This window comes from Cervus elaphus, chromosome 9 (assembly GCF_910594005.1).
Source record: "Cervus elaphus chromosome 9, mCerEla1.1, whole genome shotgun sequence".
Lineage (NCBI taxonomy): Eukaryota > Metazoa > Chordata > Mammalia > Artiodactyla > Cervidae > Cervus > Cervus elaphus.
The window spans coordinates 8318788-8436186 of NC_057823.1; the positions used below are offsets into that span (position 1 = coordinate 8318788).

The following is a 117399-nucleotide window of genomic DNA, read 5'->3' on the forward strand; positions in this document are numbered from 1 at the left end:
TGAAGTCTAGACTTCATCATCTGGCCTGTCGCCCCAGCCCCCTGCGCTCCTCCACGCCCAGGTCTGGGAACATGGCCTTGTTGTCATCAGCCGCAAGCTTTTGCCCACGCTGGTCCCCCCCAACCTGAGCACCCTTTGTGGCCTCTGACTGGTGTATTCTTATAGCTCCTTCAGCTGGAGCTTAGATGTCCCCTCCTGGCCCCCCCGGCTGCACCCCAATCACGTCTCCAACCATTCAGCCATGTATTGAGAGTGAAGTTCTTGGTTCTGAATCCTGGGGCATTGCTGGGAAGGTTAGGGGGCCTCAGAGGGGTAGATGTTTCTCAAACCTTGACACTGGGGCTGGTATATCCCTTTGTCCTCAAGAAGACAGCACTCCGTTTACTATGTGCCAGGAGGGATGGTACAGGCTGGGGGTAAAATACTGTTTGTATTTGTATGAACATACACACAAAGAAGGTAATTTCAAAGAGTGAAGAATGTTCGGAAGAAAGTTGAGTGAAGGTAATTTTGCTCAGGGGTTGAGGAGGCCTCCTGGGGGTGGTGATATTTAAGCTGAGATCTGAAGGGCAGGAAAGTACCTTGTAAATATGAAGAATGAGAAATTCAGACAGAAAGGATGGCTCGTGCAAAGGCCCTGGAATGGGAAAGGGCGTGGCTGTTGGCAAAACAGTGAGGAGGCCAGTGCGGCTGGAACAGGGTGAGGGAAGGAAGAGATAGGCGGGAGGGATGGGATGAAGTCAGATCAGGTGGGGCCTTGCAGGCCACAGAGAGGAGGTGGAATTTATTCTGAGAGTAATAGGGAGCCATGGAGGGTGTGTGAACCAGAGAGGAACAGGATCTGATTTATGAATTTGAGACATCCCCTGCGGCTATACTGGGGAAGTGGGGACAGTGTCCAGGTAGGAGTCAGCAGGGCGGAAACCAGGGCCAGGCTGCAGGGAGGAGCAAATTGCTTGGATTTGTATGTTTTGGAGGCTGAGGGGACAAGGGCTGCTGACAAACTGAACATGGTGGGGGGTGGAGGGAGAGGTCTCAGACGCTGCCCAGGTCTGGGGCCCAGCGTGGAGTGGATGGTGAGGCCACTGCCCGAGACAGACGGCCTGGGAGAGATGACATCAGGGTACCAGCAGCCATGCCTTGGTCATGCGGTCAAGGTGTCTGGTTGGCACCACATGCCTGGGCCAGGCTGGTCGGGCTCCAGGTAGAACGGTGGGCCTGGTGGGCCAAGAGTGGCCTTTGACATCAGGCCTGGAGTGGCTCCACCTGGGAGAGGCAGGCAGGGATGCAGTCCCAGCCCTAAACCCCCAGGCTTTGTGCAAGCAGACAGTGCTCAAGATTTCTCCATGCAGAGCCTTTTGTTCCAGCTGGAAACCGGGACCGAGTCGAGAAATCCAGACATGGAGTTGGAGGCAGCCCCAAGACCGTGCGGTCTCGGGAGGCCCAGCGTCCAGGCCTCCAGCAGGTCAGGCCTCCGTGTGGCATCACGGGCCATGGCCCGGCCGGCTGTGGGGGGCAAGACCATTTCAGCTTGGTGTCCCTGGCTGCAACTGCAAAGGTTAAAAAAATAATCACCAGCACTGAGGCCTCACCCCTCCTGGTGTCAACCTAAGCGCCTGGTGGAAAAACAGGTCGCGGGCCCCCCGCCAACCCACAGAACTGAGACCCGCCCAAGGGCCTGTTTAGGAGTGGTGATAGGGGTCAGGAGGGCAAATGCTAGGTCCCAGCATTTCTCTGGCTATGAAAGGTGACTCAGTTTCCCATCGGAAAAGGAGGCATTGCTCTGCACTTGCAAGGTCTCCTGAAGCACCAGCTGTGTGTCCTGCCCAGGACCACAGATTGGGGACCATCCCCTCAGACAAGCCAAGGCCAGCTCTGTCCGGAGGCCCTCCCAGACCCACGGGGCGGGGTTGGAGATTCGCTAGACACGGGCTGTCACGTGCCTGGGCCTCAGTTTTCTGTCTCTACAACGAGGAGAACAACAGCCCCCACCTCAGGGAGTCAGCATTATCCTCGTGACAACTTCCTCAGGTCAGACCATTCACGACCCAGCTTGGCATCCCGCGGACAAAGACCCCCACGGTCCTAAACCTTCCTGAACAGGGGCACAAAGTCAGCGGCTTAAAATCAGGTGGGGTGAGAACCAGGTTGAATTGACTTCCAGTCTTCTGACCCCAGTTGCTAGGAGGAAGGGGTTCAAGTGTGGCTTAAGAAGTGGGGACAAGGGCTTCCCTGGTGGCTCAGCGGTAAAGAATCCACCCCCTAATGCAGGAGACACAGGTTCAATCCCTGGTCCCGAAAGATCCCACATGTCACAGAGCAACTAAGCCGGTATACCACAACTCCAGAGCCCGGGAGCCTCAGCAAGAGAAGCTGCCGCTCCGAGGAGTCCGTGCGCTGCAACTAGAGGGTAGCCCCCCCTGTACCCCAGCTGGAGGAAGGCAGGCCATCGCAGCAACAAAGACCCAGCACTGCCAAAAATAAATTAAATAAATAAAATCATTTTAAAAAAAAAAGAAGTGGAGACAAGAGGCAGGGGCAGGGGAGGGATGGGGAGTTACTTAACGGGGTTTCAGGTTTTCAAGCTGAAAGTGTTCTGGAAATGGATGGCAGGGATGGTTGCCCAACCACGTGGACACATTTCATGCCCGTGAACTATACACTGATTATAATGGAAAGTTTTATGTTATGTGTTTTTTTTAAATTGTTATTTTTGGCCGTGCTAGGTCTTCGTGGTCGTGCGTGGGCTCTCTCTAGTTGTGGCGAGCTGGGATTACTCTCCAGTCGTGGCGTGTGGGCTTCTTGTTGCAGTGGCCTCTCTTGCTGGGCTCTGGGGCACAGACGTCAGTAACTGGAGCACATGGGCTCAGTAGTTGCGGCACGTGGGCCCTAGAGCGCGTGGGCTTCTATAGTTGTGGCAAGAAGGCTCCGTAGTTGCAGCCTGGGGGTGTAGCTGCCCCATGGCACGTGGAATCTCTCCAGACCAGGGATCAAACCCGTCTCCCCTGCATTGGCAGGCAGATTCCTAACCACTGGACCACCAGGGAAGTCCATGTTATATGTTTTTACTACAATAAAACATAATTTTTAAAAAAGAGGGGTGGGATGGGGTGGGTGGGAGGGAGGCTGAAGACAAAGAGGCCATATATAGTTATGACTGATTCAAGTTGTAGTATGGCAGAAACCAACACAACATTGTAAGGCAATTATCCTCTGGTTGAAAAAAAAAAGGTGACGACTAAATCAGATCTGCTTCTCCTTTACTGTGTGGCCCTGAGCAAATGTCTTGCCCTCTCTGGGCTTCCGTTTGTTCCCTGCCTCCTTCTTTTTTCTGCTCTGGATCATGGTCGCAGCCCCAGTCTTCATGATTCCTTGTGATTCTGTATTGCCCCCCTTTCAACCCCTCAGGGCTCGAAGTGGGGCTGGGGGAGTGAGGCAGACAAACCTCAGGTGAGCAGCCTTGGCATGAATGATGGGAGAAGTCAGTGAGCTTGGGGTCCTCCGCCACCCGCCAGCCATTAGGAAATAATAGACTGGTGGCGGCAGCTGTTCCAGGCAAAGCCTGTTTCCTTGTGATGTTCAGGGTTGCCTGGTACCCAGGGGAGGTCAAGAGGCCAGCAGAGGAAGGAAGGGCCTGGAGCTGCCCCCAGTGGCAGGGCTCCAGGGAAGCCTGGATCAGAGCTGGGACTGCCACCCTCCCCACAAGCAAGAGGTAACAAGAGGCGCTTTGAACACAGCGTTTGGAAATGGAGGCAGAGGATGGAGGCTTGGCACAGTACCAGGGTCACCTCCCTTACAGAAGGCATCCAACAGCCTGTAATCCCAGAATGGCCACTGAGGCAGGAGGCAGGTAGGGGGTCCAGTCTCCACTGCTCGCCCCTGGTGGCGTCCAGGAGGGGCTGACCCCTTTCCCCCACCTCGAGAGGGTGACTTCAGTCTCTGGCCTGTCCGATCAAAGCCCTGCATCTACAGACAGGAACCTGAACTGGGCCAACAAGCTTCAGTCCTAAGATCTCTGCTGGGCCTCATGGGAGAAATGTGCTCTGTTTCTGCTGGATCGTGGGGATGGAGACATTTAAGCCTGACCCATCTTTGCCACTCCAAGAAGCAGGAAGAAGGCTGATGAGGGAGACGCAAATCAGAACCACAAGGAGACATCACCTCACACCCACTAGGATGACTGTAATCAAAAAAATCTAAAAACCAGGTGTTGGCAAGAATGTGGAGAAACTGAAACCCTTGTGCTTTGCTGGTGGGAGTGTCAAGTATTGCAGCCGCTGTGGAAAACAATGTGGTGGCTCCCCAGAAAGTGAAATATAGTTCATCGGACAACCATAAGATCCAGCAGTTTCACTCACAGGTATACACCCAAGAGAATTGAAAACAGGTGTTCAAACAAAAACTTGCACACACACGTTCACAGGGTTCTTTATTCACAATAGCTAAAAGGTGGAAATCACCCAAATGTCCATCAACTGGTGAATGGATAAACACAATGTGGTCTGTGCATCCAATGGAATGCTATTCTGGCATAATAAGGAATGAAACTCTGATACATGCTACAATGGGGATGAACCCTGAAGACAGGCGGAGTGAGAGAAGCCAGACACAAAGGACGCATGTTGTGTGATTCAGTTTATATGAAATGTCTAGAACAGGCAAGTCCATAGAGAAAGCAAGCAGAGTAGTGGCTGCCGGGGGGCTGGGGGCAGGGGGAGCGGGAGTGACTGGTATTGGGGACGGGTGTTCCTTTGGGGAGAAGATGAAAATGTTCTGGAACTACATAGAGCTGATGATTGCCTGAAATCACAAGAGTACTAAAATCTACTGAATTGTATGCTTTAAAATTTGTTGAAATGATAACTTTCATGTCATGTGTATTTTATCACAATTCTTTGAGGAGGAAGACAGCTGACATATACAGATCTTGAAGGCATCATTTGGGGCTCTGGATCCAGCCATACCTGAAGGTAGCCCTGATGCTAAGGTAAGGCAGCAAGGGATGAGCTTTCTCCCCCTGTAACTTGGTGTTTCGGAAAAATCAGCTGCTTTTGTTCATACCCATGTCCCCATCATGATGAGAGCTGCCCTCCCTGCAGGTGCCGGGGGCCTCAGGAGGGCTGGAATCCCCTCCCTGGCCCTCTGCTTCCCCGTCTGTAAGATGTAAGAAAGGGAAAGTTCTTTCATGACAGCAATACCAGGTCCCAGTGAGCACTCACCACGATCATGTTTCGTCCCCATGGCAGCCCCATGAACAAGAGGATCTGGGTTCGGCAAAGGGAAGGAATTGCTGAGGCCCAGGCTCCCACCTCCCATGGTCGATCACATTTAGAAACAGGATGGGGCTGGGGAAGCCCGAGAGCAAGCCCGTTCGGGTGGTGGCAAGCTCACTCTTAGCATCCAACAGGCTTGGGTTTGGGTCTCAGCCCTCACCCTCGTGATCCGGGCCAGCAGTCTTCACTTCTGGGCCTCAGTCTCCCCTCTCCAAAACAGATTGGTTACTCCGAGCATCAGGTGTCAGGTCTGCTGGGTGAACAGTCCCTGGAGAGTTCATTAATACGCGGATATGTCTGGTGCAATCCGAGCCGGGCTGTGACTCCTGGCGTGGGCAGAGGCAGTGCTGGGGGGCTGCTTCCCGTTGCCGCCATCCGGAGGCGATGCAGCCAGGGTACAGCCTCCCCTCCGAGTCATGTTTCTGTTGGCTTTTAAGAGGATGTGGATGTAGAAGGAACCCGTTGATTCTTTTTCCACTTGCTGCGGAGCACTCGGCGTCCCGGCGCGCCTGGCCGGAGGCTGGCACTGTTTCTCGGCACCTGGACAGCCTCACTTGGCCCTGGCAACAGGGGACTCGCTGAGTGTTTGGCGGCTGGCTGGCTCCAGGCCTTGATGACGGCGTGGTCCTTCTCTCTGGTGGCTGCCCCAGGGATGGAGAGAGAGTGCCTCCGAGCTCCCGTGGCCTCTGAGAGACTCGCTGGCCAGCCAACAGGTGAAGGTGGAGCTGAGACGGTGTTTCTGATGGGCTCAGTTCTGAGACTCCATCTTATGGCACCTCCCATGTGGGATTTCTGGGTGCTGTGTCTCAGGCCCCCTAGGATTCTGTGGCTTCCGCCATCCCTCGGTTCTGAGCTCCTGTTGACTAGTGGCCACATCCCCTGAGTCTGTGGGCTTCTAGCACTGTGGTCCCGTGGCCCTAGGATCCCACAGTGCCACGGCTGTAGCATGTTGCGGTTCCACGGTTCCATTAACTCCCAGTGCTGTGACGCAGCGCTGTGACCTTGGTTCTGTGACCCCCTGTTCTGTGCTTCCTGTTCTGTGGTCCTGGGATGCCTGGATTCACGGGAACTTCCTGTCTTTAGAAAAGAGTAAGTCATCCAACTCAGCAGGAAACAGGAAAACTCATGGAGTGGGTGTTCAGGAGACCCCTCTCCCAGCACCCTGAGGGCCAGCAGCAACAGCGGCATCACCCTTTTTCCAGAGGGCTCCATGCACTTCTCAAAGGTTACCCCAAGAGTTGCTGTGGTTTGGCCATTCCCGGGAGGGTTTGGGGCTTCCCAGGTGGTTCAGTGGGAAAAGAATCCACCTGCGACCAGGAGATGCAAGAGACACGGTTCAATCCCTTGGTCAGGAAGAGCCCCTGGAGGAGGGCATGGCAACCCACTCCAGTATTCTTGCCTGGAGAATCCCAAGGACAGAGAAGCCTGGCGGGCTCCAGTCCACGGGGTCGCAAACAGTTGGATAGAACTGAACATGCGCGCACACACGCGCAGGAGGGTTTGACTGAACTCTCAGTCCCCCTCTGTGGGGCGGGAATAGGGACACACAGGCCAACCAGCCTGGTCTGGCCGGAGGGAGTACCCTCTAAGTTAGGGTAAGGAAGGGTCAGTCAGGTGACGAGCGGAAGGAAGAGTGCTCCAGGTGGAGGGCACAGCGAAAGTCCTGCGATATGGAGAGACCCGAGAGTAGAAAGTTCAGAGGGAGAGAGTCAGCGTGGCTAGAGGGGGCCATGCCCGTTTACTTTTGTCTCATGTAGAAAGTGAGGGAGACAGAGAACGGACAGGGGCACCTGCTATGTGTTTCACCTTCTCTCTCAAATTGACTTCTCACAGCGGCCTCTGAATGGCGCTGCCACAAAGCTCAAGAGGCTCCAAGGAGGGGTATCTGTCCATCCATCCATCCATCCATCCATCTATCCTCCCATTAGTCTATGAAACATCCATCCACCTAGCCACCTACCCATCTATCCCTCTGTCCACCCATCTGCCTGCCTATACATCCACCTATGTAGCCACCCCATCCATTCATCCATCCATCATCTATCCATCTATTCACCAGTCATCCACCTGCTTATCCATCCACACGTCCATCCATTCATCTATCCATCTCATCTGACTGTCTATCCATCCACCAATCCCCTGATCCAGCCAGTCAGGTTATCATCTATCCAACCACCCATTTATCTATCCATCCATCTGCCCATCCATCATCTATCCATCTATCCACCCAGCCATCCACCTGCTTATCCATCCACATGTCCATCCATTCATCCATTCATCTCATCTGTCCATCCATCTATCCTTTATCCATCCATCCACCATCCCTCCATCATTGATTCATTCTAATATGTTCACAGTGCAGGAGACACACTGGGACTCAGTGGAGGCTCAGCGGAGGATGCAGTCACATAGCCATCTCATCCGTGTCCCTGTAACACGGTAAGTGCTGTGATGGGGGGCACTTGAGGCCCTTTGGAGGCCAGAGGAGCGACTAACCCAGGTGGGACAAGGAAGAGTGCGTGCTCTTAAAGGGGAAACTGCACTCGGGAGCAGTCATTGCCCAAGGCCGGGCCTGGAGGGCAGAAAGAGATGGGGCTGGAGAGGTCCATGGAGCCCAAACATGGCTCAGGGCTCCCATCACCACATCACTGTGGTCCAGCCTTCTCTCCTCTGTCATCCCCTTGACCCTCTGCTCCAGCCACAGCTGCCTTCTCCCTGAATCTCCTATGCATCAGGCACATCCCGCCCGCCCCACCGCCCGCCCCGCCGGAGGCCTTCATCCTTGCTATGCTCTCGGCCCTGGATACTCCTCACCATCTGGAACCCGCTCACCTGTTCAGGTCTCAACACTAACATTCCCTGGCAGAGCGGTCTCCCTGACTCCGGGGCTCCTGCCGCAGCTGGTATGCATTTGTCCACCTCCAAGGTCACCTACCGCCGGGTGGAGAGGCTCAGACCACCATCGTCCCATCTGCTTGGGCAGTGGATGAAGTTCTTTAATTTCATCCCATTGTTTGTGAAGCATTTTGGGGCACCTATCGTAGGCAGTCCTCCCCCTGTGGGGCTGGGGCTCCTCCCTGCCTGGTAGCCTCCCTCCCACATGGGCCCGTGCACCTCTGGGCCTCTGCCTGCCAGGTGGCCAGTGGGTAAACACACCCCACCCTCAGCCTCCTGCCGTCACTGGCTTGAACAAGGGCCTCCTGTTAACGACCTGAGGTGGTAGCTGGAAGCGGACGAGGGGGAATCGGGGGCAGGGCTCTGTTTCCCGTGCTCTCTGCTGCCCACCCACCCACTCTCCTGCAGCAAGGCTGTGTGCCTTCCCTCTCGGAGCTTCCAGCACCCAAATCGAGGAAGCACGCTGAGACTGCCATGCTGAGCCTCAGTTTGCCCATCTGTAGAGGGGGCACGTTAGCAACCACCAATATCAAGAAGTGCCACGTGGGCATTCACCCTCGGCGATGGCCCATATTCTGGAGTGTGTTTCTCTATGAATAAATCCACTTCTTACCTATCCAAAAAAAAGTGCCGAGTGTAGTTTTCACGAATTAACGTATTCGGGTTTTATGATGAGCCTCAGAGGTTGGGGCTCTCATCGTCCTCGTTTCACTTGGGTTTTTAGTGCTGCTGATAAACTGCAAACAACTTTAGGCATTTTCATGTTTCACTTCATTAGACAGAGAGAAACACAGACAGACTGAGGGAGAGAAGAAAACTTCTATAGTGAGCCCGTAGGCAGTCTCTCTTCTTGCAACACAGACACTGGTTTGTTTTGCTGTTACCTACAAAACTCTCATTAAATGTGAGAGGAAAGGAGGAAAAAGTAGGGCGGTCATTTGTCCGGCCACAGCTATCCCTGGAAAATTCTGAAGATAATAGTGGTGTAAAACCATTCTCAGAAGTCAATGCCCATTGAATGCCACATCATTAAATTCCAGTTGGTTCCTAGTGAAGTCCTTTCTCCCCTGAGGCAACTCTGCAGTCCATTCTCTAAACTGGAGAAGCAAAAATCTACATTATTATTAAAAGTAAATCTACCTTTGAAGGTACCCTCCCCTACCCCATAAAAAAGAAAGAAAGAAAAGAGGCACAGAGATGTTAAGCAACTTGTCTGAAGCTGCACAGCAGAGGTGGGATATGAAACTCAGGGTCCTGGTGCCAGAGGCCAAGACTTCCTGGCAGTCTCCTGCTACCTCCCATGATGGTCAGTTCCTGCCCCGTGGCACCGTGAGGAGAGGGGACAAAAAGGGAAAACCCACAAAAGTGATGTGGCAAGGTTTCGAGCATTTGGCACTTGCTCAATAAAATTGTAGCCATTATATTTATTGTTATTTTCTTCTTTATCATACCTTTTGGAGAGCCTGAGGCAAATGACGACACAGTCAGAGCAAATGAAGGATGGGGAAAGAGTCAGGGCTTGCCAGAATTCACAGAGCAAGTCGAGGGGGTCTGCCAGACTCCAGTGCCCGGATGGCACCCTTTCTGCCCCACTGCCCCTCTCCCCACTGCTTGGTCCTTCTGGAGAGCGGGGTCCAGCCAGGCCGTCCAAGGCAGGCTGGGTCAGGCTCCTCAGCCGCGGATCCAGCAGTGGCTAAGTGGCCTCCCTCGCTGCTCTAATGAATTCCCCAGACCCTGAGCCTGTGGCTGGGCCCGCCCAGGGCAGGGCGGCTGCTTTCCCGACATACTTTCCCTCTGGATTCACGGGAGAGGCGGCTGGGCAAGCGGGGGGCGCCCACATGTCTCCTGGCCCAGTAGAACTCTGCCAGGGAGGGCTCCGAGGCCTCATCACACAGGCACCAGCCCCTCTGCCCTAGCCTGGCCAGGTTCCTGGAACTGCTGGGTCTAGCGTGGTGGGAAGGGGGGCTGGCTGGGGCGCCAGCCAAGGGCTCAGGCCAGGAGGTCCCAGGCAGCAGTCTTCACAGCTAATGAGGGGCCTGGGTTAGCGTTTCTCCTCTGCAATCTGTGGCCAACGGCAGAGAGGGGTGGTGTGAAGGCCTCAGGGGTCCTGCCTTCTCCAGGTCTAATCCTGGCTGTGTGACCTTGAGCTGTCTCATTCCCTCTCTGAGGAAAATGTGAGTAAAAACGGCCTGAGGTATAACCCACATCGTGTATAAGTTCCATATTGTATAATGAGGCTAACACTGGAGGTAGACGCTGAGCTCATTCAGTCCTCTCAGCAGTGATCACTCCCACTTTCTAGGTGAGGCAATTGAGACACAGAGAGGTCAAGCAACTTGCCTTAGGTCACACAGCGAGGCTATGCCCAGCTGACATTTGAACCCAGGCCATGTGGCTTCTGAGTCTGTCATAAAGCACAGCGGTAGCAGGGGTTACTATTATTAATAGTAACGATGGTACATGAATTACAAGAACTAAGAACCATGTGACACTCATCGGGGCAGGGCTCTCTGCAGGCCCAGGGGGGCCCCGGGAAAGGGGAACAGAACAAAACACAGACATCCCCAGTCCCCCGGGTGAGGTCATCCTGTCTCTGCCAGAAATATTCTGGCATCCTAGGGGAATGTCGCACAGCCCCTAAGCCCTGCCCAAGAAGAGCAGGGAGGGCTTCCTAAAGAAGGGGGCATCAGAGCCAGATCTTGGAGGAAGGAGGAAGGTATCTGGGATGGTGGGGAACAGCAGGTACAAGGGCCAGAAGTTCACCCAGAGTGAGTGAGTGTGTAACGAGAGGCTGCCAAGGTGTGCAAGGGCAGAGGGGGCTGCTGCCTAGAAGTGGGATTTCAGAGCCAATGGGATCCAGAAAGCAGGAACATGAAACCAGAGTGCCTGGCTCCAGGCCTCTGTTGTCTGATCCGCAGACTGGGACATCCTCAGGACTGCCGCCTTCGCCATTCCCTCTGCCTAGAATGTTCTTCTTCACAACTCCTCGTGGCCCAGCCATGAACAAGGCCATGTGTGTCCACACTTCTAGCCCCATGCCAAGCCTGTGGCAGGGGCTTGGCTTCCATGTGCCCTTGTCCTAGCCGCATGAGGCACACGCAAGCCCAGAGGCCCTCCTGGAGCCGTGGTTTTCCCAAGAATCCCAGCACCAGCCAGGAGTGGCCCCCAGGTGAGCCGAATGCCAAGGGAAACAGGAGGTGAGCTCATGGCCCTGCCACAGGCATCAGGGCACAGGCTTCACTAGAAGTGCCCAGGTTGGGATTGGCTCCTTCTGTTCAGCCTCCCCTCCAGACCCACCACTCCTCAGTCACCCTCTGTGGTTCCCCATTGCCCTCAGGAGACAGCCCAAGCCCTGTACCACCTGGTACCAGTTCTCCTGAGCCCCAAGATTTCTCTACCCTGAGATCAATCTGTCCAGCAGACCAGACACACTTTTGTCTCAGGGCCTTTGCACATCCTGTTCCTCTAGCTAGAATGCCTTTCAGCCATCTCTTTATCTGGCTGTGGTCTCTTCACCTTCCTGGTCATGGCTCTGTGTTCCCTCCTCTTCTAAGAAACCTCCCCAGACTCCCCCCTGATGCCCCAAGCTGAGTCAGGCACCTTCTTGGAGCTCCCACTGCTGCCGGTCCCTTGGGACGATTATGTAGGTGGCCTCACCACTAGGGAGGAGCCCGGCCTGTCTTGTCCACTGTGTGTCCCCAGCCTCCTGCACAGGACACGGCACACAGCAGATGGTCCATGCATTTGTGGAACGAATGAATGTGGCTGAAATAGCCCCAACTTCAAGCTTCACATGTTTCTCTCTGCCAGAATTGTCCTCACCTTTTTTAATCCCCTGATCTGAGTCCTCCTTTCCTTTAGATGTCTTGCCACCTCCTCCAGGAAGCCCTCAGTGACTTCTCTGCAACCTCCCACTAGAACAGATCTGGCAATGACCTTACCTTGGCTTCATCTCTGCCGCTCACAATAGCTTTCAGTTAGTTGCTTCGCCTCTCTGGACCTCAGTTTCCCTGCTTATAGAATAGAGGCTGCAAACACTGGAGAGTAGCAGTAGAGAGGGTTAATACCAGAAAACAGAGGTGTTTTGTAGCTTAAGAGCATGGCTGGGCTGGGAGGATTTTCCTGATTAGCAATAATTTCTATTTTTACTACAGGCTGTTCCCACAACGCTGGGCTGGAGCTGCGATGGTATGGGCAAAGTCTCGACAAACAGAAGCACAGGGCTCCCCTTCAGACCTCCTCCAGCCGGAGTCCCTTAATTTGCTAGCCCTCCTGTGGGGAGGGACACACACAGGCCCGTGCACAGACCGGGTGGACTGAGTGGGCTCTGGCCTCTGGGCGACCAGGGTGTCACCGCTGCTTACTCATCAGCCAGAGAACTGCAGAGAGGAAAGACCAGAAAGGGGTTGCGGGAGGAGGTAACTCCTAACCTTAAGCCACTCTTGACTCAATTTCCCCAAGTGTGAGCTGAGGGGAGCCGCTATGGGGCTCGCTTCGTTTCCAGCTATGCTGGAGGCTTGGCACGCAGCCGTCTCTCAAACAAGTGAATGAGAAGGCTGGAGGGCGGTCCTGACTGATTCCCCGCCCCACCAACCTCAGCCCAAGCCCCCGGTGACTCAGTTTCCTCGCCGATCCGGGTTCAGCAGCGCTGGGCGGGGCCTTGAACGCGGAGGCCAGCGCCGTCTGTTTACCTTGTGGCTGGACGCTGGGCAGGGCCGCGGTGGGCCGTCCCCCGGGCCGGCCGCGCCGCCGGGATAAATAGGCCGCTCGGGCCTCGTGGGCGGCAGAGAGCGAGCCGCAGTCCAGCTCCCCGCCGCCGACATGGTTCTCGCCGCCGCCCGCGTTCTCTTGCTCACGCTGGCTGCCCTCGGCGCATCAGGCCAGGGGCAGACGCCACTGGGTAAGCCTCTCTGCCCCCATGCCGTGCCTCTGACCCCCAGGACAGGACTCGCGGGAGGCCCGGGGTCGCGGCTCCTTGAGGCTCGGGGAAAGTTCCCCGGGGCGTGCCGGGTGGAGACAGCAGGCAGTGGGGCAGAAGCTCAAGAAATGGGGTGCGCGTCAGGGGTCCCTGCGGCGGCGGGGTGAGGAGTGGTGATGGGGGTCGCCGGTCCCCGACGCCCCACCAGCGCCCCCTGTCAGCGCAGGTGGGGACCTGGGCCCGCAGATGCTGCGCGAACTCCAGGAGACCAACGCGGCCCTGCAGGACGTACGGGACCTCCTGCGGCAGCAGGTGCCGGCCGGGGTTGGGGGGCTGGGGCGCAGGGGAGAAGACAGAAACTTGGAAGAGGGGAAGTGGGTCTCGGAGGCAGGGGAGGGTGGGGGAGTGGGAGGGGACTGGAGAAGTTGGTCCTAATGGAGGTGAAGAGGGGCCGGAGTTATGGAAAGGAAGGGGGTGGGGGGTCCCAGGGAGGCGGCGCTCTACGGGAGAGGGTACGGATCCGTGAGGGGAGAAGGAAATCCCAGGGAAGGAGGAAAAGGGGCTGGGAGAGTAGGGATCTGGGGGTAGGGAGTCTTGTGGGGAGAGGGTCCGCGATGGTGGTGCCATGGGGTGGGAGTCTGAGAGAGGGAGAGGGGAGACCGGCGGGGGAGAAGAAGGATGGAGCCCCGCTGACCACACCCCATGTCCCTTGCACCAAAGGTCAAGGAGATTACGTTCCTGAAAAACACGGTGATGGAGTGTGACGCGTGCGGTGAGCGCAGCCGGGGCGGCGGAGACGGGGTGGCCGGGGAGCGAGAAGAGATGGGGAGACAGAACAGATCCAGAGGTCAGAGGACAGACCGGGAGCAAAAGAGACAGAGAAGAAGACGGAGGCTGACAGAGGTGGAGAGATGGGATGAGAGATGGAGAGAGAGGAACAGAAAGGAGAGACAGAGACTGTGGGAGGGGGAGACCCCCCAAAGAGCCAGAAACCTTGCGAGAGATGCTGGGAGGTGGAGTCGCGCAAGGAGAAGAGGAAAAAAAAAAACAAAACGGTCGGCCGCAGAGATCCAGAGACTGCAGAGACCTGGAGAGTGGAGCACTCAGTACCGGGTGGGGTCGCGGAACAGGCAGGATCTTGCCTAGATGGGAGGCTCTGTCTCGATAGGCTCCACCCCTGGGCGTGGCTTTAACCACTCTCGCCCCACTCCCTGCAGGCATGCAACCCGCGCGCACCCCCAGACTGACCGTACGGCCGCTAAGCCAGTGTTCGCCCGGCTTCTGCTTCCCCGGAGTGGCTTGTACCGAGACAGCCAGCGGCGCGCGCTGCGGACCCTGCCCTGAAGGTTTCACGGGCAACGGCTCGCACTGCGCCGACGTCAACGAGGTGCGTCTGCCACCACCGCCCCGACGAACCCCCAACGCTTGCCCCACAACTCCCCACCGCCCCGCCCCGACGACCTCCTCGTCCGCTGGGGGTCCTCCGGCAGAGGACCCCCTCACCTCTGAGGGCGCACGTCCAGACGAGCTCCCCACCGCCGGCGGACAGTCGCCCCTACCACGCCCCTCTCCAGCTGGGACGCCCACCCTGACGACCTCCTCCTTAGCCAGTGACGTCCGCCCCGACGACTCCCCTACCGCCGGGAGTGGTCCCCCTCAACGACCCCACTCACCACCGCCCAGGGTCGCCGACCCCAGCGACCCTTCCACCACCGGGGCGCCCCCGCCCCGGCAACCTCCTCACCGACGCGCACGCACTCCCCGACGACCGCTTCCCCCCTCCGCTGGGGACGCCCGCCCTCAAAATTTCTTCCCCCGTCCATGAGCATCCAGCCCACCGGGTCCCAGAGACAGCCCCGCTCCAGGCAGGCCCCTCTCCTCGCCTGGTCTTGCCCTTTCCCACGTCAAGGCAAAGCCGTGTGTGACCTTTGGGACAATAGCCTCTGCCCCACATGGCACCCCCTCCCTCCTATAGCTAGCTGATGGCCCTTGAACTTTACAAGTCCTAAGGCGCCTCTTTCGGCGAGGCCCAGCTCCTTGTCCTCTGATTCTCCCCGGCCCTTCCTCCTCCAGTGCACCGCCCATCCTTGCTTCCCTCGCGTCCGCTGCGTCAATACCAGTCCGGGCTTCCGCTGCGAGGCTTGCCCACCGGGGTTCAGTGGCCCCGCCCACGAGGGCGTGGGGCTGGCCTTTGCCAAGGCCAACAAACAGGTGAGGGTCGTCGGGGGTTGGAGAGCCAGGAGGAGCATTTCGGGGTGGGGGGCATTTTGTTAAGTAAACTCCAGCCTCGAAGCCTGCTTGGCTCCAGGGGCAACGGATGGGGACAGGAGTCTGGGGAAGAGGAAGTGAAGGGCTTCCCATCAGGGATGGTCGGGACTGGAGGCAAAATGTAGGGAAGAGGTAGGATTCAGAGGGATTCGCGAATTGGGTGGGAGATCTGGGATACCTGCCTGGGAACGTTGACCAGTGCGCTCCCTCCCACCCAGGTTTGTACGGACATTAACGAGTGTGAGACCGGGCAGCACAACTGCGTCCCCAACTCCGTATGCGTCAATACCGTGGTAAGGCCTGGGAGAAGGAGGGACTGAGAGATGGAGGGTGGGGCGGAAGTGTCAGGCGGCGGGGGCTGACCTCCTGTGGCCCGGGCTCAGGGCTCCTTCCAGTGCGGCCCGTGCCAGCCCGGCTTCGTGGGCGACCAGGCATCAGGCTGCCGTCGGCGGCCACAGCGCTTCTGCCCTGACGGCACGCCCAGCCCGTGCCACGAGAAGGCCGACTGCGTCCTGGAGCGTGATGGGTCGCGATCTTGCGTGGTGAGTGCGAGCGGGCCAGGAGTGGAACGGGATGAGGGTGCGGGTGTAGTAGGGCCACGCCAGGGCACCCACTTACTACCCCACCCGCAGTGCGCCGTCGGCTGGGCTGGCAATGGGCTCCTCTGCGGCCGCGACACGGACCTGGACGGCTTTCCGGACGAGAAGCTACGCTGCTCTGAGCGCCAGTGCAGAAAGGTGGGGGCGGCCTGGAAGGCGTGGCCTGGTAGGGGTGGGCGGGGCTACTGACCACGCCCCTAACGCCAGCCGCGCCCACCCCTAGGACAACTGCGTGACGGTGCCCAACTCAGGCCAGGAGGATGTGGACCGCGACGGCATCGGAGACGCCTGCGACCCGGACGCCGACGGGGACGGCGTCCTCAATGAGAAGGTGGGGCAAAAGTGGGGGCCTGGGCGAGACCGGGTGGGGGCGTGTCTCTGGGTGACGGGTGTGGCCTCAGAGGCTGATCTCGGGGGTCCCAAAGGACTGCGGGGGGTATGCAGAGAAGGCGGGGCCTCGAAGCTGGACAGTCTGGGGAGTGACTTTTGACTCCCTAGGACTGCCTATCCCCTAACCGGCCTTCACCTCTAGGACAACTGCCCGCTCGTGCGGAACCCAGACCAGCGAAATACGGATGGCGACAAGTGGGGTGATGCGTGCGACAATTGTCGGTCCCAGAAGAACGACGACCAGAAGGACACAGATAAGGACGGCCGAGGCGACGCCTGCGACGACGACATAGACGGCGACCGTAAGTTCTGGGCAGGGGAGGAGAGGAGAGGGAAGGGCGGGCACCAAGGGGTGGGGTTTGGCTGGAGGCTGGGCTCGGCCTCTTCTGGAAGCCGGAGCAGGTGAGCTCGCCTAGGGCGCCAGGGACCCTGCTCCGCGGGCAGAAATGCAAGCTGAGGGGGGGCGAGGGGAAGAGGGAAGACCTTTCGGAGGGTGGAAAGGGGGCCCCTGTGTTAGATGCTGCAGGGGAAAAGAGGACAGAGCCGTGAGCACCGGGACAGGGCCCCATGGAGGAGGTACCATTTTTACATCCGGGCAGAGACTCAAGGTGGTGCGCACACTGAGCCAGTCCCTTCACCGCTCCATTCGTTTAGTCTCCAGGAGGCTGGGGACTGGGCACGAATACTTGGTTTAACTTTGTAGTTATTGGGAGCCAAAGGTGGAGCGGGGATTCTGTCCCAGGCTAACCCCAGGTCTGCACCTGCTCTGCTGAAGTCAGCCTGGCCCCGTCCCCATCTGGGGATCCGGTTCTGTTCCCCGGCTTCTCTCAGGGATCCGCAATCCGGTGGACAACTGCCCCAGGGTGCCCAACTCAGATCAGAAGGACACCGATGGGGACGGTGTGGGAGATGCCTGTGACAACTGTCCTCAGAAGAGCAACGCAGACCAGGTGAGTGTAGGCCAGACTCCAGCTGGGTCAGGCCCCCAGGGTGAGTCCCAGGCTGGTTAACAAGACTCCAGCCCAGTCTGAACAATTTGGGGGGTGTTGCTTGGGCTCAGGAAGATCTTGGCTCTGGAACTGGGGGTGGGGGAGAGGCTTCTGAATTCTTCTGCCCTGATTATGAACGTCTGTATCCCCCCCCTCCTCTGGCCCCCAGAGTGATGTGGACCACGACTTCGTGGGCGATGCTTGTGACAGCGACCAAGACCAGTAAGCAGGCCATCTGGGGCTGAGGTGGGGACCCAGGGTGGGCAGCGCCTGACCCGGCTTTCTGGGGTCTCATTGTCCCTGCTCCACCCACTCTAGGGATGGGGATGGGCACCAGGACTCGAGGGACAACTGCCCCACAGTGCCCAACAGTGCCCAGCAGGACTCAGACCAGGATGGCCAGGGTGACGCCTGCGACGACGATGACGACAATGATGGGGTCCCCGACAGTAGGGACAACTGCCGTCTGGTGCCCAACCCGGGCCAGGAAGACGTGGACCGTAAGGCCAGATGCAGGGCCTGCGGTGGGGATGGCGCCAGGGTTGGGGTGGGCATGGTGGGGCAGTGGCACTTGGGAGCCGAGCTCGAGGCGTGGCGTGGGCAGGGCCAGTAGCTTGTACGGGCATGGCCAGGCCTGGGGCGGGGCCTGGAGCTCATTCTATCATTGTGGGGGGGCCTCCCACCTCCTCTCAGGGGACGGCGTGGGCGACGCGTGCCAGGGCGACTTTGATGCGGACAAGGTGGTAGACAAGATCGATGTGTGTCCGGAGAACGCTGAGGTCACCCTCACCGACTTCCGGGCCTTCCAGACAGTCGTGCTGGACCCTGAGGGCGACGCGCAGATAGACCCTAACTGGGTGGTGCTCAACCAGGTGGGGGCGAGGACTAGGCGGGAAGTGGGGGGAGCCCAGGACCACCACAGCGAGTCCTAAACTGGGGGCGGGGAGCCGAGTCCTCCTGGCCTGACACCCTTCTTCCTTTGAACCTCACCAGGGTATGGAGATCGTGCAGACGATGAACAGCGACCCCGGCCTGGCTGTGGGTGAGACGCGGGGAGGGGCCAAGCCTTGCAGGGCTGCTTGGGGGGCGGGGCCGGAGGGGGGCGGGGCCGGAGGAGCGGCGGGACAGGGGCGGGCCTGGACTCAGGAAAGGCGGAGCCAGGTTAGGTGGTCTGGACTCTGGGCTTGGGCGTTCTGTACTCCGAAGGGGCAGATACGTTCGGGGACGCATTCGGATCCCGGTAGGACAGGGGTTAGCATGCCTTCCTCTCCCCAGGTTACACGGCCTTCAATGGCGTGGATTTCGAAGGCACGTTCCACGTGAACACTGCCACGGATGACGACTACGCTGGTTTCATCTTTGGCTACCAGGACAGCTCCAGCTTCTATGTGGTCATGTGGAAACAGATGGAGCAGACGTACTGGCAGGCAAACCCCTTCCGCGCAGTGGCAGAACCCGGCATCCAGCTCAAGGTGCTGGCCCCTTCCCGAATTCTTGGTTTCAGCGCCTTCTCTGAGGCCCCAACCCTTCCACAGATCCACAAGCCTTACAGTCCCTGGCATTATCCTAAGGCCCTCAAAGTCTTTCTACCGAAATCCTCCCAGGTCCTCCCACAGGCCCTCAAACATTCCCCAGGATCCCCTAGTCTTGCCGTGGGCACCCAAACCCTCTCACAGAGCCCTAAACTTTCTCTCAGGTTCCAAATCCTCCTGCAGGCTCCCTAGAATAGAATAGATGTGCTCAGTCGTGTCCGACTCTTTGCAACCCCATGGACTGTAGCCTGCCAGGTTCCTCTGTCCATAGGATTCTCCAGGCAAGAATACTGGAGTGGGGTGCCATGCCCTCCTCCAGGGGATCTTCCAGACCCAGAGATGGAACCCGCATCTCTTGCATCTCCTCTATTGCAGGCGTGTTCTTTACCACTAGTGCCACCTGGACCCCAGTATTTCACTGAAACCCTAAAATTCCCTAAGTCCTCTATACTCTATAGTTTATCCTACCGATCACTGCTGCCCCCTATAACCTACCTGCAAACCTCCATGTGGCCCTCAAGGCTTCCTTGGGAGTCTCCCATCCAGGCATACCAGGGACACCCACCGCTCCTCTATGACTCAAAGCTCCGTGCCTGTCTGGGGGCCTTGGTGGCCTGTATGGTCCCTGACCCCACTCCCCTCTTCCTGGATGTGATAGGCTGTGAAGTCCTCCACAGGCCCTGGGGAGCAGCTTCGGAACGCACTGTGGCACACGGGGGACACAGCATCACAGGTGCGGCTGCTGTGGAAGGATCCCCGGAACGTGGGCTGGAAGGACAAGACATCCTACCGCTGGTTCCTGCAGCACCGGCCCCAAGTGGGCTACATCAGGTGGGGACCCGCCCTCCGCCAAGGGGCCCCGAGTCCCTGCTCGTACCTGGCTCTTGTGGGAGGGGGTTGCTTCTGGGGGCCTTGGTCACCTTACCTGTAAAATGGGAATAATATAGGCAGAAATAACTGTTTGGCCCAGTGGCTATGATACCGCTCCGAGGACGTGGGGAGGGTTCAGGTCTTGCAGAGAGCTGCTCAGTGGGCGGGCCCAGAGGGGAAGCGGGACAGGGGCAGGCCTGGACTCAGGAAGGGCGGGGCCAGGTTGGGTGGCCTGGACCCAGGCAGGGCTGGGGGGTTCTGAACGCTGCACACACATAGCAGAAGGTGGGGTTTCACCCACTCCCCGTTTCTCAGTTCCCAGTCTGCGCTGCCAGGAAGTCCAGGTGCTAGGATTAGCATCTACTGTATGCTCGCCCTGCACATCCATCCTCACACAGGGGAACTGAGGCTCAGATCAGGAGCCCCCTCTGCCCTGAGTGTGGCCCAGGCAGGGAGACACAGTCCCCTCTCCTAGACAAGAGAAGCTAGTTCACTGGGCAGGGTGCTGACGCTCTGAGAGGGGAGGGCCTGGCCTAGGGCCCCGCGTCATGGTCCCCTCCTCCCCCGCAGAGTGCGATTCTACGAGGGCCCAGAGCTGGTGGCGGACAGCAACGTGGTCCTGGATACGACCATGAGGGGTGGTCGTTTGGGGGTCTTCTGCTTCTCCCAGGAGAATATCATCTGGGCCAACTTGCGCTACCGCTGCAACGGTAAGAGGACCCCCATCAGGGAAGGTGGGGAGTCTGCACCCCCCACCCTCACCCGCCTCTCACCTGCTCACCCTCTCTCCACAGACACCATCCCCGAGGACTACGAGGCCCAGAGGCTGCTGCAGGCCTAGGGATGGGGTTGGGGACCCGCCACTGGATGACAGCCACCCTCGCGGCTGCCCTCCCCATGGGAGGTCATCGGCACCAGGCCCCAGGAGGCAGTCAGCCTGGGGGGGAAGGAGAGGGGCTCAGGGACGACAAAATAAAGTGTGTCTGTGTGGCGGAGGGGCTGGCTGTGGTCTCTGCTTCAGGGAGATGGTAGGGTCGAGTCTCTGAGGGGAGGCTGGCCCAGAGACCCCAAACTCAGGCAGTGGGGGTGGGGACTGCCACTGACTCCCCGCTGACCGGCTGGGGCCCTAGCAGCCTGACTGGGGGTGTCAGGCCCTGATTTGCAGGCCCCAGGCCCACTGCTTCGTCCCCTCCGTGCCCCTGGAGCATCTGGGCTGGGATCCTGCGGTGTTTGTGTGTGTGAGGGGCTCAGGCCTGGGTGTCCGTGTTCACGTGTGTGTGGTCTCTGGGCGGCTCCCACCTGGCGCACCTGCAAAACCGACATCTCATCCTTGAGGCGGGAGAAGAGGGGAGGAAAAAAAGGGAGGAGGCAGAGACGAAAACAGTGAATTTTTATTACGTTTCATTACAAAGGATGCAAAGGTACAAAGACGATAGCGTCCACGCCAGAAAGGATGGGCAGGGGCTGGCCGAGTGCGCCCTGAGCGCCCGCCCCCGCCCGCTGTGGGCACCCACGCGTGCAGCCCACGGGACATCTACAGCACAATGTACATGCTGGGGGGGGGCAGAGCCAGCCTGGGGAGAGGGACACAGGTGGGACAGGGCTGGGACTGGAGGGTTTGCATATATCAGTGGCACTGCCCAGCTCCTGGAAGGGGAAGGGCAGTTTCCTGCGGAGGGCGTGGCAGGGTCAGCGGACCTCAGCTGCCAAAGCCCTCCCTCCCGAAGTCCGGTGGCAAGTGCCACAGCTATGTCCCCTTGTCCCCAGCTGGCAGGAGGTCAGAAATGACAGGCTGGGCATCGACTGCCCCCAGATCCCACAACCCTATGAGAGGAGGGCAACCCCTGTGTCTGGCTCCTGGGGACAGGGTGCTGGGCGCTGGTCAGTTGGGTAGAAGGTGGGGGGAGCTGCCTGGAATCAGCTCCTAACATCTAGCCCCTGCCTCCTACCCTGCCTGGGACGAGCCTGGGACCCAGAGACCATGGGCCTGAGCTCCTAAGGACAAGAAGGAACTGACGCCTGGGTTGCAAGAGTCTTGCCCACCCCCTGGCGCCTTCAGAGGTACCCCAGTGCCCAGGCCTGGGGGTGCAGATCACCCTGCCTCTGCTGGGGGAGAATTCCTGTCTGTGCCAGGCGCCTGTGGCACAACAATGGTTATGAGAGGTGCGTGAGCCCTACCAGTCAGCACCCCCAAAAGCTGAAGGAAACCAAAAAGCTGGCTCAGGCCAAACTGACGAAGGAACATCGCAGGGACCCCTGTCATACACTGAGAGACCCCCTGGGGGGGCCCAGGGTCCACTGAGAGCAGAACAGGGCAGAAACAGACCAGGCTGCCCACTCACCCCAGGCAGGCCTCCCAGGGTAAGGGAGGCACCCAGACCCCCCCCCAGCTCTTCAGGTGGTGTGGCGGGGGTGCAGGCTCCGGCGGCCACAGCCCCCTCACCTGGAGCATCACGCCCAAGAGCACCAGGTACCGTTGACCTGGCACCTCTGTGCCCTAACCCCACGCCAAGGGTACCCCGAGGCCTCTGCCCACAGCTCCCTCAGAACCCAGGGAGTGGGGGAGTGCTCCCGTTTTGTCATGACTGGGGTGGGGGCAGGGGAGGTGGAGGGTCTCCCAACCCCACCAGGCCTCACCACGCCCAGCCTGCACCCTGGGGTGGGGACGCCTTCTTTGGACATGCAGAAAAGTCAGAATCCGGAGTCGGGGTAGGAGGTTGGCAGCATGTCTGGTTATGAACTAGCTCAGGGTCAGCCCAGGTGTGGCAATCTGGGGCGAAGTGTAGCATCCCAGAACTCAGCCCCCAGAGGTCTCCGGGTCCACAGAAGCCCCTCAGGAGCACTGATCTCAGGGACTCTTCAGGCCCCAGCTGCTGGACAGAGGGTGCCATCCCCGCTGCCTGAGCCCTGCCCAGCCCCGCCACGGGCCTCACACCTACCCCCATCTCCCGTGACCAGGCCGCAGCCAGTCAGCACCCGGCACACAGCCCCTACACCGGACAGCTACCCTGGCAGGACGGACAGATGACACGGGACCTCTCATCCTCCATGCAAGGGTCTCACCAGCATCTGATGGACAGACAAATGGGCAACCATCCTCACCCACCCCCATGTGACACATGGGCTTCATGATGGGCCCACTTGGCCAGCCATCCTCTTCGGAGGTCGGCCGCCTGAAGCAATCAGGCCCAACACACCTAGGATGTCAAAACTCTCCTGGCTCAGCCCTCAAAATCCACAAGTAGGTTACAGCACAGAAAAGCCAGCCAAGCACCCAGAGCTGGGCTCCCAGGCCCTGTGCACGCCCACCAGGCAGGCAGGTTGCCCTACGACCAGTGGGGAAGCTGGAGGTTAGCACAGAGGCGGCATTAGGGAAAGAGCCATGAACACACCCCCCTGCCCCTGCCTTCCGGCCCTGCAGGCCTGCTCCCAGGGAGCTCTGTGGACCGCAGTGGGGGTGGGGGCTGGACCCAATGCAGTCAGGGTCCCTTCTGCTGTGCGTCTGTCCCCAGCAAGGAGCCTGGCCAGCTTCTGGGTACTACTGGCTGTGGGTCCCCAAATTTTGCTGAAGGATATACCTGCCCCCTGAGTTTTCCACTGAGGGTCTCAGGGCCCTCTACCCCAAGGGGCTGGCCCCCACCCTTCTTGCTCAGGAGAGTGCTGGCGGGAGCAAGGTGAGCTGGGAAAGTGGAGAGGGTGCTGCGATCTACCCCAGCAGTGCTGCCGTCCCCCCTCTGGTAATGGCACGCATCCTCACGGGCACCTGTGACAGGGGTGTGGCCCAGAGACCCACCTTCTCCTCCCCCAAGTCCATCCTGGGCACTGCAGGGGGTGAAGCTGAAGGGCAGGGGTTGGGGGGCAGGGATATAAGCTCTCCTCTCTGGGGAACACAGAAAGAGGCTCATCCCAGGTCCCATCCTCATGGTGGGGACACACTCCCCACCCTGGGGGCTCAGAGGACAGGGGGCAAACCGAGGCATGGCGCGCGCTCCCAAGGAACAGATGAGGGGAGCTCAGCCGCAGCGAGTGAGGACGCGGTGGCGGGTCTATGTACACGACGCAGGGGCCCCGGCTCACCCCTCACGGCGCAGCTCGCCTGAAATCACAGTATTTTCACATCACAAGTCAAAGGGCTGATTCCCCTAAGCTGTCCTGTTTCTAAAAGTCTTGGCAATTCAAGAATACTTAGTAGAGAAGTGATATTTAAGAAAAAACCCAAATCCCCTGTTGTAGACCCCCCTCCCCACAAAGGCCTGCCTGGCGCTAGGAGGGGGCAGTGGATGCCTTTGAGGATGCCTGGCCGCTGGTTTCTGGCTGGGTCCCCTCCCCAGGAAAGCTCTGCACCCACGCCCCTCATGGGCCGAGGCTGCCGTGTTAATACAAAGTCACCTGTGCTCCTGGCCAAGGGATGCTAGAAACGGGCCACGGGGCTGGACACCCCTCCTTCCCTGCCCACCTGCACCAAGAACCCAGTGCTGGGCCAATGGGAAGTGCGGGCTGACGGGGTTCCCTCACGGGGTCCCCAGTGCCTTGTTTGAAAGTTGCATCCAGGAAGGTTGTTTGTAATTTTATTAAGGCCATTTTTTTTTAAAAGTTCTACATACAAGTCTAATGGTAATCAAACCCTTCTATGTACATGTAGTTCTTCTTAAAAAAACAAAACAAAACAAAACCAGTCCCCATTCTTTGCCCCCAGCCCCCGCCACGCAAAGAAGACAGGCCCCTGACCCCGATGGACTGACACTGTGTCCCCCAGCCAGACAACAGCCGTGGGGGCCAAGTGACAGGACAGGGGGCTTCCCGTGGGCGTGGCCACTTGGCTAGGTGCTAACAGCCCAGCTGGGGGACGAGAGAGGGATGGCCACGAGGCGGGCGCTCCGGAGACCCTGATGGAGGTGGAAACGCAGCGGGTGGGAGCGGCCAGCCCGGCTGGCAGGCAGAGGAACAAGTAAGAACTCAAGATGCAGTGTCGGAGGGAACGAAACAGAGGTTCCGGCTCCAGAGCAAAACAATGCGAAACCAGCCCTGCTGCCCGCTCGCAGGGCCTGGAGGGCAGACGGACGGCCTCTGGGGCACCAGTGAGCCCAACAGATGGTCACCTGGGCCTCCTGAGGCACTTGAGAAGCACCTGGAAACCATCCTCTGAAACGCACACCACTCTTTGCCTCCAAAGCCAGCCCTGCCGGGAGGGGCCACCAAAGAGATGGCGGGAGAGAATGAATGTTGGCTGGTTCTCGGGGCGGGCTTGCCGGGGACAGGCTCGTCTCTGGGGCGCCTCAGAGCAGAGGGGCCGCAGCTGCCGCCAGCCACGAGGTCTGGGGTGGACCCACCCTGAGGACTGGCTGGCACCTTCAGGAGACCCTTGATGCAAGCCGGGGCTCCTCCTCGGAAGTCGGTTACGGGACCGGAGGGGAGGCACTTCCGGCCACTGACGCCAGCTTTCACCCGAGTGTCCGCCCAGGCCAGCCTAACCTCCCGTCCTGGTTTGGGATAACGGAGCAAAACTAAAAAGACAGGAGATGCAGCTCAGACCTGGGCAGGCAGCAGGCTGCTTCCAGTTAGCTCACAAGTATATAAGGTTGGATTTCTAGAGTAAAAAAAAAACATGCTCTCAGGCAAGCGTTGGCTTGAAGGAGTCAGTTACTCATCCACAACCAAAATGTAAATACAAACTGAAAGAAACAAACGAAAAGAAACACAACAAAAAATGCCCTGGCCACCCCCTCCCCACCCCATTCTTTAAATAATAGTTAACAGTGACCACAGTACAAAGAAAGAAAGATGAAACAAGTTGCAAACCCCCCCCTAGAAATATCTGCCTCCACGTGCGTCCCCGACAGGCTGGGGTGGGGGTGTCACAGCACAGGTGGCCGCAGAGGGGCCTGGCCGGAGGGTGGGGGGTGGGCGGGAGAGGCAGGGACCCTGGAGGAGACTTAGCTGCTTCCCATGCTGTTCACACGTTCGCATCCCACCTCCGTGCGATGGATGCTAGCCTTCTGTGTGTGCACAGAAATATAAAAGACAGCAGTCCAAATAGTGTTTATTTCGCTTCACGTCCGCCCCCCTCTCTCTGGCACTTTCTCCCTTTGGCAGGGTGGGGCTGGCTCGCTACCTAACCAAGGGCTGGGGGCACGGGCAGGTAGGGGGACCAGGGACAAAGGAAGGCAGTGAGAGCTGGACAACAGTCGCAAGATGCACCTCAGCCCACCACCGTCGCGGAGCGTGGTGCCCACCGAGGCTGGCAGCCCTGCCCAGCACGCTTCCCGCAGCTTACAGGGGATGAGAGAGCAGGGAGGGTCCGCGGGGGCGACGACGCGCGGCCTCACGCGGGAGGTGGACGACCGGGGGGGCGGGCGGGGGGCGCTTGGCGGCATTGCAAGCTCAGAATCACAAGCTCGGCCGTTTGCAAGGGACGGAGCGCCGCTGTCCCCAGGCTCGGGGCGATGCCGTCGGGACCACTGGCCGGCGGGGTGACAGAGCCGGGGGCTGGGCGGCCATGTGCCGCGCGACCCGCTCACAGACGGTCCATCCGGAAGGTGTCCTCGGTGGCCGGGTCGGCCAGGACCATATCTGGGTCATTGAGCATGTGCAGTCCATCCAGGGTCAGGGGGTCAATCTTGAGTTCGTCCAGGGGGAACTGGTTGTCAGAGTCGAAGCTGACATCACCGACCCCGGCCAGCGTGCTGGTCAGTTCTTTAGAGAGGCTGGGAGGGGACTCTCCTGTCACTGGGGTGGGGGGTACACACAAAAGGCTCAGCTTCGCCCCGGCCCCCAGCACCCCCACAGCCCTGTCGATGCTCAGGCCGCACCAGGAAGCCCACCTGAGCGGTCTGCGCCGCAAAGGACACTTGCAGTGTCTGGGGACAGTTTTAGTTGTCACTGTTGGAGGGAATGCTACTGGTGTCGGGGTGGAGGCCAGGGATGCTGTGATGCTGCTCTGCACCCCACAGTACACAGGATGGAGCCCACCCACGTGTCGGGGTGCCAAGGCCAGGAAGCCCTGGGACAAGGTTTGCAACACAAACTTCAGCGTCACCTGAAGGGAACAGGGGGCCTCCCCGACTCTGCCGGGCAGTCTGCCTGCGTGCATTAGGGGACTTGGCTGTGGGCGGCAAGGAAGCCCAAGTTTCCCTGCAGAGACCCAGGTTCAAACCTGGGCTCTTGTAAGATCAGGGACCTCCATTTCCCACTCTGGGAAATGGACATGTAAGTTCTGGTCTTTCTGGGCTACTGCACAATCACAGAGGCCTGATCTTTTTCACACAACCTCCAAGGCCAAGGCTTCTGCACTCAAGAGTATCTCCTGCAGACCCTGGGGGCAGGCAGGTGGCCCTGGGGTCTAGTCCAGGCTGTGGGGGGCTCTGGAGAGAGAACCCTCCCATCCTAGAGATGCCAGTGGGACTGCAGAAAGGGTCTCATCCTCAACCCCATGACAGCCCTGGCTTATGAGGAAACTGCTTCTTCTTTGATAATACCTAGAACCTTTAGGGGCATGACAAGGGGTGGGGAGAGAAGACTGGAAGGTCTGAGCATGGCTAGGTGAAAATGTGTGTGTGTGTGCATGTGTGCGTGTGAATGTTCAGCTAATGGGGTTCACCTGCCCAGGCAAGGGGGGGACGGGCGAGATGAGTGACTGGTTCTATCCTGTTCACACTCTGAGCCCAGGACACTGGACACCTAGTCCGGGGTTCAGTATGTGTACCCCCAGCCTGTACCCTGTAAGCCCAGCAGTGAGTCAAGCTGGGGGTTCTGGCCTCCGTGGGTCTGCACCAAGGCAGGGATTCCACCTCCCCCGAGGCTCCCGCGGGGACACTGATGCCGAGACCCGCACCGAGCACGCCCTGACGGCGGCCTCACCTGTGAGGATGATGTTGGGGATGCTGCTGTGGCTGGGGTAGCCGAGCTGCTGCGTGTCCTGCAGGTTCCCGTGGCTGCCCGTCAGGCCCATCATGGCCGCCTGGGAGTAGTTGAGCGTCGAACCTGGGCTGTAGAGGCTGCTGGAGCTGATGGCGTTCTCCATCATGTTGAACTGCTCCAGCTGGAGAGGAAGCATGTGGGTGTGAGCCGGCTCCCCCCACGCTGGCCGCCCTGGGACCCTGCCCATGGGTTGCTGGCCGGCCTGCCTGCGACCGCCAGCACCTCCCGCCCTCTGGGACGCCCGGCACTCCCAAGCTTGGGGCTGCCAAGCATGAGTCCCTCTGCCTCGGGGTCGCCCCGTCTCTGCACCTGCCTGGGCTGGCCAGCGCACGGCCCCATCCGAGTGTGTGGAGATGGATGGGTGGATGGTTGGTGACGTGAGTGAACAGCTCTGGGTGGCAGTCCACCCTTCCCAGGCCCATGCCCCCTCCTCCCCGGGGTCCAGGCAAAGCCAGTGCAACCTCCCGGCAAACCCACGTGCACGGCCCACACCAGGGCCCTGCGGTGACAGCCACTGCCCGTCCCTGCCAGCGTCCACCGCCTGCCCTTCCTCCCCCGCTGTGGGCAGGGTGCAGACGCAGGGCCGAGCCGGGCAGTGGGAGGGCCTGGCGAGCGTCTGCGGCGTGCGCCCGCTCACCTGGTGGGACAGAGCATTGGCCTGCCTGGCTGCCATCTGCTGCTCATAGAATGAATCCCCAAACACGCCGCCCAGGGTGGAGGAGTGCTGCAGACAGAAGAGAGGCCCGCTGTCATCAGGGCTCCCGACCAGGCAGGGGCGAGGCCGGCGTGGGGGGTGGGGGTGCGCCTGGACCCACCCCCAGGACCTCACCGCTGGCCTGGGCTGGGAGCCAGGGGAGGCCTCTGCAACTTCCTGGAAGATGCTCGGAATGTGAGACACTGACCCCGTCCATCTCAGGGCTCCTGGGAAAGCCCATGCCCCCTGCGATGGAGGGGTGCACTCCTAACCTCAGGACGATTGCTCCTTTCCACCACCTGATCCTGGGGGGCCTTTGCACCCCAACTTCCCTCAAAGTGCCAGCCATCTCCTCTCCGTGAGCCCCAGTATAGGTGAGCCCATTTTCGTCAGATGGAAGACAAGGGGCCACAGGGGCCAGGAACCCCATGTGACAGCTCAGAGGAAAGTGTGTGATTGGGGCAGGGCGGGGGGTCTCTGGATGTCCAGGATGCGATGTGCACCTTGTCAGGCATGGGAGACAGGGGACATGAGGCAGGCCACACACACGGGCAGGAAGGCTTCACAGAGGAGGACGAGACAGATACACAGAAGGCCCTGCCCCACCAGCCGCCAGGGCTGAGAGGGCAGAAAGCCCCACTCCGGTTTGCCCAGCGCCAGGTGGGGCAGGGGCAGGCTGCTGGGAAAGGAGCAGGGGGCCAGGGATGCTCAGAGGCAGCTGAGATGCCAAAAAAAGGGGCAGGGAGCTCCTGCCCACTCCTGTGATGCTGCCAGCGAGATGGCAGGACGGGGTCTGGGGGGTGCAGAAGGGAGCAGAGACGGAGCTGGGTGTGTGGCCAGCTCACAGCACAGGCAACGACCCGGGGAAGCAAGGCCCCAGCCCAGTGTGCGTCCAGGTCAGAGTCTTCACAGACCACAGACCCTGGACCTCCTCCCTTGGAGCACCCTTTTCTAGAAAGATCCGTGTTCTCCGACAACTGCCAAAGCTGAGCTCTCAGGCCTCCACCACAAAGAAGAGTTGGTCACAAGACCACCGGCCACTCTGAGTGTTTAGTGGACTGACCACAGAAAAGGGACAGTCGGCCACTTGGAAGGTGGAACAGCTCCTGGGGATGGACACGCCATTAAAACACCAAGGAAGAGTTTAAAGCATTAAAGCAGTAAGGAGGGAGAAAAGCTAGTATGGCAAAAAGGCCACATGTGCCCTAAAAATCGCCAGCTTCAGGTTTGGAAAAGGGGGCGGTGAGGCTGAAGGAGGCAGATGACAACCTGGGCAGAGGCCAGGAGCACGTCTCTCCGGGGCATCTGACCCTGTGCCCATGGCCTTGGCCCCAGCGCCCACACAGGGGACCCCAGCTTCTCTTGTAAAGCTGCCATGAGCATTTGCCAGAAAGGTCTGCTCAGATGGAAGCAGGGAGGGAACAGAAAGGGCCCAATCCCAGCTGCCTCAGGTCCCGGAGAGGCAGCTAGACAGATAAGACATCCACCCAAGGGCAGGTGTGGCAAGCTGGCTGCCTCGTGCCTCCAGGGGAGATGTTGGCTGGGCCAGGAGGGCGGGGGGCGACCCAGGCCCAGGGGGCTGATGAACGCGTTCTCTGAGATCCAGCTTCAGTGGGAAACCCCGTCTGCCTTCTGCCATGGTTTGCCCCCAAGCAGAGCCCCTGACTGGGGCTGAAGGGCCTCCCAGGGCCATCTTCACATCTGAGTGAGCAGCTTCTTCCCCTGCCGGTGCATAATGGATGGACAAACGGACACACAGACACGGGCATGATGAGACAGCAACACGCTCTGTGCTCAGGATGGACCGCGCTGGTCCAGGCGGACCTCTCCTGAGAGAGATCCGCCTCCCTGTGACCTTCCTGTGCCGCCTCACGTATGAGAAGGGCCGTTACTCAGAGACCAGCCCAGGCAGGCTGCCCGCCTGGAGCAGCGTCTCGCATCCCCACAGCCCTCCAGCATCACGCAGAGCCCACAGGACGGACGGGGAGCGCGGACACCAGGCTGACCCTCGGCGCGCCCTGAGCTCACCGCGCCTTTCCTGTCATCTGCAGGGCCCAGGGGGAGTCCCAGCCCCTGGCTGCCGTGGGAGGTGGAGCGCGAGGCCGTCTGTGTCAGTGAGTCTCGGGAACAGGCTCAGGTCCCCCTGAGGGGAAGGTCACTGTCCTGACACGCAGGGCCTGGCTCAGGGTGCGCTGAGAGCCTGCCAGACGGGGGAGCGGGACACGTCCCCCACGGCCCTGCCTGAAGGAGCACTCCTGCTCCACCCAGGAAGGAAAGCCCTGGCTGAGGATGGGACGTCAGGGTCTGGGGCGCTGCAGTGACTCCTGAAGTCTCTCGACTTGGTGACATCTTGGGGCTGGGATGGCAGGGTCCTGGGGAGGCTTCACTGCTATGGCGAGAAGTTTGGGGCCCAGATGTCAGCTTTTCGGGAACCCCTTCTCTGATGGAAGGTTCTGGACAGAATGCAGCCAAAGGGGGAGCAGCACCAAGGGGGATTCTGAGGAACCTGCAAAGGGTGTGTGTGCATGTGTGAGACTGGGGGCCTGTGTGTGTGTGTGTGTGTGTCAGGGAACCTCTGTGTGTGTGTGTGTGTGTGTGTGTGTGCGCGATTGGGGACCTGTGTGTGTGTGCATGTGTCACAGACCAGGAACCTGTGTGTGTGTGAGCGATCGGGCACCTGTGTGTGTGTGTGCATGTGTGAGACTGGGGGCCTGTGTGTGTATGTCAGGGAACCTCTGTGTGTGTGTGCATGCGTCACAGACCAGGAAACTGTGCTGTGTGTGTATGCGTGTGTGATTGGGGATCTGTGTGTGTGTGTGTGTGTGTGAGTGATCGGGGACCTCTGTGTGTGTGTGTGTGTGTGTGTGTGTGTGTGTGTGAGCGATCGGGCACCTGTGTGTGTGTGTGCATGTGTGAGACTGGGGGCCTGTGTGTGTATGTCAGGGAACCTCTGTGTGTGTGTGCATGTGTCACAGACCAGGAAACTGTGCTGTGCGTGTGTGTGTATGTGTGATTGGGGACCTGTGTGTGTGTGTGTGCGTCAGGGAACGTGTGTGTGTGAGCGATCGGGGACCTGTGTGTGTGTGTGCATGTGTAAGACTGGGGACCTGTATGTGTGTGTGTCAGGGAACCTCTGTGTGTGTGTGTGTGTGAGCGATCGGGCACCTGTGTGTGTGTGTGCATGTGTGAGACTGGGGGCCTATGTGTGTATGTCAGGGAACCTCTGTGTGTGTGTGCATGTGTCACAGACCAGGAAACTGTGCTGTGCGTGTGTGTGTATGTGTGATTGGGGACCTGTGTGTGTGTGTGCGTCAGGGAACGTGTGTGTGTGAGCGATCGGGGACCTGTGTGTGTGTGTGCATGTGTGAGACTGGGGACCTGTGTGTCTGTGTGTCAGGGAACCTCTGTGTGTGTGTGTGTGTGTGTGTGTGAGCGATCGGGCACCTGTGTGTGTGTGTGCATGTGTGAGACTGGGGGCCTGTGTGTGTATGTCAGGGAACCTCTGTGTGTGTGTGCATGTGTCACAGACCAGGAAACTGTGCTGTGCGTGTGTGTGTATGTGTGATTGGGGACCTGTGTGTGTGTGTGTGCGTCAGGGAATGTGTGTGTGTGAGCGATCGGGGACCTGTGTGTGTGTGTGCATGTGTGAGACTGGGGACCTGTGTGTGTGTGTGTGTGTGTGTGTGTGTGAGCGATCGGGCACCTGTGTGTGTGTGTGCATGTGTGAGACTGGGGGCCTGTGTGTGTGTGTGCATGTGTGAGACTGGGGGCCTGTGTGTGTATGTCAGGGAACCTCTGTGTGTGTGTGCATGCGTCACAGACCAGGAAACTGTGCTGTGCGTGTGTGTGTATGTGTGATTGGGGACCTGTGTGTGTGTGTGTGCATCAGGGAACGTGTGTGTGTGAGCGATCGGGGACCTGTGTGTGTGTGTGCATGTGTGAGACTGGGGACCTGTGTGTGTGTGTGTCAGGGAACCTCTGTGTGTGTGTGTGTGTGTGTGTGTGAGCGATCGGGCACCTGTGTGTGTGTGTGCATGTGTGAGACTGGGGGCCTGTGTGTGTATGTCAGGGAACCTCTGTGTGTGTGTGCATGCGTCACAGACCAGGAAACTGTGCTGTGCGTGTGTGTGTATGTGTGATTGGGGACCTGTGTGTGTGTGTGTGCGTCAGGGAACGTGTGTGTGTGAGCGATCGGGGACCTGTGTGTGTGTGTGCATGTGTGAGACTGGGGACCTGTGTGTGTGTGTGTCAGGGAACCTCTGTGTGTGTGTGTGTGTGTGTGTGAGCGATCGGGCACCTGTGTGTGTGTGTGCATGTGTGAGACTGGGGGCCTGTGTGTGTATGTCAGGGAACCTCTGTGTGTGTGTGTGCATGCGTCACAGACCAGGAAACTGTGCTGTGCGTGTGTGTGTATGTGTGATTGGGGACCTGTGTGTGTGTGTGTGTGCGTCAGGGAACGTGTGTGTGTGAGCGATCAGGGACCTGTGTGTGTGTGTGCATGTGTGAGACTGGGGACCTGTGTGTGTGTGTGTCAGGGAACCTCTGTGTGTGTGTGTGTGTGTGTGTGAGCGATCGGGCACCTGTGTGTGTGTGTGCATGTGTGAGACTGGGGGCCTGTGTGTGTATGTCAGGGAACCTCTGTGTGTGTGTGCATGCGTCACAGACCAGGAAACTGTGCTGTGCGTGTGTGTGTATGTGTGATTGGGGACCTGTGTGTGTGTGTGTGCATCAGGGAACGTGTGTGTGTGAGCGACCGGGGACCTGTGTGTGTGTGTGCATGTGTGAGACTGGGGACCTGTGTGTGTGTGTGTCAGGGAACCTGTGTGTGTGTGTGTGTGTGTGTGTGTGAGCGATTGGGCACCTGTGTGTGTGTGTGCATGTGTGAGACTGGGGGTCTGTGCTGTGCGTGTGTCAGGGAACCTCTGTGTGTGTGTGCATGTGTGAGACTGGGGGCCTGTGCTGTGCGTGTGTCAGGGAATGTGTGTGTGTGTGCATGTGTGAGACTGGGGACCTGTGTGTGTGTGTGTGTGTGAGCGATCGGGCACCTGTGTGTGTGTGTGTATGTGTCACAGACCAGGAACCTGTGTGTGTGTGTGTATGTGTGTGTGATTGGGGACCTGTGTGTGTGTACATGTGTGTCAGGGAATGTCTGTGTGTATATATGTGTGTGTCAGGGATTGGGAACCTGTGCTGTGTGTATGTGTGTGTGCGTGTCAGGGAACCTCTGTGTGTATGCATGTGTGTGTCAGGGGCCAGGGTCCTCTGCGCTGCCTCGTATGAAGGGAAACCTGAATCTGACCGACACTAGCCCTGCCTGCTGTCAAGGGTGAGCCTCGGGCTCCTCATCCATGCGAAGAGGGCAAGGACCTCGGACGGGCTGCCAGGCCACTCTAAGAAGCTTCCCAGGCTGGAGGCCTGGAGGGGAGAGACACACCTTCACAAGGGGTGGAGGGGGCTGAGCAGAGCCCCCGCACAGGCTGGCTGTCACTCAGCTGTTCCCCAAAGTGCGGGAGCACCCCTCCACCTCCAGAAGCCTGGAAGCACGAGGTCTCGGGGGCAGACATGGGCAGGGATGGAGCACAGGCTGCTGGAAGCCCGCTCCGAGCTGCCCGCTGGGGTGAAGCTGGCACCGACATCACTGGTGTGAATGGGGAGCCTGCCACCCTGAGCTGGGGCTCAGCGCGGGCTGCAGAGGTGCTGTGGGAACGTGCCGGCTCCGGGGGGAGGGCGCCTTCTCCTTGGCCACCGCGTAGGGTGGCTGCGCGCGCTCGTCCCCGCCCCGATGGAGTGAACGAGATGGGGTGGAGTGAGACAGGAGGCAGACGCTGGACCCGCGCGCAGGGGCCACGCCGGGGGGCGCCAGCCAGGCTGGAGTGGGGCGGGGGAGGGGGGCGGCGTCCCTTACTTGCGGGGAGCTCCCGGGGGAGAAGCCTTGATTGGAGACGGGCGAGGTGGGAGACTGGTTGGCGGGGGAGCCGGCGCTAGTGCGGTACTGCTGCAGAGCCGGGGCCTGCGACGACAGACAGGTCAGGACGCTCGCAGGGCCCTGGGCCTGGCCCAGCCGCCTGGCGAGGCCCCCACCCCTCAGGTAAGCAGAACACCTGGGCATCTGCAGGAGGGCACCTGAACCCTGGGCCGTACAGGGGCCCAGCCTCCAAACCCAACTCTGGGAGGGCTAGGAGCATGTGGTTATAGAGTCCAGAACCCAGCCTTGCAGAGTTGCCCTGGGGGACTACGGAAGGGCCGGCCTCTGCTCAGCGGGTTGAGAGCACTCACACGAAAGCACACCAGTACCCACACGCACGCACAGCCGCGCACACACCCACACACACGCTCGGGCAGGGAAGGCCCTGGGCGAGTCAGAGGCCTTGAGTGATGGCAGGGTCAGGTGCAGAGTGGGGGTCCTGGTGCCCAGCGGTCACCATCACCCATGTTGCTTGGGACTGGCCCTCTGGGTGATGCTGTCCACAGACTTCCAAAGGGCAGTCACCTCTTCACTTGAATGACAAAGGGTCTTGGCGTCTCACCAGACCCCTGGGGGCCAAGACCCACTGGGCCAGGATCTGAATCTAGTCCCTGCTCTGGTCCCGCCCAGGGAAGCCCTGCTGTGTGTCTCTCGGCAAGCTGCCTGACCTCTCTGAGCCTGCCGTTTGACGAGACCCAGCTGGCCGGCTCAGGGCCCCCTAAGTGCTACGTCTCCTTCATTTCCTCAGCGGCCCCGGAAGTTTGGAATGGGGGCTGGGCCCAGATGGGGCAGGGGGCTCACAGAGCAGGGTTTGAGTGTCAGAGACACAGCATGGTCGCTTGGCAGTGACCAGCTCAGGTTGTCTCAGGGTTGGGAAGATGAAGTTGACCGGAGGGACATTCTCCTCCCGTGAGTGGCTGTGCAGAAGCTCACAGAGGAGGCCCCTGGAGCCCGAGCCCGGAGAGCACCAGCTCCCACAGGGGTGGTGGGTGGATTACCCACCACGGGGCCCCGAGCCGAGCGCGTGGCTGGGATACCCCGTGCCTCCAGGTCCCTCCAGCTCCACCGCGAGGTGCTGCCACTGCTGGGTGCCCCAGGCAGCTCACCGTCAGGGCTGCCCCCATAACTGCTCTGTTTCTGCCAAAGGCAAGGTTTGGATGCAGTCCTGTCCCGGGGACCCCTGAGGTCTGCCCTCTGAGGGATCAGCGCAGCTTGGAGGTGTGAGTCTCCCCCTCTTGGGGGACCTGCCGGCCCTGTCCAGCCCAGGAGGGCTCGTTTTTTACAGAACACATGGTGTTCTGATGACATGTACCCTGGGGCTGGTGGCCATGGGCCAAGTGAGCAGGGAGGTCTGGCTGGGCCCTCAGCATGCCTCCGTTTCTCTGAATGAGGCCAAAGGTAGCTGTGACCACTCCCTTCCCACCAGGGCAACCTGGATGAAAGTCTGAACAGACAGGAAGGTTTGGAGGTGCAGGGGTCAACCCCCCAAAACTAGCATTTGTTATCCTGAGCCTGTCCCAGGCAAGGGGGTCCCATGGGCTGAGCTGCAGGCCCTGAGCCCAGGGCACTGTGTTGTAAGAACCAGAGAACTGGTTTCACCCCTTCTATTCCTCCCAGGTCATCTCCATCACTCTGGCTCCTGGAAGTCCATTCCCCAGCCCCTGAGAGCTCTGGGTGCTCCCTGCCTCCGAGGAAGCCTTGGGTGGGAAGGGCTGAGGGGGGCATTCAGGCCCACGGGAGAGGGACACAGGGTGGCCCATGCTGCGTGAAGTTTGGGGCACCTGACCCTGCTCATGAATCAGTCTCCCCATCTCTGTGAGGAGGACAAACTTGGCTTGAGGATTTCAGGCAGAATTCCCCACTGAGCCCCTGGCCCCAGACAGTGTTTGCCTCTGCTCCGACCCCTGGCCAAGCTGCCCTCAAAGTAGAGCCTCGAGGTGGCTGCAGATAAAGCCAGGAGCCCTGATGCTCCCCCCAGCCCCCAGGTTCCTCCTGCACAAGCCCCACCCACCCCACCCCCCACCCAAGCCGGGCCCCTTCCCGCCTTACCGAGGCAATGTCGATCCCCATCGGTGGCTGGCCCGCGTTCTCTGGGGGGGACTGGGGGAGAGAGGACGGTACCGTGACCGCGAGCGGGGGCAGCTGGGGCCCCCGTGTCAGGCTGGCGCTCGGCATCAGGGAGCCGCCCTGGGGGAGGCCGACAGGCACCTGTGGGGGTTGCGGGGGCGGCTGCTGCTGGGAGGCTGGCGGCGGGGGCGGCGGGGGCTGAGGCTGGGGCGGCGGCGGCTGCTGAGAGCCCGCCTGGGTGAAGAAGGCGTAGGGCAGCTGCTGCTCCAGAGACAGGGCGTCCATGGCCACGGCCTGCAGGGGGAGGAGGGCGTCAGGCAGAAGGCACGTTCAGAGGTGGGGACCCCCACGGCCCGTGGCAGCGAAGTGATAGACAAACCAAAGGGTGTCCCGACCCTGGACTGGGGCAGCAAAGGCTGAGCGGGCAGGCGTCCCCCAAGGCCCATGGAGGACGGGGCTGCAGCTCGGTGGGCCTGCCCCCAGCGAGTTTTTCTCCTCCCATGCCAATAGGGGGCACCACTTTCCACATCTGCAGACTTAGAATCCTCTCCTCTTCGGCCCTTTGAGCTGGAGCTTCCCTGCTATAGGCAGGCATGGGGCATACACTCTGAGAGCTCAGTGGGGAGCTGTGGAGTCCTAGCCCCTGTGGAGTCCTGTAAGGGGAAGGAACCCCCTCTTACCACCTGCAGCCAAGGGGAAGCTGGAGATGGTATGGGTTAGGGAGGCACTGGCATGGTCACTGGGCAATGACCAGCTCTGGGCTCTCTTAGAGTTGGAAAGAGGAAAATAACCAGAGGGAAGTTTTCAATACTCATCCATCGACCCGGACAGTTCCTCAGGCAGGCAAGGGTTCCTACCTTCCGAGGGAGACTGGAAGTGTCCGGGAACTACAGAATATAAACACTAAGAAGAAAGCCTGGCACTAGCTGGTAGGCAGTTTGTGAACAGAGAGGCGTTTTCAAAAGAAGGCAGGCCTCAGGTATGGGGCGTGGCGGGGAAGGGAGATGAGGCCAGGGTCCCCCAGATGGAGAGACCGAAGACGGTGCCATCAGGAACCATCCATGGCTCCGGCTCCTAATCTGAAGAACTGGAGAAGAGGCAGAGACCTGGTGGGGGAACAGGGCCCAGGCCAGGCATCGGAAGATGTATTAGCAGAACCATTGTTAAATTTCATTGTAGGTAGATAAGACCATCAAGGTTATGTTAAAAAAAAAAAACAAAAACCAAACCACTATCTACTAGGGACTGAAAAACAGTCAACATGGACAAATTCCTCAGAACGCACAAACTACCAAAACGGATCCAAGAATCTGGAAAAGGAAGTCTAAGGAGTTGGTATCTAGGGAGAAGTCAGATCAGGTACCATAAACTTTCTATCGCAGATCCGTTGAGGCTGCGGCACCTACACTGAGTTCTACCGAACACTGCAAGAAGTAATAGCGATGCTTCTCAAACTCTTCAAAAAAACAGAAGAGGAGAGAATACTTCCTAATGTATTCCAGGAGCCTGGACTAAGTAAAAAAGATAAGATCCCAACTGCAGAAATCAAAAACAAAAGGGGGAATGAACTTTACAGAAATTAAAAGGATTATGAAAAAGAGGGTTTCCCTGATAGCTCAGTTGGTAAAGAATCCAACTGCAGTGCAGGAGACTCCGGTTCGATTCCTGCAACGGGAAGATCAGCTGGAAAATGAATAGGCTATCCACTCCAGTATTCTGGCCTGGAGAATTCCGTGGACTGCATAGTCCCATGGGGTCAGAGAGTCAGACACGACTGAGTGACTTTCACACACACTGCCTACAAACAGGCTTCCCAAGTGGTGCTAGTAAGTAAAGAATCCGCCTGCCATTGCAGGAGACCCAAGAGATGAGGGTGCAATCCCTGGGTCAGGAAGATCCCCTAGAGAAGGGAAATGGCAACCCACTCCAGTATTCTTCTCTGGAGAATCCCACAGACAGATAAGCCTGGTGGGCTGCAGTCCATGGGGTCACAAGGAGTCAGACACGACTGAGTGACTTAACACAGACACTGCCTATGAACAGCTGTTTGCTGGCATGGGGGACAATCTTGATGAAATGGACCAATTCCTAGACACGATCTACTAAAGAAGCAGATGAAGGAAAGCTGGTAACGTATTTTACCAGGTTTTCTTTTCTTTTTTTTTTAACCCTCCTTCGTTTTCTTTTTTTAAACAGAAAAAGACTCTCTAAATGCTGTATTTTGACAGTCGGGAAATGCCAATGAGATCCTAAAGAAGAGACTGGCATAGTTAAGACTGGCCAGTCACACGGGCACAATCTATCAGCTGAGATGGACACAGGGGACTCCAGGCCACTTGATTTCTGCATTCCCCATGTCTTTGAAAATTTGACCACAAAAAAAAAGAAAAAAAGTTAGGAAGATGTTTAGCGTTCTGCCCCCTGGAAAGAGCATAAGGCCTCCCAGAGAGGCAGTCGGGCCCACCTCCCCTGCCCCACTGGGCCCTCGCACCTGAGTGATGGGCGACAACGGGGACAGGGTGGGCGACACCTGCTGGGCCTGCTGCCTCCTTGCCTCTGTGCTCAGCGACAGTGGGCTGACGCCGGCCGGCCGGTGCTGCGGTGAGGAGCCAGGGGTGCTCATCCCTGAAAGGGAGGGAGGGTGGGTGTGATGCCAGCCACCAGCATCGGGGCAGGAGGCACTCACACACGAAGGGTCACTGCTGAGGACAGTCCATTCATTCAGATAGGTACCAGTAGGCACATCCTGATCGCCAAACCCAGGACGCCCCCTCTGAGGCCCCAATACCCTGACCTGAGGGTCCCCCAGCACTGCAGGGGCTCCCACCTCCGGTGCCGGCCAACATGTTCCCCCGTGAGCCTGCCAACCACCCAGGAGGGGCGTGTCCCATAGGCCCAGCCAATCAGCACTTCCCCACCTCTGGGCTACCACATGATTGGCTCCCAGATGGACACATGACCAGGCTGGCCAATGAGATCCTACCCAGGGGCTTTTGATGGAATTCCAGGAAGGGAGGTTCAGAGTTGCGTGAGGGGTAACCACAAGGGAGCTGAGGGGCAGAAACAGCACCTGAGCCTCAGAGGCAGCCATGCTGGCACTTCCTGGCTTCAGGAGACAGAGTCTTTTCTTTCTGCCTAAAATAGCTTGCCTTTGTTAGGTCCAAAACCAAGTCGGTCGTGTCTGACGCTGCAGTTTCTTCCCGAACCTCATCGTTCTCCTCACCCTCATCCCTCCCCAGGACTGCTCCTTTGGCTAGATCTCCTCTTGGCCCCTCAGGACACATCCACAACCTTCTCCCCCGCCTCCCATGTACCTGCCACACTGCAGCACCAACCCCACTAGAGTGACCGAGCTAGAAACTCAGTTACTTTATCCTCTTCCCGCTGGAGCTCCTGCTGGAGCGCTCCAGGTCGCCCCTGCCTTCCCTCCCCCTGGTCCCCGCCCCCCGTAAGCTGATCCCTGGATGTGTGTCGTGAAGGAGCCAAGCGAGGTCAGGTTCAGTGCGGTAGCAGCGGGCCTGCTGGCCAATCTCCAGGTACAGTGCCAGGAAGCACAGGCCCCAAAGCTGGGAGCAGGAGGGGTATCCTGGGGGCTGGCCAGATGCCCCCAGACTCAGTTTCCTTGTCTCTTCCAGTTCACTGTGAGGCCCCAGTGAGGCACTGAGCAGGCTTGGAAGAGTCTGGCTTGCAGTCAAGGCCAGGTGAAGTTGCCTGACTCACCAGGGGAGCTGGGCCCAGCCCGTGGAGGGCACCAGATCAACTTTATTCCAGCGGATGAGGTGGCAGGTTCAACGGTGGACGAGAGTATAGCCCACACACACTCCGGAAGGGAGATGACAGGCAGCCTTCCCTCCACCCCGAGGCAGCTGTTCGCTGGGGCTGTCACCCGTGCAGGGCGAGCCCAGTCACGCCTGCACTTCCCCCTCGGATGCCCTGGCGGCTCCACTCAGCTGGACACTGAGGTGGGGGGCGGTGGGGGGGAGGGCTGACACTGCAGCAAAGCCCCCGGGGGCCAGTTTCCACACAGACCCTGGGCCCAGAATCAGGCTGCTGCAAACACAGCAAAGTCAAGGGAGCCGTTGACAGAGGCCTAGGCGGATGGCATCTGGAAGATGCCCACTGAGGGCACCCTGGGAGTCAGGACCCCGTGCCGCTCCCTTGTCTTCTCTGACCATCCAACGCTTCACTTGTCCAGCAGGCCAAGGGATGCTTGCCGCCCACATCAGGAGTGGATGTCGGGAACTGATAAGCAGGAGAGGCAGATGCCAGGAGTGAGTGGGCTGGAGGGGCGACAGGGCCAGGAGAGGTCTGCCGCCAACTGGAGAGCTCAAGTCCCTCTGAGCTGCAGGACCCTGGCCCACCACACTGGGCCTGATTCTTCCAGTGAGGCCTGAAATCCAGGCTTTTACATGCATGTTTGAATGTCCATTCAAAGCATCACGCACACAGTCGGAGGACAGCCAAAACACGCTGGGCGGTTAGGCTGCCCGCCTCTAACGTCTGTGCTGAACACAAGGGAGGTTTTTAATCCTCGGCCTGGCTGCAGAGTGAGCTCCGGGCCTCACGGGCAGGCAGGCACCACCCCCGAGACACCGGCTGGGCCGAGGGAAGCCTTGTTCCTGAATTCCTTCGGACAACCTGGATCACCTTTGGGAAAAGAAGTGGGGCCAGCCGGCAGGGAGGCCAAGTGCGGGCAGGGAGAGCTGCCAGGGGAGGGCAGGCCAGGTGGCGGCGGCACGCAAGCCCTCTGTGTGGGGCTGGCTGGCCCCAGAGGTGTGCTGCGAGGGAGGACCCCAGCCTGCCCACCTCCCACGCCCGGGAAATGACTTTAGCAAACGTGGAAGGAGAGAGGGGGGCCTCGGGACGGGCAGGCAGGGGGAGGGGGCGGGCTCCATGTGTACCAGGGGCCGGCGGCTCTGCTTGATGTAAAATGCGGCCGGAAAAACGAGGCCCTGGCCAGGCAAGCTGCCGTGGAGTGGCAGGTTCGCAAACAACCGAACACATGTCAGACATTACTGGGCTGATGCGCCGAGCCAGGCAGGCTGGGGTCTGGGCCCCCGCTCGGGGTCTGCGCTTGGTCCTGCATCTATGGTTTTCACATGTGTTGTTTTCCTGTGCTTGTTTAGACTCAGCTCGGGCTGGAAGTGCACGGCTCCCAGGCGGGGGCTGGGGCTGCGGGTGGGGGCGGGGCTGCCAAGGACCCTCCGGCAGAGGGGGTGGTGCTCTGGAGGCTCTGCAAGGCATGAGGAGAAAAAACGGGGGCCAGGAAACAGTGACTAGGCGGGGGGGGGGGGGGGCCCTCCCTAGCAGCCCCGGAGGCGACCTTCCAATTTCTTGTCTTGCACAGGAGTGTGGAGGCTGTCCACCCACTGGTCTCTTGGAGGGCCCAGGAGCTTGGGGTGCCCTGAATGTGCTTGTTTTGTGTTCTGGGCCTTCCCTGGAAGAGGGGGACAGGGGCATGGCCAGGGCAAGTGTCTCCTGCCTGATGGCTGAGCCAGCTTTTCGCGAGAACACCTAGGGAGCGTGCACTGCCCTCAACAACCCTCACCTGCCCCAGCCCTGTCCGCATCAGAGCCAGTCATGACTGCGGGCTCCGTGCTCTCCTTCACTGCCAACCCCACCCGGCTCCAAGGCTGGCCCACTTCACCCTGAAACCTCTCTGCACAGCTGCCCACGGGGCACAGGGGCTGCTGCCCATTCTTTACAGTCGGCTTCCCCAGAGGAATTGCAGCCAACTGGAATGTGAGTGTGTGATTCTCAGAAAAGCCCGCGTGCCACCACCCCGCAGGGGGAGCGCAGGGTGGAGGTGCACTGGGTCTGTGGACCAGGTGAGCAGGGGGCCCAGGCTATGGCTCTGGGGCTGAAGGAGGGCATGATGAGGTGGTGCCTATCAACCCCTGAGTCCCAACGCACGTGGAGACACATGTGAGTCCCCCTGGCCCCTCTTGCCTGTCCCACCACCAGGCTGCTGGGGGACTGCCCCTTCCCCCTGGACGCAAGCCCACACCCCCCACAGTCAGCGTGGGTACAGGGGTCACAGCGAGGACGTGTGAGACTGAGGCCCAGCCCAGGGGATGCTGAGAGCAGAACAGTGACTTGACTTCAGCGAGTGCAGAAAAGCCACTCGGTGTGAGAAGGGGCAGGTCATGGGCAGGGGCTCAGAAAGCCTGCAGAAGGGAGGACAGGAGTCTGAGCAGGGAACGGGGTGAGGAGCCCGGAGGGGGAGGTCTGTGGGGGAGGGGCAGCACATGCCAGGGTGCCCTGTGGAACCTCACTGGCTGGAGAGGAGTTGGGGTGGGGAGCAGGACCAGGGGCTCCCAGGGCCTGAAGCTTCCTCTAGGAGGAGACTGAGGATCTGCACAAGGGCCTGACCAAAGGAGGGTCGTGAGCTGACAGCCATTCTGGGTGGGGGGATGGGTGGGGGGACCCAGTATGTGGGGCCATGGCAGGGAGAGAGTCTGGGGTCAGGAGGACACCTCCAGGGCCCCTGCCTAAGTCACAGGGGGATGGTGCCGCTGGAAGTCCTCAGGAGCAACAGGGCCAGGGTGGTACTGGGGGTTCCTGGGACACTGGGACCGTGACATGTCCCCAGGGATGGATGGCTGTGCAGTATGGGGAGGCAGCCGGGCTGGAGTGTCCTCAGCTGTCAGTCACAGTGGGGCACGGGGACGGGGGAGGGAGGTGAGAAGGGGGAGGGAAGTGGGCGGGGCGGGATGAAGAACAGATCAGGCCTGTCCCTCGACGAGAGGGGTGCATGGGGAAAGCCTGGCCCACCCCAACTCCCTGAAGCCTCCAACCCCTCCTAAGAACCGTGGTCCAAGCCCTGGGGGCATGTGCCTTCCCAGACTCTGGCCTCTGCCCAGATGCCCTTCCCCTTGGGTTGGCCTGGCAACCCCAAATCCCCGTGGAGGACTCTGCCCTCCACCCTGGTGCCCTGGGGATATGCCCTTGCTCAGCCCTCATTCACACACACACACACACACACGCACATGTGCATCATCCTCACGAGGGCAGAGCCCTGTTGGGGAAGCGGCGCCCTTGCTCAGCCCTCATTCACACACACGCACATCATCCTCACGCAGGCAGAGCCCTGGCGGGCAGCGGCGCCCTTGCTCAGCCCTCATTCACACACACACACACACATCATCCTCACGTGGGCAGAGCCCTTTCGGGGAAGGGGTACCCTTGCTCAGCCCTCATTCACACTCACACACAGACACACACACACACGCACATCATCCTCGCGCGGGCAGAGCCCTGGCGGGCAGCGGCGCCCTTGCTCAGCCTTCACTCACGCTCACACACACTCACACACACACACGCATGCACGCACGCACACACACGGGCAGTGGCGCCCACCCGGCCCGGCTTACCCTGGCGGGCAGTGGCGCCCTTGCTCAGCCCTCACTCACACTCACATACACTCACACACACACACACATGCACACGGGCAGCAGTGCCCTTGCTCAGCCCTCACTCACACTCACACTCGCACACGCACACACTCACACACGGCAGCGGCGCCCCCCCCACCCGGCCCGGCTTACCCTGGCCGGCGGCACCGATGCCCAGGTGCGTCAGGTTGGCCGCCAGGTTGCCGGTGCTGCTGGAGCTGCTCAGCGCAGGGAAGGTGGGCTCCTCGGGGTCCAGGGGGGTCGGGAGGGGGGAGGGGAAGTGGATGTTGGTCAGGTCAGGCAGGGAGCCCCCCGTGTTGTGGGTGGCGGGGATCAGGGCTGTAGTGTTTTCCTGGTCGGCGGATGGAAAGATGCTGGGGGGGGAAAGGCCAGACAAAGGGGGAGGTGAGCTCTCAGGACGGCAGCTGGCCTGTTCTCCCCCAGAAGCTGTGGTGGGGGCAGGAGAAGGCTGGTTGCAAAAAAAAAAAAACCAGCAGGTGCAAAATGACACCCCAGAGTGAGGCGCTGCTCTGCTGGAGAAAGCTCCCAGCACCTCCAGTGCAAACAGGAAGCGGCTGGCGGCTCGGGCTTGGGGGAGGGGCTTCCCACTGGCCAGGAATGGGGTGTGGGGCTGGGGAAGGGGCTCTGTCATCTCAGGCAGGCAGGGGCAGGCGTGTCCCCCAGCGTGGGGCTTGCTGAGTGGCCGCCAGTGGCACAGAGCCCTTCTTATCAGGGTGCGTGGCCTCATGAGCGGATGGGAAGACCTGGGGTTGTCCAAGCAGCCCTTGGTTGCCTTGGGCACACAGGGTGGGCCCTGCTGAGACTTACTTGATTCCAGGAACCTCGCAGGACTTGGGCCTGGGCCCCGTCTGAAAGAGAAGACAGCAGAGTCTGAGCCGGCCTCCTCACATGCACTGCACCCCCTCACAGTATGGCTGACCTCCCTACAAGGGCTAAGAAGTACCCAACAAGAACTGAGTTTATTGGGACTTCCCTAGTGGTCCAGTGGTTAACAATCCAGTGGCAATGCAGGGGACACAGGTTCGATCCCTGGTCTGGAAACTAAGATCCCATAAGCCATGGGGCAACTAAGTCCACGAGCCCTGGAGCCTATGCCATGCAACAAGAGAAGCTATTGCAGCGAGAAGCCTGCATGCAGCAACCAAGACCCAGCACAGCCAAAATTCAACAAATTAAAAAAAAAATACAGTCTAGGTGCAGATAAAGGAAATGTGGCCCCAAAGGATAGGAGGAGGGGCTGCCCCAGACACACCCAGGGGCAAAACCAGGAACTGTGTGGAGATGGTTTTCCTACAGCTCCCTCCCGGCTTCACTCTACCTGGTAAGATGGGCATGGACCAGGGGTGGTGTGGTCCCGTCAGAGCAGGCACTGGGGAAGTAGAGGAAGCCTGCCCACTCTTCACATCCAAATCCCCTGGGGCTGTACCATGGCTGTTGGCAGCCAGCTGGGGGACAGGACCACTGAAAACCCACCCAGGTGCCTGGAGGCTAACACCCTACGTCACTCCTGAATCAAAGCAGGCGGGGCCCTGGTGGCAGAGGCTCCCACTGCTCAGAGTCCCTCTGTCCACGACAAGGAAGAACCTCACATGGAGAAGCCTCAGGAGGCTCAAGCCGGATGCCACAGATAACACAGAAGATGTTGGCCACGCCCCCTGCTGGCCTGCCTTCGGATGGCGAGCGGGCCTGAGCTGTGATTCCCAAGGGATCCCTGGGGCTGCTGTGCTCCCTGCCCCACGCTGCCCGGGGACAGACACCGTGGCTGCCCTGCAGACCAGCCCCAGGGAAACTCTGCTTCCTCTTCCTCTTCTGTGAACCCAGGACACTGTCGCCATTCAAGAACCACAGGCTCCAGGCAGGGTCCCTAGACTCTCGTCCAAGGACAAAGAAGGAACTCTCTTCCGCGGGCAGCGGACATGACTGGGCAGAACCTCACATGCCAGCAGAGGGCTCGGCTGAGTCATGCTCCCTACTCGTCTCTGCCTCCCGGGCCCTCGGGCAGACACTCCTGGTATTCTCTCAGGATTATCAGACAAGAACGTGGGCACACTGGCAGAAGGCTAGGCCTGCCTTCCACGTACACAGCCAGTGAGCTGGGGGGTGGGGAGGAGGGAAGGCCCAACTGGCAGTGATTGGGGCACCCAAGGGGTGGCATGTGACCACCAGGCATTTAGCCCCTGCAGGGAATGCTGGAGGAACGGGTTTCTACTTGGCCATAGGCTCCTTAATTCCGTGAGTAAACACTCGCTTCATTACCAGATTATTTTTTGCAAAGCGCTTTGACAATGACTTTTTCTAAAGAGTCTTTTCAAACGCATTCCACGGATGTTATGGGATCCTAATGGATTTCTAAACAGTACGAAGAATTCACCCATTATCCCCCGTCCCACCCCCAACGAATCCACAGGAATTCCTTTACTGACATCCTCACAGATGTATCCTTTGGTTTCAAGCGGCAGTTAAAAGGAGTCTCGCCCAGATGCTGGGCTCTGCCACCCTCTTCTCACTCCCACTGATGCTGGGGCTCCTTTCCTCCCCAGTCGTGATACTTGCCATCTTCTCTGGCTTTACAGCAGCAGCACATTTTGGGCAGGTGGTAGGGACCCCGTTCTCCTACTGATGCACCTCTCTGCAACTAGACATTTCAGTTACTTTTTCCTCTGGGTTAAGAGTTTTAAAGGTTTTTACCGAGTATGAAAATGACATGTACTCCTTGGGCAAAACTGGAACATGCGGACCGGGTCAAGAGTGCTGGCCAAACCTGCACGTGCATCTCCCCCAGGGCCTGGTCCAGCACACCCAGGGATCTGCATCTCTCTGTGTCCTGTGCCTTTCTAAACAGCTTTATCCTGCTCTTTCTATGTACCAGTTTTCTCACAAGTCTCTCACGCCTTTAAAATGCCTTCAGAGATCCCAACTCACACACACACAGCTTTCCACATGAGGGACTGAGGACAATTTCCTTATAAATCCCCTACTGTCAAACATTCAGGTTGTTTTCAGTTGATTCCAAAAGCTCTGAACACTTAATGAGCATAGTGCTGTCCGCTTCATCATCTCCCTCCGAGTTCCTGAAGGGAATGAGCGATCTGAGTTGCTGCCCCTTTCCCTGCAACTTGACCATCAATAGGTGTCAATTCTTTTTTTTTTTTACATTCAAAATTGCTTTAGTGTTAAATGCATTTTTGTTCTATTCAAATTCTTTGAAATCTATTCATGGCACAAATGATCTTATCACCAGATCTTTTTGTAGGCTGGAACTGAGAAATTTGTTTCTGGATCTAGAAATAATACAGAAATCTCAAGCCAACTGGGAATTCCAAGCAGACTCTGTACTGCAATAAAAGCTCCAATTATTGTGCAAATAAATGGAAGTTTATGTTTAAAGAGGAAGATAAATGATGAAAATTACCCAACACTGTGGGTTAGTAGAATGACCACAGGCTAAGAATTAGGTAGTGTAGGTTCTAAACCCGAAGTATCTTCACAACCTTGCACACATCACTTAACCTCCCTGGCTTCAATCTCTTTTTTAATTGAGATATAATTGGCATATAATATTAGCTTTAGGTGTACAATGTGATGATTCTATATTTGTATATACTGCAGTGATCACCATAAGTCTAGTTAATAGTTAATGTTCATCAGTACATGTAAAAACATGGAATGCTTCATGAATCTGCCTGTCACCCCTGCATAGGAGCCATGTTAATCTTCTTTGCATTATTCCAAAAAAAACATGCTGTCAAAGTGAACATGGATTTTAATTTTTTACGTGGTTTTTCCCAGTGTTAACAGGCCTGCCGTTAGTATTCAAGGCCTAACTGGTTAAAGCTAAATGAGGTTTGGGGAATTCCCTGGCAGTCCAGTGCTTAGGACTTTGGGCTCTCACTGCCAAGGGCCTGGGTTCAATCCTTGGTTGGGAAACTAAGATCCTACATGCTAGGAAGCAAAAAAAAACAAAACAAATTAAAAAAAAAAAGAATGAGGTTCACATTTCAGGAAAGGAGATGTTCTCCCAACATGCTATTTCACCATCTTCACTTGGGTTGTGCTTCTAAAAAGATTTTAAAAGATCAAGAAGGGAAACCACTTTCAAAAGCGCTTAGGCTCTTACCTTCTTGGTGTCCCATCCTTGCTTGGAAAGATTCTTGTCCGTCTCTGACGCGGTCTCCTCCATACCCGGGACTGTTAACAGTAAGACTGGGGTGGGGTTGGAGGAGAAGCAGAAAAGGGATCTTTGCAGCCTTGCAGTGGTACTAGGTGGTCCCTGACACAGAGCCACAGCCGTGATATGACTGTAACTGCCCCAGCAGTAACTTCTGGGGATTGTACTAAAAAACAAAAGAGCTTCATTTTTTAAAAGAAAAGTAAAAAAAAAAACAACAAAAAACAAAGGACCTGTGATTTAAAGAGAAACGAAAATGAAAGCTCTGGAGCTCAGGGCGTGTGTGGCTGCTGGCTCTCACAGGGCCGCCTCAGAGGCCTCGAGCTGCAGAAGACCGCCAAGCATCTCTCCCAGGAGTGGCTGTCTTGCCCCATGAGCGTCACCTGCAGCCCTGTGGACACCTGTCTCCTTTTCTGGGCTGTTAGCACCCAGAGGCTGGGTCCCTCCTGGGGTCTTGGCACCAAGCCATGGAGCTCAACAGAGGCTGAGGTCCATCCACCCATGGCAGCTATGGCCCCATGAATGACCTGCAGTGCTAACCAGTCCCAGGGAGGAAAGGAGGGGAGAAAGGAACGAGATGGCATCTCTCGAGGCCCTGGAGCCAGCTGTACCTGAAGCACCTTTCCTTAAACCTTTCAGGTAAGGAGAGAGTAAACACTTTATGAGATCCAATTTCTTTATGCCTGTTGAAGGCTGTTTTTCACCTGGAATAGCAAAATTAGGAACATAGCCAGATGGGTGAATTTCTCCTTCTCAAAACCTAGACGAGGGGATGGGAGGACAACCAGGCTAATCCTAGACTTTGTTACTGCCTGGGCCCCTCCTAGAGGAACGGGAGAGGTGATGTGTTTCCCGCCCCTGACCCCAAGGCCAATAGGACTCAGAGTTGCCAGGGGTCACAAAGAATCCCTGGGAGGGCAAAGTCCACTTGTCCATGCCAAAAGCCCAAGCTTCTGCGGGGGACCTCCCTCAGGGTGGACAGTGCTCTCTAAGCTCCCTCCAGCACCAGGAGCAGGAGGGAAGTGACAGATGCACTCTCATCCACCCAGGAGTTTGGAATCCTCACTTTATTATGGAGACATTCCCTTCCTCGATCTCGCTGCTGGTGCCCAGTGAGCTGGAAAGATCACACGGGGAGGGTGCCTGCCAGCCAAGCAGTTCTGGTTGCCCATCCTCCTTCCTTCAGCAGAATCTCCCCGGTATGTTCACATACTCCCACAGTGAAATGCTACCAGAAAAGTGGGAAGCACCTGGACATCAGCGTACATGATTCATTCTCTGGTTTCAGGGTCCTGGAGCAGGTCAGGCCCACGTGGGTTTCGAGGGCTGGCCTCACAGCATCACACTGCCCTCGCTGGGTGTCGCTGCCCCAGTTTGTTTTTTTTTTTTTTCTTTTCTTTTTTTTTTTTTTACAGCTAGTAAGAGGCAGAGCTCGGGTTACTTGAGTTAAAAGCTGCTCTGTCAATGCTAGCACTGGGGAAAAGTAACAGAAAATGCTTAAATATATCAATAACGGACATGGAAGTGTTAATTGCTCAGTCTTTTCCCCACTCTTTGGGACCCCTGGAGACTAGTCCGCCAGGTTCCTCTGTGCATGGAATTCTCCAGGCAAAAATACTGGCGTAGGCAGCCATTCCCTTCTCCAGGGGATCGTCCCAGTCCAGGGATCCAACCCGGGTCTCCTGCATTGCAGGCAAATTCTTTACCATCAGAGCTATCACTGCAAAAACTCTATGAGGTTTTCAACTTTTCCTAGACGTGGAAGGGTTTAAGAGCATCCGCTATTACCTCAATCTCAATCACAAACCTGAGAAATTACCAGCATAATGAATTTCCATTGCCTCTCCATTCTGTGCTATTGCTAGAGGGAATTCACTCAGAATAGAATTCTTTTCCAAAAGCAAGATGCAACAACTCTCTGGTTCAAGGACAAGCTACACTTCAATCACAACCTTCCCCAAGACTGATACCTAGGTGGCAACTAGAGTCTCGGCGGCAGGACTCAAAAGGTCATCCCCATTGCCTCGCACGCTCAGATTCTGACCCCAATCTCCACCTTCCAGGCCCTTTGCCCCTGTGCGTTCTCAACAGAATGCTCAGTTCAGGGCGGGGGCTCCATCCTGGGGGAGCTGCCCCAGTTTTTAAGATGCCGTGTACCTTCCTGGAAGGTCCCAAGGACACTGCCTCCACACCTGGCTCCAAGGAGGGACCGGGGCCTGGGTACAGATCTGCCCCAGCTACAGAGGTGTGTGCATGACCCAGCTATAAAGGAGGCTCTGGACAAGAGTTAGGGGACAACTGGCCTCTCTTCCACTCACTGTTTCAGGATGGACCTTAGGGACCAAGTGGGTTCTGAGCATCAGAGCCGGGAAATGATCCAGTGTGAAGCCAGGGATTGAATGGTCCCTGAAGATGAACATCTAGCCCCAACTGCTGGTCATGAGCTGATAAAAGCCCCTTCTGCTTGGGTTTGCTGCTCCCAACATTTGAAAGCATCTGCAAGGCCCCTTAGACTGTGAGGTCTTACCCTGAGTCCATCAACAGAAGCCAATGTGAGTTCACAGGGACTGTTTTCTCTGCCCAGAAAACCCCTACACATCCCTCAAAATCCAGCTCAAGCAGTGCCATCTCTGAAAGTTTCTCTGAACTCCTCATGTTATACAGCACTTGCTGAGTCTTCCTTCTCAGGTCTGTGGCCCCTGAGGGCACAGTGGCCACCTACTGGACTTGCCTGACCCTAGGAAAGGTGCCCGTGGGCTCTGCCGATACCTCTTTTCTGGTGCGCATCCTGGGACCCACCCGTAAAGGGCTCTGGCTGGGTGGGCGTCATTGTGCTCTGGTGCAGGGCGGAGTCAGAATTGGTCCTGGGAAGAGGAGAGAAACAGTGAGCCTCAGCCCCAAAGGGGACAAAGGGATATCTTGACTCCACTACATCTGGGACCCACATGACAGAAGAGGGTGACAGTTATGGGACATTTTTGTGAGCTGCGACCTGAGTAAAACCCTAAAGAACCACAACAGTGACCATGGTTTTCGCCTGCAAAGCCCCTGCCCATCCCTGCCCCTTGGATGGGCGTCTCAGCTTCAGGCAAAGGGTGGTGCCTTCCAGCTGAAGCCCTGAAGACAGCGGGCCGGCCAGTCCCACTGCGGCCTCATGGAGGCCCCCACCAGTGACAAATAAGCCAAGGAAGGTCTTGCTCCAACCAACCCAATGCTGCCCAGCACCCAGGAGAGGCTCCAGTCTCTGCCCCAATGACACAATATGCCCCGAGCTGCAGATGCCTGGAGGGAGGCCGCCTAAGAAACCAGAGGCAGCCTTGGGAAGCTGGGCAGACCCACCAAGGGCAGGACCAGCTGCACAGCCAGCGTGGGGAGGAGAGTAAGAGCCACGTGCGCCTGGACAGGAACGTCCCGGATGCTGAGAGTGATGTGGAGGAAACCTAGTTCAGGGACAAGATTAGATGACAAAGGGCCGGGCTGTCTCTGAGCCTGGGGCTGGATGAGCAATGAGGGGCTGGGAGATCCTGGCCCCCCTCCACCAGCTGTGTGTCCCTGAGCAAGTGTTCCCACCCCTCTGTGCTCTTATGCCTAAAAATGGGGAGAATAACAGCCCCAACTCTATAGTTCTATGGATCTTACATGAGTTGACACATTATTGACTGGAGATGTTATCAATGCCACAGGCATTCGTTTCTGCAAAAATCCCCTGGTCAATAATGTGTTAATGTGTGTGATGGTTGAAATAGGACCTGGGCTATGAATACGTGCTTGGTGGGCATTAAACTGTGTTACTCAATTATATATATTTTGTGGGTTTTTTTAACAGCTTGCTTACTTTTGATCTCTGTTTACTGAAATCACCTACACATATTTTTCTGTGTATGTGTGCTAAAATAAAGTTTGCCTTTTTAACCACTTTTAAGTGTACACGCCTGTGTCATTAAAGTATATTCACGTGTGTGGACAAGCGTATGTGCTAAGTAGCTTCAGTCCTGTCTGACTCTGTGCGACCCCATGGACTGTATCCGCCAGGCTCCCCTGTCCGTGGGGATTCTCCAAGCAAGAACAGTGGAGCGGGTTGCCATGCCCTCCTCCGGGGGATCTTCCTGATCCAGGGATCCAACCTGCGTCTTGTGCGTCCCCAGCACCGGCAGGCAGGTTATCACTAGCGCCACCTGGGAAGCAGCAAGTACATTAACACTGGCGTGAAGCTATCAGCTGTGTTACTGCAGCTATTTGTTTAGCTATATTGTTGCTGCTATTTTATATCTTCCTAGATGATGACATTTGGAGAAGGCAATGGCACTCCAGTCCAGTACCCTTGCCTGGAAAATCCCATGGATGGAGGAGCCTGATAGGCTGCAGTCCATGGGGTCGCCGAAGAGTCGGACACGACTGAGTGACTTCACTTTCACTTTCCACTTTCGGGCATTGGAGAAGGAAATGGCAACCCACTCCATTGTTCTTGCCTGGAGAATCCCAGGGACGGGGGAGCCTGGTGGGCTGCCGTCTATGGGGTCACACACAGTCGGACACGACTGAGGCGACTTAGCAGCAGCCACAGCAGATGATGACATTATGGTTTTTTTTTAATCTTCTACATGTATTTCTACATCTCCCTAATTTTCTAGTAATATATAATACTTTCCCAGTCACGTTTTCTATGGCTTTTTGGGAATGTGGGAAACAATCATAATAGCACATTAAATGAAATAAAGCAAGTGACGACACAGAATATTCCATACAATCCCAACTTTGGTTAAAAAGAAAAGAAAAAAAACAGTCATAAATCAGAGAAAGGAAAAAAAAAAAAAAATCCCTGGAAGACCCCAAAACTGTGACCTCATTGTTACAGGGATAGAGCTGATTTCTAGAAACTTCTGGATGCTTCTAAGTTTTGCCATTTTTAAGGGACTACATCCTGGTTTTCCAAGCACGACCACGATGGAAGTACGGCTTTGTTTCCAGTGAGAGGGCTGGGGGTTGGTTCTGGGTCACTGACCTTCTCCAGCTGGTGTCCGCAGGTGGCGAGAGGTACACGGTGCCGTATGGGCAGCTGTCCACGTGCGTGTGAGTTAAGGGGGTGGTGTGGCTGGCTCAGGCCCTCCCTGAGCCCCAGGAACCCCGCATGGGCCAGCCCGCGGAGCCAGGCTGCTGGGAGGCTGCGAACAGCTGGGGCCTCGGGGCGGGGGGCCTTTCCTGCCTGGCTGCGAGCAGCCCCCAGGGTGCAGCCCCGTCCACCTAGCACTCAGCACTCACCCCCTGCAAGTGCACGTGCGGGCTGCACCCCTTCCAAGAGAGGCCTCAGCCGTGAAACGGGGGCCCGTGGGGGCGGGGGGGCTGCAGGGAGTCTAGTTCAGCTGACCCCGGCCTTGACTCTTAATTCTGGGCTGACGGGGTGGCTCCCGGGGCCCCGAGAGCTCGGTCTGGGGCCCAGCTGCTCAGGCTCCCCCAGCCCGTGGAAACAAGAGGCAGGAAAGAACAGCCTTCTCTGTACTCGAGAGCTGGGCTTCCCAGGAGCAGCCACTCAGATGCTGGGGGTGGGGGAGGCTGGCTGGCGAAGCACCAAGGGGCAGCCAAGTCGGTGGGGGGTTGGATGGGGGGATTCCTGACAGTCTTCTCTGCTTGGCCAAGGTGCAAAGGCAAATTCTGCGTCTTCCGATAGCCTCCCTCTGATCTGTCTGGGTCTGGCTCAGGCTCAGATCCCCCTCGGGCCCCATGCCTTGGCTGGGCTGCCCTCCATGTGGCCCCCGGAGGGTTCACCACCATGGCCCTGACGTGTGGATGCCCGGCTCACGGCTTTCCTGGGCCCCCCTGCCCAGGCAGGCATCTGAGTGCACACTCCCCACTCATCTCAGGCTGTGTGCTCCAGGGGACTCTTCTGTATCACTGTTCCCTGTGCTCCCCTAACCCCCCGCCCGGCTAAAGGCTCCTCGGCTTGCACTGCCTCCTCCAGGAAGTCTTCTGGGGTTGCCATGTGATTGTATCCCCACCTCCTGGTGCTGCCCAGTAGCCCTGAAGACTGAAGCAGACCTGATTCTATCACGGTGTGGGCAGCAGGTCGCTCTGTCAGCTGGATGAAGTGGTCCCCGCCCAAACCCCCAACCCCACCCCCGCTGCCCACATCCTCTGGGAAAAGGATATCTGCCTTCCGTGTTTGTCCACTGACAGGGGCCGGCGATGCGGGGAGCCCAGCCGGCCACGCTCCCGGTACACTCTGTCCACTAGCCCATGGTGCCGGGTAGTTCGGCTGGTGTCCAGGCCCGAGGACTGGAAGGGTGTCTGGGGGTGGGGACGGGACCAACGCGGGGAGGGAGGAGAGGAAGAGGCGGAACAAGAGAGAGAGGAGCCCACACCACGGTTATCCGCTGCGATCCGAGATCTGACCCCCAGAATCTGACCTCAAGGTCCCCCTGACAGCGCCCCCCTGCCCGGCTCTGGAGACACCCTCGGCTATTCCAGATGGGCCTCCTTTCCTCTGGGGCCCCTGCCCCTAGCCTCCGAGCACTGTGGGGGGCGGCGAGCCGGGGGTCCCAGGCGTGCAGTGCAGCCGGCATGCGCGGGCCAGGCAGAGCGGCGCAAGCTCGGGGCCTGGTGCCGGCTGGGGTGCCAGGGTGCAGAGGGCCCCCCTCCAGCCTCGCCAGGTGCAGGCGGGCCTCCGCCCTCTCTCTCCGGGCCTGGCCGACCTCCTCTCCCCACCTACGTCATCCCTGGAGGGGCCTGCCAAGAGACAGCCCCAGGGCTTCCAGCCCAGGACGTCAGGGGCCCACCTGGCCAAGTACTGGCTCCCCGGAGGCTCCTCGGCAAGCCTGGGGCTGGTCTTGATTGAGACTCGACCCCCGCGCACCCTCCCCCACGGCCTTGTCCCAGCTCCACTGGGAGCCAAGTGCAGGCGTGCTTTCCGGAGCCCTGGCCCACAGCTTGGCCGGACAGGGCTCCCTTCCAGAACCTGGGGCTGGCATGAGGCCCCCGGTCAGGCCCTGCTCCCACCCCGGAGGTCCCCAGGAGCCTGCTCTCCGCCTGCCCTGGCGCCACGGGGCCCCCACACCATCTGATGGGGGCAAGACTGGCAGCCTTAGCCTAGCTCTGGATGCAGCTACCGGTCCCCTACCCAGCCATCTGGCCCCTGGGCCCGTCTCTCTTCTCTGCGCAGCCAGGCGAAAAGCAATTTCCTCGGGAAGCCTGCTCCTGGCGGCCTCATCACTCTGCCCCACCTGTTCGAACACCTCAGCTAGCGCTCGGGGCTGACTGCTCTCCCTGGTGCCCGGGGACCCGTCTTTCTTGGACCCAGCGAGGAAGCAAGGACCCTGCCAGCTTGGGTCTTTATGTGTTTCTGCCTCCAAAAGGTTGCAGGCCCGGGAGACGGCAGCGACCTCACCATCCAGGCATGGGTACCAGAGGGCACAGGCCGTTCATCTCCTCCCAGAGATGTCTGGAAGCCCAGAGGGGAAACTGAGGCAGCTGAAGCAGAGCCAGAGGCAGAGAGCAGCTCAGACCAGCCACAGCCCTGCTCGCCAGGCCAAGTCCAGGACCTGCGCACACGTGTGTGCGTGTGTCACAGGAACGAACCCATGCAGCGTCGGTGTGCATGCTCGGATCCCCAGGGCAGGGGTCTCTGGACGTGCCCACACGCACCTCCCCAGACCAGGGGGTGCTGGGCGGATCTGCTTCCACTGGCAGAGGGGACACCTCCCACGGGGCCACAAGGGCGGCCGCACAGGAGTACCTAGCGCCCGCGCACGTGCCGGGGATGCCGAGACCTCAGCCCAGGGGCTCATTTACCAGAGAGACAGGAGCCGCTGCCAGAGCCTCCCCCAGAAATCCGCTGGGCTGAAAATGCAAAGAACCGAGACTTTGAGACACTCCTGCCTCGCCTGGTCCCCCAGTGGGAAACCCAAGAGGCCCCCCTTGGCCCTTGGGGGCCCTACGGTAGCCCCAGACCGGGCCGAGCTTGGGGGTGCCCAGAGAGACACACTCCTTGAGGCAGGAAGGGGCGAGCAGGGAGGAGGGGAGAAAACCCAACAAGGAGGGGCCCTGACCCAGAGGAGCAAGACGGCCTGGTGCCTGTGCTCTGACGTGGAGGCCATTGGAGGCGGCCCTGGAGACTCAGAGCTGAGCCAGCCCATGGGATCCAGGGTCCCGCCACATCCCCGCAGCGGCATGGGAGGAGCACAGCTGGGGAACGAACAGGACTGAGCTCCCTGCGGGGCCAACCCAGCTCCACCTGGCCTGTCGGCGCGCACACACGGACGTGGCTGTTTCTGGGGCTCTGTCCCAGACGCGGGACAGGTGTGCGGCTGCTCAGTGGCCCTGTCGCTACAAAGCCCAGACACCATGCTGGGGGGCGTGGGGGGGCAGGCAGCTCTCGGCCGGCTCCTGGGCCCACCATGCCCCCACTTCCACTGCAGACCAGGGTCAAGGGACGGGGCCCGGGGGGAGAGGCGGGCGGTGGGCCTTATCTCTTCTTATTTATGATAAGGATGTGCGCGGCAGCTACGCAGCCTGCAGGAGCCGCGCTGTGTGCGTCTTTGCCAAGAAACGTTTGCAGACAAGTGGGGTCAGGCCGCGGGGCCTCCTTCTGAGAATTGCTGGGCGTGCGGATTAGTGAAGCGGGACGGAGCCAAGCCCCAGAGGCCCTGAGCGGTTCCCGCCGCCGCACAGCCGGCCAACAGGTGTAGCGGCTGCCGAAATGCTCACCGCCAGACCTTGGCCTTGCTGCGGGGTCTGCTGACAGGGGATGGGCAGGGGGGATCCGGGCGAGGCCTGGCCAGGCCATCCCAGGGGAAGGAGTGGGCGGGGGGGGTGTGGCAGAGGGACATGTGGCAGCAATTGCCTGGTGATCCCCGACGTTCACAGGCTGGCATACAGGCACTCTCGCTCTGGGGACAGGGTGGGGCCCGGCCTGCAACACACTCCAGGTGGGAGGGGAGGTGGCGTGGGGGAGGCATGGGGGCTCACCTGGAAGGGCAGATCCACGGTGCCGCTCCCAATCTGGTTCACGTTGGGCAGGGACCCGCCGTAGTACTGGCCACGGCTCGGGCCCAGCTGCAGGTACTGGGACTTCTGGAGCTGGAGCTGCAACAGAGAAGCTGACAGCTATAGTGGGAGGAAGAGGAAGACACCTCCTGAGGAGCGCCCTTCCCAAGGACCCTACGCGTGACACCAGGCACAGAGGATGTGGGGCTCCCATGACTCAGATTTTCAAAGGAGCCAGGAACCAGCAGAATCAGAGACCCAAGATGCCTCAGATGGCCCACCCCAGGCAGGGAAACTCGCCTCCCCATCCGGGAGGGTGCTGCCTCCGTGAACTGGAGGGAGCCTCACTGGCTGCTTCGAACGACTGGTGAATAAGCAAGAGTATCAAGTGGACCTGGAGCCTGGAAGCCTGTGCAGGAGGCCCCTCACCCACCCGGGGGAGCCATTTCTTATCACGCCAAAGGCTGTGTTCCTGGGGTGCGGGCCAGAGGCTGTGAATTTACGCCCGGACACGGCAGAAATTGTCTTTCCACTGGTCTGAATCAGAGGGGCCGGCTCTGAAGTGCAGCGCTGGCTTTTCAAAGTACAGCATGAGCCGGCCTGCCAGATCCTGCCTGAGTTCTAAGGAGTCCGGCCCAAGCCCCCAGGCCCCCTCTGCCTGTCCCGCCAGTCTCACCCACTGGAGAGCCTTCCTGCGGGCTGGCCACATCCCTACACGGTCCTCCACCATTCACTCACACGTGGATTTGTCCCCCTGGGCCAGGACTCAGAATCGAGAGCCTGGGGCTCCCTGACTGGTCACAGCTGCCTCCGAGCAGGGCTGGGACCTGGCCTTCCCTCGCCAGAGCCTCGATTCCACTTCGCCAGGAATAGCAGATGCTCCTGACCCAGTTGACACCACCGGTGGCCTCCGGGCAGGTCCCCGAGGCCCATCAATCTGCCCTGGGATGCAGTACCGTGACAGGGGCGGCTGCCGGGCACCAGGGGAGGGGTGGGCGTCCACCGCGGCCGGCTGGGACAGTTGCTAGGGTCGACACTGTGTACACAACAAGAGCAGCTCACGTTCCCTCGCAAACAGCTCCTGGCAGCGCGCCGCTCCCTGGCCGCCCACGCCGCCCCACTCTCCCACGCCAGCCCCGGCTTCCTAGGGGGCCTTGGACACCGGAGGGGGAAGCGAAGCTCAGGAACTGGCTGCTGGCCCAGCCGAGCACCTCACCCAGGTAAACAGCTGTTTCCTGTGAAGGGCGGCGGGGCTGAGAGGGAGCCTGACCCTGCTCCATTCCGCCAAGGGTGGCTCTCAGGCCTCTGCTGGACCCAGACCCTGACTCCAAACGCTGGAGATGTTCGCCATGAACACCCTGGGTCCCTCCTCCCCAGGGCCCCGGGTCACGCAGGATGAAACAGGCCAGCCCCTGGTCCGGAGGGGTCAGGCGAGGCCAAGCAGGGTGGGCTCGGGTGTCCTTGGACCCGAGACCCGCCCCCCAGGCCCTTCTTGGGTCTGAGCCACAGGGCGGGAACCCACATGATCCCCACCTCTTGAGGACCACCCGGCCCTGGAGGCTGCAGCCCCCTTCTGGGCCTCAGTTTCCACTCCCAAAGAGTGGGCTGTCCAGACTGAGTGTCTGTGCACGTGTGAACACCAGGCGTGCAATACAGGAAGTGCTCGCATCACACCTTCCGGGCCGAGGGAGCCGAGAAGGGGAACGCGCTGCTCACGGCTGTGTGTCTGCGATAACGCTGGCCCTCCCAGCCATCTCGGCCGGAGCCTCTCCTTCCCACAGGGGCCCCCAAACCCCATCCACTTTGTCACGGGAACGTCAGGCTTGGTGGTACAGCCTCTGGAGTGGACTCAGCGTGGGGCCCCTCTCCTCCTCTGGGGAAGCCCCGCGCTCATCCTCGGTTGTATGTGGAGCCGCACAGACAGGCCGTCCCAGGTGGCTCAGTTGGTAAAGGATGCCTGCAGTGCAGGAGACCCGGGTTTGATCCCTGGGTTGGACCTGAGTCAGGAAGAGCCCCTGGAGAAGGGAATGGCTACCCACTCCAGTATCCTTGCCTGGAGAATCCCACGGACAGAGGAGCCTAGTGGGCTACAGTCCACAGGGTCACAAAGAGTTGGACAAGACTGAGCGACTATCACTTTCACTTTAAAGAGTTAACCTGGCCCAGGGCTGTTTGACCTTTGCTCCCAGCTCCTGGGAAGTGAAAGTCCTGCCACAGAAAAGTGTATTTGTTTGCCTGGGGCCCCAGACCACACTGGGTATCTCTGCTAACAGTGTGGGCCAGGGTGCGGGGCTTCGGCCACTGAGGTTCGCAGCTCTTCCTCTGCTGGGGCTGCGTCTATATGGTGAACCCCAGGAAAAACCCTGGACACCAAGGCTTGGGGAGACCCATGGCTGCCAGCCCCCAGGCATGTCATCACACATTGGTGCTGGGAGAAGCAAGCACTGTCCACGTGACTCCACGGGGAAGGCAGTCCTCCAGCTCTCTCTGGAAGTCTCCTGGCCACTGCCCCATTCCAACTGGGACATGCGTCCTTTCCCTGTAACAGAGCATGACCGAGGGCACCGCTGACGGTCCAGTAGCTAAAGAATCCAGCTGCCAACGCAGAAGACACGGGTTGGATCCCTGGCCCGGGAAGGTCCCGCATGGCACGGGGCAACTACGGCTGTGCGCTGCGCTCCAGAGCTCATGATCTGCGAGAAGAGAAGCCACCCCAACAGAAAGCCCAGGCACCGCAACTAGAAAGGGGCCCCTGCTCGCCACACCTCGAGAAAGCCCGCGCACAGCAACAGACCCGGTGCAGCCGTAAATAAAAACAAATGAACAGAACTTCTAAGAAATAGACCATGACCGTGAGTATGAAGGTCTGCAGTGACTTCTGAGTCCTTCCAGTGAACCGCTGAGCTGAGTGTAGTTTTTTTTTTTTTCCAGTCGCTCAGTCGTGTCTGACTCTGTGACTCCATGGACTGCAGGCTGCCAGACTCTTCTGTCCATGGGATTCTCCAGGCAAGAATACTGGACTGGGTTGCCATTTCCTTCTCCAGGAGATCCTCCTGACCCAGGGATGGAACCCAGGTCTCCTAAATTGCAGGCAGGTTCTTTACCATCTGGGCCACCAGGAAAGTCCTAGTATAGTATTGGGAACCCTCAATTTCTGCAGCTGGTGTCAGACGTGAAGGTGGTCTTAAGGGCCCCTTAACTTTCGCAGGGGCTGACTGCTGTCCCATGCCTGGCCAGGAAACCCCAGGAGTAAGTAGACCCTGGGGTGAGGAGGTGCCAGCCTGGGCTCCACCCATGGACCTGATGCCTCCAAGGGTGCCCAAGGAGAACAAGAGAGTGATGCCACGGGGCAGCGTCTGACCAATGCTGGACACAGACCTCAGGCCTCTCCCCGTCAAACCCAGTCCCTCCCGCATCCCTCTGCCCACAGGCTCTGGGAGGCACTGCCCAGCCCACCCCCAACCTCACCATACACCCAGCATCCAAGCCAGGGTCTCACACTCAGCAGCACCTGCTAGTGGAACAAAGGAGCACAAGAGCTCACGAGTGAATAAGCGAATGAATGAATGAACACCACGGTTCCCACGCTCGGGAGCAGACTTCCACGACCCAGGCGACAGCTCCACTTGGAGGCCGGCCATGCAAGAACCTTTCAGGACACTGACACAACCCCTGATGTCCTGAGGAGGCTTGGGCCTGCCCTTCCCCTCGCCCCGTTCTCGTGGGTTTTGGCGGAAGGCAGCATGGCAGGGTGGTGACACCCGGACAAGACCTGCTGGCACGGAGGAGCTGTGCCTCTCAGGTGCCCCCTGGCTTCTGGCCCGAGGGTCAGACCGCCTGGGGTCCAAGACCAGGCTCCCCCACTGTGAGAGCAGAGCCCACTCCAGCGGCGGAGGGTGGGAGGTGCCCTACCACCCACACCTCACAGGGGCCTCCCTGCCCTCTGCGCTCCCCACTCCTCACTCCCTCCAGACATGCGACCCCAAAGCACCCCAAGTTTGTGCTCCCCCTACCCCAGGGGGCTGCCTGCGACAGCTCCCCCTCCGCACCCACCCTGGAGGGGCCTCCCTGACACGCCACTCAGGGAGCAGGCCCCCCAAGTCACCTTCACATTGGCCTCTGGCTTTGCTGTTACTGCTGCTGTTATAAGGCATGTGGGATCTTAGTTCCCCAACGAGGGATGGCCTCTCTAACCCCTGCATTCGAAGCACCGAGTTCTAACCACTGGACTGCCAGGGAATTCTCACTGTTGTTGCTCTTACCTCCGCTCTTATTATGAAAGTTTTAGGTTCACAGGAAAACTGCGCAGACGGTAGAGGGAGTCCCCGAATCGCCCACCCAGCCTCCTCTAAAGCTACCCTCTTCCTCCACGGAGTTAAAAGGAAGAAAATCGCAACAGTAAGGGCTCCACTGACCCAGACTCTTCCCATATGCCTCCTGGTTCGTCTAACCACATTTGCGAGATCCAAAGTGCCTGGCCCTTGACTCCCCACTGCTGCCGTGGCTGAGACTCTTCGCATCTAAGGCAATGGGGTGGGTGCGGTCCCTGATCAGGGAACTAGATCCCACATGCCGCAACTAAAAATCCTCGTGGGCTTCCCTGGTGTCCAGTGGATAAGAACCTGCCTGCCAGTGCAGGGGACACGGGTTCAGTCCCCGTCTGGTCCCTGCCTGCCAGTGCAGAGGACACGGGTTTGATCCCTGTCTGGTCCAGTGGTTGGGAATCTGCCCGCCAATGCAGGGGACACGGGTTCCATCCCTGGTCCAGGAAGATCCCACATGTTGTGGAGCAACGAAGGCCACGCACGACTCCTGAACCTGTGCGCGGCAACTAGTGACATCACAGCAACGAGCTGCCTGAGCACCGCGACGAAGAGCAGCGCCCATCCACTGCAGCCGGAGAAAGGCTGCTCACAGCAACGAAGGCCCAGGGGAACCAAGAATAAATAAATAATAAAGATAAAAGACCTCGTGTGCCGCCACTAAGACCCAGTGCAGCCAAATAAATAAATTCAATATTAAAACAAAACAAACGCACGCCTGACCTGAGACCCTGTCTACCGTCCCCATCCTGCCCCCACCCGGAGGCGGGCACCCGAGATGCACGGTCTGCCAGTCACAATGTGTCTGGGGCCAACCCTGCATGTGGCCACACCGGGGCCCCAGGCAGGGCTGTCATACATCTGGCCTTGCCTCCCACCAGCATTCTGCAGCCCCAGATCTTTCCACGACAGTCCGGTGCATGCCTCTCAAACCTTCCTGCTCTCAGGTGTGAACCAACCAGCCAACCGCATGGGGCCACACCCTAGGGTCAGAGCGGGGCCGATGGGACCACGACAGCCAGCCAGAAGCACAGCGCTGACCTCAGCCACCCTCTGCTCAGCGTCTCCCCGCCCCACGTGCTGCAGACGGCACCCCGGAGCCCCCGCCCCCACCATGGGGCACAGAGCGCTTCTCTATCAGCACACTTAGGCATCACACATGCTCTGTCTTAAGTATCCTGGGCTGACCGTAACAAATTACCATCAAGTGGGTGGCTTAAAACAACAGGAATTCACTCCCTCACAAATCCAGAGGTGAAGTCCAAGATCAAGGTGTGGGCAGGGTTGATTCCTTCCAGAGCCGCGGATGGAGGATCCACCCCGGCCTCTCTCGGCTCATCCGTGGCTCATGCCTGCCTCTCTCTGAGCTCTGCCTCCGTCTCCACACAGCCTTATCCTCTATGGCTATGTCCCACACCCTCTCTCCTTTCTCTCAAGAGTAATAGCTGTCATTAGATTCGGAACCCATCCTATTTCAGAATCGTCTCATCTTGGGTTCCTTAATTATATCTGCAAAAGTGCTCTTGCCAAGTAAGGCCACGTTCCCAGGCTACAGGGTGAGCATGTGGACCTATCTTTTGAGGGGACACAACTCAATCTAAGACGGGACCTTTGAGGGGGTTCCCAGCATACGCCACTTTCCAGATGGGAAAACTGAGGCTAAGCAGGCAAAGAAACGGCCTAGGGCCACCCAGCTCAGAAGCGGCCGAGCAGGGCAGGGAGTCCACTCCTGGAAGCTGACTCCTGGATAACCTTGTGGACCAGTGGGTGGCTGGGACCACAGAGTGTCACAGAGGCCACGTCACATCACAGATCAGAGCACACCATCTCGTCTGGAAGCTTCGAGTCAGAGCATCAACCCAACCATGTCGGCTCTATCAAGGCGGTGACGCGGCACGAGCTTCCTCAGGGGGACTTCCCTGGTGGCGCTAGTGATAAAGAATCCGCCTGCCAATGCAAGAGACGTAAGAGACACAGGTTCGATATCAGGGTCAGGAAGACCCCCTGGAGGAGGGCATGGCAACCCACGCCAGTGTTCTTGCCTGGAGAATCCCGTGGACAGAGGAGCCTGGCGGGCTACAGTCCATGGGGTCACAAAGAGTCGGATCCAACTGAAGGGACTTAGCATGCACACACGCACGCAGCGTGGGGCTGAGGGTTCGATCCCTGGTTGGGGGAACTCAGATCCCACGTGCCTCAGAGAAACCAAGCCCACACGCCGCAACTACTGAGTCTGCGCAGCACAGCTGGAGGCCCCACACGAGACGTCCTACGCGCTGCAACAGACGCCCAACACGGCCAAGTAAGGAAGCAGATTTTTTAAAAGGCCACCTCAAGTCCCGCCTCAGCCCTGGGGCCCTTGTTTTTGGGCAGGAAAGCCCCCACTGGCCCCTGACACAGCCTGAGCCAGGACTGAGCCCCCACACCCACCCCCACTCCCCCTACAGAACGGTGGGGAAATGGTAACTTCTCCAGCTTCCCCCAACCCCCTTGCTGGCGGGACCCCACAGGGACAGAGTTGCCCTGCGAGGCGTGTATCCCATTTCTGTGTCCACATCCCTACTGGGCATGCCCCCCTCACATCCTGGCAACATCTGAGGGGCTAGGAGGAGTGGGGGCCACAAGGCCAGGGCACGATCAGGGCCAGTGATCCTGAGAAGGCATGGCAGACGCAGTCACCTCCCCAGGGCGGTCCCAATTCTCCAAGACCCCCACAGGATGCAGCGAATTCCCATCTGTCAGCTCCTCCCAGGCCTCGCTGTCTGGAAGGAGCCAGCCCTGGTCGGGCCCATCACAACCACCATGGCAACTGGCCAGCCTCCTAATGAGATTAAGGGGAGTGGCCACGCTGAAGGCTGAGCTCGGTCCTTCCGGGAGAAGCCTCAAGCGCTGAGCAAACCTGTGTCCCCCTCTCACCACGAAGGCCTGCACTATCTGGCCCCTTGCTCCCCATGAGTCACCGCGCTCCGCCCGCCGAGGGGGCCGCCTCAGGGCCTTTGCACTAGCACTCCCTCCTCCGAGAGGCTCTTCCCGCTGGGCCGGCCCAACAGGGTGCACCTCTCCCCTGTGGCATCACCTCCACGGCTCACTCTCCAGAACCACTCGAGGTCTCTCTCTTCCCACTAGACTGTCAGCCCCGTGAGGGTCCTGGCACAACGGTGCGGCATGGCACCGAGAGGCCAGACGCCGGAAGAAGCTGCGGGTGCAGGAATGACGGCTCGCTGTGCTTGGAATCCCAGGCGGGGACCGTGGGCCTCCTGTGCTCATGTGGGACGGAGCACCCTATCTCTGGGGAAACTGAGGCCCAAGGATGAACAGACCGCCTCCCAGGCGCATGGGCAAAGAGCCACTCGTGAGAGAGAGGTGGAGAGCAAATTCATCGAGAGGGCACCACCCTTGGGGACCTGAGTGCTGCGCAGGACCCCAGGGGATTCTCACGCCCTGGCCTGAAGCCCCACCCACTGGGCTCCCCAAGGTGGGGTCCTCAGGACGTCAGAGGGGCCCTTGAAGGGGCCACTTCTGGAGGCTGTCCCCAGGAAGGGAGGGACCCGGGGGTTTTGTCAGGTTCTCCGAGTGTTCCAGCAGCCAGAGGGTCCTTTGGAGGGAGTCCCTGAGAGCCCCTGAAAGGATCTGACTCTGAATCTCGTGGAGCTGCTGCTTGCGCCTTCAGGAGCCAGCGTTCCCCACAGGTGGCTGTACCCTAGTTTTGTCTGGCGGTATCCCTGCAGGTTCCTTCCAGGGAACTACCCCCAAGAGGCTGCCCAGCCTCAGCTGCTCCAGCACCAGACCAGAGTCTGAGGAGGGGAGGCGGGCCCTCTCAGGCTGCATCCGCCACAGCCGTGGGACGACCTGTCTCTCCACACACCTCTGCTGCCCGCTCCGGGAACGAACACCTGGGGCTTGGGCAGACTGCTGCGCCAGCACAGGTGCCCAATCAGGAAGGCCTGGGACCACTTTTTTCTCTTTTTAAACTTTTTCCTTTCTTTTTTATCAAAGTCATGCAACAGAAAATGAACCATTTTAAAGTGCACACATCAGTGACGTCTAGTACATTCACAGTACTGTACGACCATCAGCTTTAGCTAGGCCAAGAGCGTTCTCATCACCCCAAAAGAGACCCAGTGCCCATTAACAGTCGCTCCTCAGCCCCATAACCAACAGCTCGCTTTCTGTCTCTCTGCATTTGCCTATTCTTGACATTTCACACAAAGGGGATTGGGCTTTCTAGCTGGCGCTAGCGGTAAAAAACCAGCCTGCCAACCCAAGAGACATGAGAGATGCGGGTTCGATCCCTGGGTCGGGAAGATCCCCTGGAGAAGGAAATGGCAACCCACTCCAGTATTCTTGCCCGGGAAACCCATGGACCGAGGAGCCTGGCGGGCTTCAGTACATAAGGGCTGCAGAGTCAGACATGACTGACTTTAACACACACAAAAGGGATCACACACTATTTGTCTGTGTCTGGTTCTTTCTCTGGCATGTTTTTAGAGTTCGTCCACGTTGCAGCCTGTGTCAGAGCTTCACCCCTGTTTGTGTCTGAATTAACACTCCACCGCACGGCTGGGCCACGCTGTGTTTTATCCGCTCACCTGCAGATGGACGTGTGCCGTCCCACCTCCTGGCAACTGTGATTAGTGGTGCTGTGGGTGTGCCTGCTTGAGTCCCTGCTTTCAAACCCCTCAGGAACATACCTACAAGGAGAACTGCTGGATCATATCGTAATTCCATGTTTATCTGATTGAGGGACCACCAGACTGTCTTCCACAGCTACCACCCCATCTTACATTCCTACCAGCAGTGTACAAGAGTTCCAGTTCCCCCACGTCCTCACCAGCACTGGTTAATTTCTGCTGTTTGGACAGTAGCCATCCTGATGGGTGGGAGGTGGTACCTTATTCTGGTTCTGATTTTCCTTTCCCTGATGACCAGTGATGTTGAGTATCTCATCATGTGCTTCCTGGCCACTGGTATATCTTTAGGGAAATGCCAAGTCCTTCGCCTTTTTAAAAACTGAGTTGCATGTTTTTTCCCTTGTTGAGTATATGTTCTGGGTCTTTTTTTTTTTTTTTAATTGGAGTCTAATTGCTTTACAATATTGTGTTGATTTCTCCTGTACAACAATGTGAATCAGCTGTAAGCATTAGTTGCTCAGTCGTGTCCAACTCTTTGCGACCCCACGGGACTGCAGCCTGCCAGGCTCCTCTGCTTGGGATTTCCCAGGCAAGAACACTGGGCTGGGTTGCCATTTCTCTTCTCCTGACCCAGGGACCGAACCCGGGTCTCTTGCTTTGCAGGCAGACTTTACTGTCTCAGCCACCAGGAAAGCCCTCGGTTAACCAGCCGTATGTACACCCACATCCCCTGAAGCCTCCCTCCCAGCCCCACCACCCCACCCCTCCAGGTCATCAGAGCACCAAGCTGAGCTCCCGGTGCTATTCTGCAGCTTTACATTCCGAATCCTCACCTCTTATCAGAGCCTGGTGGGCTACAGTCCACAGGGTCGCAGAGAGTCGAACACAACTGAGTCGACCTAGCACACATGCACAGCTATATAGCTTGCAAGTATTTTCTTTCTCTGTCCTTTCATTTTCTTGACAGTCTTTTGATGCACACAAGTTTTCAATGCTGACAGGGTCCAATTCTTTGCTTGTGCTTTTAGCGCTTCCTTCTAGGAATTTTACAGATTGAGCTCTTCCATTTCAGTTTTTAGTTCATTTTTAATTCACTGTCATTGGGAATGCCCTGACAGTCCGGTGGTTCGGACTCTGCACTTTCTCTGCTAAGGCCCCCGTTTCAATCACCAGTTAGGGGGACTTCCTTGGCAGTTCAATGGCTAAGACTCCCTGCTCCCAATGCAGGGGGCTCAGGTTCAATCCCTGGTCAAGGATCTAAGAACAAATGCGGCCAAATAAATAAATATATTTTTTAAAAAATCCCTAGTTGGGGAACTAAGATCCCACAAGCCACACCATGCAGCCGAGACTAGTAAGAACCCCCTGCTGTTAACTTTGTTGCTACCCCAGCCCCACCCCAGCATGGGCCCCCGCACCAAGGGAGGGCTCCGCAGTGAGGCAGGCCAGGCTGACCCCCCCACGAAGTGTGCCTGGTACACTGGAGTTTCTCACACACGTCTGCTGAGCACAGGAAGGAATAATGAATGAATCAGGGAATGAATGAAAGCGTCACAGGCATGTGGCCGAGCTCGGATTCCAGGCTGAGTCACTCCAGCCCCCGGCCCCTGGCCGGTGGAGACACTCCCCAGCTGCCTCCTCGCTCGTTCCCAAAGTGTAAATACAGAACCAGATACACAAACACCGAGTGTGCCTCGGAATGCCTTTAATCAGACTCGGCTGCCGCTGCCAAATCCCCAACCCCGGCTGAATCAGAGGGTCCGCTGTGAGCACGTTTTGTTTCCTTCGGCGGTGGCGGCTGTTGAGCCCAGACGTTCGGGCTGGGGAGGAGGAAGGGTCCCCAGAGGTCTGAGTGCAGCGCAGCTGGCGCCTGGGGGCCTCTCCCCCGGCCCGCCAGCCAGGCGCCCACTCTGGGTGGGACCCTGAAGCAGCCCTCAGAGGCAGAGGGCTCCCCTCCACTTGACAAGTGGGGAAACTGAGGCCCTGGGCGATGACAGGCTCGCGCGGAGGCCACCTGAAAAGGGGACGGGGCCTCGGATACAATCCAGACTTTCCCTGGCAAACTGCAACTTCCTGGTGGCCCAAAAGGCCCTCCCATGCCTCCTGCCTCTGGGCCCTTGCACCCACCTCGCCCTTTTCTGGAACGTTCCACGGAGCTCCTTCTCGTTCTTTGGGTTTCAGCTCAAACACGACATCCTCAAAAAGCTTTTCCTGACCCCTTCCTTCTGAAATAACCCTCTGGGGACTTCCCTGGCAGTCCAGCGGTTAAGACTCCGCACTTTCAACACAGAGGGTACAGGTTTGATTCCTCGTCGGGAAAGTAAGATCCCACATGCCATGTGGTGAGGCCGAAAAAAAAAACAAGGATCAAAATAACCTTCTGTATTAGCTCGGGCCATCAGAACCAAATCCCACAGAACGGGCAGCTTGTATTTCTCACAGTTGTGGAGGCTGGAGCCTGAGACGAGGCTGCTGGCACGGCTTCCAGTGAGTGCCGTCTGCAGGAGGCCGCGGTAGCCCAGCGTCCTCACGGGGCCTTTCCTCGGGGTGTGCTCAGGGGCAAGTCTCCGTCCCTCCCCCTCTTAAGAGGACACCCGTCCGAAGGACTCAGGATGCCCCCTTATGACCTTGTGTCACCTCAAGCACCTCTCAGAGCCCCATCCTCCACCTCTGGTCACAATGGATGCTAGGGCTTCCACACAGCAATCTGGGGGCCGCAACCTGGCCCACAGCCCCCTCTCACGGGCAAGCAGCTGGCCTGTGTCTGTCTGGTGGGCCAGCCAGCCTGACAGCTGGGGCCCTGCGTGCCCAGCCTCCGTGAGCTCCTAGGGGACCAGATCTCATCCCCAGGAAGGGACCATCGACAGCTGTATCTGGAACTGGGAAGCCCAGAATCGCCCCACGCCCTGCGTCCTCTGGGATCACCCTCACCTGGTCAGGCCCAGGCAAAGCCAGGGAGCCCAGGATGCAGAAGCCCCCAGGCTACAGGATGGGGTGGCCTGCAAAGAAGGGTCTTCTCTGGGCCTGGGCTTGGAGAGGCCAGAAGTCAGTGAGGCAGAGGTGAACAGAAACGTGTGCTGTCCCTGGGGCTGCTGGCAAGAGAGACATGATGGGTGGAAAACCATAGCTGGCATTTCCGGAATCAGCTGCCTAAATGTAAAGTCATGTGCCTGTTCACCAGAAACACGTGTGAGGCAGCGCCAAGGAGCAGGACCAGCCTGGGGTGAATCCGCTAAGCCCCTCAACTCGGGCTGAAGGCCCAGATGGAACTTCAGGAGAGGACCTTGTCTGAGAACAGTTTTTGCGGTTGTGATCAGTCAAGGCTCTTGAGATGAGGTCATCTTGGATTTGGGGAGATCCCTACATCCAGTGACTGGTGTCCTTACAGAAAGAGAACATGGAAGACAGGAAGGCGGCCAGGTGAAGGTGGAGGCGGAGATCGGGGGATGCAGCTGCAGACAAGGAGCCTCAAAGGGTCACCAGCAGTCCCCAGAGCTGGGAGACAGGCCTGGGATGGATTTCCCTCGGAGCTCTGAGGAGGATCCAACCCTGCCCACATCTTGATCTACGGACTTCCTGTCTCCAGAACCATGACGAGACAGACTTCTGGTTTTTGTTTTTTCCTGGTTTTGTTTTGAATCTCTGTTTGCATGCATGCTATGCACACTCAGTCGCCTCGGTCGTGACGGACTCTTTCCAACCCCACGGACTGTAACCCTCCAGGCTCCTCCGTCCGTGGGATTATCCAGGCGAGAATACGGGAGTGGGTTGCCATGCCCTCCTCTAGGGGATCTTCCCGACCCAGGGATCAAACCCGAGTCTCCATGGCTCCTGCAATGAGGCAGGTTCTTTACTGAGGAGCCGCTGGGGAACTTCAGTTTGGCAGTATTTAATTCTTGTGATTTTTTTTTTTTTTAACCGCACTATGTGGCATGTGGGATTTTTCCCGACCAGGGATCAAACCTGTGCCCCCTGCACTGAGAGCATGAAGAGTTAACCCCTGGACTGCCAGGGAAGTCCCACTATTACTGAATTCTTACACACTGCTAAAAGCATGTTTTCCCCAAAGCAGACAACTTTTATGGAAATGCAGCTGATTTACAATGTTGTGTTAGTTTCAGGTATATAGCAAAGTGATTCAGTTATACAAATACATAAACACACACACACACACACACACATTCTCAGATTCTTTTCCACTGTAGGTTATTACAAGACACTGAATACAGTTCCCTGTGCTATATTTCAATAGTAGGTCCTTGTTTATTTTATATAAAGTAGTGTCTCTGTTAATCCCAAACCGCTAATTTATCCCTCCCTCCCTGCTCCTTCGATAACCACAAGTTTGTTTTCTATGTCTGTGAGTCTGTTTCTACTTTATAAATTCATCTGTGCCACTTTTTTAGATTCCATATGTAACAGATGTCACATGATCTCTGGTTTATTTCATTTAGTATAATAATCTCTAGGCTCCTCCATGTTGCTGCAAACGGCATTATTTAATTCTTTTCTCTGGCTGAGTAATGCTCCACTGTATCTTGCACCGCATCTTCTTGACCCAGTCGTCTGTCACTGGGCACGTGGGTCGCTTCCACATCTCGGCTGTCGTAACCAGCGCTGCTGTGAACACTGGGGAGTGTGTATCTTTCCAAATCAGAGTTCTCCTCTTTTCTGGATACACGCCCAGGAGAGAGTTCAGTTGTTTCAAGCTTCCCGGTTTAAGGTTTTTTGCTACAGCAGCCTCAGGAAACTAACTCTGGGGGCCCAGAGAGGAGGCAGGGCCTCTCAGAGCTGAGCTTGGGAGAGGCAGGGACCTTGAGAATGGATGATCGGGGAAGGCCGGATGATGGGAACCTTCAAGTCAATACTCCATGGTGCAGACTGATCTAGTAAGCGTCCAGACAGAGGGAAAATGAGGGGCAGAAGTGGGAGCCCAGGCAGAGAGGGAAGAGAAGGCCAGGCCGGCTGTGCCGGGCCGTCACTGCAGAGTGGTGAGGAGGGCAGGACTGATGCCCAGACCAGCAGAGCACAAGGAGGCAGGGAGTGCCCAGGTGGAGGCCCGGGACAGGTCCCGCTGCAGGGCACCTGCCAGGCTGGAGGGGGAGGCCTCGGCACACTGGGGGCAGCAGAGGGGCCTCTCCCTAAAACACGCCCCCCCGGGAGGCCCTCGAGGCGTCCTCCCCCAGCTCTACGCCAACCCCACCCCAGTGTCCGAGGCTGCCCTGAACGGGACCGCAGGGATGTGGGCTCTTGGTGGGCACAGAGCTCAGTGGGGACTGCACCCTGCCTCTGGCCTGCGTGTGGGCACCACCCCCCAGGGGCCTGGGGGCCTGGGCAGTGTGGTGGCCGCCAGCCCCGCACCGACACGCTGATCTGGGGCCATAGGATGTCACTGTCAGGTCCATGGGGGTCTGTGTGCAGCAGGCGGGAGGGCCCCGTGTTTGCTCACCCACCCCTGCCCTACACACGCCCCGACAGGTCCTGGAGAGTTGGGAGGGGCCCCGGGTGGGACGCAGGGGAGCTACGGTTTACAGGCCCAAACGCAGCCTGGAGACAAAGCCCAGTGTGCCAGCAGGACAACTGGCGACGTTTCTCCCTGCTTCCACAGCCTGGAGTCCGCGGGAGAGGAGGCCGACTGCCCCACAGGCCCAGGAGGACCTGCACGTGAGCACTGGCCCCGAGCCCATCCCTCTGGGCACCATGGCCCCAGTGCCTGGCTGAGCAGCCCCCAGGGCAGGCGGCCGAGCCCGGCACACACTGGGCTGAGGCCCTTCCAGACGGCCTAGTGCACCGCGTGCACCTGTGACCTCAGGACGCTCTCCCGCCTCCATGGGGGCTACTCGGCCCTGGCCCAGCAGGAGGGTCTGGGGGAGGCCTCGGGGCTGGGTGGGGAGGGAGACTGGAGGCCAGAGGGGCTTCCAAGAGTGAGACCAGGAGAATAGAGTGAATTTCGAAAGCGGATCAGGCTTGAAGAGCTGCCCATTTCTACTCTGACTGTGGTCTAACTAACATGACTCAATTTCTGGAGCTGATAAGATCTAGATCTATGATATTTTAAAGTCCAAACCCCTTAGACATTGCAGTTCTCTTCTGGTTTTGCTTATCCACAATTCATTCCGTGCAACTAATTAAGCTGAAGAAGCCTGGGAATGAAGTTTGGAACAAGGTTACTAAAGTTCCTTGCCTGGTAACCAACAACAGAAGGACCAGAAAGAGGGGGCCCTGGCAGCCGCACTGGGGGGGCAGGGCCCAGTGGGAGGGGGTGCTTCTATGGGGGCAGGAAGCCTGACCCCATGGCCCACTGTGCCCACACCCCCACTCTGAGACACGATACAAGTGTCCTGGGGCAGACCTAACAAATGACCACAGACGGGGTGGCTTAAAAAACAGGAACGTATTCCCTCAGCGTTCTGGAAGCCAGAAGTCTGAATTCAAGGTGCGAGCAGGGTCGGACCCTGCAGGAGGGAGAATCCGTCCCAGGCCACTCTCCTGGCTTCAGGTGGCTTTCAGCGGTCACCTGTGCCCCCGGGCGTGGAGACGTGCCACCCTGATCTCTGCCTCTGTCTTCACAGGGCCTTCTCCCTGTGGGGCTGTTCTGTCTTCTTGTAAGGACCCAGTCACTGGATTCAGGGCCCACCCTGTTCCAGGATGACCTCACGCCGACTTGATGCGATTCTTTGTTGTTTTGGTTGTTTAGCCACCAAGTCGTGTCTGGCTCTTTGCAACCCCATCGACTGTGGCCTGCTAGGCTCCTCTGTCCATGGGACTTCCCAGGTAAGAATGCTGGAGTGGGTTGCCATTTCCTCCTCCAGGGGATCTTCCGCAACCAGGGACTGAACTTGTGTCTCTTGCACTGGCAGGCGGGTTCTTTACCACTGAGCCATCGAGGAAGCCCAGAGAATGAACTAGTGGGCTAATAATTAATAAAGACCCCGGAGTTCAGGCAGGTGGCTGAGAAGCACTGCCACAGGGTAACAGAATGGGCAGCACTGCTCATTTTTTCATTTTCCCTCTGAACGGGACGAGAGCGGCAGAGGTCCTATTTCCAAATAAGGTACCACTCACAGTTTCTGCTTAGACACGAACTTGGGGGCACCTCCCTGGTGGTGCAGTGGCTGACTCCACGCTCCCAGTGCAGGGGGCTGGGGTTCAAGCCCTGGTCAGGGAACTAGATTCCACATGCCGCAACTAAGAATCAGCGCAGTCAAATAAACAAATAAATGTTTTTCAAAGTGACAATAAATATGTTTATTTTAAAAAAAGTAAAAATTAAAGATGAACCTGAGGGGGTGGGGCCACTCTCTGACCCCGAGGTCACCCGGCCCTGGGTCCCCGTGAGCCCCACACTGAGAACGGTCCCACAGTGGCAGCACCTCAGAGCGCCAGCCCCAACCACGGTCTGCAGCCCGCGGCCCCCCGGGCGCTGCTCCCGCCTTCATTTCCTCTGCGTCACCATCGGCCTGAGGGTGAGGCCAGGTCGGCACGCAGACCTGCCCAGCACGTGTCAGCCGAGGAGGAGATGCCCAGACCCGGAGAGGCAGGTGGCCGGCAGCTCTGCTGGGAGCCTGGACAGTGCTGCTGCCCACACCTGCAACCCCGCTTCTGGGGAGTCTCCTGGGGGAGATCACCCAGGAGGCAGATTTACGCACGAGGGTATTGGTCCTGCGTTGTCATCATCGGTAAGAGCCCGAGCCGGGGGAGCGGGGGGGTGTGGGTGGCAGGATTGAGGCAGGGCCTCACCTCTGAGAGCAGGGGACACGTGCGCCCCAGGGCTGGGGGTATGGATGCTGGGGAGTCCTCCTTCTATCACCATGTCTGGACCATCTCTGTGGCTGGTCCATGCAGGCGTGGGCTGACCCAGGAGAAGGCTGGGCCACCCCCTTTCGCAGGGACATTCCCAGGTGGGAACAGGAGCTGGAATGTGCAGGCTACAAGGTGGCCGGCAGCGCCAGACGTGCCCATGGGGGACCTCTCTGCTGGTGCAGTCGTTAAGAATCCATGTTCCCAATGTGGGGCCCTGGGTTCCATACCTGCTCAGGGAACTAGATCTCACAAGCCGTAACTAAGAGTTCGCACGCCCCAATGAAGATTGAAGATCCCACGTACTGTAACTAAGATCCAGGCAATCAAAATGCATTAATTAAAATGAATTTTTATTAATTAATTATTTTAAAAAATTAACAATCCCCATGGAGTGTAGGAGGAAGTCCAGGTCAAAGGAAAGGCCACGACAAACCACATAATCTGGGCGCAGAGGCCACCTGGGCTCAAGGGGGGACCGACACACCTGGTTCATCCTCAACAATCCCGAGATCGATGTGAGCCTGAAAACAGGCCAATGGGATCGATGAACCCGACCGTGACGGGTTCTGGGGGCGGGGCCTCCCTGGAGGCCATGAGGGACACCCCAGCTGGACGGACTCTGGGAAGGGGAGGCTCTGCAGAGGTCAGAAGTCAAAGAGGAGGCTCCCCCCTACCCAGGCCAAGGGGCCTGGGGAGCGGTCAGAGTGCAATCTCACATACGAACAGCAGCTCACAGATGTCTGCCCGGTGTCCTTGGAGGGTGCAGAGGGGCGCCTCCAGCTCCAGGCAGGCTCCTCAGAAGGCTGGGGGAGGAGCAAGTATGCTGGGGTGACGTGAGTGGATGCTGGGTGGGCAATAGGGTCAGAAGCCCCTAAGTGACAAGGGCAGCGGAGACAGATGGTGACAGCAAGACCTAAGTGGCATCTTCCCACCCCCAGCCAGGTGCCGCCTCAGCCCTGATGCAGGTCAGCTCAGGCACAGGCAGTGGGTCCCCTGTGCCCCTAAAAACTTCAGTTCACATCCTCACCCCAGAAACCTGAGACTCTGACCTTATTTGGGAAGAGGGTCTTTAAAGATGGAATTAAGTACCTGGGGATGGAGAAGTCTTCCTGCATTATCCAGGTGGGCCCTAAATCCAATGACCAGTGTTCTTACAAGAGACAGAAGAGGATGGGGCTTCCCTCGTGGTCCTGTGGCTGGGACTCCAAGCTCCCAGTGCAAGGGGGCCTGGGCTCGATCCCTGGTCAGGGAACTAGAGCCCACGTGCCACAACTAAGATATCACTGGCCGCAACTAAAGGTCCCACCTGTCGCAACTAAGACCCGGCATGGCCAAAACAACGCAGCGAGCGAAGAGGAGACACACCTGGAGCAGGCCTCGGGGGAGCGGGGAGGCCGGGGAGAGGCAGTCACACACGAGGCACGGTGGGGCCGCCAGGAGCTGGAAGGAGTGAGAAAACTCCTCCCCCAGACCTTCAGAGGGAGCCAGGGGCCTGCTGCCACCTTGATTTCAGACTTCTGGCCTCCAAGGCTGTGAGGGAATAAGCTGCTGGCTTAAGCCCCCCAGGCTGTAGTACCTGCTTCAGCAGCCCCGCGACACTCGGACCCATGGATGGCCCAAGGCAGGACAGGTGCAGGCATCTCCTGCTCCCGGGGGAGGCTGGGGGGTGGGGGGGGGCAGGCCTTGAGCCCCTCCCCCATGCACAGACGGTGACCAATTACCTCTCTCTTGCGAGTTGAAAACGAACCTGAGCTCCAGCCAGCCCAGAGATCAGCATGCCACATTCCCACCTCGCCTAACAGCTGTCACTGCTCTGTCACCTCGGGCTCTCACTCTGCCAAGCGACAAGTGGGCCCTGATGATGCGGCCAGGGTGCCCACGTGTCTGCAGGGCTTCCCTCTGGGCCACACTGGACCCATCACCCTGGATGCCCTGACTCACGACCTGCCTTCTGGGGGACTCTGAGGGGACAGAGACCAGGAGGAAACCATCTAGCTCCATCAGGCACCCCGCCCCCTGCTCACAGGCGCCTCTGATCATCCAGGGCACATGGCTCTCTAGGACACCCACCCCACTCCTGCACCCCGCCACCAACAAAGGGCCCTGAGGCAAGAGACACCGAGCAGATGAGCATGCGCCCTGGCCTTCCAGAGGTCCCCATGAGCTCCTCCATCCGGCAGGTGCCAAGCCCACTGCTGGGAGCACTGCCCTGAACCCGACACAGCCAGGAGCTCCTGACACTTGAAACGTCAGGAGGGCGCTGCCACATGTCCCAAAAGGTCAGGCAAGCCAGGGCCAGACCCAGCTCCGCACCTGGCGACCTCAGCAACGTGCGCACCCACCCTTCCCGGGGCTTTCTCCTCCACTCCTCGCCCACGGATACGTCCTGAGTGGAGCTCCAAGGGGCAGGAGCACTGGGGAGGATGGAGACAGAAGCAGGGAGACTTAAGGGCAGATGCAAACACGCTTACTAATCACGCATGAACAGCTCACAACTGCCAGAAGGTGGACACAACCAAACCCATGAAGGGGTAAGAACAGATGTGCTCCAGCCGTCCCATGGAATAGCACTCAGTCATAAAAAGGCATGAAGCACTGACACGGGATGTGACGAGGATGAGCCTTCCAAACAGGCTGAGTGAAAGCAGACAGATGCAGAAGGCCGCAGAGTATGAGACTCCACTTACACGCAACGGGCAGGGTCAGTGAATCCACAAAGACAGAAAACAGATTAGAAGTTACCAGGACCTGCAAGAGGGGTGTGGGGAGTAACAAGCAACTGCTAATGGGGGCCGGGCTTCCCTTTGAGATGATAAAAATGTTCTAGAACTAGACAGACATGACAGCCATCCAACACTGTGCATTTACTAAATGCTATTTTGTTCACTTAAAAATGGTGAATTTGGGGGCTTCCCTGGCAGTCTAGTGGTTGAGACTCAGAGCTTCCCCTGCAAGGGGCACAGGTTCCATCTCTGGTTGGGGAACTAAGATCTTACTGGCTGTGCAGTGCCGCAAAAAAAAAAAACCCATGAATTTTATGTTTTGTGAACTTCACCTCAGTTTAAAAACTGATGGCTGCTGGCAATCCTTGGTGTTCCCTGGCTTACGGATCCATCACACCCATCTCTGCCTCCACCCTCACACGGCCTTCTTAAAAAGACACCAGTCACTGGATTCAGGACCCCTTCAACTCCAGACGATCTCAAGATCTCTGACCCAATCATACCTCCAAGGATCCTTTTTCCGAAGGTCACAGTCACATGTTCCAGGGGTTAGGACTTGGACATACGTGTTCGGACACCATTCAGCTTACTCCATGAGGGTTGTTATAAGGCTGACAGCCTGTGTCTGTGCCAATCCCCTCATCCCCCAAACCTGTGGACTGCCACACTCCAGCCAAGAGACCACAGGCAAAGGCATAACCTCTCAGCCTCAGTCTGCTCACCCACAGCATGGGGCTGTGCGTGCCTCCCCGGCACGATGGAGGGGTCAGGATGGTTCTCGCAGGGAAGCACCTCGTGCGGGGACACCAGGGGTCCACAGCACACACACACAGACCCCCAGCTCTGTGCCCAAAGACAGAACACCCCACTCACCCCTGGAGCACCCTCGGCCTCACTGGGACCCAGACGCCCCCAAGCACTTGCGTGTAAGGACGGGACACGTTGGTGTACCTCTCAGGGAGTTGGTGGACCTACTTGGTGGAGGGTCTGCTATGGACTGAATTGTGTCCCCCACCCCCAAATATACAGGCTTCCTTGGTGGCTCAGATTGTAAAGAACCCGTCTGCAATGCAGGAGACCCGGGTTCACTGGGTCGGGAAGATCCCCTGGAGGAGGGCATGGCCACCCACTCTAGTATTCTTGCCTGGATAATCTCATGGACAGAGAAGCCTGGCGGGCTACAGTCCATGGGGTCGTGTCCAATAGAGTTGGATATGACTGTGGACTAACACTTTCAAATACGTGTCTGCATCCTAATGTTGGGAACCTGGGAAAGTGACCTTATCTGGAGACAGGGTCACCACAGATGTCCTTAGTTAAAGCGAGGTCACACTTGAGTAGGACAAGCCCTAATCCAACGACAGATGTCGTCTTCTTTTTGGCACGCAGGATCTTAGCTCCCCAGTCAGGGATCCAACCACCAGGGAAGTCCCAGCATCCTTTTTTTTTTTTTTAATTTTATTTTTTATTTTTTTGGCCACGCTGTGTGGCATGTAGGATCTTAGTTCTGCAACCTGGGATTGAACCCAAAATCCCCTGCAGTGGAAACGCGGAGGAGTCTCAACCACTGGACCGCCAGGAAAAGTCGCAAACAACTGGTGTCTTTGCGGGATGGGAAGTGACAGAGACACACAAGTGGGAAGGCCGCGTGGAGATGGAGAGAGAGGCTGGGCTGATGCAGCCACACCACAGGACGCTGAAGGCACCAGGAGCTGGACCAGGCAAGAAATGATCGCCCAGTTCAGAACCTTCGCGAGGAGCGCAGCCCTGCCCACACCTTGCATGGGACTTTGGCCTCCAGAACCGTGAGAGGATACATTTCTGCGGTGAATTCACCCAGCTGGTGGTGCTCTGTTACAATACCCCAAGGCGCGCATAAGAGCACCAAGACAAGCCTGAGGTTCCACTCGTGCATGTGTGCTGAATACGGAGAGAGACGGGTGACTCTGAAACCCAGAGTGTCTTCACCGTGACCCTGAACACACTGCATCTGGAACGTGTGAGCACGTGTCTCTTTGTTTCCCAAAAAATGGGCCCTTTGCAGTTGAATCTTTTAAAATTTTTATCATTTACCTGGCTGCACTGGCTCTTAGTGGCAGCACACAGGATCTTTAGCTGTGGCCTGGAGGATCCAGTTCCCTGACCAGGGATTGAACCGGGGTCTCCTACACTGGGAGTGTGGAGTCTTAGCCACTAGACCACCAAAGTCCTGCAGTTTAACCTTAAATCTCATCACCAGCTGAAGGACACAAACCCCCAGCTGGGATGCCGTCCCCTGGAGACTGGGGCTGCCTCTCAGCAAGCAGCCCCTCAGCCCAGGTGGAGGTGGGGGAGCCTGACTTTAAACCCAGTTGGGCCACGATGGGTCCCGCGCCTCCCTCTGCCCGGTCTCATGAAAACCTCAGACTGAGTTTATGACAGGTGCCTGAGCCGCTTCGGTGCAGTGGCGCCCCGGCTGCAGGGGAGAGCGTGGCCTTCTGCACGCCATGGGGGTCAGCACCCAGATCCCAGGCGCCGCGGGGCAAGCCGCGAGCAGCTGCTTCAGGCTGATGTCAAACAATGACTTTTGAAAATGGGTTGAAACTGCCTCTCCCAAGCAGCTCCTTCAATGTTGCCTCCCCGCCCAGGATGGCAGGGGCCACGGGAAGATAAGACAAAAGCGAGATGCCCTCATTACCACGGGCCCAAAATAGCTTTTATGCTCCATTTTTTTAGACATAGCACAACTCTGGAGTTACATAACAACACTGCATGCCGCTGTGTGGTCTGGGAGGCAAGATCCTGGACCTTTGCAGGCCCACCCCGTGCCCCTCGAGTGCTTTCACAGCTCTGCCTGAGCCCCTAAGACCTCCAGCCCCCAGCAGGCCCTGGGTGGCACCCGCTCCACCCAGGAAAACGGGCAGAGTCAGCCCCGGGGTTGCCCCATTGCCCTCATGCCACACTCTCGGCCTGGCGGATGTGGTGTCCAGGGGCCATGCCCTCCAGGGAGAAGACCGCAAAGACAAAGGCCCAGAAAGGTGACAAGGGTCCCCCTTGAGCTTGTGGGGACAAGCAGCTGGGCAGGCAGATACGGTGGGGAGGTGATGAGATGGTCGGGCCTGAGAAGCGGCCACGACGGGCTGCAGAGGCCTGAGTGCAGGGGTGGACAGGGAGCGTCCCAGAGTCTCCACGGCTTCTCGCCCTCCCCGTCGCTTTCATGAGCAAGCCCCGGCCGCGTCCCCAGCAGGGCCCCTGTGCACCCCCTCCCCAGCCCCCGCTCGCGTCCCCCCACACCAGGACGCCCCACACCCTCCTCCCCAACCCCCTGCCCGGACCCCCTCTGCACCACTGCCGCCAAGAGCGCCTTTCTCTCCTTCTTTAATTAAGTTCAAACTGTGTCACGCTCCTGTTTTAAACACATCAGTAGGTTGCTATCCTATTTAGAAATCAAAGCCAACCCCGGCTCGGCGGTTCCTGGACAAGCTAAAAAAGAGTTACCATGGGATGCAGCTGTTCTACTCCCCGGTACACGCCCCAGTCAAACGAAGACCGACACCCACACCAACACTTGCATACATGTGTTCACGATGGCCAAAGAGGTGGAAGCGACTCCCAGGTCCATGGATGAGAAGACGGATAAACACACAGGGGCCATCCACACACGGGCTATCACTCAGCCGTAAAAGGAATGAAGGCACTGGCATGCTACAACGCGGCGGGTAGACTTCGAGAACGTCATGCTGAGTGAAAAGCAGCTAGACTTCAAGGCCCACACGGTGTCTGATTCCATTTATATGCAACATCCAGGACAGGCAAATCCACAGAGACAGAAAGCAGATCGGTGGCTGCCTGGGGCTGGGGCAGGGGGTGGGGGGACTGCTCACGGGGCTGGGGCTTCTTCCTGGGGTGATGGGAGTCCTTCCGGTCTAGACGGTGGTGGCTGCACAACACTGTAAGTACACTAAAAGCCATTCAACTGTTCACTTGAAGATGGCCAGTTTTATGCTATGCAAAATTCACCAGTAATCAATCAATCAATGAAAATGGAACCTGAACCCGCCACAGGGCTGGCCCTGCCGTGCCATCTTCTCCCTGCCCCAGCACCAGGGTCTTCTTTCTGTTTCCCGAGATGGCCACATGTGTCTCTCCTTGGAGCCTCGGTCTGTCCAGCCCCTCCTCCTGTGCACGCTCCACCCCCCAGCTCTGAGAAGAGCTGTGCCCCAACCTGGGGGGGGCCACATGCCAAGCCCCCTCCTCCCAGAAGCCCGGCCTCACCTCAGAGTCCTGATCTGCTTCTGGCCCAACCCTCGGCCCTGCCTCCTTTGCTGGGCCCAGGACAGGAGGAGAGTCTGCAGGCCTCCAAGCCCCCTGGGGTCACGGGGGGCTGCTGATGAGGGCAAAGCCTGGCCCGCCCCTGCACGTGGCATGGGGATGCAGCCCTGATCCTCGTCACTGTCCCGAGAAGACCGGAGCTGGGCTCCAGGGCTGCCGCTCAGAGGCCGGGAAGAGGGAGGAGCCCTCCCCTTGGCCCCTGACTGAAGCCCACTTGGACCCCAAATCCCAAATCCAGCAGCATCTTTTCAGCTCCCGTCTCACACTTGTCAGGACTCCCTCAAGCCCCCCCACATTCACGACTTCCAGCCCAGTGCCTGCCCCCCTCCCAGAGGGGCCACACAGACATCCACAGACAAGCACGCACCTTGCTCACATGTGTGTGCAGAGACAGCTATGCACATCTGTGCGCACAGGCTCTCAGAAATGCACCCACAAACACCCAGTACTGAATGCACACACGTGCACGCACACTCACCCACACCACTCATGTGTGCCCACCCATCCATACATGTGTGTGCTCACCAACTCCACACACGGACCTGTGCACACACTCACGCCCCTCCCCCCCGGGACTGCACCTGAGACACGCCCCATCTGGCTCCCACATCTGCAGCAACAGCACGCGGGGCCTGCCACTCCCCGCCTCCCTTCTCCTCACCTGCTCTGTCCACACCCAGCTCCAAGCACGCCCCACCTCTGGCCCCACAAGTGCAGAAGCCTCCTGCTGGGGGCCCCAAGTCAACCCTGCAGCCCCAGGCCTCTGTGCAGGGGGGCACCAGAGTCACACCAAACTGCCCGCCCGAGCAGGCAGGGCCTCTGACACTGAGCTTGGGCAGCAGCCTCTCCCAGCACATGGGCACTGCCCCTGCCCCCAGCTCTGCGGGAGCCAGGGGCCAGCACCACCTCCAGCACTGGCCCTCAGCCCCGGGCCCTGCTCCCAGGAGGTGGGAGTGGGTGCTATGCACACAGTGGAGCCCCAGGATCTCCCCGCCCACAGGCAGCAGGGCACTTGGCCATCGGGGTCACCCCTCCCACCCAGCTCGGCTGCACAGGCCTCAAGCTACGAGTTTGAGAATGCAGGTGGAGCTCCAAACAGCAGCAAACCGGAAGAGGCAGCAGGAGGGAACACCAACCCATGCCAGACTCAACCAGGGGACTTACTGCAGTGCTGAGCAGGGCGGGAAGAGCAGGGCACACTTGCCCCTTGGCCAACTCAGAGGAACACCAGCCCTGGGGGGCCATCCGCACACACAAACAGCGCTTTATCCTGGATATGAAAATACCCTAGATATGAAAATGATGCGAGCACAGGTGTGACCCCAGTGCTCTGCGCTCGGGTCCCGGGTCTTCACTGTGGTGTTGGTCTTTAAGCCACATTCATATATTACTTATCTTCCATTGTGGGTTGAGGGCTTCCCAGATGGCACTAGTGGTAAAGAACCCGCTTGTCAATTCAGGAGACGAAAAAGACGCAGGTTCGATCCTTGGGTCAGGAAGATCCCCTGCAGGAGGGCATGGCAACCCACTCCAGAGTTCTTGCCTAGAGAATCCCACGGATAGAGGAGCCTGGTGGGCTACAGTCCATAGGGTAGCGATCAGTTGGACATGACTGAGGCGACTTAACACACACACACTGTGGGTTGAAGTGTGTCCCTTAAAAAGATGTGCAAGTCCTAACCCACATACCTGGAATGTGACCTTGTTTGAAAACAGGGTCTTTACAGATGTCATCAAGTTAGAATGAAGTCACATTGGAATGGCGTGGACCCTAAAACAACGACAGCGGTCCTCATAAGGGAACAGGAAGGACTTCCCTGGTGGTCCAGTGGCTAAGACTCCGCAATCCCAACTCAGGGGGCCCAGGTTCGGTCCCTGGTCAGGGAATTAGATCCTGCATGCTGCAACCAAGACCCAATGCAGTCAAACAAGCAAATGTTTTAAAAAAGAGAGAGCAAGAGAGGAAAGAACACAGACACAGAGGAGATGTGAAAGCAGGAGATGATGTTTGGAAAGCTGTGGCCACAAGCCAAAGAATGCCTGACGCCCCCAGAAACTGGAACCGACAAGAAAGGATCCTCCTCTAGAGCCCAAAGAAGGAACCAACCTGGGCACCACCTTGATTTTGGACTTCTGGCCTCCAGAACTCCAGAACTATGAGAGAATAAATTCCTGCTGTTTTAAGTCACCAGGTTTGTGGTTAATTGTTGTGGTGGCCCCAAGAAACCTGAAGGGGACGACAGAGGACAAGACGGTTGGATGGCATCATTGACTCAACGGACATGAGTTTGAGCAAACTCTGGGAGGTGCTGAAGGACAGGGAACCCTGGCATGCTGCAGTTCATGGGGTCACAAAGAGTTGGACACGACTGAGCAACTGGACAACAACAGGAAACTAATAAACATAGCACTTGGACTGTCCTGCAGACTCGCAGGGACCCTCCCCAAGATCACCCTCCAGTGGGGGAATGAAGGCACCAGAGCCCAGTGGCAGCAGGAAAGGCCCCAGAGAGGTGCTGAGGGAAGCACGGAGGTGCAGGGAACAGGAGGCAGCCTGCAGGGGGAGGCCCCCGAGGTCATCACCACCCCTCCAGATGTGCAACACCCCTATTCCTAACCCACCATCCTGAATACAAAAGCTCCGCAGAGACGCTCCTGCTGCGTGTGGGACAGGCCCACCAGCAGTAACATGACCAGTGGAGGACAGGCTGCTCCTGTTTGCTCACAGAACATCAGTTGTGCTCTGAACTTGTTCCAGGTCTGCACTGTGAAGCTGCCCAGACCCCACCGTGTCTGCACAGGCACTAGGCCATCTTCCTAGAGATGGAGCCAATGTGATTCCGGTGATTTCTGGAGCACCCCTGACCCCTTCCTTCTCCCTGCTTCCCAGGTGTGTGGGGCTTGCCTGGGGGCCAGTGCGGGGTACTGCGTGAATCCCAGTGAGCACTGCTACTCCGCTGCCTCTGGGTGGGTCTGGGAGTAAGGGCAGCAGGCCAGCGTGGGCTGCCCACTGGAGGCCCGGGGCTGCTGTCTTCAGGGTGGGTCTCCACACTCTCAGGCAGCGCTGCACGGGCATCCAGGAGCACCTCCCCGGACGTGCAGTGAGGTGCGCATGAAGGGTTTCCCCGCTCTGGCCCACGCCCTGGGGCTCTGTGCCTGGTGTGTTATGCAGCATCTCTGGGCCTTTATGTCTTCACATATAAATGGAACATTCCAGATGGACCAAGGCAGGAATCCCAGCCTGCAACGAGCCCCCAGACACCAAGCTAGGAGAAACCAGCAGAGAGCCTCACAGCTCCAGAACTGCAGGCAAACAACTCAAAGCTGCACAATGTAAAACAACACAAAATAGCTCCCAAGCTAGGGTGCAACAGAGAACACGGAAAGGGTGCTTTGCAAAGCCAACTGGCTCTGGGAAGATGGTCTGGTGGTCCTCAAAAGTGAAAGAGAATTACCACATGACCCAAAGAACAGAGCTCAGGTGTTAAAACAAAAGCTTGTACACCCAGGTTCAGAGCAGCACAAGTCACAATCACCACAAGGTGGAAACACACACGTCCAAGGATAAACAAATCCAATTCACCCATACTGCGGGGCATTACTCAGTTATAAAAAGGGGTGAAGCGCTGACACACACCACAACATCACGTTGTAAACTCGAAAACATCGTGTGACCGTACTGGCAGAAAAACAGACACACAGTTCAGTGGAACAGTGCTGAGAGCCCAGAATTAAACCCTGGCATATATGAACAATGAAGACAAAGGAGCAGGACTTCCCCGGGGGCCCCGTGGTTAAGAACTCACCTGCCAAGGCAGGGGACAGGCGTTTGATCCCTGGTCCAGAAAGATTCCACATACCGCAGGGCAACTAAGCTCGTGCACAGCTAGTGAAGCCCACGCAGTCTAGAGCCACGGCTAGAGGGTAAGAGAAGCCGCCGCAATGAGAGGCCGGCGCAGACCCCATTTGCCACAACTAGAGAAAGCCCACGCGTAGCGACAGAGACCCAGCACAGCCAACAATAAATTAATTAAAAAATTTTTAAATGTCTAAAAAAAGACAAAAGGGCAAAGAATATACAATGGAGAAAGAATAGTCTCTTCCATAAATGGTGCTGGGGAAACTGGGCAGCCACATGCAGAAAATAGACCACCATCTCATACCATACACAAAAAATCATCTCCAAGTGGATTAAAGACTTAAATGTACAACCTGAAACCATAAAATTCCTGGAAGAAAACATAGGCAGTACACTCTGTGACATCAGTCTTAGCAGTACTTTTCCAGCTACGTCTCTAGATAGGCAAGTGAAACAAAAGCAAAAATAAGCAAATGGGGCTATGTGAAACCAAAACGTTTATGCACAGCAAAGGAAACCATCAACAAGATGAGAAGACAGCCCACAGAACAGGAGAAGATGCTTGCAAACAATGTATCTGCTCAGGGGTTGATATCCAAAATACATAAGGAACTCATACAACAACAAACAACATCAACAACAAAAGCAAAAGTAACCCAGTTTAAAAATGGGCAGGGGAGCAGAACAGACGTTTCTCCAAAGAAGACATACAGAGGACCAACAGGCCATGAGAAGATGGCCAACATCCCTAATTATTAGGGAAACGTAAAACTGCAGTGAGATCTCATCTCACGCCTGTCGGAATGGTTATTATCAAAAAGGCAAGAAATGTAAAGTGCTGGCCAGGACGAGGGGAGAAGGGAACCCGCATGCACTACTGGTACTATGTAAGCTGGTACAGCCACTGTGAAAAACAGTTTGGAGGTTTCTTTAAAAAACGATTAAGAATAGGGACTTCCCTTCTGGTCCAGTGGCTAGGATTCCCAATGCAGGGGGCCTGGGTTCGATCCCTGGTCAGGGAACTAGATTCTACATGCTGCAACGGAAAGTATGCATGCCACCACTAAAAAATCTTGCACTCTGCGATGAAGATGGAGGAGTGTGTGCCACAACAGAGACCCGGCGCGGCCAAAAGTATAAATAAAAACATTCTTTAAAATTAAGAATAAAAGCAGCATATGATCCAGCTATTCCACTTCTGGGTATTTATCCAAAGAATCTGAAAATGCTAATTCAATGTATGAAATTTAACTGAATCGCTGTGCTGAACATTTGAGACTAACACAATATTGTAAGTCAACCGCACCTCAGTTAATAGAGACGTACATATGTGTACGCACCTGTATGCTCACTGCAGATTACTCACAACAGCCAAGACACACAGACAACCTAAGTTCCCATCAACACATGAACGAATGAATAAAAAAAGATGTGGTGTGTGTACACAACAGAATACTACCCAGCCACAAAAAAGAATGAAATTTTGTCATTTGAAACAATAGTGATGGACCTTAAGGATATTATGCTAAGTAAAACACGTCAGATGGAGAAAGACCAATACCATATGATTTCACCCTTATGTGGACTATAAAATAAATAAATAACCAAACAAAAACAAACAGATACAGAGAACAGAGCAGGGGTTACCAGAGAGGAAGGAACGGGGGGTGGGGAGGGAGAAATGGCTAAAGGGAATCAACCCACAGAATGGTAACTAAATTTTTGTAGGTGTGCAAACTATAGGGGAAGGCAGAAATAGAAACATAATGTTGTACACATTAAACTCACATAATGTTATAAACCAACATCACCTCAATTAAAAAAAAATTAAAAAGAAAACGATGACAGAAGCCAGACACAAAAGGCCACACACTGTACGATTTCATTTATATGAAATGTCCAAAACAGGCAAATCCACAGAGACAGAAAGCAGATTAGTGGTGGCTGGGGGATGAGGGGAAGGAGAAGGGGGTGACTGCTCTTGGGGACGGGTCTCTTTCTGCAGTAATGAAAATGTTCTAGAACTAGACAGAGGTGGCGGCTGCACAACAATGCCAATGTGCTAAATGCCACTGAACTGTGTGCTTTAAAATGGTAAATTTCACGTTACGTGACTTTCACCACAATAAAACGATACACAAGAGAGAAGAAAAGCATTCCCAAGGCTCTGGCAAAGAGCAAAAGGAACGTTAGTGAGGAGGTGAGCGGTGGACGAGACCCGGAGGGGCCTGTCCCGACCCCTGCCTGCAGGACCACGGCGTGGAGGGGGATGGTCACTGAGGACCACATCGCGGCCCAGAGCAGTGTCCTCTGACCGGGAAGCTGCCACAGTCCCGCCACGGTCCCACATGTGTACACAGAAGAGAAACATGGACTGCCGATCGGAGACCCTGGGCCACGTGGCTTCTTGGCCACGGCATGCCCCGTCTCAGGGCAGCCCACGGTGGACCTGCTGGGCACCCACTCCGGGAGCCGGGGCGCCTCGGCCCATGTCAGAGCCTGTGACCTGGCAGGCAGAGGCAACACAGCCACAGCTGCGGCCTTCCTGGGCTCTAAGAAGCGTTTCAAAAATGCAACTACTGGCCAACTTCTAAATTTTGTTTTTGAAATTAACTTAAAATCAGTACTTGCTGGCTCCTCCTGAAACACTGAAAGTGCCAACAACCTGGGGCCTGGACTCTGGCTCACGATTTATTATCAGCCAGTGCAGGGCCACATTCCCCGCACCGGGACGTGGGGGCAGCATGGGTCCCCTCGTGCTCCACATCTGAGCCTGGGTTCTGAGGGGTCAGCCAGCCTGAGGTCACCCAGTTGGCTGCAGACCCAGGGCTGCCAAGTCCAGCTTGTCCCTGCTGTCCTTCCCCCCAGCTCAGCAGCTGGAAGGACTGACCCAAGGCCTGGAGGGAGGAAGACCCCACCCCACCCCCAGGACCAGGCCAAGTGCAGCAAGAAGGTACAGCACGAGGAGGCTGCAGGTGGGCCAAGTGAGGCCCGGAATGCAGGCCTCAACCTGAGCCAACCCCCAGAAATCCACTGCTGCCGGTCCGGCATTTAACCACTAGCGGACACCGGGAGGTCTGCGAGGCCCCAGGGAGGGGACAGTGGCAAAGACAAGAGGCCAGCAGCCAGGCCCGGGGGGGGGGGGGGGGTTCCTGGGGGCGAGCCCACTGGGAGGGTCCACCAGGCACCGCCCGGGGTCCTGCGAAACAGGAGGCCCAAGCAGGCAGCTGGAAATACGGGCAGCTGGTGGAACAAGGGTGCTGGAAAGGGGGCTGGCAGGGAAGCCAGCAGGGCCTGGGACAAACGTTGTAGCTCACGTGCTGACTCATCAACATAAAGTGCCCCCTGGGCTGGGCGGAGGCTGAGAATTTCTGAATGAGAGGTGCCCTGCAGAAAACAAGCAGGAAATGGGGCGGGGGTAGGGGGAGCAGGTGGCCAGGAGGTGACCCTGGAGCTGGGAGGAGCACTCTAGGCAGGAGGCCCAGCGAGTGCAAAGGTCCTGGGGTCAGAGCGAGCATGACGGGGAGGGCCAGTGTGAAAGGGAACACGGGGACGGGCCAGGCCACCCGCAAGTGAGCAAGCAGGTGGGGGAGGAGGGGGAGGAGCCTCATGGGATCTCACTCTGAGTGTGACGAGAAGCCACAAGCAGCCTTAAGTAAAGCCAGTGACCTGGGACTTCCCTGGTGGTCCAGGGACTAATACTTCATGCTCCCAATAGAGGGGCTCAGGTTCGATCCCTGGTCAGGGAACGGGATCCCACACATCGCAACTAAGAATTCACAAGTTCCAACTGAGAGTTCACATGCTGCAACTAAAGAGGCTGCAGCTAAGATTCAGCACAGCCAGAAAAATAAATTAAAATTTTTAAATAAATAGATAAAGCCATGACTTGAGCTGTCTCCCCTTGCAGAGTGCCAGGGCAGGGAGGAGATGGACAGAGGAGTCAGTCAGGCAGGTGAGGGGCAAGCAGATAGGCCCGCCATGGGCAGGGGAGCCTTAGACCCCTGACCTCAGCCCCCTTTCAGGATGAGGCCCAAGGCGACATGTGGACGATGAGAGGTCGTGTAGGCAGGAGAAAAACTGCCAGGGCAGGCGGGACCAGACGCTCACCTGCCCAGGGACCAAGCGCTCACAGGGGGCACCTCTGGGCACACTTGCAGCTTCCCAGCAGGTCCCAGCAGGGTGTCAACCAGCAAGTGGGCGCCCCCCAACCTTCACCCACCACCCCAGCTGGTCACCGGGCTCTTTCTGTCTGTCCTGCTCGTCTCGCCACGCAGATGCTGACCAGACTGCCTCCCAACATCTCCCTCCTTCCCACCCAGATCCCAACTCAGGCCATGCGACTGCTCCTTGAACAATTATGACAGGGGCCCCAGGGAGTTCCCTGGTGGTCCAGTAGCTAAGACTCGGAGTTCCCGACGGAGCAGGCCTGGGTTAAATCCCTGGTCAGGGAACTAGATCCTTCATATCACAACGAAGACCTGCATGTAAGCATGCCAAGTCACTTCAGCCATATCCAACTCTGTGACCCCAGGGACTGCAGCCCTCCAGGCTCCTCTGTCCATGAGATTCTCCAGGAAAGAATACTGGAGTGAGCTGCCATGCCCGCCTCCTGAGGATCTTCCCAACCCAAGGATCGAACCTGTGCCTCCCGCATTGCAGGCGGATTCTTTACTGCTAAGCCACTGGGGAAGCCCAACTAAGACCTGGCGCAGCCAAATAGAGCAAATAAATAAAAATAAATTCAAAGAAAAAAAGGTGCTGCAGTGGTCTCCAGGGCCAGTCACCTGCTGGTCCCCTGCTCCAGCCGCTGTGCCCCTCACTGCAGGCTTCCGGCCACCGCCCTCAGGATGAAGTCCCACATGCTTTCAGGAGCACGAGGCCAGGACGGGCGCTCTCAGGATCCTGTCTCCCTGGTCCCCACCTTCGCAAGTGTACCCTCCCCGCATGCCAAGCCCCTACAGCTGCTGTGACCTCTGCTAGGGGAACCCTCACCCACTCCCTGGGCAAACTTCACTCAGGGCACCACTGAGCCCCGTGTGACTCCCCCTGCCCCGGGAGCAGCTAGAGCCTGGCACCTCCAGCACCATGCAGGCTCAGAGCAGGCCTCTGTGGACTGGGGGGGGGCGGCGGGGGGGTCACCTCTCCAGCCTGACGCCCGCGGCTGCCCTTGCGAGGGGACCTCCCCGCCTTGCTTCACTCCTCTCCCAGCCTCCAGCCTATAGTCCCTCCCACATGACTTCTTAAGAATTCAGGGCCCCTGCCTCTCCCGGGTCACCCCATCTGGGGAGGCCTGGATGCCAAGTCAGCTGGCAATACCAGTGGCCACCCAGTCCTGTGGAATGCTCTCCGTGATGGTCACGGGAACCTCCTCCACGCCAGCACCCCTCACCAGGCTTTCGTCCCCCCAGACACTCCATTCCACTCCCCCGCACCTCCTGGCTCTGGCAGACGACACCATGACACTTCCTGGGCAGCAGCCGGAAACCCAGGGGTGGTCATGTCCTTCTCTTGGGCCTCCCAGCTGTGGCTGGCCTGGTGGTCACTTCTCTGCCACAGCTCCTGAGCCCCCAAACCTCCCTCTCACCACGGTCATGTCCCAGGCAATCCCCCTCCACGCCTCCATGCCTCAGGACATGCTGTTCCTCCTCCTCCCAAAGACACTGTCACTCCCTACCCACTTCCTGTCCCACCACAGAGCTCTCCTCCTCCAGGCAGGCCTCCGGTAACCTCTGCTCCCCTCAGTCAGTAGTTCCTCAGGGCAAACGGCAGGCACGGTGTATGCAGAAACGGTCCTAACGGCTACTCACACACTGACAGGGTTAACCCCTCCACAGCACATAAGAGGGTGGCGATGGGGAAGCTGACAGGGCCCAGTTCTGTGACTGTCCTGGGTCACAGAGCCGGCACAAGGGGAGCAGAACTTCATACTGTTAGGATGGCAACAGTACCCAAAGCAACCTTCAGAGTCAATGCAACCCGTATAAAAATCTCAAGAATGTTTTTGGCAGAAATAGAAAAATCCACTGTAACGTTCATATGGGATCTCAAGAGACCCCAAATAGCCAAGAGCATCTCTAAAAAAAAGAACAAAGTTGGAGGACTCACACTTCCTGATTTTTTTTTTTTTTAGATTTATTTATTTATTTGGGGCTTCCCTGGTGGCTCAGATCCACCTGCAATGGAGGAGACCTCGGTTCGACCCCTGGGTCAGGAAGATTCCCTGCAGAACAGCTACCTACTTCAGTATTATTCTTGCCTGGAGAATCTCATGGACAAAGGAGCCTGGCGGGCTGGTCCATGGGGTCGCAAACAGTTGGACACGACTGAGTGGATAACACACACACACATTTGTTTATTTGGCCACTTTAGGTCTTCACTGTGGCGTGAGGGATCTTTGACCTTCATTGCTGATGAGAAATCTTTAGATGTGGCACGTGGGATATAGTTCCCTGACCAGGGATCAAACCCAGATCCCCTGCATTGGGAACACAGAGTCTTAGCCACTGGCCCACCAGGGAAGTCTTCTGATTTTTAAACTTACTGCAAAGCTACAGCAACCAAGACAGTGTGGTACTGACATAAAGACATATTCGCCAATGGAACAGAAGAGAGAGCCCAGAAATAAGCTCTTGCATATATGGTCAAATGATTTTTGACAAGGTTGCCAAGAATGTTCAATAAGGAAAGAACAGTCTTTTCAACAAATGATGCTGGGAAAACTGGATGTTCACATGCAAAATACTGAGGCTAAACCAATTCTTATATCATATATAGAAATTAACTCAACATGGATTCCAGACCTAAAGCTAAAACTATAAAACTGTAACTTTATAACAAAAACTATAAAAGCTAAGACCATAAAACTCTGAAGAAAACGGATGAAAAGTCTCATAACGTTAGATTTGGCAATGACTTCTTGGCTGTGACACCAAAAGCACAGTCAACAAAAGAAAAATATATATAAATTGGACTTTGCCAAAATTGAAAACATTTGTGTATCAAAGGACACCATCAACAGAGTGAAAAGGCCCCATTCCCATGGAACGTGAGAAAATACTTGCAAATCAAGTATCTGATAAGGGATTAATATTCAGAATATATGTATGGAACTCTAAAACTCAACAGCAAAAAAACAACTCAATTCAAAAATGGGCAAAGCAGCACATACACACACACAAAGAATTTGAAAAGATATACGCACTCCTATGTTCATTTCTCCACTATTTACAATGGCCAAGATATGGGAACACTCTAAGTGCCCACCGATGGGAAAATGGATAAAGAAAATGTTTTATATACATGTATTTATACATACATACACAGCACTACTCAGCCATAAAAACGAATGAAGTCTCAGCATTTGAGAAAACATAGATGGATACGAGTGTTACGCTATGTTAAATGAGTCAGATGAAAAAAAAACAAATACTGTATGATTTCACTCGTATCTGGAATCTTAAAATAAATTCAAAAAAAATAAATAAACAAAACAAAAACTCATGGACAGAAAAACGATTAGCGATTTCCAGAGGGAAAAGGGGCTGGGGTGGACAAATGGGTGAAGGGGTCAGCTGTGTGGTGACGAGTGGTAACCAGACCTGTGTTGGTGATCACTCGCAGTGTACACAGTAATGAACGAAAATGCTGTACATTTAAAACTTACATAAAAAAAAAAAAATGGGCAAAGGACCCAAATAGATATCTCTCCAAAGAAAACATACAAATGTCCAACATGTGCATGAAAAGATGTTCAGCATTACTAATCATTAGGGAAATGCAAATCAAAACCACAATGAGATACCACCTCACACCCACAGGATGGCGGTAATCAAAAAACCATAAAATAAAAAGTAGGGGTGAAGACGTGAAAAAATTGGAACCCCTGTGCCCTGCTGGCAGGAATGCACGGCCCCTGTGGAAAACAGTATGGAGGTTCTTCCAAAAATTAAACATAGCATGACCATATTCTTCAGTGATCCCGCTTTTGGGTATATAACCCCCAAGAATGAGGGCAGATACTTGTACACTCAAGTTCACAGCAGCATTACACACCATGGCCAAAAGGTGCAAGTGACCCAAGTGTCCCCTGAAGAAGGAATGGATAAACAAATGAGCTCCATTCATACAATGAAATATTATTCAACTTTAAAAAGAAAGGAAATTCTGACACACATGGATGAACTTTGAAGACATTATGCTAAGTGGAAATAAGCCAGTCACAAAAAAAGACAAACATTACGAGTCAGTCCACTTACATGAGGTCTCTAGACTAGTCAAATTCATGGAGACAGAAAGTGCTTAATATGAGAACAGAGGACTTCCCTGCTGGTCTAGTGGTTAAGAATCTGCCTGCCAATGCAGGGAACACGGAGTTCGATCCTCAGTCCGGGAAGATCCCAGGTGCCACAGGGCAGCTGAGCCTGTGAGCCACAGCTCCTGAGCGCCTGTGCTGGAGCCTATGAGCTGCAACCACTGAGGCCCAAGCATCCATGCTCCGCAATGAGAGAAGCGCCGCAACCAAGAGCAGCCCCTGCTCGCCGCAACCAGAGAGCGCGGCCAAAAATAGAGCTACATATGTACAGAGTCCACCTGGCAACGCAGGGGTCTGGGGTTTGATCCCCGGCCGGGGAACTAAGATCCTACATGCCATGGGGCAACTAAGCCCTGACGCAGATCAAGAAATAAATCCTTTAAAAATAAACAACACAAAATCAAACTCTCTCAAAAGTGAAAAGAAATGAATACCCCTCCCCAATAAAACTGAACAGACAGTTTCTAAGCTGTTTCTTGGCATCTGTCACGTGTCTAGTCAGGGCAGGTGGGAGCAAAGGACAAGACCCTGCCCTCACAGCTGACCCCGGGTCACCCTGGTGCCCATCAGGCATGAGGCTGAGTGCTTTGGGTGGGCAGGTCATCTAACCTGTACAACTCGACACGAGGGAAACTGAGGCACAAGAGGAGGCGTCGTCTGGGGGAAGCCAGCAGAGGCGGGGCTTTGAGCCACAAGAAAAGCCACTTTCGCCTTGCATGGGGAAGGGGAGGAGGCTTGCCAGAATATGGGCTCTTGGGCACAAGTGACCCCCTCCATCCCCACAGGCCCCTGTTACTGACCCTGAGGGCTCCTTCCTCTGCATGCGCTGAGCCTACAGGGATGAAATGAGCATCTCCCCGGCACTGAGGCCACTGGGCCCACAAATCTCTCTGGAGGCTGTGCACTGAGTCTGTGATGATGTAATGAGCTGTTCCCATCCTAACTAGAGCCATCGAAGCCCTCCTGCCTGGGACGACAGAAGGGGTCAAAACAGCACAGGGCTCCCGGGTACAAAAGGACCCACAGAGGAGGGCCGCCCAAGTTTTTGTCTCTCCAAGTCACGTGAGAAACACTGAATGTGACCTCTGAAGTGGGAGAGGCTCTTCAGTCAGCTGGACCAGGAGCCAGCGGCCCCTCAGAGGCTCTGGAGGGGCGGACGGCTCTCGGTCTTGGCGGGGCATGCTCCGCCTCCCCGTGTCCCCAGCCCGAGGACTGGCCAGCCCTGCAGAGCCAGCCCTGGGCACTCTGCCTGGCTAGGCCGACACTTCCTCCCTGAGATTTCCGGGCGAAGGACCAGCTGGCACGTGCCCAACCACCCTCTGCGCCCAGGTGAGTGGCGTCGGATGCACAGAGGCAAACAAAGTGCTCAGGGTTTTCTGTTTTCAATTCTCATCAAAGTTTTGATATATAAACAATTTCTTTTTTTATTTAAAAAATCAAAAAACAGGACAGAGTGGATCCCTGCAAGCCCAGCTGGCCAGGCAGGGCGGTCTGCAAAAACTCTCCTGGAGCTTCTCCCTGGGTGAGCACCCTCGCAGGAGCAGGGAGGCTCGGGGAGACCACCGAGCTCCCAGCTGGATCCAGGGATGAGGCTCAAATGCTCCCCAGCTGTCGAGGGAAAAGGTCTGTCCACAGCAGAGACTCAGCCCTCTGGAGAGGAGGCGAGGCCCCGGCTTTGGGAGGAAACCCTTGTGAACTCTGGGCTGTCACCATGGAACCGCCCAACAGAGAAGAAGGAATTTCACATATGAAATTAGGACTCAAGTCTCTTATCTGTTGTGGAAGTGCCTTTCCTCATTACCGGGGGCCACCAGAACATGAAGTGAAAGCTATTTCACATAAACCTCCCCCGTCAGCCTCCTTGGGAATCAGCTTCCTGACTCTTGGGTGAAAGAACTTCTGCCAAGTCAGCAAGTCCCGGTCTGGAAGGAGCCCCTCCCAGGTCCCTGCAGCCCCTGCCCTCACTCTCCTCAGGCCTGTCCCCATATGGGGGCTGCAGGGGTCTTGGCTAAAGCTACATCACATGTCACCGCCCTGCTCGCCGCCTTCCTGGAGCGCCCCACCACCAGACTCTGACCCGTCACGGGGGCTCATGACCCACCACCCGCAGCTGGGCCGGACGCTCCCTGACCACAGGCCTCACACACCTCCCCCCACCTCCACGGTGCACTCCTGTGCCCCGTGGCTCAGCCTGAATGCCACCTCCCCCAAAGGGCCCCCCACTCCCAGCCCATTTCCCTCACACGGCCGTAACCTCAGGGCGGGGACCAGCTAGCTGCTGGCACAGTTTCTCCCTGGGGCAGGATTCCAGGTGACTTGTTCTGTCGGGTATCCCCAGGGCCCCGTACTAAGTCGGTGCTCACTGAATACTGACTAAATGAATCGGCTTTCCAGTCCAAGCCCTGGCCTCCGCATGGAGACCTCCCTGGGGGGCCCAGTGCATCCCACGCGCCCCCCACCCAGGGTCAAACAGGCACCATACTGCCCCAGGGCCTCCCTCCAGCGGGGGTCTGCCAGTCCACCCCTAACACATCGTACACGGTCAACACAAACTCCAGGTTTCTCCCTAAAACTGTTCAGAAACACTGGAGCTCCGCGAAGACCTCACTACCCGCCTGGCTCCGTGGCCCCCTCAACCTTGGCACACAGACATTCCCCGGGGGAAACAGGACCTCACGCCACATTCCCACAACTTAAGGGGAGAAGTCGGATGGTGTGGTGGGAAGCTAGCCCTTTCAAAGGACACCTGCACAAAGAAGATTCCAGAGTGAACTCGGGCTAGGCCTGCGCTCAGGGAGGTCACAGTCCAGTGTCTGCGCAGGGCCTGTGAAATCCCCACTAGGGGCCGGCTGAGTCTGTCTGCCTGCTGCCAAGTGGCTGCGGGGCACCTGCTGGGCACACCCTGGGCGCCTGCCGAGCGCCTGCTATATGCCCATCAGATGTCCACCACCGCCTGCGGGGCACCTGCTGGGTACACTGTGTACCTGCTGAGCACGGGCCAAGCCTGTCCTCAGACCACCCAGTGCCGGCTGAGTGCTGCCATGCGTTCCCCCCGCACATGCCTCCGAAATCTCGGCGACGGCGAGCCTCAGTGAGCGCCTACGTGCAAGTCCCATTCCGGACACGCTCCACGGGTTAACCCATCTCAGCCTCACCGCGATCCGGTGAGGCAGACAGCACCGTGGCCCCCAGAGACTCCCCTAAACTCACCCGCGAGGAAGCAGGAAGACACCCAGCAGCATGGCCCTGGGCAGGCTCCCAGGTTCTACAGACGACCCACACCGCACCCTCGCCACCGCTGTCCCAGGCATTTTCTCTCCTCCGTGCCCGGCTGAGAGCCCTGAGGAGGAAGCCCTGGCTACGCTTCATTTCCATCTGGCAAATAACAAATATTGACTCTGAATCCTTGGCCCACGAGGCACGCAGCGGCTTCCTTGTTTGCACACCTGGACCCCCGGCCGGCCAGCAGCCCCAGAGCCACACCTGGCTGGGGAAGGGCAGACCCTCTGTTCTGGGATAGGGCTGGATGTGGCGGAGGGAGGGAGGTGAGGAGAGGGGCTCAGAGACACTCCAGCCAGAAACGTGGGGCAAACCCATCCAACGAGCTCCAAGGTGAGGTGAGACTCACCCATGCCCGCCCCTTTCTCCCCGGTTCCCCATCACAGCTGGAGAGGCCCCACCTCCCTCTCCTTGCTGCTTACCTCTGAACAAACCCTGTCATCACTACCTCTTTTGTTGTCGTTTAGTCACTAAGTCATGTCCTACTCTCTGCAACCCCACGGGCTGTAGCTCTGCCAGGCTCCTCTGTCCATGGGATTTCCCAGGCAAGAGTACTGGAGTGGGTTCCCATTCCCTTCTTTAGGGGGTCTTCCCAACCCAGGGATCAAGCCTGCATCTCCTGAACTGCCGGCAGATTCTCTACTGCTGAGCCACAGACGGAAGCCCCCACTATTTCCTCTGGACTGCCCCAAACTGGCCATCCCTCTGTCCTCACCATGACCAAGCCCAAGGTGCTGCAGCCCCTCCCTGCTGCAGGGGCCCGAGACAGACAGCGGGGCAGGCGCAGGGAGCCACCGCGAGCCTCCGGGCCAGGGATTCAGAGTCAATATTTATTATTTGCCAGATGGAAATCAAGTATAGCTGGGGCTTCCTCCTCGGGAACACAATGAACCCCTGACTTGCAAAAAACCAGGAGAGACCTCCACGGTCCTCAACAGATGGATATGACTCAAAGCTCAGCCTTGGACAAGGGTCTTCAGTGGCTGCCTTAAGAAAAATGTGAGCCCAGGATTCAGACACAGGGTCCATCCCAGCACCTCCACACCCAGCAAACCGCCCAGTGCCCTGTCAGGCCCTGGCTCCTCCTCTGTGCACCAGGGGAAGCCACGGGCTCTGTCTCGGAGGGACCGCGACAAGTCGCCGGGCATTTGCATCTGGGCTCCAGCAAGTCTGGCCCCAACACTCCCACACCTTCATGTCACTCACGTCGCCATCCTGCTGGAAACTCCCGTAACACTCCACAGCCCACACACAGGGCCTGGCCTGGGGTCCTCTTCCCCCCACCCCGGCCCTGCCTTCCGCCCAGGCCCTCGGCCCGTGCAGAGTCCTCACCCGTCCCCTCCACACACAGGGTTCCAGCAGCCTGGAAGGTTCTGCCCTGCCCTGACCAGTAGGTCAACACCCGGAGCCACATGAGACAGGAGAAAACATGTAAGGGGGTGGGGGGGACTTTCCTGGCAGTCCAGGGGTTGGAACTGTGCTTCCAATGTTGCGGGGGGGTGGGGAGGATAAGTTCGATTCCTGGTCGGGGAACTAGGATCCCACATGCTGCATGGTGTGGCCAAAAAAAAAAAAAGAAAACATCTGGGGCCTGGGTCTGTCCGACTGGGGTCAAATCCCAGCTCTCCCGTCTCCAGTGCTCTGTGACCTTCGCGCGCTGAGCCGCTCTGTAAACCCAGGAGGAGGCCATCGGACGCCGAGGGTGTCGTCAGGGTGCCAGGTTTGAGGTGTACACCTCGGGGAACCGGGGAGTGCCACCAGCCCCTTCGCACCCGCACAGCCCTGGCATGCAGGGACACAGGAGCAGGCTTCTCCGCCTGAGCACCGCCGATGGCAGGGGCCTCGTGGGTGCTGCCCTGTGCGGAGCGGCAAGCCCGGCCTCCACCCACCCCGTGCCAGCTGCACACCTTGCCCCAAGCCCTGACGACCCGAAACGTCCCCAGATGTGACCAAAAGCCCCCAGGGCAGAACCGGCCAGGGTGCGCACCCTGCAGGACCCGCTTCAGATGCCTCCCACCACGGAGCTCCCACTGGGCTCTCCTGGAGGCTCAGACGGTAAAGGATCTGCCTGCCATGCAGGAGACCCAGGTTCCATCCCTGGGTCGGGAAGATCCCCTGGAGAAGGAAATGGCTCCCCACTCCAGTATTCTTGCCTGGAGAATCCCATGGAAAGAGGAGCCTGGCGGGCTGCAGTCCACGGGGTCGCCAAGAGTTGGACACGACTGAGCGACTAACACACACACCACTGCGGTCAGGCCAGTCTCTCCCCAGGCCAGACCCCACCCCTGACATGCACATGACATTTTCCGAAAGGTCCCTGTTTAAAAAGAAATGCCCAACACCAAGGACTCTGCATCCTGACCCTCGCATGGGACAGCACGGAAGGGAGACCATCCCACCGAGCTGAAACCGGGATGCTCCCAGTGCCAAGAACGGCAGAGGACAGCCAGCACACAGCCTTCTGTGACATCCACAGTGGGCCTGCTCGGACCCGGAGCAACCTGAGCAAGCCCAGTAACCCCAACCAGGACCAGAAGGCCCCCCTGTCAAGAAGAGGCACCTGACACCGTGCGCCTTAGGGAAGTGACAGCACAACCCGCCCTGGCCGCATGGACCAACAGTGACCACCACACCACTCACCGAGGGCCAGACGGCCCGCTCACCCATCCAACGGGGCCAACCGTCTCCCCCGGCCTGGCAAAACCCTGGGGACCCTGCTGCCTGGGCCTCCCGGCAAGGCCTGCATGGCACGGTCCTCAGATTCCCCACTCAGAACTCGGGGTCCCACCAGAACCTGCAGAAACAGAATCTTGGGGGAGCCCAGCAATCTGCATCCTTTAGCTCTAGGGTGGTTCAGCAACCCCCATGAGTGGCAGAACCAGTGCCCGCCGCCTTCTCAACCTTCCTTGTTGCTCTAGGTCAGCGGGGCTCACACTGTGGGTGAGACTCACTGGCCCAGGGCTGAGAAACTCCTGTGAAGGGACACACGGGAGCTATCTGCACCTCCTCAGGTCAACAGGTCTCCGCTGCAATGATTCTACTGCCGCAAACAAGGCACAAATGAATGGGCGTGGCCATGTTCTAATAAAACTTTCTTTACAAAAAACAGGCATAGCTTGTCGAACCCTGGATTAACAGGTTATTAAATCAATTTAGTGGGTCCCTGCTGGCATTTTATAATAAACAGAAAGGAACCAATTATATTAATTTTCCATACACACAGGGAGGGCTGGGCTCCTTGGAGAAAACTGTGTCAATTGTATGTTTGTTAGTGGCTGCTGGTACGAAACACACATTTCTAACAGTGGGTCCCAGTCAAGGAAATGAGAAGAAGGTGGCCTTGGAACTAGGCCCTGGGCTCCCATGCCTGACCCTCACCCAGCCGCAGACATGTCTGTTTCCACACCTACTGCAGGTCCAGGAAGCATTCCTGGAGTACCCCCAGCACATGGGTCCTCCTAGCACTACACACCCTGACCATCGGCTACCACCCAGTGAATCAATAAACCAGGCAATCCCACTTCCAGGCGTACGCCCACAAGGTAGAAACCGGGGCTTGTGCAAACACCTACACACACACACACACACACGTTCACAGCAGTGCCATCCGTGACAGTGAGAAAGTGAAACAGTCCACACACCCATTAACAGGTGACAGATGATAAACTAAAGGTGGTCCGTCCACATGGCTGAATATCATCTGACCACAGAAAGGAATGACCCTCTGACACAAGCTACAATGTGGATAAACCTCAAAATCATCAGGCTGAGCGAAAGAAGCCAGACAGAAAAAGCCACATGCTCTAAGGACTCATTTACATGAAATGTCCAGAAGGCCAATCCACAGAGACAGAAGGCAGATTAGTGGTTCCTAGGGGCTGGGGGAGGGGAGGAGGGGAAGTGACTGCTCATGGAGACGGGATTTCCTTCTGGGGTGACGGGAATGTTCTGGAACTACAAAGAGGTGATGGCTGCGCAACCCTGTCAATGTCCTAAATGCCACCGCAATGCACACTGAAGTGGTCCATTTTATGTGAATTTCACCTCGATTTTTTTTCAGGATTTTTTTTTTAAAGGTCACTCAGGGACTTCCCTGGTGGTCCCCTAGCTAAGACTCCAAACTCCCAGTGCAGGGGGCCTGACTTCGATTCCTGGTCAGGGAACTAGATCCCACATGCCACAACCAAGAGTTCACATGCCACAATTAAAGACCCCACGTGCTGCAACAAAGACTGCGGATCCCAAGCGCCACAGCTAAGACCCGGCAGAGCCAACTAATTAAATAAAAATATATATGTTAAAAAAGAAGGCAAGGGCTTATTGATTCATTAGGTGGTAGCCCTGAGGATGCATGAGTGGAAAGCTCAGAGCAGAACCAGGGCTCCCCAAAGACAGCCTCCTTCCAAATGACAACTGGACAAATTTATCTAGAAGCATGTCCCGTGTCAGCCACAGAGACTTTGGCAACCAGCCTGATCTGGGCTGTGGCTTTCACGGGGAGAAGAGCCGCGGGCCTTGCACAAAGGTGTATGTGATGGTGCCCCAAGGCTGCTGCCTCCAAGACAAGGACAATTAATGGCAGGAAATATGGATTCCAGGGTCCAAGTCAAAAGAGAAATGTGGGTGTGACTGGAGAAACTGAGTCATCTTTCAGAGAAACCATGGCCCAAGTGGGGCCAAGTAAACTCTTGTGAGTGACAGAAGGTTCTAGTTTGTGTTAATTCCTTGTTTCAGATATGTCGTACATGCTCATCCCAGGGCTGAACACCAGTCCTGTCTCTTCCCCACTGGGATGCAGCTCTGGGCCTCAGCTACCCCACTGGCCCACAGCAAAGAAGACATCTCTTCTCTGCGGGCTGGCAGGGGGGCAGGGGTGTTGAGCAAAAACCACTGGGTGCCCAGCGAGGAGCAGGAAACAGGACTGCAAAGAGCAAACTTGACCCACCCACCCAAAATCTTCATCCTCCACCCCACCCACCCAAAATCTTCATCCTCCACCCGTGCCACACTCTAAATTTTTTTTTTTTTTTTGGCTACGCTGGGCAACCAGCGTTCCCCAACCAGGGATTGAACCCAGGCCCTTGGCAGTGAAAGCTCAGAGTCTTAACCACTGAACTGCCAGGGAATTCCCATCCCCTACCACACTCTGACTGCACTCTTGGGTGGCTCCTTGACAACGAGATGCCCTCTCCTGGGACTTCCCTGACTGTCCAGTGGTTAAGACTCCACTCTTCCAATGCAGAGGGCATGGGTTCAATGCCTGGTCAGGGAACTAAGATCCCACACGCCATTCGACACCCCCTCCTGCCCTAGGGCGCATACTCCTGCTGTTGTCTCTCCAGCCTATCGACCGTCACCACCAGGCCCAGTTCAGAGTGAGAGGCCCCAGTTCCTGACAATGCGTGAAACGACGGGTCCACTTGAGGCCTTGCGGAAAACATGACCGGAGTGAGCTACCAGAGAAAGACAAGTGTGCACGTTTGCAGGTGACCCCTAAGGCCCACTGCCTCAAGGCGGCTTCCGCAAGGGACTGGGACTCTGCAGCCCAGGGGCCAGTGTCCGGGGGCTGCCATCATAAATGACTGCCAATGGGGGGAAGCAGGGACATAAAACAAGAGGAATTTATTTTTACACAGTTCTGGAGGCCAGACACCCAGAATTGAGGTGTCAGCAGGGCCACAATCCCTCTGGAGGATCCTGTCTTGCCTCTTTCAGCTTCTGGGGGCTCCACGCATCCTTGGCTCACGGCCACAACACTCCAATCTCTGCCTCCAGCATGCACGGCCTCTCCCAAGTGGGTGTGTTCTCTCCTCTTTTCGTGAGGGTGCCAGTCATCCGATCACCCTAAATTCAGGACAAGCTCATCTAAAGATCTTAACCTACACGTATCTGCAGAGACTTTTTTCAGAAATCGGTCACATTCACAGGTTATTGGGCTCTGCTGGTGGCTCAGACAGTAAAGAATCCTCCTGCAATGCAGGAGACATGGGTTCCATCCCCGGTCAGGACGATCCCATGGAGGAGGGCATGGCAACCGACTCCAGTATTCTTGCCTGGAGAATCCCATGGACACAGGAGCCTGGCAGGCTACAGTCCACGGGGTCGCAAAGAGTCGGACACGACTGAGCGACTAAGCACGCATCCTGATACTCAGATTATCAGCGACTGATGTGAGTGACTGAGTGGCACACTTCACTTCACGCGCTCTGGAGGGCAGGATGGGCCTATCTTCTTCAGGGCCCCCATTCCACCCCCTACTGGGCAGGCAGCTCACAAGCTGGAGAGCAAGGAGACTGCCGGGGCCTTGTGGAGGCGGGCGCCGGTGCATCCCCTCCTCTCCACAGAGCAGCTCGGCGAGGCCTGCGTGCATGCGTGTGAGTGTCAAGGCTGCAGATGGCACCAGACACTCGAAGCAGCCGGCACAGAGGCAAACAGTGCCAGAGCCAGGACGGAGGCCAGGACTGGGGGCGGCCTCTACGCTCAGCTAACCCAAGACACCACCGCGCGGTGGCTGCGGCCCAGGGGCCTGGTTTCCCAACAGCCTCTGCAGAGCCACCCCCGTCACAGGGTAGGACCCGGAGAACGCCCGCCTTCCGCACAGCTAGAGCCAGCAGCCCAGCCGGTTCCCTGTGGACCGCTTTGCAGGCAGGCTTTCTCTGGCCCAGGTGCTGCTCCCCGGGATGTTCAGTGATCGGTCACAGGCAGAGCCTCCTGTGTCCTGGGCCGCTGGCAACTGGGCGACTCGCCCGCATCCCTTGCCCGCACCTCCCACATCCGATCCACCCACACATTCAGTCACCTCTGCTGCCAAAATATCACCAGTACCCACTGTTCTGGGTCACTGCCACGGCCACCTTCTCCACTCTCCAACCCGAGGCTGACAGCGGCCTCTCACCATCTGCCTGCTTCCCCTCTCACCCCTCCTGCCCATTCAGTTCTTGGCCATCTTTGTAAGACACGGAGCAGCCTTAAATGATCAAATGGAGAGTTACCGCTTGACCAAGCAGCTCTACTCCGTGGCACGGACACCCAAGGGAAAGGAAGACCTACGTCTATACAGGTGATTGGACAGGAACCCCATGGTGGCGCTACTCACAAAGGCCAGAAGGTGGAAACCACCCGTGTCCACCAATGAATGAACGGAGGAACAAATCATGGTGTCTCCACATGATGGAGTATCACTCGCCTGAAAGAGGAATGAAGCGGGGCTTCCCCGGTGGTCCAGTGGGAAAGAATTCACCCGCCAATGCAGGGCACACGGGTCTGGATCCCTGGTCGCGGAAGGTCCCACGTGCTGCAGAGCAGCTAGGCCCATGTAGCACAACTACTGAAGCCCCGAGCCTAGAGCCCAGGCTCCAAAACAAGAGAAACCACCACAGCAAGAAGCCACACACCGCAATGAGGACCCAGTGCAGCCAGAAATAGATCATTTTTTTAAAAAGAGTAATAAAGCAACAGATGGTGGAGAAAGTACGTACCACCACCGAATTGCTCATGATGGTTAAGATGGTAAATGTATGTTTTGTCTGTTTTACCACTATTTTTTAAAAGGGAAAGGACTGATACACTCTACAACATGGATGAACATCAGAAACATACTGAGTTTATGTCTGAGACGTCAGACATATAAGGCCACATCTTGCGTGATTCCATTTCTATGACATGTCCAGAACATGCAGACCCACAGGGATGGAGAACAGATTGGTGGGTGCCGGGGGCTTGGGGAGTGACTGCTAATGGGGACGGAGGTTTCTTTTTTTTTTCTTTTTAAGTATTTCTTTTTAAATATTTTATTATTCTCATTGTTATTTTCATTTTTCAGCTGTGCCAAGCAGCATGTGGGATCCTAGTTTCCTGACAGGGAACTGAACCCATGCCCCCCGCATTGGAAGTGTGGAGTCCCAACCAATGGAAAGCCAGCGAAGTCCCAGGGACGGGGTTTCTCTCTGGGCTGATGAAAATGTTCTAAAGTCGACAGGTGATGGTTACACAACTCTGTGTATACGCTAAGAACCCCTGGATGGTACAGCTTCAATGACTGGCCAGAATGTATTGGGGATGATATCTCAATAAAGCTGCTACAAAAACAAGCAAAGGACCAGCCCACTGACCATCACAAATCTTCCCAGGGCTCCTCCCTCAGGAGCCAGCTTCATCTCTCCTCTCTCTCAACATGCCAGCTTCAACCTTGCCAAGCCCTTCTCACCTTGTGGTCTCTGCACCTGCCTCCCTCACAAGGGACAACCCTCCTGGCATGGGGGGCTCTGTCTCACCGTCCAAGCGTCAGCCTCCCACCCTAGCCATTCCTAGCACATGGATTTGCTTCTCTCTGAGAGCATCTGCCTTGTTTATTTGGAGCAATTCTCTCCTGTCCCATGCTAAAACCATGCTGCCTCTCCAAGAACATGGTCCTCACATGCCTCAATATGCTGCTGGCTCCACTGTGGTGCTGGGGAAGACTCTTGAGAGTCCCGTGGACAGCAAGGAGATCATACCAGTCAATCCTAAAAGAAATCAACCCTGAATATTCACTGGAAGGACTGATGTTGAAGCTGAAACTCCAATATTTTGGCCACGTGATACAAAGAGTTGACTCACTGGAAAAGACCCTGATGCTGGGAAAGACTGAAAGCAGGAAGAGAAGGGGGCGACAGAGGATGAGATGGTTGGATGGCATCACCGGCTCAATGGACACGAGTGAAGATAGTGGAGATAGTGAAGGACAAGGAAGCCTGGTGTGCTGCAGTCCTTGGGGTCGCAGAGAGTTGGACATGACTGAGCTACTGAACAGCAACCACCCTAGTACCTAACACTGTCTCTGGGATATGCTGGGCAAATAAAAATGTCATTTTGTGGAGTAAGCACAGATCAGGATTCTGGGGCCCAGAGAGGTTAGGAAACCCAACCCAAGTCACACAGCAGAGTGTCACAGCCCTCCCGGCACATCAGGCTGCCCAAGTCCAAGGATGAGAAAGGAAGGTTCATGCACCCACCCCTCTACCTTGCTACTCGCAAGCAGACATCACACCCCATCCCCCGACCCGACCTAGCCCTCGGGGTCCCTGCCCCTAGGTAACGTGACAGCACAGATGAACGCCTCAGGCTCAACACCGCTCACGGGAGGAGGCTCGGTGGGCACACCCATCACCACGGAAGACTGAGCAGACCAATGTGAACACAAGGGGCGCCGCTCGCTCCAGGAGCGGACGAGCTGACCGGAGGAACTCCACGAGAAGAGGAGGTACCAACTGTGCCTCGCCCCACCCGCTTGCAGGTGCAGGCAGCACGGCAGGCTGCGGCCACGGAGGGTGGGCGGGAGGAGACCCTGCACCAAGCAGGCTTGCTCACCTGCGCCACGCGCTGCAGCTGTACCCCACGCCACAGGCCGTCACGGGAACGGGTGCAGAACGTGCTCGCCCAGCCAGGTCGCAGGTGCGGGCAAAGGCCCACCCACAGTGGGCACCGCGTTTTGAACTATCTGCCCGGGTACAAAGCTCGCAGCCCCCTGCCCACACAGCGTTTCCTCCAAACCAAAGGCTTCTCGGCCTTGGCGCTGCTGACAGCTAGGGCCAGATCACCATCTGTGCGTTGTGGGGTGCTGAGCGGCACCCCTGCTCTCTACATACTAGATGCCGGTAGCAGCTCGTTGCCCAGGGGAGGCAACCGGCAATGTCGCTGCCCAGCGTCCCCTAGGACAGAACTACCCCCAACAGAGAGCACCGCTCTGTAACGATCTAGCATAAGCTCACCTCTGCCCAGGGCCCAAGCCCACCCCACCTCCCCAACTTCCAGTGTAAAGGAAGGCAACAGAGATGGGAAATGGTTACCGGGCGTCAAGGGAACTGCTGTTTGCAAACCTTAAAAAAGCTTTTCTAGGGACTTCCCGGATGGTCCAGGGGTTAAGAATTCATCTTCCAATACAGGGGCTGCGAGCTCAATTCCTGGTCAGAGAACTAAGGTCCCACGTGCCATGGGGCAACTAAGTCCACACACCACAACTGGAGAGCCCTCGGGCCCCGACGAACCCCCGGCTCAGCCACAATAAGTAAACTTACATTTTAGAATCTCTAAGTCCATCAGCCAATAAATGGATAAAGAAATGTGGTCCATCCACACCCAGGAATATTACTCAGCCATAAAAAAGAAACAGGAGGATATGGCAACCCACTCCAGTATTGCCTAGAGAATCCCATGGACACAGGAGCCTGGCGGGCTATGGTCCACGGGGTGGCAAAGAGTCAGACACAACTGAAACGACTTAGCACATAAAAAGGAAAGAAGTTTCCTGATACATGCTAAAATCCGGATGAACCTCGAAAACACTACCCTGAGTGAAAGAAAGCAGACACAAAAGGCCACATCTTGTATGATTCCATTTATATGAAACGTCCAGAACAGGTAAATCCGCAAAAACAGAAAAGCTGGTGGCTGCCAGGGGGCTGGGGGAGCAGCAAGTGAAAAGTGATTGCTAATGGGTGAGGAGCTTCTTATGGGAGTGATGACAATGTTCTGGAATTAGACAGCGGTGATGATGGCACAACTCTGTAAATATACTAAAAACCACTGAACTATACACTTTGAATAAGTGAATTATATGGTATACAAACTATATCTTTAAAAAGCTGTCATTTTAAAGAAATGTTTCCAACAACAATAATTCATTTCCAACCTTAAAGCTGAAACCAGACCTCCAATCATGAAGACTGCCACAAATCAGTGTGACCCCTTCTTCCTGTCATACCACATACACTAGACACCTATTGCATGCTAGGACATGCTTCATGCTGCAGACAAGATGAAGTGGACGCGCGTGTCCTTAGAAATCTTGATGTATGAAGGACACTCAGGTTGCACACTGTCATTCATTCATTCACCAGTCACATCCTGGAGCAGGGACAGGCAGGACCTGCCCCGACAATGAGCACCCAGTTGATATGTGCTGAACAAATGCATGGAAATGAAGATACACATTCAAGTCTTAAGGTCATGATCTCAGAGAGAAACAAGCAAGTTATTAAAAAAATAACATCACCCCAAAATCCCACCCGAGGAATCAGAGACTGAGGCTCACATCACAAAGGTACAGTGGGTCTACCTAGGAGAGTCAAATGTTAGTTGCTCAGCCAGGTGCAACTCTTTCTAACCCCATGGACTGTAGCCTGCCAGGCTCCTCAGTCCATGAGACTCTCCAGGCAAGAATACTGGAGTGGATAGCCATTCCCTTCAGGGGATCTTCCCAATCCAGGAATCAAACCCAGGTCTCCTGTATTGCAGGTGGATTCTTTACCACCTGAGCCACCGGGGAAGCCCAAGGACAGTCAGCTCAGATGCCAAATCCAGAACCCAGCGAAGCAGGTGTCTGCAGCTCCCACTCAACCCCTCCCCAAGGCCTCAGGGTGCAGCACGGAGGTCCCATCCCTCCGCAGGATCAAAGCAGAGATTTACTGCCACCTGCGCAAAGCACGCTCCCCTCCCTCAACCACGAGGAAGGGCTTGCAAGACACATTCCACAAAGGAGGACACCGAGACCCAAGCAGTCTGGCATTTCATGGCGGTCGCCAGAGAGCTGGGGCCCAGGAGAGCCAGGTCCCCAAACCCAGCCATGACCAAGCCCCTGCTCCAGGCCTACAGCCAGGTGAGGTTGGCAGGTCATCTGGCCTGCCCCTGCACACCAAATGCACCCAGCCATCTGAGGAAGAACTGTCCCTCCACTCTGGTCCTGAGGGGCCAGGGGCCATCTGAGGCCAGCTGTCCCGTGTCCTTGTGGGAGGAACAACACCTGGTCCCCACCATATGGGCTACATGGGGAAGGGGCAGCTGTCGCCACTCCAAGCTCCAAGACTGAGCCCAATCTGCCTTCCTGACCCCACTCAGGTCCCCACAAGGGAGGCGCCAGACCTTCCCCTCAGATATCCAAAAGCGAGAAACACCTATCCCACCTCAGGTCTGCAAGTAGGGGCACCTGTCCTTCCCCCAGCACTCAGGGAGTAAGTGCACAGATGACAGTGATGTAGAGACACCTGTCCTTTCAGGTAGCAAGGGTGAGGCGGCAGCTGTCCCCTTCAGGCACCAATGATATAGGAGCACCTATCCCACCTTCCCAGGCAACAGTGATGCTCACAAGCAGCACCCAGTTCAAGCACCTCAGTATCACTCCCCTAGGGAGCAGTGATATAAAAGCACCTATCAGGTAGCAATGTGGGGACACCTTCCCCCCCGCAGGTAACAATGATGTAGTCGCACCTGTTCCCTCCAGCGAGTAATGATGCAGAGGCTCCTGCTCATACAGGTAACCGTGATGTAGTGACACCTGTCCCCCACTTCAGGTAGCAGTGATGGAGAGACACCTGTACCCCTTCAGGTATCGATGATGTGGGGGCACCTGTCCCCGCCCACGACGCCCGGGGCGTGGGGACACCTGTCTCCTAGGGCCGTGCCAAGCCCCGCCCCCGCCGCGCGCCCCGCCCCCGCCGCGCGCCCCCCGCCCCGTGCACGCGCGGGACACGCGCCCCCTCCCTCCCTCTCCGGCCCAGAGGGGTCGGCGAGGGAAGCCCCCTTACCCGCGCGGCCCGCGTCAGGCTCAGGTCCTTCATGACCTCCTCGAAAGCCGCTGTCTCCTCCGCTTGCTTCTGGTTGTGCAGCGCGATCTTCTCGCTGAATTTCCGCGGATTGTTCGAAGTCGCCATCTTCTCGCCGCCGCCTCCTCCTCCTCCTCCTCCTCCACCTCCTCGCCCCCCCACTCCCCTGTGCCACCACGCAAGCGCCGACCAGACCCGCGGGCGGCGGGCAGTGCGCAGGCGCGTCGGCGGGCGTGAGAGCGGCGCGTGCGCACAGGTGAGGCGCGCGACGCGGGGGCGATGGCGCATGCGCGCGCTTCGGCGGCAAGCTCAGAGGCCAGAAGGGGAGGTGGGAGAGGGAGGGGGAGGACTTCGGCGCAGGCGCAGTGAGCCGTCTCCTGGCCCGCTGGACAGCGGCTGTCTGGCTGTTGGCCATGGTCCGGGAGCGGACTGGGGAACTGGAGCCCCCAAGAGAGTGACTCCTCGAGGCCGATCTTTCCAGGTCACCAGGTTGGAACAAGCACCTACTGCAAGGACAGGTAGCTCTCGAGGCTGAGCCTCGGCTCGGACCAGTTCAGCTCAGACACCAGTTCAGGGCTTTGCTCATCCATGCATGCATTCATTCAGTTATTGAACGCCTATGTATGCCAAGCATATTGGGGAAACGGCATGAGCAAGAAGACGTGGTCCCTGCCCTCATAGGGTGCACAGTCGAGGAGAGGGGAATAGAACCCACCAATAAATGACCCCAAAACTTTTCAGATGGAGAGAAATGTGATGTGGAAAATAAAACCAGTAATGGGTAAAGAGGAGAGTGGGCTTCCCTTGTGGCTCAGCTGGTAAAGAATCCGCCTGCAAAGCGGGAGACCTGGGTTCGATCCCTGGATTGGGAAGATCCCTTGGAGGAAGGAAAGGCTACCCACTCCAGTATTCTGGCCTAGAGAATTCCCTGGACTATACAGTCCATGGAGTACAAAGAGTTGGACACGGCTGAGCCACTTTCAGTTAGAGGAGAACGATATTAGGAAAGGAGGCTCCTGTGGCCACCATGGTTTGGGGGGTGTGATCAGTACCCAGCTCAAAATCCCAATGTCATCCTTAACACCTTTCTTTCCCCATTCCTATTCCCTCTCCAGTTCCTATTCTCTGTATCCTTAAGCTCGGAAAACTGGAACTACAGAGCTTCAGCCTTCTCTCTGTGAATTTCTCCAGTCCAGTTTTACTCAAGAAAGTCCAGCTTTTTCATCAGGTGCTAAAGGACAGGTCCAGAAACCCCACCCAGACCCAGCAGTGAAAGGGAGAGCAGAGTCTCCCCAGTGACCTGGGGGTGGAGAGAGACCTAGGGAGGGGGGGACTCTGACATCTAGTTGTTCCTACCCAAGCTGAGGGACCAAAACCACCAATATCGAAAGTTTATGTTCAGGAGGCTCTAGGGATTTCAGGGTATGGGCAGGGCAGAAATCAGGAGGGGCAGCCAGGGGAATTTGGGGTACCTGTAATTTCATAACAAGCACACTTTTTACCAGGGTGAGGGATGGCTGGAGGGGACACTGATGGAAATCATAGGGGGACACCAGCGTTTTCCAAACATGCTTTTATTTACATCTGGTAACAGTTTAATGAAATGTCCACATTAAATACATACACATACGCATTTTAATTTGGAATGTTCTGGGAACTGCCATTTCATACTGTTAATGGGGTTCTCAAGGCAAAAACACTGAAGTGGTTTGCCGTTCCCTTCTCCAGTGGACCACATTTTGTCAGAAACTCTCCACCATGACCCATCCGTCTTGGGTGGCCCTACACGGCATGGCTCATAGTTTCATTGAGTTAGACAAGGCTGTGGTCCATGTGATCAGTTTGATTAGTTTTCTGTGACTGTGATTTTTCATTCTGTCTGCCCTCTGACAAGGATAAGAAGCTTATGGAAGCTTCCTGATGGGAGAGACTGACTGTGGGGGTCGAAACTAGGTCTTTTTCTGATGGGCGGGGCCATGCTCAGTAAATCTTTAATCCAATTTTCTGTTGAAAACGGGCTATGTTCCTTCCCTGTTGTTTGACCTGAGACCAAACTATGGTGGAGATAGTGAAGAGAATGCGACCTCCTTCAGAAGGTCCCGGGCACATACTGCCACACTCAGTGCCCCTGACCCTGCAGCAGGCCACCGCCAACTCACACCTCCGCTAGAGACTCCTGGACACTCACAGGCAAGTCTGGGTCAGTCTCTTATGGGGTCACTGCTCCTTTCTCCTGGGTCCTGGTGCACACAAGGTTTTGTTTGTGCCCTCCAAGAGTCTGTTTCCCTAGGCCTATGTAAGCTCTGTGGTCAAATCCCACTGACCTCCAAAGTCAAATTCTCTAGGAGTTCTCAGTCCTTTTGCCAGATCCCCAGGTTGGGAAATATGTTGTGGGTCCTAGAACTTTCTTAACAGTGCAATAATTTCTTTGGTATAATTGTTCTGCAGTTTGTGGGTCGTCTGCTCGGTGGCTCTATGGTGGGGTTAATGGCGACCTCCTCCAAGAGGAATTATGCCACACGCTGTGTGACCAGGTCTGCTGCACCCAGAGCCCCTGCCCCTGCGGCAGGCCACTGCTGACCTGTAATTCCACAGAAGACTCAAACACAGGTCTGGCTCGGTCTCTGTGGGGTCTCTGGGACCTGGTGCTCACAAGGTTTTGTTTGAGCCCTCTGAGCTTCTCTGGTGGGTATGGGGTTTGAGTCTAAACACAACTGCACCCCTCCTACCATCTTGCTGGGGCTTCTCCTTTGCCCTTGGACATAGGGTATCTTTTTTTGGTGGGATCCAACATTCTCCTCTCAGTGGTTGTTCAACAGCGAGTTGTGATTTTGGAGTTCTAGCAGGAGGAAATGAGCACATACTTCTAGGAATTGATGCTTTTGAACTGTGGTGTTGGAGAAGACTCTTGAGAGTCCTTTGGACTGCAAGGAGATCCAACCAGTCCATCCTAAAGGAAATCAATCCTGAATAGTCATTGGAAGGACTGATGCTGTAGCTGAAACTCCAATACTTTGGCCCCCTGATGCAAAGAACTGACTCCTTGGAAAAGACCCTGATGCTGGGAAAGCTTGAAGGCAGGAGGAGAAGGGGATGACAGAGGATGAGAGGGTTGGATGGCATCACCAACTCGATGGACATGAGTTTGAGCAAGTTCCAAGAGTTGGTGATGGACAGGGAAGCCTGGCATGCTGCAGTCCATGGGGTCGCAAAGAGCCGGACACAACTGAGCAACTGAACTGAACTGGGGACTGCCACTGCTCTGTTTTTAATATTTATTTTTATTTATTTGACTGCACCAGGGCTTCTTTGCAGCATGTAGGATCTAGTTCTCTGACCAAGGATCAAACCCAGGCCGCCTGCATTGGAAGCTCAATGTCTTATCCAGTGGGCCATCAGGCAAGTCCCCACTGCTCTTTTTGTCCTTCTTGTTCATGTTGTCTTGAGCACTTTCTTGGACTTCTGGCCTTTTTGCCTACCAAGTATCTGCCCCCCATCTGGGGTGTTGACAACCGACTGCCCTTCATTTCCTAACTTTCAGCCCCTGGTTTGTGGTTGAGTTGGTCTCATGGCTCACTCACCCTACAAAGTCTCCCCCTAAACTTGAAAGCCTTGGCCCATCATAAGAGCCACTGCTCTGACCATCATGATTGGATGAGGGTAGGCATGTGACCCAGTTTGCCCAATGAGATACATGTCTGGAATTTTTGTTTGAAGCATGGGGAAGAGAAGCACTGTCTTTGCTTGGGTAGCTGATCTGAAGGATAACACAGACCTCTGGGCTTTCATGGTGACTCAGACGGTAAAGAATCCGCCTGCAATGCAGGAGACCTGGGTTCGATCCCTGGGTTGGGAAGATCCCCTGGAGGAGGGAAAGGCTACCCACTCCAGTATCCTGGCCTGGAGAAGTCCACGGACTGTAGAGTCCATAGGGTTGCAAGCAGTCAGAGACGGCTGAGTGACTTTCACTCTCACTGCACTTGAAGAGAGGAGGCCTGGGGATTTCCCTGGTGGTCTAGTGGTTCGGATGCCTGCTCTCACTGTCACAGCCTGGGTTCAAGCCCTGGTTAGGGAACTATCCTGCAAGCAGCACACCACAAGTACAGACAAAAGAAAAAAAGACAGAGGGAGGGAGGGGCTTCCCTGGTGGCTCAGTGGTAAAGAATCTGCCTGCCAGTGCAGGAGACACAGGTTCGATCCCTGGCCCTGGAAGATGCCACATGCCACAGAGCAACTAAGCTCATGCACCGCAACTATTGAGCCTGTGCTCTAGGGCCCGAGCTCCGCAACAAGAGAAGCCGTTGCAGAGAAGCCTGCACACTGCCACAGAGTATCCCCCACTCACCGAAACTAGAGAAAAGGCCTGCAGCACAATGAAGGCCCATCACAGCCAAAGGTAAATAAATAAATAAAACAGAAAGAGGGAGGTGACCGGAGAGTGAACCCACACAAAAGCAAACAGGACCAGAGGTAGAGATACTGTCTGAATTCCTGCATCTGGCCATTCTTGAAGCTGGACGCTCCTGCCTTTTCAGTTATATGAACCAATAATTCTCTCTCCCTCTTTTTTTTTTTTTTTTTTAAGGCTGCACTGGGTCTTCATGTTGAGCCCAGATTCCTTTTTTTTTTTAAATCTTTTTCTTTTCCATTTATTTTTATTAGTTGGAGGCTAATTACTTTACAATATTGTAGTGGTTTTTGCCATACATTGAAATGACTCGGCCATGGATTTACATGTATTCCCCATCCCGATCCCCCTCCCACCTCCCTGAGCCCAGATTCTTTATTGCGGTGCACAGTCTCCAAAGCCTGCAGGCTCAGTAGTTGTGACATAAGGGTTCATTTGCTCCATAGCATGTGGGATCTTAGTTCCCTGGTCAGGGATGGAACCCAGTCCCCTGAATTGGAAGGTGGATTCTTAACCACTGAGCCTTCAGGGAAGTCCCCATTCTCTTTCATACTGAAGTCGATTTAAAATCCATCTCCTCTCCATAGCACTGAGACTGGAGCTTCTGGGAGTCCGATAAGGGGCTGGGCATTCTATTTATGTGACTTCTAGTTCCTGCCACCGTCTTGTGAGATTGGAGAGGAAATAGTGACAGAGCAGGGACAGCAGCTGCCCAAAGCAAGTTAAGTGCCAGCCCAGGACTGGAACTCAGACCTGACAGCAGAGATCAGCTTCCTTCTCTACACCGGGTTTTGTAAGGTTTAAATGAGGTTAACATGTGTCAAGTGCCTGGCTCATAATAAGTGTTCACAAAATGCTGGTTACCCTGAGCGCTTACATATGGCTGTATTAAGCCTGTTTTGGCAGAGAAAGATGCAAGAGAAAAGATTTGGGGGGTAACAGCAGCCACAGCAAGAGGCCATGCCTACAGGGCAGAGGTGAGGGGCCTGTGCGTGCCCTCCTCACCCCCATTTACCCCACACCCCGGCAGTAACTTGATCCATCCGAAACCCTAGTGATGAGTCAGAGGGAGCCACAAGGCTGCTTATTGCGCAATGGCCGGACAGTGACCCGAGCCCTCCTCCTACTCCACTGACCCCCAGCCCAGAGGAGGGTGAGGCCAGGGTGTCTGGTGACCCAGGCAGAACCCAGCCCTGACGTTTTCACTTTCTCCCTTCATCAAAGGCAGTTTCCGCCACACAGTGTGGCCCGGACAGGGCTTCTGGAGCAGCTCACCGTCTTTGTAAAGTGGGGTGGATCTCATGCTCCATATCACGTTCAAGGGAAAAAAAAAAGTCCACCCTCTTCCCAGTGGCCCGCAGGGTCCCTGCACACCCTGGGCCGTCACTGCAGCCACCCCAGCTTCCGTGCTGTTCCACCCCCAGATCTTTGCACGTGCTGTTGCCTCTGCCCACACTGCTCTCTCCCCAGATCCTTTCACAGCTGGCACCTTCTCATCTTTCAGGGCTCTCCTCTGACGGACCCTCCGCGAGGGCCCAGTCTACAGCGTACCCTTGGATGTGTGCCTCACGACCCAGGAACGTCCCATTCTCTGAAGGCAGCTATGTCTTGGGGTGCTATCTGCTCCCCTATAGGCTGAGCAGAAATTGGAAGCTAAAAGCATGTTCGCCCGGCTAATATGCTCCAGGGCTTGAATTTCCTGTGGGACGCAGAAAGAACACAGACACACCCAATTCACTACTCCTAAAGCTTGTTCTTTGTGGATGGCTCTGAGCACTTTAGGCTGCATTTTATGTTCATCTGTGTTCATTCTGTTTCCCTGGATCCTCAGGGCTAACACAAAACTAGGCAGAGAGAGGGAATTAGGAAGTGTTTGTTGAATGATTCATTTTCTGACTAGGAAACTCCTATCTGTCCCTCAAAACCCACCTCAAATGTCCCCTCCTCCAGAAAGCCATTCCTGACCCCAAAGCAGACCTGTTCCTTCCTCTAGACTCACACAGCCATGGATCCTTCTCCAGCCAGCCTTGACCCAAAGGGATCGGGAGTGTCCCATTCTTAAATAGCTCCACTTGAGTTATAGAACATATCTGAATGTAAGCTCAGAGGCAACTCATATAAACTACTTCTTGCTGCCTCCAAGAAATAGTTTTCTCTCCTATGCTCCATACCTCTGCCTGGTTGCCTTTTTTCTCCGCCAGCTTCCTCTCCCACCCTTCCCTTTCTCATGTTCTCCATCCAGCTTTGCTGATCTTGCCTCAGGGCCTTTGCACAGGCTGTCTTCCTGCCCAGAATGCCCTTTCCCCTGCATCCACACCACAGCACCCCTCAAAATACAGCTTCTAAATACAAGCTGAATTAAAACCTAAGTTCCTGAGCATGTCTGTGTGGCCCAAGCCCTTGCCAGTTCTCCAACTGTGTGACAACGGGCAAGTGACTTCACCTGTCAGCCTCACTGTCCTCCCATGTGAAATGTGGATAACTGTGCTCCTCAGAAACCAAGCAGGGTCCTGTGGGGCTCCTGTGCACACAAGTCTTTCTGTGACCCCCATTTGTTTGATTACAGGAAATAGACTTCATTCAGTCTGCATGAACTTCCCTGAGTTCCAACAGGCAGACTCAAGCACATGTTAATTAGGAGAGGGAGGGGATGCAAGGCAAGGGAGAAACAGCAAGCAGGGGCTACTCTTCATTGCGGTGGTTTCTCTTGCTGCAGAGTGTGAGCTCTAGGCTCACAGGCTCAGCTGCTCCATAGCATGTGGGATTCTCCCCAACCCAGGATTGAACCTATGTCCCCTACATTGGCAGGCAGATTCCTAACCACTGGATCACCACAGAAGTCCCTCTTGTGAACTGTTTTGCAGATACTGAAACCCCCTCCAGGTGGGAGAAGCTGACAGTGAACGATGGTATGCTGCCCTCGAGCATGCAGACCCCAGACCAGTTGGAACCTGAAGGTTGATGGTGCTGACTTCCACTCACCTCATGACCAACCCCTCAGAAGAATATCCACAAGCTGATCATGCCCTCTTTGAACCATTACTGTAAAACTTCTCACTGTCCTCTCTAAGTGGGGACATGTAGATTTTCAAGGCAGGAGCCCACTGTGTCCCCCTTTGCCTGGCAAAGTAATAAAGCTCTCCTTTTCTACTTTACCTAAAACTCTCTTGGAGATTCAACTCAGCACTGGTGATAGAGAAGCTGAGCTTTCGGCATCAAGAGTAGGTTCTTGGGAAGATTAGATAACGCATGTAAAGCACTTAGCCCAGTGCCTGCTTCCTTGCAAGCATTCAGTCACTGTTAGGGAAGCAAAACCCTACCTCGAGATGTTAGTTTTCATGGCTTGCTTTTCTGCACTGCCTTATATGGAATCTTAGTCAATCTGGGGTACCCACATTGCTGAAGGTGAACTCAGGCCATTTGGAGCGGGAAGGCAAAGAGGAAAACCATCCAGGGTCCGTCTTTGACTTCCAAACCCGGCCCTCCTCAGACAGTTTTGAAAAGCAAAGCAGGAGCCAGGTTTGATTATGAAGCAAAAGGGAAGAATGCGATGGAAGTCAGAAACGTCAGACATGTAGCTCGCTCCTTACGCGATTGAATAAGAGGTTAGATGAGAACCCAGGCCTTTTGGCCTCCCACCCCAGGCTGAGTGAGGGGTGGAAGGCAGGGCAGGGTGGGCTGCTGAGAAGGCTGGAGTTGGGGAGCGGCAGGGACCCAGGGGGATGGCTCTAGGGCATGGTGGGGCAGGAGGAGAGCTAGCAGTCCAGTCCCTGCTGTAACCACCATGCTGAAGGGATATCTGGGGCAATGACCCCACAATGCCCTGAGGCTTGGGTGAGCTCCAGCTGAACTCACACAGAGCACCCCCTCCACTGTCCAGAAGCTCAGGACACTTACGGCCCCAATCTACTCAGCAGTAAAAGAGGAGGGTTCCCCAACTTCTCAGGAATAGTGTCTGCAGAAGAGATACAGCTGACTTTTCTTTCCGGTAGCCCAGCATCTGGAGGCTGGGGAGCCTCCATCAAGGGGATTTGGTCCCCACCCCCCGACAACTGAGGCTCCAAAGCCAATGGCTATTGTTCAAACGCTTAGTCGTGTCCAACTCTGCGACCCAGAGGACTGCAGCGCGCCAGTCTTCCCTGGCCTTCACTATCTCCCTGAGCTTGATCAAACTCACATCCATTGAGTCGGTGATGCCATGTAACCATCTTTTCCTCTGTCACCCCCTTCTCCTC

General features: G+C 56.9%; 2 protein-coding genes, 1 long non-coding RNA gene and 1 other non-coding gene across 9 annotated transcripts; 2 read left to right on the plus strand and 2 right to left on the minus strand.

Moving 5' to 3' along the window:
- The first annotated feature begins 12908 nt into the window (after positions 1–12908).
- On the plus strand, positions 12909–20729 carry LOC122699216 (cartilage oligomeric matrix protein). The gene is made up of 19 exons (XM_043910882.1): positions 12909–13068; positions 13313–13398; positions 13807–13858; positions 14304–14473; positions 15160–15297; positions 15573–15647; positions 15738–15896; positions 15987–16091; positions 16177–16284; positions 16486–16645; positions 17175–17293; positions 17502–17554; positions 17651–17832; positions 18026–18204; positions 18326–18374; positions 18608–18804; positions 19523–19695; positions 20305–20444; positions 20529–20729. The coding sequence occupies exons 1-19, from the start codon at positions 12990–12992 to the stop codon at positions 20573–20575; spliced, it is 2271 nt and encodes a 756-aa protein (XP_043766817.1). The 5' UTR covers positions 12909–12989; the 3' UTR covers positions 20576–20729.
- Positions 20730–21105: 376 nt separating this feature from the next.
- On the minus strand, positions 21106–108992 carry CRTC1 (CREB regulated transcription coactivator 1). Of its 6 annotated transcripts, XM_043910886.1 has the most exons (16): positions 108739–108990; positions 56919–57035; positions 55743–55790; positions 54105–54242; positions 52963–53024; positions 50730–50824; positions 47910–47995; positions 44600–44640; positions 43925–44145; positions 38869–39002; positions 36519–36671; positions 36360–36410; positions 34251–34355; positions 28289–28375; positions 27592–27772; positions 21106–26460 (listed from the first exon to the last, which is right to left on the minus strand). In XM_043910886.1, exons 1-16 carry the CDS (start codon positions 108862–108864, stop codon positions 26249–26251), a joined length of 1857 nt encoding a protein of 618 aa, XP_043766821.1. In that variant the 5' UTR covers positions 108865–108990; the 3' UTR covers positions 21106–26248. The 6 variants fall into 6 exon arrangements, with proteins under 6 accessions (XP_043766821.1, XP_043766823.1, XP_043766818.1 ...); XM_043910888.1 differs by lacking the exon at positions 34251–34355 and having other exon boundaries at positions 108739–108991; XM_043910883.1 differs by having other exon boundaries at positions 36360–36671; positions 108739–108991.
- Positions 47448–47550, minus strand: LOC122701140. The gene has a single exon (XR_006342986.1). It is a non-coding gene; the product is annotated as a U6 spliceosomal RNA (small nuclear RNA).
- Positions 108993–109043: 51 nt separating the features above from the next.
- On the plus strand, positions 109044–116319 carry LOC122699219. Its single transcript, XR_006342571.1, has 2 exons — positions 109044–109274; positions 116029–116319. It is a non-coding gene; the product is annotated as an uncharacterized LOC122699219 (long non-coding RNA).
- The last annotated feature ends 1080 nt before the right edge of the window (positions 116320–117399 follow it).

Coding starts and splice junctions, on each gene's coding strand:
- LOC122699216 (XM_043910882.1), top strand. CDS start 12,990: ATGGTTCTCGCCGCCGCCCGCGTTCTCTTGCTCACGCTGGCTGCCCTC. Junction 16,646..17,174: donor CGACGACATAGACGGCGACC/GTAAGTTCTGGG, acceptor GGCTTCTCTCAG/GGATCCGCAATCCGGTGGAC. Junction 18,375..18,607: donor CGACCCCGGCCTGGCTGTGG/GTGAGACGCGGG, acceptor TCCTCTCCCCAG/GTTACACGGCCTTCAATGGC.
- CRTC1 (XM_043910883.1), bottom strand. CDS start 108,864: ATGGCGACTTCGAACAATCCGCGGAAATTCAGCGAGAAGATCGCGCTG. Junction 44,146..44,599: donor TGCGAGGTTCCTGGAATCAA/GTAAGTCTCAGC, acceptor TTCCCCCCCCAG/CATCTTTCCATCCGCCGACC. Junction 26,461..27,591: donor CCCCAACATCATCCTCACAG/GTGAGGCCGCCG, acceptor CCCCCACCCCAG/TGACAGGAGAGTCCCCTCCC.